At 42.7% G+C, this 144,179-nt stretch overlaps 4 protein-coding genes across 5 annotated transcripts; all 4 read right to left on the bottom strand.

The window, feature by feature from the left end:
- Positions 1 to 13,860: 13,860 nt before the first annotated feature.
- On the bottom strand, positions 13,861 to 20,733 carry LOC101116799 (allergen Bos d 2). Of its 2 annotated transcripts, none has more exons than XM_060408497.1 (7): positions 20,600 to 20,733; positions 19,906 to 20,045; positions 19,637 to 19,707; positions 18,205 to 18,312; positions 15,947 to 16,048; positions 15,741 to 15,777; positions 13,861 to 14,052 (listed from the first exon to the last, which is right to left on the bottom strand). In XM_060408497.1, exons 1-6 carry the CDS (start codon positions 20,678 to 20,680, stop codon positions 15,761 to 15,763), a joined length of 519 nt encoding a protein of 172 aa, XP_060264480.1. In that variant the 5' UTR covers positions 20,681 to 20,733; the 3' UTR covers positions 13,861 to 14,052; positions 15,741 to 15,760. The 2 variants fall into 2 exon arrangements, with proteins under 2 accessions (XP_060264480.1, XP_060264479.1); XM_060408496.1 differs by having other exon boundaries at positions 13,861 to 14,049.
- A 3,192-nt stretch (positions 20,734 to 23,925) lies between these two features.
- Positions 23,926 to 30,294, bottom strand: LOC114111404 (allergen Bos d 2-like). Its single transcript, XM_060408482.1, has 6 exons — positions 30,214 to 30,294; positions 29,585 to 29,724; positions 29,328 to 29,396; positions 27,711 to 27,820; positions 26,627 to 26,728; positions 23,926 to 24,068 (listed from the first exon to the last, which is right to left on the bottom strand). The coding sequence occupies exons 1-6, from the start codon at positions 30,292 to 30,294 to the stop codon at positions 23,926 to 23,928; spliced, it is 645 nt and encodes a 214-aa protein (XP_060264465.1).
- Positions 30,295 to 37,044: 6,750 nt separating this feature from the next.
- On the bottom strand, positions 37,045 to 111,208 carry LOC114111402 (allergen Bos d 2-like). The gene is made up of 6 exons (XM_060408481.1): positions 111,094 to 111,208; positions 58,639 to 58,778; positions 58,376 to 58,446; positions 56,955 to 57,062; positions 43,675 to 43,776; positions 37,045 to 37,127 (listed from the first exon to the last, which is right to left on the bottom strand). Exons 1-6 carry the CDS (start codon positions 111,172 to 111,174, stop codon positions 37,045 to 37,047), a joined length of 585 nt encoding a protein of 194 aa, XP_060264464.1. The 5' UTR covers positions 111,175 to 111,208.
- A 19,333-nt stretch (positions 111,209 to 130,541) lies between these two features.
- On the bottom strand, positions 130,542 to 137,846 carry LOC121818205 (allergen Bos d 2-like). Its single transcript, XM_060408495.1, has 7 exons — positions 137,693 to 137,846; positions 137,045 to 137,184; positions 136,770 to 136,840; positions 134,802 to 134,909; positions 133,394 to 133,495; positions 132,813 to 132,849; positions 130,542 to 130,751 (listed from the first exon to the last, which is right to left on the bottom strand). The coding sequence occupies exons 1-6, from the start codon at positions 137,771 to 137,773 to the stop codon at positions 132,833 to 132,835; spliced, it is 519 nt and encodes a 172-aa protein (XP_060264478.1). The 5' UTR covers positions 137,774 to 137,846; the 3' UTR covers positions 130,542 to 130,751; positions 132,813 to 132,832.
- Positions 137,847 to 144,179: the final 6,333 nt, after the last annotated feature.

Raw genomic sequence — 144,179 nt, 5'->3', positions numbered from 1 at the left:
CTGAATCATCATTGTTTTGTCACTAACTCATGTCCACCTCTTTTGTGACCCACCATGGACTGTAGCCCGTGAGGCTCTTCTCCCCATGGGATTCTCCAGGCAAGAATACTGGACTGGGTTGCTATTCCCTTCTTCAGGGGATCTTCCTGACCCAGGGATCAAACCTGGGTCTTCTGTATTGCAGACGGATTCTTTACAAGGAAGTCCCAAATCATCACAAGACACATTTTTTATCATAGTATTATTTTTTGTGCGTGTGTCTGTCTATAGTGCACGTGTTTCCATGAGTGAAACTGTAATAATTGAATCTGTTTACCTGTAGAAAACTTAGCTGTTATCACTATTTCCCTCTATATTTGCATAATGTCTGTCCATACCTAATGTCTAATCTATATCTACAGTGAGATGATAAATAATGAAAGTCTTTCTAGGTGGTTGAGAATGTTAAAAGTAGGGACAGACTTTTGTTTCTTTTTAACTGCCTCAGTTTTATGTCAAAAATATAAATATTATGTTGTAATACGTAAGAAAGGAAAGGGAAAAATCCCATTTAAAATGCAAAAAATCCATTTAATATTAACTATAAAAATATAAAAATTCCATTTAATATTTATGTTATAATGTTGATTGTCCATTATATAGTAAATAAGGTGTTATCCCTAGCCGTTTTATAAATAGGATCTCTTAACTTTAAACCAAGCATTTTGGAGCAAGAAATGATGATTTCATATTTGAGGAATATTGGTAGGTGTTTACAACTCAGAGTTCTGGTGTTATTTCCAGGAAATAAGAATGATACATTTGCATTCAAAAGCATGATTTTTTCTTTTTCTTTTTTTTTTTTTAGAACTGAAAAACATCTGGAACGGTGTTTATTTATATATCTATCTTGATGGATAAATCTGAACAGTGCATTTTAAACTCAACCATATACAGTTTTAGGGCTTTCTTAGTTGCTCAGATGGTAAGGAATCTGCCTGCAATGCGAGAGACCCAGGTGTGATCCCTGGGTGGGGAAGATCCCCTGGAGAAGGGAATGGCAACCCACTCCAGTGTTCTTGCCTGGAGAACCGCATGGACAGAGGAGCCTGGCGGGCTACAGTCCATGGGGTTGCAAAGACTCGGACGTGACTGAGCGACTAACACACACACACACACACACACACACACACACACACACACACATATACACACACACACATACAGAGTTTTGCTGTTTCGAGCAGTGTACACACATCCTTGCGTCATTTTCATTTCCTACCTATAGTACATACTTGCCAGCATATTTATAATTATTGCGTTATTAAATGTGATTTTAAGAATTTTTGACATGAGATTCAATGCTTGGCCAAGTGTCAAGGTTCATGGGGCCATCCTGCATCTATTTCAGACATAAGCACAACTTTTATGATCCAGTGTCTCTTCTTCTGTGGCTTTCTTTTGGCTTTCTTTTATCGTCCTTACAGAGAACTGTTTATAAAGCAGCACTATGATTCATTTGACTCTCTCTCTCTTCCTTTGCTTCTCTTTGCTAAAATTCTTAAAACTCAGTTTAATTAGTTCAGTTTTGGTAAAGATAATTAAAGCAAAGAGCCAAACATGCACGTTGCTAAAAGTACTAAAGTGAGAGATTTATTTGAAAAGCTCCATTAGGTGACAGCATATATTTGCACACATAGGAAGGTACACATTGTATATTTTCCATATCTGCAGCCATGTATCTTTATTCATTTTCATTTTGTTCCGTGTACTCACCACTCACACAAATGATGGAGAGAGCCATTCTGAAATGTTCTCAGTATTTTACTTAAATGGTCAGGGGAAAAAAAAAAAGACTATTTAAATAGGAGACTATTAACTCAATCATCGAAGCAGAAAATGTCCCGACAGTCATCCAAAAGTATCTTCCTTTATACCACTTTCATTTTCATTCCAGAAAGGTGGGTTATTAAGACCATGATGTTTTCCTGGAAATTCTGACATTTACAGATAGGTGCAAGTCAGCTGGAAAGCAAGCCCAAAGACTTATTAGGCATCTGTAGCTAGCAGCTGAGTCTCTCCATGTGGACTTCATTTTCGTCACCTATTGTCTAGATTTATTTTAGGATAAAAGTGAAGTGAAATGGAAATCTGTGTTGTGTTAGTCGCTCAGTCATGTCGGACTCTTTGCGGCCCCATGGGCTGGAGCTCAGCAGGCTCCAGGCAAGAATACTCCAGGCAGGAATTCTCTAGGCAACAGTACTGGAGGGGGTTGCCATTTCCTTCTCCAGGGCATCGTCCCAACCCACGGAAAGAACCCAGGTCTCTTAGGTCTCCTGCATTGGCAGGCAGCTTCTTCATGGTCTGAGCCATCACGGAAGCCCTTAGCAACTAAAAAGACAATTCTGATTTTTCACAGTTGAAATTGGTCTGAGAAATAGCACCCACCTGATGGGACGTCCCTGATGCGTCAGTGATTAAGACTACACCTTTCAATGAAGGGGTTGCCGATTTGATCCCTGGTTGGGAAACTGAGGTACCACGTGTCTTGGGGCCAAAACACTAAGATGTGAAAAAGAAGTAATATAGTAACAACTTCACTGCTGCTGCTAAGTCGCTTCAGTCATGTCTGGCTCTGTGCAACCCCACAGATGGCAGCCCACCAGGCTCCCCTGTCCCTGGGATTCTCCAGGCAAGAACACTGGAGTGGGTTGCCATTTCCTTCTCCAATGCATGAAAGTGAAAAGTGAAAGTGAAGTCTCTCAGTCGGGCCCGACTGTTAGCAACCCCATGGATTGCAGCCTACCAGGCTCCTCCGCCCATGGGATTTTCCAGGCAAGAGTACTGGAGAGGGTTGCCATTGCCTTCTCCGACAAATTCACTAAAGCCTTTAAAAATGGTTCACATTAAAAAAAAAAAAAAAACCTTGAAAAAATGCAACGAAAACAAGAGGCAGAAGGGACATATAAAAGCCAATTTTGTGTTTTGCATGTTCTCATGAAAAAGATTTTTAGTACATCTTTTCTCTTTATAATTTTTTTAAAAATAACATTTGACAAAATAATGCCACTTGCCGTGAAACTGATGGACCTGGAGACTGTGATCCTGAGTGAAATTAGTCACACAGAGAAGGCCAAATACCCTATGGCATCCCTTATATGTGAAATTTAAAACGAAATGATACAAATGAACTTATAAAACAGAAACAGCCTCACAGAGTTTGAGAATAAGCTTATGGTTGCTGGGGAGAAGGATGGGGGAAGGGATAGTCAGGGAGTCTGGGATGGACATGGACATGCTGCTGTATTTAACATGGAGAACCACCAAGGACCTGCTAGTCAGCACAGGGAACTCTGCTCAATCCTCTGTAATAACCTTATGGTTCCCAGAGGGAAGGATGGGGGAAGGGATAGTTAGGAATTCTGGGATGGACATGGACACACTGCTGCGTTTAACATGGAGAACCAGCAAGGACCTGCTGTCCAGCACAGGGAACTCTGCCCCGTGATATGTGGCAGCCTGGATGGGAGGGGAGTTTAGGGGACAAGGGATCCGTGTGTATGTGTGCCTGAGTCCCTTTGCTGTCCACCTGAAACTGTCACAGTGTGGGTCATCTGCTATTTCTTGTCATTCGGTTGTGAAGTCCTCTCCAGTGAGTCAGCTCTTTGCATCAGGTGGCCAAAGGATTGGAGCTTCAGCTTCAGCATCAGTCTTTCCAATGAAAACTCAGGGTTGATTTCCTTTAGGATGGACTGCTTTGATCTCCTTGCTGTCCAAGGGGCTCTCAAGAGTTTTCTGTAGCAGTACATTTTAAAGCATCAATTCTCATTGCCTGTACCTCAATACAAAATTTTTTAAAAAAGAAATAAATAGAAATAACATTTGAAATGCTTCTTTGCTAAGAGATTACTGAAAAATAGATTCCACCAAAAGAAAACAAACAAAAAAACACAAGAATGCTAATGGTTGAAACTGCTGTCCAGTTTTCACTTTTTGAAGGCTTCCCAGGTGGCAGTAGCTCTGAAGAACCCCCCTGCCATTGCAGGGAGCAGATTCAATGCAGGTTCCATCCCTGGGTCAGGAAGATCCCCTGGAGGAGGGCAGGGCAACCCACTCCACTATTCTTGCCTGGAGAATCCCATGGACAGAGGAGCCTGGTAGGGGCCACAGTCCATTGAGTCTCAAAGAGTCGGACATGACTGAAGTGACTTAGCATGCAACCACTTTACCTTTTTCTTTGTTGGTTGGTTGATCAATTTTTCTCTTTATTAGGCCCCTGGAAAGGAATTGCTCACCCTGGAGACAATAAATTAACAAAAAAAAAGAGCCTGTTCTTTTTTTTTTTTTTTTCATTCTTGCTTGTTGAAGGGGTCCATCTCAGTGTGGCTGCTCCCAGGATGATGGAATTGGGAACTTTTATTAGTTTAATTGTTGAAATGCCTTTCCCTATAGGCCACTTACAGAACTCTTAACAGAAGGCTGTAAATTGTGGGAGACAGCCAGATGAACTAGGACACAGTCTCATTTGCTGTTGAACTGGACGAGCAGTTAATGGTTGGCAGGGGACGTGGGTGGACGGGAGTGAAGCAAAGCTAGATAGAAACGTCTGCTAATAGACGGACACGTGTCACATGGGATATTTTGTAATTAGATGTCTTTGGTTTTTTGGAGCAGAGGGCTGTTGTCTCCGGGAGCTTGACCTGCAAAAAGCATGACCCAGCCTCAAGCCAGAAAATACGTATTCGGTGCCAATGTTTAAGGAGGTGCTGTGAATTTCCCGAGAGAGGCGAAGACTCCGAAGACTTCCACAGATTTGTGTCCACAGCATCAACTGTCCATGGTTCATAAACTTGTGAAAATAGAATTGCTTATCCATTTGTCAATCATTAGGCTGGGTGGCATCACCGACTCGATGGACGCGAGTCTGAGTGAACTCCGGGAGTTGGTGATGGACAGGAAGGCCTGGCGTGCTGCGATTCACGGGGTCGCAAAGAGTCGGACATGACTGAGAGACTGAACTGAACTGAGCCCTATTATACATTTCTACCGATTTTTCCCTAGGGGGCCTGTCTGAAACAAGAAGACATTAGTTTTGCTATGTTTTGGACCCAGGTCCGAGATCATCATCATCTTTTTTGTTGTTGTTGTTAATATTTATTCGTAGATTTATTTGGCTGTGTTGGGTCTTTGTGGTGGCATACGGGATCTTTTGCCTTGGCACACGGACTGCAGTTTGTATCCCCTGGAGAATGAATAGGCTACCCACTCCAATATTCTTGGGCTTCCCTTGTGGCCCTTGCGGTTTGAACTGTAGGGACTGAACCCACGTCCCCAGCATTGCATGGTGTTCCTAACCACTGGACCGCCACGGACGCCCCCAAGGCCATTCTTTCAGCAACCCTCTTCCCCTAGACTCTGAGAGACAAGCCCCTCTCCATCACCTAGAGACTTCTGTGGGGCCTTGTGAGACTGCGTGAACTAGAATCGTTGTTACATGGACACTCATTCTCTAGGCTGCCGTGATTTCAGGACTCACAGTTTGCGAGCAAAGAGGCAAGCCTTGAAAACATTAATTGTAGCTGAGCAAAAGCTTGAGACTCGCTGACCCCTCAGCCTAAGAAGATGGTAGTGTTGATATGGTAGTATGTGAACGTCACTCAGTTGTGTCCGACTCTTTTGTGAACCCTCAGACTATACAGACCATGGAATTCTCCAGGCCAGAATCTTGGAGTGGGCAGAGGTTCCCTTCTCCAAGGGATCTTCCCAACCGAGGGATGGAACCCAGGTCTCCCGCATTGCAGGTGGATTCTTTACCAGCTGAGCCACTAGGGAAGCCCAAGAATACTGGAGTCGGTAGCCTATCCCTTCTCCAGGGGATCTTCCCACCCCAGGAATTGAACCCAGGTCTCCTGCACTGCAGGTGGATTCTTTACCAACTGAGCTATCAGGGAAACCCCCATAAGCTAATAATAACCTAAGAAGATATTACATTTTCAAACATAAAGTTTTAAGTGACGGAAATAAGTCCTCATTTTGTTTTTTCAATTATATGAAAAACCCTAGTAAATTCATTCTAGTGTAATATATATGTGCGGTAAAAAAAAAAAAAAAATGTCTTTCAGCGACTTATAGTCTCATTCTCTGTGAAGAATTTCAGAAACAGGAAATGTGGGCCTGCCTTCCCTTGTGTGAATCTGTAAATACATTTTGGAATTCAAACTATTTTGAATTTCAGCTAATTAATGTACCTTCCAGAGTTTAAAAAGTTTTGCAAATCTTTGTGCAAATTTATCTTTCGCTGCACAATATTAAAGACAGAAACGGGCCCTCTTTTCCAGAGCATGGTCTGCTAAGAATCTAGTGTGTGGGGAACCGTGGTGAGGTGTTTACTGCCTGGTAATGTTTTCTCAAGAATTAAATGGTAGCAGCTATCTCCCTGACTCAACGATTCATACACCTCCCGTCTTCTGACCACACCTCCACTCTCTGCTGGCCTTATGAGCGAGTTATGGAAACTCTGAAGCCTTCTGTGTTTGAGAAAAGTCACCCCTTCACTCATCAAGTTATTGGAGAAACGTCTGTAAAGGGTAGCACGTGTGGTGTCTGTGTGCAATCTCTCAGTGACCTTTTCCCATTAACTACAGAGCTGCCCCCGTGATTTTCAGTCCAGGACCAAGAAAAACAGCATGTGCAGACACACACACGCACACACACAAAGACACACACACACACACACACACACAGAGAAATAACATGTACATACAGACACACAGACATATACACAGGGAAACGCAGAGACACACACACAGACAGACACACACACATAGATGCATACACAGACATACAAACCCACACACTCATAGACACACACACACACAAACACAGCCGCACACAAACAGAGCCACGCTGGTATCCTCAATCTGTGGGCACATAGTAGCTCTGGTTCCATATTTGTCTTGCAAAACTTGGCACGTAGATAAGCCTGGGGCTTGGTTGCCCAGGACCCTTCCAGGCGCTCCGCAAGTTTCAAGATTCCTCCGCCATCTCTGTCTATGGTGTTGCAAGCCTCAGACTCACAGCAGGCAGCATCCAGGCAGGTTAGAAGCAAGGTCAGAGGCCCGCTCTGCTTTGCCTCTGAAGCCCCAACAAGACTATTTATTTAATTCCCCTAAGGACGGTCCAGCCAGACTAAATAATAATAGTTTGGTCATTAAGCAAAGTCAAGGACCTTTGGTTCCTCCTCAAGGGGTGCAGGCAATACTCTGAGCCGTATTCTGTGGGCTGTCTTATAGCTACCGAAACTCTCACCAGGTGGAGAGGTTTCGATGACCAGACTGTAGCCAGGTCATGGGCTGACACAGTTCCAAGACCTGGCCTCGAGAAATGGGAATGGAGCAACTCTGGAACTCAAGGTTAACTGCACCTGAGATAGTTAAGATGACGCTTAGCAGACAACCGGTGATCAGTTTCAAGCTGACTGTGAGAGGTGCCTGCTGTTTGTACTTGCGTGGAGCAGCCCCCCTCTGGCTGTAAAAGCTCTTGCCTCCTGACTGTCAGCTGGAGGGAGGGGGCGGGCAGGGTGTCAGCCTTTGGACAGGAGTTCGGTCTCCACCTCTCCCTTGCTGCCGGCTTTCAAAATGAACTTTCCTTTCCAGCAACCTGGTCTTATCACTGGCTTCGGAGCAGGGAGCAGCCAGACCCCACTTTGGGTTGCATTACGAAGCTGCCCACGTTGGTGGGTTGTTCCACTTCATTTCTGATTAGAATTCATGTGTGAATATCCCATCTTTTTTTGTTTGTTTGTTTGATCCCTTGTCTGTGCTGTGGGCATAATGAGAGTACTTCCAGTTTGGGGTTCTCGAGGAGGAAGCAGCAGGCAGTTAGTTGACTTTCGTGGGGACCGGGCTCAATCATCTTACATAAATATCTAGGGGGGAAACTGCGGAGAGATTGCCATAGATGTCGGCGAAGCGGGAGGGAACTTGTCAGAGTGGCTGAACTGGTTTTCATCCTCCCCTGCAGGGCATGACAGCTAAATAGGCTCCCTTTTAAGAACCCTGAAGGGTCTGTAAGGAAAGACACAGGGAAGGGGAACAGCTGCTGTCTTTTCGCATGTCTTTTCTGGCATCAGAGAAGTTGGTGCTGGAAAATAAAATATATACGGTAGTAAAGAAACCCCTGCTGACGCAGCAGACCTGGTTTTCATCCCTGGGTTGGGAAGATCCCCTGGAGGAGGAGCTGGCAACCCACTCCAGTGTTTTTGCCTGGAGAATCCCACGGACAGAGGAGGCTGTGCTTGTCACTCAGTTGTATCTGACTCTCCGAGAACCCTGGAGTGCAGCCCACCAGGTACCACCATCCACATGGATTCTCCAGGCAAGAATACTGGAGTGGGTAGCCATTCCTTTTTCCAGGGGATCTTCCCAACCCCAGGGATGGAACCCAGGTCTCCCGAATTGCAAGCAGGTTACTTACCATCCCTAAGTCCCACTCGTGTGACCTCCATGGAGTGAAGCCCGCCAGGCTCCTCTGTCCATGGGATTCTCCCGGCAAGAATACTGGAGGGGGTTGCCATTTCCTTCTCCCAGAGTAGCCTAGTGGATTACAGTCCATGGAGTCATAAAGAATCGAACAGACTGAGCTACTGAACAATAAGCAGCCCAGGTGTCTCTACTGTAGCAATCACGCTGCAATCGTGGGTTAATCCGTGATTAACCGCTACCCTGAATTTTTGGTTTGTTTCTATTGTAGTAAAAGTCACATAATAATAAAACATATTATTCTAACCATATTTAACTGTGGTAAAGGGCTTCCCTGGTGGCTCAGATGGTAAAGCATCTGCCTGCAGCAATCCAGGAGACTCGGGTTCGATTCCTGGGTCGGGAAGATCCCCTGGAGAGGGGAATGAGGTAAAAGTCATATAATAATAAAACATATTATTTTAACCATATTTAACTGTACAGTTCAGAGGCAGTAAGCACATTCTCATTGTTGTGTCCTGCAAGTATTTATTTATCATCTCTGGCCTAGGTATTATGTTGTTTTTCTGTAAGGTTATACCCAACTCTTGCCACCTCATGAATTGCATGGATCCAACTCTTGCTGCCTGTGTGTGTAAGGTTGTATCCTTCTGTGTAAGGTTGAATCCTTGCACAAGGATACAAAGTTGCATCCTTACTTTTGTGTAAGGTTGTATCCAACTCTTGCGAAACCCCATGTAGCCTGCCAGGTTCCTCTATCCATGGCATTTTCCAGGCAAGAATACTGGAGTGAGTGGCCATTTCCTTCTGCAGGGAATCTTCCGACCCACGGATCGAACCTGAGTCTCCTGCATTACAGGCAGAGTGCTGTCTGAGCTGCACTCTAGACCGTGCTTTTACATTTTAATTATTTATTTTTATTTTTGACTCGACTGGATCTTTCTTGCGGCACACAGGCTTCCTTGATTTGCAGGGAGCCGGGGCTACTTTTCCTTGGGGTGGAAGGTTTCACCGTGTCTTCTCTTGCTGCACAGCACTGGGCTACACGCTCACCGGCTTCAGGAGTATTTCTCTCTCTCTCTCTCTCTCTCTCTCTCTCTCTCTCTCTCTATATATATATATATATATATATATATATATATATATATATATATATATATATATATATTTATTTTTCTTTGAAAGCTTTACTCTTTAACCAAAGACCTACACAGAGTTACCAGTCTTCCAGCAAGCAGGCAGCCTGCAAGGCTGCGTGGTTGGCTGCAGTCTTTCTCTCGAGGAACCTGGAGTCTCAGCTACGCTTGGTTGAGCTGAGCGACTGGCTGGCACCACGCGCCCCTCCTCAGGCCTGCGCGCCTGTGCCTGCGTGTGCGGGGTACCCTCGTGATCGCGGAGGGCCGGGGGCACAGTCCTGTCTGCACAGAAGGACCGAGAGCAGGCCTTGTCCGCATCTCCTGTGTGCCCCTGGCCTCACTGTGCTGTCTCTATGGGCCTGCCCGCCAGTGTGTGTGTGGGGGGCATGTACCCTTGTGATCACAGGGGTCTGGGGGCGCTGTCCCGTTTGCATAGAAGGACCTCGGGCAGGCTTTGTCTGCATCGCTCTTGTCTCTCTGGCCTGGCTGCATAGTCACCACTGGGCCTGCAGCTTCGTCTCCTACCATCCACCCTCCTCCCCGGCCTTCCCTGGAGGCAGACTGGCGGCCGGGTCCTCCCATCACCTCACCTGGTGCCAGCTGGACACCCTCTCCTTCCACCATGCTGGGCGTCTGCATTTGCTGAGAGTCGTGCTAGAAGAACTTGGTTCAGTGACCTGTTCAGGAAGCCAGCAGGAGCCAGTTCTTTTAAATTAAAAAAAAATTTTTTTTTTAATTTATTTTTGACTTTGCTGGCTCTTCGGTTGCTTTTGTGTGGGCTTTCTGTAGTCATGTCAAGCGGAAGCTTCTCTTCCTTGCAGGGAACAGGGGATTCTCATTGTGGTGGCTTGTCTTGTCGTCCAACATGGACTCAACACTTGTGGGTCCCAGACTTAGTTTTTCTCCACGCGACATGTGGGATCTTCGTGGAGCAGCCCCGTGTCTCCTGCATGGGCAGGCAGATTCTTTTTTTATTTTTACTTATTTTTTTTTTAACAGCATACCATTTATTATTGATGGCTTTAATGAAGTTAGTGAAGCTGAAGAGAAAATCAGGCAAAATTTATGTATTTGATAGCTTAGTGCAAGTTACGTTTACGTTTAGATCCATCTTTTTGAATACATCACCAGTCAGTTCAGTTGCTCAGCCGTGTCTGACTCTGCGACCCCATGGACTGCAGCACACCAGGCTTCCCTGTACATCAACAACTCCCAGACTTTACTCAAAATCGTGTCCACTGAGTTGATGTCACTAATGTTTATACATATTTGCATATGTTTATACACATTTGATTCAGAAGGTGATGGCACCCCACTCCAGTACTCTTGCCTGGAAAATCCCATGGATGGAGGAGCCTGGTAGGCTGCAGTCTATGGGGTCACAAAGAGTCGGTCTCGACTGAGCAACTTCACGTTCACTTTTCACTTTCATTCATTGGAGAAGGAAATGGCAACCCACTCCAGTGTTCTTGCCTGGAGAATCCGAGGGACGGGGGAGCCTGGTGGGCTGTGGTCTATGGGGTCTCACAGAGTCGGACACGACTGAAGCAACGCAGAGGCAGCAGCATACACATTTGATGGATATATTGCTCATTATTCCTAATACACTTTCTAGGTTCTAATGTTTATTTGCAAAAAATCTTGGTATTTATAGACAACTTCTATTCATTTACATGATAGAGTTTTACAAATGTCCTTTAAATTTAGTACTTTTTTTGTCATGGGAGTATTCTGATATGTAGTTGCCAAATAATAATAATGGCGTTGGCACTACATTTTTAAAAGAAAACAGCAATTGACTTCATCAAGTGCCTAGTTTAGATCGTTGTGGTTGGCAGGTGGATTCTTAACCACAAAGCCACCAGGGAGACCCAGGGATGGCTTTAAGAATGAGCTGTGCGCATTCAGGGATGGTGGCTTGTTCTGTGGGGTTCAGGTGTCCCGCTCCAGGCATCTGTTTGGGGACCCAGCCACGTGCATCACAGAGAAGCAAGCAGCTGATGACTCATAGGAGCATGACACGCAGATACCCTGGACTCTTCCAGGCCTGCTTGGAACAACCCTTCAGAACCCCCATTTCAGGGCCCTGGCTCTGAATGCAGAAAAGCTGGGTCCTTCTCTGTGTCCTGCTCACTATAAACCATGAACGTGGCTTTTCCTTCTGTCTCCGCATCCCTGACAGCACATTCCATTCTCACCAAGAGTGGAGGTCGGGGGGCCGACCTGGCAAAGGGACCCAAGGCATCCAATTGTACTGACTTGCGGTGGGGTTAGGCTGACTGCAGTGTTTACTAGGAGATCACATGTTGAGGGAGGAAGACTGAGCTAGTGGAGGTGATGGAACCCCAGCTGAGCTGTTTCAAATCTTAAAAGATGATGCTGTGAAAGTGCTGCACCCAATATGCCAGCAAATTTGAAAAACTCAGCAGTGGTCACAGGACTGGAAAAGGACAGTTTTCATTCCAATCCCTAAGAAAGACAATGCCAGAGAATGCTCAAACTACCTCACAACTGCGCTCATCTCACACACTAGCAAAGTGATGCTCAAAATTCTCCAAGCCAGGCTTCAACAGTACATGAACTGTGAACTTCCAGATGTTCAAGCTGGTTTTAGAACAGGCAGAGGAACCAGAGATCAAATTGCCAACATCCACTGGATCATAGTAAAAGCAAGAGAGTTCCAGAAAAACATCTATTTCTGCTTTATTGACTATGCCAAAGGCTTTGACTGTGTGGATCACAATAAACTGTGGAAAATTCTGAAAGAGATGGGAATACCAGACCACCTGACCAGCCTCCTGTGAAATCTGTAGGCAGGTCAAGAAGCAACAGTTAGAACTGAACATGGAACAACAGACTGGTTCCAAATCAGGAAAAGAGTACGTCAAGGCTGTGTATTGTCACCCTGCTTATTTAACTTCTATGCAGAGTACATCATGAGAAATGCTGGGCTGGAAGAAGCACCAGCTGGAATCAAGATTGCTGGGAGAATATCAATAACCTCAGATATGCAGATGGCACCACCCTTATGGCAGAAAGTGAAGAGGAGCTAAAGAGCTTCTTGATGAAAGTCAAACAGGAGAGTGAAAAAGTTTGCTTAAAGCTCAACATTCAGAAAACTAAGATCATGGCATCCGGTCTCATCACTTCATGGCAAATAGATGGGGAAATAGTAGAAACAGTGACAGACATTATTTTTGAGGGCTCTAAAATCACTGCAGATGGTGCCTGCAGCCATGAAATTAAAAGATGCTTACTCCTTGGAAGAAAAGTTATGACCAACCTAGACAGCATATTGAAAAGCAGAGATATTACTTTGCCAACAAAGGTCTGTCTAGTCAAAGCTATGGTTTTTCCAGTGGTCATGTATGGATGTGAGAGTTGAACTATAAAGAAAGCTAAGCGCCGAAGAATTGATGCTTAACTGTGGTGTTGGAGAAGACTCTCGAGAGTCCCTTGAACTGCAAGGAGATCCAACCAGTCCATCCTAAAGGAGATCAGTCTTGAGTGTTCATCTGAAGGACTGATGCTAAAGCTGTAGCTCCAGTACTTTGGCCACCTTATACAAAGAGCCGACTTATTAGGAAAGACCCTGATGCTGGGAAAGATTGAAGGCAGGAGGAGAAGGGGGGCGAGAGAGGATGAGATGGTTGGATGGCATCACTGCCTCAATGGACATGAGTTTGAGTAAACTCTGGGAGTTGGTGATGGACAGGGAGGCCTGGCGTGCTGCAGTCCACGGGATTGCAAAGAGTCAGACACGACTGAGTGACTGAACTGAACTGAACTGTGCAGACTAGTGACTCAGTTGTACACATACAGATATTCTTTTTCTGATATTCTTTCCCCATGTGGTTTATTTCAGGAGACTGGATATAGTCCCGTCCTCTACAGTAGGACCTTATTGTTTGTCCATCCTGCGTATACAAGTTTGCATCCGCTAATGTCAAACTCCCATGCCATCCCTTCCCTGCCTCTTGGCACCCGCAAGTCTGGTCTCTATATCCGCCAGACTCTATTTCTGTTTTGTCAAACAGGTTCACTCGTGGACACTGTATATTATTATTGCATGTTGTTCCCATTGCAATCCAGGGGAGGCACTGTAAAACTACCGTCTGTGGTTTATTCTCTCTTCTCACCAAGACAGTTTCAGGATTCGCACCATGCTCCCTAAACCTGCTTCATTGTGCCCTCGATTTCTACCCGGTTGGATTTACATGCTTTGTGCGTTAGACGTATGGCACACGCCCTCACTGACACCTATGTGCATTAATCAGTTTATTGATCACTTTAGGAATCCAGTAACATCAACAAGAGCACAGGGGACTCGTAGTAGGCAAGTCGCGGGTCGTGACTTCCTGGGAGAGACGAAATGACAATTTCAAGGAAAAGGTCTATTATCCTGATACAGATGATTAGTGCTATGATGCTGCTCGTATTCTTGACTTTGTTTTCTGCTTGAAACACGAAAAAAAAAAAAAGTAGCACTTGTTGAGCTGATTAGGATGAACATGATGTTGGTGATAGCATAAAGGGGAAGAGAGAAGCAGTGGATGGTGGACCCAGGGGAGAATTTTTTCCCTGCACCTTTCACAGAAGTCCTTCTGTGAGTGGGGCCGTGAGGGATTATCCTACAAGACCCTTTTCACAGAAGTCCCTGTGTGTGTCCCTGTGGGCTTGCATAGCGTTACCACCTGGTGAAACTAGCGATAAGCAGTCCTGCATCAGCTCATCTGCTGAGAGTCGCTAGGTTACATATTCAGAGGCCTGAGATGTAGGAGACGATATCCTGTGTCACCTGTGCAGCTTACGTCGCCTGCAGTCTCCTTTATCATCACGGATGTGTTGCGGCTGCAAGGTCCTTCGTTCCCAGTGGGATTCACCGGGGTGTCATCACATCTCACAGCTCGGGGCTTCACACCGCCTCCTCCTCTGTCCTCAGAGCATCTCACCGTGGAGTCTACACCAGTGTTGTGTTTGGACATTTAAATGCAACCACTTATGGAAGCCCGAGCCTTTGCTGTCCAGCAAGGTGAACTGTTTTCTTCTCCTATTCTTTCTGTAAATCAGTTTTTATTGAAACATCCTAGATTTGCAGCGTTGCGTTACTTTCAGCTGTACAGCAAGTGATTTGTCTGTACATTTGTGGTGGTTTGGTTGCTAAGTCATGTCCCACTGTGTGCATCCTATGGCCTAAAGCTTGCCAGACTCCTCTGTCCATTGGATTTTCCTGGCAAGAATACTGGAGTGGGTTACCATTTTCTACTGCAAGGGATCTTTCTAACTCATGGACAGAAGCCACGTCTCCTGTGTCTCCTCACTGGCAGGCAGATTCTTGACCACTGAGTCACCTCCAAAGCCTCAGTTATACATATATGTAGGTAAATGTATTTTGAAGAAGGCAGTGGCACCCCACTCCAGTACTCTTGCCTGGAAAATCCCATGGACGGAGGAACCTGGTGGGCTGCAGTCCATGGGGTTGCTAAGAATCGGACAGGACTGAGCGACTTCACTTTCACTTTTCACTCTCATGCATTGGAGAAGGAAATGGCAACCCAGTCCCGTGTTCTTGCCTGGAGCATCCCAGGGACGGGGGATCCTGGTGGGCTGTCGTCTATGGGGTCACAAAGAGTCGGACTCGACTGAAGCGACTTAGCAGCAGCAGGTAAATGTATACCTTTTAGATTCTTCTTTTGAAAGTTATTACAAGACATTGTGTATAGTTCTCTGTGTTATCCACTATGCCTTTGTCATTTATTTTAAAAGTTTTACTGTGTATCTGTTCATCTCAAACTCCTAATTTACCCCTTGCCTGCTTCCCCTTTGGTGACCATTAATTTTGTCTGTGTTTGAGAGTCTGTCTCTGTTTTATGAATGGTTCATTGGCATCATATTTTTACGATTCCATGTGGAAGTGATGGCATATGATATTTGCCTTTCTCTGTCTGACTTAGTTCACTTAGTAAGATCATCTCTGGGCCCATCCGTGTGGCTGCAAATGGCATCGTTTCATTCTTTTTCACGGCTGAGTAATATTCCATTGTGTATGTATCCCATTCTTAAAACAGTGAAAACTTGCACCTCCCCCAAAGAGCGAACCGACGGAGAAAAACCTCAGTGTTGGAAGTGTTACGTCTCTACTCACCCAGCTGATGTTCTCTGTTCTTATGGAGGACAGTCGTCTGTGAAAGAGAATGAATAAGGGGAATAATAACCATTGATATGCCTCTGTTTCCAAGGATTATTTCATAACAGCTTTGTACAAAGACATCTGTGTCAATGGGAATTTTGAATTGAATGTCCTAGTGATGTATTTTCATTTTGGAAACCTGTCATCCTCTGGGGCTTTACCTGTTTCGATGACATGTTCTATATTTTCATTTGGAATCCCTCTCTCAGTGTTCAGCTGCTGATACTTCTGAAATTCTTCTTGAGTGAAACTGGTTCCTTTGGCTGGATTTCATAGCAGACAGGGCAGAAGAGGTGTGTGTTAGAATCCGTTATGGATTGTAGAAAGTCACTTGGCTCCTACCTGTAGTGATCAGTAAGTCTCACCAACACCGCTGGCCTCCACCATCACCTAAACCCAGGTATTTTTCTACAGACGTGCCTGTGTGTGCACACAGGTCTTCACGGGAGTCCATGGGGGTAGAGTCCACATAGTTACCATGTTACCACGTTCCAGTTCTTACCACTACTGAGTGAGCTACAGGTCATTCAGCTGTGAGCTTAAGCATGCCCCAGGGAGATGCAGCTTTTCATGGTACAGTGGAGAAGGTCGTGGTAAGTCTGAGACTCAACTCTCAGACTCTAATGCTTCCTGTCCACTTTGTCTACATCCTAGAATTCCATCCCTGGGGTTTTCACGAACCCTCATGAAATGGAGAAGGAAACGGCAACTCACTCCAGTCTTCTTGCCTGGAGAATCCCAGGGACAGAGGAGCCTGGTGGGCTGCCGTCCATGGGGTTGCACAGAGTCGGACACAACTGAGGCAACTTAGCAGCAGCAGCAGCAGCAGCATGGAATGAATGGGCGGGGGATGATTTGGAATTTTCAAAAGCACACTGACCCCACTGAGATGGTGGATCACCTTATGTTCAATGCCCCATACCTGATATTTTCTGCCTGCTTTTTGTCTGTGAACGATTTTAGTCAAAGTGTAAGTTTATCAGAGGATTGCAAATGTCATATAGCAAAGGAAAACTGTCAGAGGAGATGAAATAATAATAATGTAGTCATGAAGCATAGACAAGGATCTGTAGTTCCTCCCCAAGAGCAATAGATACTGTTCTGGGTCATATCCTATGCGCTGTCTTATAGACGCTGAAACCCCACCCTGGTGGACAAGTTAACTACAGGATGACTAGATTGTAGCTGTGACATCAGCTGCCACAATTCAGAGAATTGGTTTCAAGGAGTTGGGAACTGTCGATTCACTGTGCCTAAAACAGTCACGATGATGCTGTTGGGACCACTGATGATCGATTTCAAAATGACTGTTGGAGCTGACCTCTGTTTTTGCAAGGAGCCCTCTCCCTCTGTCTATAAGAGCACTTGTCCCTCTGTTTGCCAGTTGTGGGCTGGGGCAGTCAGCCTTTGGACAGAAGTCCACTCTCCCTGTAGGTGTCTGCATCTGAATGAGAGCAGACTTTTCTTTCTAAGAAGCTGGGCTCTTGGTTGCCTTTTGAAAGGCAGGCAGCAAGATCCCACATTTGGTGACAACGTCACACATGCTACTGAGGAAAACTCACACTTTGTCATCCTCAAAGAACAGACACAACCCCCACCCATCCCCGATGAGGATATAATATCAGAGGGGATAAAGCGGTGTGGGAGTGAACCCAGGGGATTGGGCGGATGGCAGAATGACTACCATTCCAGACCACGCTGCCTCTGCAGTCTTCAGTGTGGTCCGGTGGTATCTGCAGAGCATTGGGTTCAGGTTCAGGCAGTACTTTCATGACTGTGACTAAGTAGAAAGCATTTGTCATGGAGATGAATGCAGTCATGGCCGGGGACCTGTGAGTTTCTAAACTCAGGTTTACACCTTGGTTCACTTTGGCGTCAGGACCCAGCAACTCTGTATGATACTTGGCAAGAAACTCATGGAGCATCCTGAAATGTTTCCTTGGATCTCTGGCATAACTGTATCTCATTTTTAAAAGAGCCATCTGATAGAATCCCCCAGTGGATACTTTTCCCACAGTTTTCTAGCAGACAGACTTTCTGTATCCCCGACTCACATCACATGAAGTCTGAATTCGCCGTGTGAACACACATCTGTTCAAATGCGCTTCATATAAGGTGCTGTGCTCAGTCGCTCAGTCATGCCTGACTCTTTGTGACCCCATGGAGTATAGACCACCAGGCTCCTCTGTCCGTGGGATTCTTCAGGCAAGACTACTGGAGTGCATTGCTATTCCCTCCTCCAGGGGATCTTCCCAACCCAGGGATCAAACCCAGCTCTCCCACACTACAGGTGATTTCTTTCACATCTGAGCCACAGGTCAAGCCCTAATGTAAGTTATGTGTGTACCTCTCTCCTTTCTGTAAAAATACTGATCATGTGAACACATCTAGTTTGTATTGGGGAAGCTGTAGTACATACCGCAACCTTCAGTTAATTTTGTGATCTTCTGTCCATCATCATTTTCAAAATAAAGTACCAGGATGTTGTCTGATACATGAATGATTTGCAAATAATTTGCACCTTCGACTGTGGCAGAGGAAAAACAAACAAACAAACATCAAACCTCAATATGATTAGCTTATTTTCTTTTCATTCGAGCCTGACTTATTCTTCACATGCTATCGTGAGTCTTGCCTTGGATGGTGAACTGTATCTCACTGAGATTTCTAGTGATGCGTTGTTAGAAGTAGTTAAGACAGCTAGTGAACTAGGAAAGCTTTCTCCACCCCACCCCCTCTTCTCCTGAAGATGAAGACTTCCAGTCTTCTAGACTGAGCAGTCTTTGAATGAAAAAAAAGTTGTCTATTGTGACTCTAGGAGGTGTTGAACCTCAGCCATCTCATAGGACCTCACAAGAACTGACTGTTAAATTTTCAAGAATTTTGTAACCCAGTTTGCAAGTACAATCATGGTTAGAAAGGAATTCAAAAATTTAAATGAATGATATTAAAATAAATGTCAGTCCATCATCCAGAGTTATTTCCTAGGACAAGAGGAGATAAAAGAGGTACAGATTAGTCTATTGCAAAATGTTGGGCATATATAATGTGAAATGCTTGCAGATTAGATCCTGCGGCTCTGTGTCCACAGTTGAAATTAAAATAAATGCATAAGACCACGATTAGAGTGCTCTGTTGTACATTTTTTCCCCATAAAAATGAAACATACAGACATTTGATCACTGAATAGACTATTACAGTACTGATATTAATATTTGAGATTTATGTCCTCTTATTTTAATTATAGGTAGAAATCTATGTTAATCCCCCTTTTAAATTATGTATTAATATTCATATTTGAGAATTATTTCTCCTTATTTTAAGCTATAGAGATAGAAGTCTATGCTAAAGTCCCTTTCAAATTATGTAAAAAATGAGGTTGAAATTTTGGCTGTTATTTTAACTGTTTCCATTTTTGGACTTTAAGTTAATCATGTTCTACTTACTAAACCTGTTAATGAAAAACTTTTAATATTTAAAGAATTTCTTTAGTCCAAACAAATTTAATCATGTAGGTCAAGTAAAAGAAAAAATTGTAAAACAGTCATTATTATCCTAAGTAGGTGATCACACTTCTCCATGCCCAAGGAACATGAGGAGTCCATGTTCTGGGGCTTTTTCTCAGAGACCATCAGTGGCCACATTCCAACCTCGGACTTCATCCTGGTGTTGTGGGACGGAATTGATTGCTGAAAAGTTAAATGGCTTTTCCAAGGTTGCACTGGTAACAAGTACAGGAAATAGTCCACCCATCGAGACATCTAGTTGTTTTGGGTGAAACACAGACCATCCATCTGAACATGCTCCATGCTTTGGGGAAGACCACCTGTCCGAGGAGCTGGAATACTCACATTCTATGAAGTAAACACCTCCTTCTTGTCTCTTTAGCACTCCTGAGAAAAACTGGCATCTCCCGTCAGATCTGAAAAACACAGCAGACAAGACAATTCCTTCCCACCCGTTCACTCCCCAGGGCTTGAGGAGGACACCCTTCTGGGAATAGAGTTCGCACACCCAGCTTCACAGCCATGCCTCACATCTCTCGCTGCACATTGGAGCCTGGACCCCATGTCAGAAGTCAACAGACTGCTGGCTTTCAGCTGAGGAGGACTGTGCTTACTTGACGTAAAATGAAATGGAGAGGTGTTCGCAGTCATCAGTACATTCGATCTTGCGATTGTAACACCTCAGCGGGCCCCCTTCCACAATCTTCTCCTTGTTATCCGCGGCCGAATAAATCGTGCGCCACTCGCCTGTAACCTAAGAAGGAAGTTCCTCATAAACAGCAGTCAATCTCTTTTCTGCTTACTTACCAATACACAGCACCGCTATGCTTCTGCGTTTACCACAGAAGAGAAGCAAATTGAATCTTATTAAAGCAAAGAGGAGTCCCTCCCTCTACCTTGCAGAACAACATGACAGGAAATCATCTTTCCTATTGGAGCGCAAAGCGTAGAATTCAGAAAGTTTTGCAGACAATTTAGAGTGTTTTGAAATAGCTAAAAGCACGCCTGTAAAGACCGTGACAGTTCATATCTTTCTGAACGTTAGCTTGTTAGGCTTTTTGTTTGTTTCTTTTGCCTACAGATGAATAAGATAAATGAAAAATAACCAAGAACAGATAAACAGAGGGCAATATTACGTTCATGTAGATATGTCGACCACAGAAGGTACACAATCTGGTCATACATGTACACAGAATCATCTCTGTCAGATGCACACACAGCCTCTCACACACACATGCACACACACACACACACACACACTCGATCAAGCAAGCAAGACCTCCTAGCAGATCAGCTCATGCTGGGTACCTTTGAGGGGTCTATCTCAGCTGGAGTTTCCTGGGCGGCACAAACCAGGACAAGGACGAGACTCAGCAACAGAACCTTCATCTTGTGACTCTCGACGTCCTTCTTCTACAGAATCTGAGGGCTCCCCGGTTACTGGAGAGTATGTGCACTGGTCCCGCTTTTTATAGGATACATCCCTTGGCAGAATACATATTGGTCAAACAGTGGCTAATGGCACCATCACGGTGACCTAAGCATAATCTTCTGACATCCTGGTTGGCAGCGGAGCAGTTTGGCATTCTGTCCTTCTTATACAACTCCTGTGTTATTTCTTTCACATTGAAGAGGTCTGTTTAAGCTTATTTTCTAAAACGAATGTTGGCACCTTTGGTTTAAGAAGATAAATAGGAGGTATCTCTACCAGGAATCAGTTACCAGGGAATTCGTCAGAGGGGTCAATATATATATTTTTAATATTAAAATTGCACTACAGATGATGTACAATATTTTTTTGCTACAAGTGTAGCACATAGGTATTTATAATTTCATTTCTACCTTTAGACTTATAAAATATTGCCTTTTTTATTCCCTATGTTTTCCAATCTTTATTTTTCAAATAATCTTTGTATGTTATTAAGAGTTGGGCACGACTGAGCAACTGAACTGAACTGAACTGACCTCTTATTCCACTCCTTGTCTGCGTGTTACTGACTTCTTTCCCTCAGCATATTCATTTGAATAAACATCTATGTATTTTTCTAGACTCCTTCCCCACTGCCCCTGCATAGTGCCATCAGGATATGTCCCACTTTTATCCATTCCGGTGTTGATGGATACACATTTATAGACACGATTTCGTAAGGAAGTGAGCCATCTTAACTCCTGGGTAGAGACTTAGGGGTTGAGCTGCTGGATCTCTGTGGCTCTGATTTTCGATCCCTACCAACAGGAGATGAGAATTTCCGTTGCTCCATCCTTGCCAGGACTCAGTATGGTCAGCTGTTTTCATGTCAGAGACTGTAATGAGTGTGTTAGTGCACACAGTTTCAGGAGTATTTTCCATTTCCTCGGTGAGTAAAGTGGGGTGGTTGCCATCTGTTTATTCCCTTTGTCAGGCATCTCTGCAAGTCGGTTTGTTCATTACTGTGTGAATTATTTGTTTTTCATGAAGTCTGTAGGTTTTTACCTTTTCTGGATATGAGTCTCTTTTCAGATGGAGATGTGCGAATATTTTCCCCCTGTCACTGGCTTCACTTGTGTTTCCTTAAGGTTGTCCCTCAAAGATGTAAATATTTTGATTGAGGCTTGGTTATTAACATTCTGTTCCCAGTGTGGGATCCTGTTTGGTGTATATTTTAATCAGTAACCGCCTAATCTTTGATCACTGTGTCCACCTGTGTTTTAACTCTAGAGTCTTTCTTGCTTTGGGTCTTACATACACGTCTATGAATCTCTCTGTGTTAGTTGTAAAACGTGGAGCAATGAAAGAGTTGAAGTTATTAATTTTTTTTTTTTGGTTACATGAATTCTCAATTTTTCCCACAGTTTTCCTTATAAGATTATTGTTCTCTTCGGAATTTCCTTTGTAACTGTATCCAAAATCTATTTGTCTCTATATTCCTGTCCTTTCCCCACGAGCATATTTGGTTGTGTTCTGCTTTGTGTTTCTCCATTCTTGGTTCTCTTTTTGGGGCAGTGTTAAAAAGACAGTTAGAACATGAGGATCACACGAGTGGCCTTCAACAAGTTTGTGTCAAAAGCAAAGCATTCACGGTTCCCATCTTGTGAAAATAGAATTGTCATCCATTTACGGATCATTAGAGCAGTACACGTTTCTGCTGATTTTCACAAAGCGTGTCTGAAAGAGCAAGACATTAGTTTTGCTGCATTTTGGAGCCAAAAGAAATAATCCTTGAATAAATGGTGGCTTCAGAGTTCTCAGCATAAGCAAATACTCAGTTTCACACATAAGGGTTTAATTGACTTAAGTTCTACTTCAGGTGTTTTTTTTTTTTTTCTTTTGTTATATTTTTTCCTGTTTATTTATAACTAGCTAAAGAGCTCCTGTGATTTAAAAGAAATATGTAATGAACTGAATGGTGACTATGACAAATGGGATTGCACATATACCTGTCAGTGGCTTTTAAGTGTTTTTATCACACACACACACACATACACACACGGGGTAAAATGAGTAACAGATGTGTTAGTCAACTTATGTCTTATGTAAATCACCAATGATGGTTTTTCTTTGACTCTAGCTTCCTATTCCTGATCTTCCTGCAAACTTCTAAGAGTTGGTATATCCACACTGATTAAAGTTTATACACTTGTGAGAGAGGATCCCTCTTCCCCAGGATGTGATATATTGTCAACTGGATAGAGATCCTTGAAAATAATTTTTCAGGTAAAATTTTTTTTAACAGTTCCTATTTCCTGCCTGGTTCCTAATGCTTTCATTATTCACACGTCAACTGTTTCCCTGAGAATTTTTTAAAAGTATTTTAGTGGGGTATCTCAGTGGCCATACTTCTTATAGCTTCTGGTAAGGGTTTGTTTTTGTTTTAAATTTTACAATGCACACTGGCTCTTGCTTGCTGTGTTCTGCCTTTCGCTCGTGATGGAGGGAGGGCTTGTCGTTGTGATGGTTCTCTTGTTCAGGCTCTGGAGCACGAGCGGAGTTTGTGTAGTGTGTGGCCTTTGCTATCATACACACGTGGGATCTTCCAGGATATGGATTCAGTGTGTGTCCCCTGTGTTGGCAGGTGGAATCTGAACCACTGGACCCCTGGGGAAGTCCGTCTGCTCCGTTTGTCCTTTCTTCGTTTTAATTCTTGTTTAAGGTCGCTTCCTTGGGTCAGACCTAAGTGAGCATAGCTTCATTCTTCCTGGGGCTATTAGTAGCTGTCCTCCACACCGCGCCAGGAGCAATATTGGACACCTTCCAACCTGGAGGGGGGCGGCTCATCTTTCAGTGTTGTGTCTGTTTGCCACTTTCTACAGCTCATGGGGTTCCCACAGCGAGAATACTGCAGTGGTTGGCCACTGCCCCCCTCCAGTGGGCCGCCTTCTGTCAGAACTGTTCACAATGACCCGTTCTGTCTTGGGTGGCCCTACACGAAATGGCCCGTAGCTTCGCTGAGTCATGCCAGCCCCTTCAGCACAAAAGGCAGTGATCCATGTAGGGAGTATAGCTTATTCGTCAACCGCCATTGTTCTGTTTTCCATCAACAACCCGAGTCAACGGACACCAGTATCTTGACCTTGGACATCAGTGTGTGCTTGTAACATGCATTCAGAGTGCACGCAGCTTAGAGTGAGCCCTGGCAGGGTCCAGGCCCAGTGCCCTATTCTGTCTTGCCTCTCACTGCACAGCCGTTCAGGTGCACCCAGCCTTCCACCTCCTCATGAATCCACCAGAGGTCTCCAGAGTGGTCTAGGATGGCCTCATCTTTTTCACCTCCCTGACACATTTTTCCTGGTGCCTTGTCTGGTCAAGCGGCATGACCTACGGGACACCCATGATGCTTCTTTGGCCCATTGGTTGGCACCAGTCAATGACTATTACTTTGAGAAATATCTGATGAGCAAGCACCTTCTATGCAGAGCTTTAGGTAACTCTGCACCTGCATTGCGTCAGCATCAAAGTCTCTGCTTCTGGGGTTTGAGAAGGAGAGTAGCCCCCCTCTAGTCGGACATCACAGACCCTGTGCTTTGTAAACACCATCACTGCCCTTTCTTTAGTAAACACTGTTCACTTTTGGGGTGTGTGTGTGTGCCCGCGCGCGCTCAGTTCATAAATCATGCCTGACTCTAACGGCTCCTTGGACTGTAGCCTGCCAGACTCCTCTGTTCATGGATTCTCCAGGCAAGAATACTGGAGTGGGGTTCCATTACCTTCTCCAGGGTATCTTCTTGACCCAGGGATCAAACCTACATCTCTTCCATCCCCTGAAACAGTAGGTGTATTTTTTTTACCACTGTGCCCCCTGGAAGCCATGTAAGACTTCATTCTGAAACATCCCTACCACCTCCTGCAACCCCACAGCAGATGAACACTGCTTGACACCATCGTTGAGTTGTTTCCAGGTTCCACTTAGGACAGCTCAGAATAAGGTACCTGAAAACCAATCCCATTTCTCATGTGACAACTGATCAGAACCTCATTTCAGCATATAAAACTACCTTCTGTGGCTTTTTCTCTCATCTCACAGAAACACTTGCAGAATTCACACCATGCATCCTAAACAGAGTTATTTCCACCTTCTTTGTACACTCGATTTTCCACACAGTTGAATTTACATGTGTAGAGTCTTTGCAAATATAGAAACTTTGTTCACTACAGATATGTGCTTTAATCAATTTATTGATCAGTTCAGGAATCCAGTAACATTAGCAAGAGCAGAGGACATTCATAGTTGGACAGCCGTGGGTTCAGGGTCATGATTTGCTGGGAGAGAATAAATGATGATTTGGAGGAAAAGGTCTACCGTCTTCATATGGATGATTGGAAGACCTTAGTGCTTTGATGCTGCTCTATTCTTGCTTCATTTTTCTCGTTTAACATGAAAAAAAGTAAAACTTTGTTGACCTGATTAGCACGAATATGATATTGTCTGAAACATGATAGAAGCAGTTGCTGATGGAAGCAGTGGGGAAATTTTCCTACAAGACTCATTTCACAGAAGTTGGTCTGTGTGTGTACCCCTGGGGGTTCCATGAAATTACCATGTGGTGAAACTAGCTGTGAGCAGTCTGGTATGAGGTCTGATATTGAGAGACACTAAGTTACATGTTCACAGCTCTTTGAGATGCAGGAGATTATATGCTGTGTGCCCTGTGCCGCTTACATCTTCTGTGATATCATTTATCATCACGCATGTGTTGTGGCTGCGAGCCCATTCATTCACAGTGGGATTCCCCAGCGATCATCATCACTCCCAGCTCAGGCCTTCACACCACCTCCGTTGTCCTCAAAGCATCTCACAGTGGATTCTACACCAACGTCAGTGTTTAGATATTCTCATCCAAAGACTAAGGAAGCCCAACCCTTTGACACTTGGCAAGGTGAAGGGTTTGATCATCCCAATCTTTTTTTTAAGTTAATTTTTATTGAAATGTAGTTGATGTTCAATGTTGCGTTAGATTCAGGTACAGAGCAAAGTGACGCATTGATACGTTTGCTGCTGCTTTCTCGGTATGTTGTTGCTACCGTGACGGTATGCACTATAGCTTCCCAGATTCCTGCGTCCGTTGGAATTTCCAGGCAAGGATACTGGTGTGGGGGTGCCATTTCCTATTCGAAGGACCTTCCTGACGCAGGGATAGATTCACGTTTCCTGTGTCTCCTGCATTGGCAGGCAGATTCTGGAACTCGGAGTCACCTGGGAAGCCCTCACTTACGTATATGTGTAGGTAAATGTATACCTTTTTTCATTCTTCTTCTTAAAAGTTATTAGAAGACACTCAGTATAGGTCCCTGTTCTCTCCAGTTGGTCTTTGTCATTTATTTAATGTATTTTAGTGTCTATCTGCTCATATTATCTGTGTTTGAGTCTGCCTCCGTTCTTTATTGGTTCATTTGAATGCTATTTTAGATTCCACGTGGAAGTGATGGCATATGATATCTGCCTTTCTCTTTCTGAGCTACTTTACTTAGTAACATCATCTCTAACCCCATCCAGGTTGCTGCAAATGGTATTTTTCATTCTTTTTGTGGGCTGAGTAATAGTCCATTGTGTATGTACCCCATTCTTAAAGAGGCAAAACCCCCCCTCCCCCAAAGTGTTAAGCTACTGAGGAAAAAAAAAAAATATGTTGTAAGCGTCATAATTCTACTTACCCAACCGCTCTTCACTGTTCTTATGGAGGACAATTGTCTGTGAAAGAGAATGAATAAGAGGGAAAATGATTATTGACATGCCTCTATTTCAAAGGATTATTTCAAAACAGCTCTTATTCAAGATATCTCTGCCAATAGGTAATTTGAATGGAATGTTCTGGTAATGTGTTTTCATTTTGGAAACCTGTCATCCTCTGGGGCTTTACCTGTTTCGATGACATTTTCTATATTTTCATTTGGAACCTCCCTTTCGCTGTTCAGCTGCTGATACTTCTGAAGTTCTTCTTGAGTGAAACTGGTTCCTTTGGCTGGATTTCATAGCAGACAGGGCAGAAGAGGTGTGTGTTAGAATCCGTTATGGGTTGTAGAGAGTCAGCTGGCCCCTACCTGTAGTGATAGGTAAGTCTCAGCAACACCACTGCCCTCCACCATCACCTAAACCCTGCTTTCCAGGTAGTTATTTACAGAGGTGCCCAAGTGCACACAGGTCTTCAGATGTGTCCGTGGGGGTAGAGTCCACACGGTTAACACGTTATCCCCTTCCAGTTCAGAAAACTAGTGATTGAACTGCTAATCATTCAGCTGAGACCTTAGGCAGCCCCCTGTGAGATGCAGTCTTTCATGGGACATCACAGAAGGTCATGGGGGGTCTGAGACTCGGAATTCCTCCCAACTCCATCTCTTCCTATCCACGTTGTTGACATTCTAGAAGTCCATCCCTGCTGTTTTCATGAACCCTTGTGAAATGAATGGGCACGGGAATGGGGAAGTTTTGAAACCACACTGGTCCTAGTGAGATGGAACAGAAGCTTGTGTTCCTTGCCCCACCCACCCTGTTTTTTGGCCTGCCTTTTGTCTGTGAAATATTTAAGTCAAAGGATAAGTTTAATCAGAGAAATGAGAATGCGGGAAAGCAAAGGGAAATGGTCGAAAGAGACCAAGGAAGAATAGTGTAGTTATGGAGCAAAGACAAGTACCTGTAGTTCCCCTCCAAGGACAACAGATACTGTTCTGGGTCATATCCTGCAAGCTGTTTGTTACCCCATGGACTCTAGCCCGCCAGGCTCCTCTGCCCATGGGGATTTTCCAGGCGAGAATACTGGAGTGGGTTGCTATGCCCTCCTCCATGGAATCTTCCCTACCCAGGGATCAAACCCAGCTCTCCCACATTGGATGTGGGTTCTTTCCCAGCTGAGCCACCTGAAGCCCTATCGTAAGGTGTCTGTACCTCTCTCCTTAGTGTAAAAGTACTGATCATAGGAGCTCATCTACATAAGCTCCAGGGCTTACCAAGACCTTCAGTCATTTTTGTGATCCTCTCCCCATCATAATTTTCAGCATAAGTTACCAGCATGTTTTCTGACACATGAATCACTTCCAAAGTATTGGTACCGTCGACTGTGACAGAAAAAAAAAATTCAAACCTCCGTATGATGAACTTCTTTCCTTTTCAGTTGAACATGTGTTATTCTTCTCACGCTCTCTATCGTCTGTTTTCCCTCTGATGGTAAACTTTGTCTCAAAGACATTTCTAGCGGTGTATTCTTAGAATCTTTAAGAGAGCTAGTGAAGTAGGAAAGCTCTCTCCACAGCCCCCTCTCCTGAAGACCATCAAGAATTTCAGTCTTCTAAACTGAGCACTCTGTGGACGATAGCAAAGTTGCTTGTTTGCAACTATAGTTGAACCTCAGCCATCTCATAGCCGCTCACAAGAGCTGACTGTTACACTTTTAGGAATTTTGTGACCCAATTTGCAAGTACCATCATGGTTAGAAAGCAATTCTAAAAAATTAGATGAATCTTAGTAAAATGAGAGTTACTGCATATCCAGAGTTATTTCCTAGCATAAGAGCTAACAAAAGAGGTATACGTTAGTCTACTGTCTAATGCTGGACATACATACTCTTGAACGATTGCAGATTAGATCCTGTGGCTGCATATCCACAGCTCAAATTAAAATAGTTGCATCAGACCAAGATCAGAGTGCTCTGTTGTATACGTTGTCAATGAAAATGAATCCTGTGGACACTGGATCACTTAATGTAATGTTACAGTGTTGGTATTAATACTTGAGGATCATTTCCTGTTATTTTCAAATACAGAGATAGAAACCTGTTAGTGCTCCTTTCAGCTTATGTATTGATATTATATTTGAGAAATATTTCTTGTTATTTCAAACTGTGGAGATAGAAGTCTATGCTAAACTCACTTTCAATATATGTAAACATTCTTTGAAATTTTTGCTCTTGTTTTGAAGTGAAGTGAAAATCACTCAGTTGTGTCTGACGTGTGAACCTCGGCCTGTCACCCATCAGACTCCCCTGTCCATGGGATTCTCCAGGCAAGAATACTAGAGTAGGTAGTCATTTTCTTCTCCAGGGTACTTCCAAACCCAGGAATAAAACCTGGGTCTCCTGCATTGCAGAGCTCTTATTTTAGCTGCTATCATTTGGGGGCTTTAAATTAATCATGTTCTACTTACTACACTTACTAATAAAGAAGGTTAATATTTAAGAAATTTCTTCACTTTAAGCAAATTTGATCATGTAGATGAAATAAGAGGTAAAAACAACTTTGAAAGAGTCTTTATAATCTTAAAATAGTAATATATACATAATCTTATGCCCTTCACCACGCCCAGGGAACATGTATAGCCACCGTTCTGGGACTTTTTCTCAGAGACCATCAATGGCCACATTCCACCCTTGGACCTCATGCTGGTGTTGTGGAACAGAATTGATTCCTGAAAAATTAAATGGCTTTTCCAAGATTGCATTGGTAATGAGTAGAGGAAGCAGTCCACCCATCCAGACATCTAGTTTTCTTTGATGGAACCAAGGCTATCCAACTGAGCATGTTGCATGGTTTTGGGAAGACAGCCCATCAGAAAAGCTGGAATACTTATATTCTATGACGTACACATAGCCTTCTTTTCTCTTTGCCACTTCTGTGAGCAACAGACATGTGCCATCGTCCCTGAAAAACCAACAGACAAGACATTCCTTCTCACCATCCATTTCCCAGCGCTTGAGGACACCCTTGAATAGAGTTCGCACCCTCAGCTTCACAGCCATGACTCACACCTTTCACTGCACATTGGAGCCCAGACCCTATCTCCAAAGTCAGCAGTCTCCTTGCTTTCCATTAAGGAGGATTGTGCTTACTTGAGATAAAATGTAATGGAGAGAGATTCACAGTCATCGATGCATTCAATCCGACGGTAGTAATTCCTCAGTGGGCCCCCTTCCACAATCTTGTCCTTGTTATCTGCAGCTGTGTAAATGGTACGCCACTCTCCTGGAATCTAAGAAGGAAGGTCTCCATAAGCATCAGTCAATATCTCTTTTGGTTCAACCTTATTAAGCAGAGTTCTACCCCTTACCTTGTTGAATAACATGACATGAATTCATGATTCCTGTTCGAGCAGAAAGCATAGAATTCAGGTTTTTTTTTTTTTGGAATAAAACATGTCATGATTGGTCATGACTCTGAATGATAGCATGATAAATTGTTTCCTTTTTTTTTTGTTAGCCTATAGACGAATAAGAGGAAGAAAAAATAAAAGACTAGATAGACAAACGGTTGTATTTTTCTCAGGTAGTTACATGGACCCCAGTATATATATAATCTGATCCTGCATATAAATGAGCTAATCTCTTACATGTACACAAAAACAAGCACACACACACACACATGCACCCAGACATACACACACACACACACACACACACACACACACACACACACACTCAAACAAGCAAGACCTTCTAGGAGATCACCTCATTCTGCGTACCTTTGAGGGGTCTATCTCAGCTGGAGTTTCCTGGGCAGCACCAACCAGACCACAGAGGAGAGTCAGGAACACGACCTTCATCTTGGGATTCTCGTGGCCCTTCTTCTAGAGAAGCTGAGGGCGTCCCAGCTGTTGGAGAGGTTGTGAATTGGTTGCACTTTTTATAGGATACGTCTCTTGGCAGAATACATAATGATCAAACAGTGGTCAGTCACACCATGTGCTTACATAGATGCCATCTTCCCATATCCTGGATGGCAGCTGAGCTTTTTTCGTGGTTTTCTGTGGATCTTATAAAGCTATTTACTTTTAGACAAGCTGCAGTGGACCTGGACATTAAGTCTTTGCTGTAAATAAGAAATCACAGGACACTTGAGGTATTTCCAGGACAGTGATATTTATATTCTTGTCCATCCTCCAAGCGTCCAAGACACATATCCTCAACCTCTGTGTTATTTCGTTCCCATTGAAGAAGTCTGTTTAAGATTATTTTCTACAAGTACAGATGGCACTGTCCAGTTTAAGAAGATAAATATGAGTTGTCTCTACCAGGACTCAGTTCTCAGGGCCTTCCTCAGAGGGGTCTGCATGTTTTTTATATTGAAATTGAAATATAGTTGATGTACAATATTTTTTGGTACAGGTGTACCACATAGGTATTCATAATTTTATTGCTCCTTTTAAAGGCTTTTTTTTTGTAGGCTTTTTTTTTTATTGCCTATGTAGTACAGTATATATTTATAGGTGATTTATTTTAACATAGTAGTTTGTACCTCTTATTCCACTCCTCCTGTCTGAAACTACCACTTTCCTTCACCCCACTGGTCATGACTAATTTCTTCTCTGTATCTTTTTTTGTTGTTGTTATATTCTGGAGTTTGTTTTATTTTTTATTTTGCACATATAAGTGGGATGCAACACTTTGGCTCTCCATTCTTTTATTTTTTCTTCATTTTATTTTTCTGTAGGTTTATAAAAAACTTAGCATGTTATCATTCATAGAGTCCTGAACTGTCACAGCCATTTGCCATGATATCATACAATATTTGTCTTTCTCCATCTGACTGCTTTCACTTAGCATAATACCCTAAGGTCCATCCACATTGCTCTAAAATTCACATATTTATGGTTGGCAAGTATTCCACTGATTTGTGTATGGATATACACAAATAGATACCGGAGAAGGCAATGGCACCCCACTCCAGCACTCTTGCCTGGAAAATCTCACGGATGGAGGAGCCTGGTAGGCTGCAGTCCATGGGGTCGCTAGGAGTCTGACATGACTGAGCGACTTCCCTTTCACTTTTCACTTTCATGCATTGGAGAAGGAAATGGCAACCCACTCCAATGTTCTTGCCTGGAGAATCCCAGGGATGAGGGAGCCTGGTGGGCTGCCGTCTATGGGGTCGCACAGAGTCAGACATGATTGAAATGACTTAGTAGCACACACAGGTACGTCTGTGTGTGTATACGTATATAGATGTTCAAGCTGAGTTTAGAAAAGGCAGAGGAACAAGAAATCAAATTGCCAACATCCATTGGATCATCCAAAAAGCAAGAGAGATCCAGAAAAGCATATGTGTGTGTGTGTTAGTTGCTCAGTCGTGTCTGACTCTTTGCGACCCCACAGACTGTAACCAGCCAGGCTTCTCTGTCCATGGATTTCTCCAGACAAGAATACTGGAGTGGATTGCCATTCCCTTTTCCAGAGGAACTTCCCAACTCAGGGACTGATCTCTCGTCTCCTGCATCGCAGGAAGGTTCTTTACTCTTTGAGCTACAGGTAAGTCCATCTACTTCTGCATTACTGACTATGCCAGACTTTGACTATGTGGATCATAACAAAATGTGGAAAATTCTTCAAGAGATGGGAATACCAGGCCAACTTACGTGCCTCCGGAGAAATCTGTACGCAGGTCAAGAAGCAACAGTTAGAACAGGACATAGAAGAATGGACTGGTTTCAAGTTGGGAAAGGAGTACATCAAGGCTGTATGTTGTCACCCTGCTGATTTAACTGATATGCAGAGTACATCATGAGGAATGCTGGGCTGGAAGAAGCACAAGCTGGAATCAAGACTGCCAGGAGAAATATCAGTAACCTCAGATATGCAGATGACACCACTGTTATGGCAGAAAGTGAAGAACTAAAGAGCCTGTTGATGAAGGCTAAAGAGAAGAGTGAAGAAGCTGTCTTAAAACTCAACCTTCCAAAAACTTAGATCACAGCATCTGGTCCCATCACATCATGGCAAATAGAGGGGAAACAATGGAAACAGTGACAGACTTTATTTTCTTGGGCTCCAAAATCACTGCAGATGGTGACTGCAGCCATGAAATTAAAAGTCACTTGCTCTCTGGAAGAAAAAGCTATGACCAACCTAGACAGCATATTGAAAAGCAGAGACATTACTTTGCCAACAAAGGTCCATCTACTAAGAGCTATGGTTTTTCCAGTGGTCATGTATGGATATGAGAGTTGGACCATAGAGATGGCTGAGTGCTGAAGAATTGATGCTTTTGAACTGTGGCATTGGAGAAGACTCTTGAGAGTCCCTTGGCCTGCAAGGGGATCCAGCCAGTCAAACCCAAGGGAAATTAGTCCTGAATATACATTGGAAGAACTGATGTTGAGGGTGAACCTCTAATAATTTGGCCACCAGATGCAAAGAACTGATTCATTGGAAAAGACCCTGATGCTGGGAAAGATTGAAGGTGGGCGAGAAGGGGATGACAGAGGATGGCATCACCAACTCAATGGACATGAGTTTGAGCAAACTTGGGAAGATGATGAATGACCAGGAAACCTAGCTAGTTGCAGTCCATGGTGCTGCAAAGAGCCGGATATGACTGAACGACTGAACTGAACTAATGTGTATATATATACATTTTATATATATATATATATATATATATATATATATATATATATGCATAAACTTCCTATGCTTCTTTGGGCTTCCCAGGCAGTGCTAGTGCTAAAGAACCCACCCGCCAATGCAAGAGATGAGTGCAGATTCCGTCCTTAAGTTGGGAAGATCCCCTGGAGAAGGAAATAGCAGCCAACTTCAGTGTTCTTGCCTGGAGAATCTCATAGACACAGGAGCCTAGCGGGCTACAGTCCCTGGGGTCACAAGGGTTGGACATGACTTAGTGACTAAACCATCATCACCATGCTTTCTTTATATATTTTATTTAAATTTAATGAAAAATTTTCAACAGGAGAAAATTTTCATCTTCTGCCCCACTCAAGAATGCCTCCCAAATTCATCTCTCCGATGTACTTTTGCCTTTAGGTTATAAGCTATAGTCAGTGCAGCGTATGAGATTTCTGCCCTGCATGCAGCCCCTGACACTGAGATCCAGGTTCTTTCAACCATCCTCCTGCCTGTTGATGCATCAGGCAAACTAGATTAACGAACCTATGGGCAGCCACTCTCTAAATGACAGTCTCTTGGACAGTCTGCTTCCAGGATGCCACCAGCACGATGATGATCATCAGTTCAGTTCAGTCGCTCAGTCATGTCTGACTCTGTGACCCCATGGACTGCAGCACGCCAGGCCTCCCTGTCCATCAGCAACTCCCAGAGTTACTGAAACTCATGTCCATTGAGTCAGTAATTCCTTCCCACCATCTCATCCTCTGTTGTCCCCTTCTTCTCCTGCCCTCAATCTTTCCTGGCATCAGGGTCTTTTGAAATGAGTCAGCTCATCGCATCAGGTGGCCAGAGTATTGGAGTGTCAGCTTCAGCATCAGTTCCTCAAATGAACATTTAGGACTGATTTCCTTTAGGATGGACTGGTTGGATCTCCTTGCAGTCCAAGGGACTCTCAAGAGTCTTCTCCAACACCACAGTTCAAAACCATCAGTTCTTCAGTGCTCAGGTTTGTTTTCAGTCCAACTTTCACATCCATACATGACCACTGGAAAAACCATAGCCTTGACTAGACGGACAGTTGTCGGCAAAGTAATGTCTCTGTTTTTTAATATGCTGTCTAGGTTGGTCATAACTTTCCTTCCAAGGAGTAAGCGTCTTTTTATTTCATGGCTACAGTCACCATCTGCAGTGATTCTGAGCCCCAAGTCAGCCCCTGTTTCCACTGTATCCCCATCTATTTGCCATGAAGTGACGGGACCAGATGCCATGATCTTAGTTTTATGAATGTTGAGCATCATCTTGTAGGATTTGAAATAGCTCAACTGGAATTCCATCACCTCCACTAGTTTTGTTCATAGTGATGTTTCCTAAGGCCCACTTGACTTCACATTCCCAGTTGTCTGGCTCTAGGTGAGTGATCACACCATTGTGATTGTCTGGGTCATGAAGATCTTTTCTGTACAGTTCTGTGTATTCTTGCCACGTCATCTTAAAATCTTCTGCTTGTGTTATGTCCATATCATTTCTGCCTTTATTGAGCCCATGTTTGCATGAAATGTTCCCTTGGTACCTCTAATTTTCTTGAAGAGCTCTCTAGTCTTTCCCATTCTACTGTTTTCCTGTATGTGTTTGCACTGATCACTGAGGAAGGCTTTCTTATCTCTTCCTGTTATTCTTTGGAACTCTGCATTCAAATGGGTATCTTTCCTTTCCTCCTTTGCTTTTCACTTCTCTTCTTTTCGCAGCTATTTGTAAGGCCTCCCCAGACAGCCGTTTGCTTTTTTGCACTTCTTTTCCATGGGGATGGTCTTGATCCCTGTCTCCTGTACAATGTCACAAACCTCCGTCCATAGTTCATCAGGCACTCTGTCTGTCACATCTAGTCCCTTAAATCTATTTCTCACTTCCACTGTATAATCATAAGGGATTTGATTTAGGTCATACCTGAATGGTCTACTGGTTTTCCATACTTTCTTCAATTTGAGTCTGAATTTGGCAATAAGGAGTTCATGATCTGAGCCACAGTCCGCTCCAGGTCTTGTTTTTGCTGACTGTATAGAGCTTCTCCATCTTTGGCTGCAAAGAATATAGTCAATCTGATTTTGGTGTTGACCATCTGGTGATGTCCATGTGTAGAGTATTCTCTTGTGTTGTTGGAAGAGGGTGTTTGCTATGACCAATGCATTCTCTTGGCAGAACTCTATTAGCTGTCGGGAGCCAGCATGAGGAATTCCACTCGTGACAAGGTCATGCGGCAGAACTCTGATGGCAAGGCTAATCAGACCTCAGGTTTTTCCCCTGGAATTTCCTGAGCATCCACCCCTCAAAAATAAGAATCTGCCTGCTTTTCCACTCTTCTAATATTCTCTGGAAAAAGTCAAATCAGGGCTTTAGTCTTCTGCATTTGAAAGGGATGTTTCAGTTAAAACCCCCTCTGATAGCTCTCTAGCTTGCCTAACAGGTTCCCTCGGACGTCTTACAGCTTGTGAATTGCTTACAGGCCCCCAACTGCGAGAAGCACAAAGTTTAAAAGCATCTTAAAGATACAGAGCCTTTTCTAAAGAGTTAAAAATTATATTGGTAGAGGGTTTTCACTGTTGACTCAATGACTGCTGCCAGGCCTCCGTATTCTTTACCTTTTTGGCACTTGGGAGGATGTTAATCAATGTAAACGAGATATGGAAAAAGATATATAGTAGTTTTGATGTTATCAACACTAGACTTTTGAGTTAATTACTTTTCTCTTTGTTATATATCACTGCACTCCTCTTGTGTCCTTGCTACGTAAGAATGTAACTTTATTTAGTGCTTTCTGAGAATGGCACCAGACTTTGGGAAGATCAACACAAATAAGTCTTCTGGTTGACAAACCCTTATCAGAAAAAAGGCTGTAAAATGTTAATTTGCACTTTTTGGCCAGAAGATGATGTAAATCACCTAAGACTTTTGTATACAATTAGGTATGCAGAGAGAAAAGCCTGGTTTTCATAACAGTCTGGACTGCTAACGCTGCATAACTTTGTGTTAACCATTGATCTCCATGTTTTATCAAAAGTATAAAAGGCCTTCTGAACAACAGAGGACAGAGCCAGTCGCTGGACTGGTTTCCCCCGTGTCTCCTCTTTACTCTAATTTCAGGCTGAATTCCCATCTGGAGTGGGGTGGCTCACTAAGTCTACTTACTTGCCCTGGTTTTTAAGACCCGCATGAAAGAGAGCTTAAGGAGGGGCACCCTTAGATATTCAAGTGGGCGCCGGTGGCCCAGCATAGATAGTGCAGGCTCCTTGTCTGGAACTTTATTGGCCTTCCCCGTAAGCCAAGTTATTCAGCCTTCTTTCTCCACTTAATTTTCCTACTATACTATTGTTTCTTAATCTAATCTTATATTAATAAACAAATAAGTCTTTCCTCGCCAGCGCCGTCCTTGCTTTGAATTCCCTGGATTCACCGGGGCTGGACCCGGCAATTAGCCTTTGCCCTGCTTCATTCTGTACTTCAAGGCCAACTCTACCTGTTACTCCAGGTGTCTCTTGACTTCCTGCTTTTGCATTCCAGTCCCCTATAATGAAAAGGACATCTTTTGGGAGTGTTAGTTCTTGAAGGTCTTTTAGGTCTTCATAGAACCATTCAACTTCGGCCTCTTCAGCATTACTGGTCAGTACATAGACTTGGATCGCCATGAATTTGAATGGATTGCCTTGGAAACGAACGGAAACCATTTTGTTGTTTTTGAACTGCATCCAAGTACTTCATTTACAACTCTCTTGTTGACGATGATGGCTACTCCATGTCTTCTAAGACGGCAAGACAGTAAGTCTGGCGAGTTCGCATTTAGAATCAAACCCTGTTCCTGCCAGAGACTCTCAGAGGGCCCAAACAAACCTTGTGCTCACCAGAGATCCCACAGAGACTGAGACAGAACTGTGTTTGGGCATCTCCTGCGGAGGTACATGTCAGCTGTGGTCCACCGCACCGACAGGGGTTCTGGGTGTGGCTATGACATAAATCGTCTTGGAGGAGGTCGCCATTAGCCCCACTATAGAGAAGCCAGAACTTACAAAGATTGGGAAATAGACTCAGAGGACACAACAGAACCTTGTTCACCAGGACTCAAGAGAAACGAACACTGACCCCATAGGAGACATGCCTGTGGGTGTCCGGGAGTCTCTGGCGACGGTGTGGGTCAGTGTTGGCCTGCTGCAGGGTTGTGGGTATGGACTGTGGCAGTGCATGCTTGGGATGTTTTGATGGAGGTCACCATTTTCTTCATTACCGCCACCATAGTTTGAGTGAAGTGAAGTGAAGCCACTCAGTCGTGTCTGATTCTTTGGGACCCCATGGACTATAGCCCACCAGGCTCACCGGTCCATGGAATTTTCCAAGCAAGCATACTGGTGTGGGTTGCCATTTCCTTCTCCAGGGGATCTTCCCGACCCAGGGATCGAACCTCGGTCTCCAGCATTGCAGGCGGATTCTTTACCATCTGAGCCACCAGGGAAGCCTCCATAGTTTGGCCCATCGGTTCGGCAGTGGTCAGGCACACGGTCAGGGTCTCGGTATGGGAATGGCATTAATCCTCTTGGAGGATGTCACCATTAACCCCACTATAGAGAAGACAAAACTTACATAGGACGGGGAAATATACTCAGAGGGCACAACAGAACCTTGTGTACCAAGACTCAAGAGAAATGAACACTGACCCCATAGGAGACATGCCTGTGGGTGTCTGGGAGTCTCTGGCGACGGCCTGGGTCAGTGTTGGCCTGCTGCAGGGTTGGGGGCGTGGACTGTGGCAGTACATGCCTGGGATGTTTTGAGGGAGGTCACCATTTTCTTCATTACCCCCACCATAGTTTGGCCCCAGGTAAATAGCAGGGAGAATCCCAGGGATGGGGGAGCCTGGTGGGCTGCTGTCTATGGGGTCTCACAGAGTTGGACACGACTGAAGGGACTTAGCAGCAGCAGCAAATAGCAGGGAGAGAACACAGCTCCACCCATCAACAGAAATTGGATTAAAGGTTTACAGAGCATGGCCCCGCCCATCAGAGCAAGAGCCAGTATCCCCCTCAGTCAGCCTATCCCATCAGGAAGCTTTCATAAGCCTCTTACCTCTCTCCATCAGAGGGCAGACAGACTGAAAACCAGCATCACAGAAAACTAACCAGTCTAGTTGCATGGACCACAGCCTTGTCTAAACTCAGTGTAACTATGAGCCCTGGTGTGTAGGGCCACCCAAGACGGACTGATCATTGTGAAGAGTTCTGACAAAATGTGGTCCCCTGGAGAAGGGAACGGCAAGCCACTTCAGTATTCCTGCCTTGAGAGCCCTATGAACAGTATGAAAAGGCAGAAAGATAGGACACTGAAAGAGGAACTCCCCAGGTTGGTAGGTGCCCAGTATGCTACTGGAGATCAGTGGAGAAATAACTCCAGCCAGAATGAAGAGATGGAGCCAAAGCAAAAACAACACCCAGTGGTGGATGTGACTGGTGGTGGAAGCAAGGTCAGATACTATAAAGAGCAATATTGCATAGGAACCTGGAATGTTAGGTCCATGAATCAAGGCAAACTGGAAGTGATCAAACAGGAGATGGCAAGAGTGAACGTCGACATCTGAGGAATCAACAAAGTAAAATGCACTGGAATGGCTGAATTTAACTCAGATGACCATTATGTCTACTACTGTGGGCCAGAATCCATTAGCAGAAGAAATGATGACCATGGTAATAATAAAAAAAGAAAATGCATGGATCCTGATTAGAGCTGTAAAATACAAAAATTAAACTAGACCTGTGTTACTGAACTGAGCTGTACAGCTGAACTGAAAGAAGAGTTTTTAAAACTCTTGGTTGAGATGTAACTGACATACAACAGAAACTCACATATTTCTGATTGTACAGTGGATAAACTTTGGATGAATAGAGCTGTGAAACCTTTTCCCCAGTTAGTATCTGAGTATATCTGTCAGCTTCAAAACTATCCTTGGGCTCCCTGATGATACCTACTTCTGCCCTTTTCAACCACCTCCCCCAGCCCAGACTTGGGAACCCACTCCTCAGTTTGCTGGCACAATAGGTTAATTGGTATTCTTTAGAATTTTTCAAACTTTGAATCTGTGTGTGTGTGTGTCTGGCTTATTTCCGTCAGCATGTTCGTTTGAGCAAAACCTAAATTTTTGTATTCCCATGGGCCCTGCATGGTGTCTTCAGGGTATGTCCCACTTTTATCCTTTGCAGTGTTGATGGATACATGTCCATAGGCAGGTTTTCTAAGGAACTAAGCTGCTCATCGGCTGGGTCGTCACTTAGGGGTGGAACTGCTGGGTCTCAGTGACTTCTGAGTCTTGATTCCTGCCTACAGGAAACGAGAGTCGCCTTTGCTCTGTCCTTGCCAGCATTCCATGCGCCCAGTCGTGTTCCATTTAGATAGTATAATAAGTGTGTGGCGGTATGCAGTTACACTTGTGATTTCCGTTTTCTGAATGAATACAGAGGGGCGGCTGCAATTTGTCTATTCTCTTTGTGAAGTGTCTCTGCAAGTCATTTGTTCACTCCTGAGTTTATTAAGGTTTTATTTTTTTATGTAGTTTGTAGGTTTTTAAGATATTCTGGATATGAGTCCCTTTTCAGATAGAGATGTGTCAATATCTCTCCCCCATCGCTGGCTTCTCTTCTGCTTCCTTAAGGTTGTCCCCCAAAGATGCAAATATTTTGACTGAGGCTTGGCTATTAACATAGTGTTCCCAGTGTGGGATCCTGCTTGGTGTATATCCTAATCAGTAACTGTGTAAACTTTGGCCACAGAGTATCCACGTGTGTTTTGCCTCTAGAGTCTTTCTTGCTTTCTGTCTTACACAGGTCTGTGAGTCTTTCTGTGTAACTTGTAAAACACGTAGCAATGCATGGGCTGAAGTGATTATTATTATTATTTTTTTGGTCATATGAATTTCCAATTTCCCTGACAGTTTTCCCTATACGATAATTATTTTACTGAATTTCCTTTGTTACTGTATCCAAAGTCTATTTGTCTGTATATTCCTGTCCCTTTCCCAGGAGCAGATTTGGTTGTGTTTTGGTTTATCTTTCCCCACTCTAGATTCCTTCCTTTGGGCAAGGTAAAGACAGTCAGAGGATGAAGGTCATATGACTAGCCTTCAGCAAATCTGTGCCAAAAGCAAAATGTTCACGGTTCACAAGCTTGTGAAAATAGGATTTTCATCCATTTATGCATCTTAGAGTATTGTATGTATGTTTTGATTTTCACAAAGGGTGTCTGAAATAGCAAGACATTAGTTTTGCTACATTTTGGAGCCAGAAGAAATAATCCTTGAGTAAATGCTGGCTGCAGAGTTTTCAACAGAAGTAGATATTTACTTTCAAACATAAGGCTTTAATTGACGTAAGTTCTACTTTCTTTCTTTTTTTTTTTTTTTGTATGTGTTTTTCTGTTTACTGTATTATCTGAAGAGCTCATGTGATTTAAAGAAAGATGTAATGAACAGCATGGTGACTATGATGAATAGGATTGCACATACACCTATCCATTGATTAGAGCAGAACTTTAAGTGCTTTTATCTCTAACACACACACACACACACACACACACACACACACACACACACATGGGCTTACTACGTGAGGAGACCAATGTATTATTTAACTTGTGTCCTATGTAAATCACCAGTGACATTTTTTATCTGACTCTACCTTCCTGCTCGTTAACTCCCTGGAAAGTCCTGAGTTCCTAGATTCAGTGGATTAAATGTAATGCACTTGTGATAGAGGATCCCTCTTCCCCAGGATTTGCTATAGCCTCAACTGGATAAAGTTCCTTGAAAGTAATTTTTCAGATGAATTTTTTTAATGGTTCATGTTTCTTACCTGATTCCTACTGTTGTTTTCATGATTCAATCTGCACCTTTTCCTGTTAGAATTTTTAAGACACTTTTAATGGTGTGTCTCAGTAGTGATACTTCTTATAACCTCTGCTCAGGTTTTTTTTTTTTTTTTTTAATTTAAAAACACAGACTGGGCCTCAGTGCTGTGCTCTGAGTGCTTTTCTCTACTTGAAGTTCGAGCGCTTCTCATGGGGACAGTTCTCTCTTTCAAGCTCTTTAGCACAAACACAAGTCCATGGGCTTGTCATTCAGCACGTGGGATCTTCCCCGATGAGGAATTCAGTCTGTGTCCCCTGCATTGGCAGGTGGATTCTGAACTAGTGGGCCTCTGGAGAAGTCCCTCTGCTCAGAGGTTTTGGTTTGTTTCTTAGAATTAGTTGGGTTTTTTTTTTTTTTTAACTTTTTGTTGTTGTTGTTGTTGTTTAATTTTTTACTTTTTAAAAAAATTTTTTATTTTTACTTTATTTTACTTTACAATACTATATTGGTTTTGCCATACATTGACATGAATCCACCACGGGTGTACATGCGATCCCAAACATGAACCCCCCTCCCACCTCCCTCCCCACAACATCCCTCTGGGTCATCCCCGTGCACCAGCCCCAAGCATGCTGTATCCTGCATTTTAGGCTGGCTTCCTTGGGTGAGACCTAAGTGAGCATAGCTTCACTCTTCCCAGGGCTATTAGCAGCTGCCCTCCACTCTTCCCCAGTAGCAATACTGGACACCTTCCAACCTGGAGGGCTCATCTTTCACTGTCATATCTGTATGCCATTTGACACAGCTCATGCGGCTCTCCCAGCAAGAAAACTGGAGTTGGTTTGCCATGCGTTCCTCCAGGGAATCACGTTCACGTTCTGCCAGAACTCTCCACTGTGACACGTTTGTCATTGGTGGCCCTACACGAAACGGCTCATAGCTTCACTGAGTCATGCCTTTCAGCACACAGGCAGTAGTTCAGGAAGGGGGCACAGCTTATTCGTCAACCAATACTGTTCCATTTTCTGTCGACAACTTGAGTCAATGGACACAAACACCTGGACCTTGGAGAGCCGTGTGTGGTTGTAACATGCATTCAAGGTGCGTGCAGCTTGCAACGAGTCCTGGCAGGCAACATCCCCAGTGCCCTGTTTTGTCTTCCCTGTCACTTCTCAGCCTTCCAGCTGCACCCAGCCTTCCACATCCTCAGGAGCCTACCAGGGGGCTCCAGAGTGGTGTAGGACTGCCTCATCTTTCCCATACCCCTTATAGACTTTTCTGATCTCTTGTCTGGTCCAGTGTCATGACCTGCGGGGGTGCCCTTGATTCTCCTTTTGCCCATCAGTTGGCAGCAATCCATGCCTATCACTTTGAAAAGTGTCTGATGAGGGGCTTTTATGCAGAACTGTAGGTAGCTCAGCACCTGCAGCAGCATCAAGGCCTCTGCCTCCGGGATTTGAGCTGGAGAGTGGCTGCCCCGAGTCAGACACTGCAGACCCCGTGCTTTGTAAATACCACCCGAGCTCTTTCTCGGTAAACACTGTTCATGTCTGTTGTTTGTGTGTGTGTGCTCAGCTGAGAAATCAGGTCGGACTCTTGCCACCCCGTGGACTCTAGCCTGCCAGGCTCCTCTGTCCGTGGGATTCTCCAGGCGAGAATTCTGGAGGGGGCTACTACTTCCTCTTCCAGTGCATCTCCTTGGCCCAGGGATTGAACCTGCAGCTCAGGTGTCTCCTCTCTTTGTAGGTGTATCTTTTTTCCCCACTGCACTTCCTGGAAGCCCATGTAAGACTGCATTCTGCAACATCCTTACCACCCCTGGCAACGCCACAGCAGATGAACGCTGCTTAACACCATAGTTCAGTTATTATTTCAGGTGCCACTTGGAACAGCTCAGATTCTGTTTGTAGTTGTCTGACTAACCAGTTCCATCTCTCACATGACATCTGGTCAGAAGCTTATATCACCATATAAAAGTGCCATCTGTGGTTTATTCTCCCTTCTCGAAAAGAGACTTGTGTGATTCACACCATGCGTCCTATGTAGATAAATGTATACTTTTTTAGATTCTTCTTCTTCAAGTTATTAGAAGACATTGGGTATAGTTCTCTCTGCTCTTCAGTAGGTCTTTGCTGTTTATTTTACATATTTTAGTGTGTATTTGCTAATTTACCCCTTGCCTGCTTCCCCTTTGGTAACCATTAGTTTTTTCTCCGTTGAGAGTCTGTTTCTGTTTTATTAATGGCTCATTTGCATCGTAGTTTAGATTCCACATGGAAGTGATAAAACCATGTTTCGCTTTCCTTTGTGACTTGCTTAGGAAGATCATCTCTAGCTCCATGCATGTTGCTGCAAATGGCCTATTTCATCCTTTTTTTCATGGGTGGGCAATACTCCACTCTGTATGTATCTCATTGTTAAAGCACTGAACGCCTCCCCCCGCCAAAGTGTTAACCTAGTGAAAAAAAGCTCAGTGTTATATGTGGTATATTTCTACTCACCCAACTGATTTTCTCTGTTCTCGTGGAGGACAATTGTCTGAGAAGGAGAATGAATATGGGGAATAATGACCGTTGACATGCCTTTATTTCCAAGAATTATTTCATAACAGCTCTTTACGAAGATGTCTGTGCCAAGGGGCATTTTGAATTGAATGTCCTAGGGATGTGTTTCCATTTCAGATACCTGTTGTCCTCTGGGGCTTTACCTGTTTCAATGACATTTTCTATATTTTCATTTGGAATCCCTCTTTCATTGTTTAGTTCCTGATACTTTTGAAGTTTTTCTTGAGTGAAGCTGTCTCCTTTTGCTAGATTTCATAGCAAACAGGGCGGAAGAGGTGTGCCTTAGAATCTTTCATAGGTTATAGAGAGTCACCTGGCTCGTACCTGTAGTGATGGGTAAGCCTCACCAACACTGCTGCCCTCCACCATCACCTAGACAGTGCCCTCCAGATAGTTTTCCACAGAGGTGCCCAAGTGTGCACACTGGTCTTCAGCTGGGTCCGTGGCGGTAGAGTCCACACGGTTAACATGTTCCACTCCTCACAGCTCCCGAGTGAGCTACAGATCATTCAGCTCTGAGCTTAAGCATGCCCCAGGGAGATGCAGTCTTTCGTGGAACGTCGAAGAAGGCCGTGGACAGTCTGTGACTCAGAACTCCCCCCAACTCTAAACTCTTCCTGTCCATTTTTTCCACATCCTAGAAGTCCATCCCTGAGGTTTTCATGATCCCTCCTGAAATGAATGCGGCGGGGGAATGATTTGGATTTTTCAGAAGCACACGGACCCCATTGAGACAGTGCAGGACCCTGTGATCCTTGCTCCACTCAGCATGATTTTGGCCTGCCTTCTGTCTGTGAAAGATTCTACTCAAAGAATAAGTTTAAGCAGAGCAGTGAGAACATGGGAAATAAGGAAGCCAGTCAAAGGGAGCAAACAATGGTGTGTTCGTGAAGCAAAGACAAGGACCTCTATTTCCTCCCCAAGGGGCAATAGATACCGTTTGGGGCCATCCTGTGAGCTGTCTTATAGACACTGAAAGCCACACCCAGTGGACAGGTTAACTTCAGGATGACCAGACTGTAACCGTGACATAAGCTGCCACGATTCAGAGAATTGACGTCAAGGACGTGGGATTATAGCGACCCTGGAGCTGTCGATTAACTGTGCTTGAAACAGTGATGATGATGCTGGTCAGACCACCAATCAAGTTCAAAGTGACTGTCTGAGTTGACTCTGTTGTTTCTGCAAGGAGCCTGTGCCTCTGTCTATAGAACTCTAACTTCCTGAATGTCAGTTGTGGGGTGGGGCATTCAGCCTTTGTACAGAAGTCCACCCTCTGCCCAGTTGTTGGCATCTGAATGAAAGAAGGCTTTTCTTTCTATGAAGCTGGCCTCTTATTTGGCTTTTGAAGGGTGGGCAGCAGGAACCCACTTTTGGTAATCACATCACAGATGCTACTGAGGAAAAAACTCACGCTTTGTCATCCTCAAAGACCAGACACAACACCCACCCATCTCCAGTGAGGGTATAATATGAGAAAGGATAGAGGGACATGTCAGTGAACCCAGGGATTGGCCAGATTTCAGAATGACTGACATTCCGGACCGCACTGCCTCTGCAGTCTTCAATGCGGTCCAGTGGTATTTGCCAAGCTTTGGGTTCAGGTTCAGGCAGTACTTTCATGACTGTGATAAAGAAGAAAGTGTTTGTGGTGGAGATGAATGCAGTCATGGCCGGGACCTGTGAGTCTGCTAAACTCCGAGTTAAACCTTGGTTCTTTTTGGTGTCAGGACCCGGCAACTCTGTTGTGTGATACTTGGCGAGAAAGTCATGGAGCATCCTGGAATATTTCATTTGCAGTCTGGGATAAGTGTATCTCATTTTTTTTTAATAGTTCTTGAGCTCTGCTTTTATTTTTAAATTTATTTATTTTTTTAATTGAATGAGCTCTGCTTTTATTATTTTTTAATTTTATTTTTTAATTCATTTTAAAAATTATTTTATTATTTTATTTTTTTTTACTTTACAATACTGTATTGGTTTGGGAACTTGTGTATCTCATTTTTAAAAGCGCCATCTGATAGAATCCCCAGTGGATACGTTTACTCATTTTTCTAGCAGACAACCTTTCTATATCCCGGACTCATGTCCCGTGAAGTCTGAATTCTCCATGTGAACACACGTCTGTTCCAGTGTGTTCCATATAAGGTTCTGTGCTTAGTCACTCAGTCATGCCCAACTCTTTGTGACCCCATGGACTGTAGCCTATCAGGCTCCTCTGTCCATGGGTATTTTCGAGGCAATAATAGTCGTGTGGGTTCCCGTGCCCTCCTCCAGGGAATCTTCCCAACCCAGGGATCAAACCCAGGTGTCCCTCACTGCAGGTGGGTTCTTTCCAATCTGAACCACCAGTCAGGCCCTGATATAAGTTATGTGTGTACCTCTCTCCTTTCTGTAAAAACACTGATCGTGTGAACACATCTAGTTTATATTGGGTAAGCTACAGTACCTACTGGCAACTTCAGTTACTTTTGTGATCTTCTGTCCATCACCATTTTCAAAATTAGTTACCAGCATGTTATCTGGTACATGAATCAGCTGCAAAACATTTATACCCGTGTCTATAACAGAAGGAAAAAAAATCAAACTTCAATATGATTAACTTCTTTTCATTTGAGAGTGTCTTATTCTTCACATGCAATCATCAGTCTTCCCTCAGATGGTTGACTCTATCTCACTGAGATTTCTAGCGATGTGCTGTTAGAACTGGTTAGTCAACTGGTTAGTAAACTAGGAAAGCTTTCTCCGCACCCCCTTCTCCTGAAGAGAATGAAGACTTCCCGTCTTCTAGACTGCGCAGTCGGTGGATGAGTCAAAGTTGCTTATTGCAGCTCTAGTAGGTTTGAATCTCAACCATCTCATGCGAGCTCACAAGAGCTGACTGTTAAATATTCAGGAATTTTGTGACCCAGTTTGCCAGTACAGTCATGGTTAGAAAGGAATTCAAAAATTTTAAATGAATGATATTTAAATCAAAGTTAGTACATCATCCAGAGTTATTTAGTAGTAGAAGGGCTAATTGAAGACGCACAAATGAGTCTATGGCAAAATGTCAGACGCATAAACTCTGAAATGATTGCAGATTTCTTCCTGTGGCTGTGTTTCCACAGCTGAAAAATAAAATAAATGCAGCAGACCAAGATTAGAGTGCTCTATTGTATATTTTTTCCCGTCATCATGAAACATGGACATTTGATCACTGGATAGAATATTACAGTATTGATATTAATATTTGAGATTTATTTCCTGTTATTTTATTACAGATAGAAATCTATGTTAATTACCCTTTCAAGTTATGTATTAATATTCCTATTTAAGAATTATTTCTCGTTATTTTAAGCTATAGAGATAGAAGTCTATGCTAAAAGTCCCTTTCAAATTATGTAAAATTTAGTTTGAAATTTTCACTCTTATTTTAGCTGTTGTCATTTTAGGGCTTTAAGTTAATTTTGTTCTACTTACCAAACTTGCTAATGAAAAACTTTTAATATTTAAAGAATTTCTTTACTTAAAGCAAAATTCATCATGTAGGTCAAGTGAAAGAAAAAATTGTGAAAAAGTCCTTATTATCCTATGTAGGTTATTTCAGTTCTCCATGCCCAAGAAACGTGAGGAGTCAATGTTCTGGGGCTTTTTCTCAGAGACCATCAGTGGCCACATTCGACCCTTGAACCTCATCCTGGTGTTGCGGGAAAGAATTGATTGTTAAAAAATTAAATGGCTTTTCCAAGGTTGCCCTGGTAATGAGTAGAGGAAATAGTTCACCGATCTAGACGTCTAGTTGTCTTGGATGAAACGGAGACTATCAATCTGAACACGTTCTTTGGTTTGGGGAAGACAACCCGAGAAGCTGCAATACTCACATCCTATTTCGTAAACATCTCCTCCTTCTCTCTTTAGCACTTCTGTGGATAAATGGCATCTCCCGTCAATCTTGAAAAGCCAACAGACAAGACATTCCTTCATCACCATTCACTCCCCAGGGCTTGAGGACACCCTTCTTGGAATAGAGTTTGCACACCCAACTTCACAGCCATGACTCACACCTCTCAGTGCACATGGAGACCAGACCCCATGTCAGAAGTCATGTTCTCTGTGGAGGCAGATTGTGCTTACTTGGCATACAATGTAAGGGAGACGTATTCACAGTCATTGATACATTCAGTCTGAGGATAGTAACCCCTCAGTGGGCCCCCTTCCACAACCTTCTCCTTGTTGTCTGTGGTGCATAAATGGTGCGCCACTCTCCTGTAACCTAAGAAAGAAGTTGCTCATAAATGCCAGTCCATCTCTTCTCTGGTTACTCACCAATATACAGCACTACTATGCTTCTGCATTTACCACAGAAAAGATGTAAATTAAATCTTATTAAGCAAAGAGGAGTTATACCCCCTACCTTGCTGAATAACACGACATGAAATTGTCTTTCCTGTTGGAGCAGAAAACATCAAATTCAGAGATTTTAGCAGAGAATTCAGAGTTATTTGAAATAAATGAAACAATGACAATAAAGATTGTCACAGTTCATAACTTTCTGAATGATAGCACTTTTTTTTAACATACAGACAAGATTAAAAAAGAAAAAAAAAGGGAAAGAGCAGATAGACAGAGGGTGATATTATGCTCATGTAGATACGTGGACCAAGATATGTATACAAGCTGTTCATGTATAGAAACATATAAAAGAATATCTGTGCCACGTGCACACACAACCTCGCAGACACACACACTCAAACACACACTCACACACTCAAACAAGCAAGACCTTCTAGCAGATCAGCTCATGCTGGGTACCTTTGAGGGGTCTATCTCAGCTGGAGTTTCCTGGGCGGCACAAACCAGGACAAGGACAAGACTCAGCAACAGAACCTGCAACTTCTGACTCTCATCGTCCTTCTACAGAATCTGAGGGTGCCCAGTTACTGGACAGAATGTGCATTGCTTCCACTTTTTATAGGACCCATCTCTTGGCAGAGTACATAGTGATCTAACAGTGTTTAATCACAAGACGTAGGTTACATAGATGTGGTCTTCTGACATCCTGGTTGGCAGCGGAGCATTTTGGCATTCTGTGCTTCTTATACAGCTCCTGTGTTATATCTTTCACATTGAAGAGGTCTGTTTAAGCTTGTTTTCTAAAACTGATGATGGCGCCTTCAGTTTAAGAAGATAAGTATGTGGTGTCTACCAGGAATCAGTTATCAGGGCATTCCTCAGAAAGGTCTATATTATTTGAATATTGAAATTGAAATATAGTTGATGCACAATATTTTTTGTTACAGGTGTACCTTATAGGAGGTATTCATAATTTTATTTCTCTTTGTGAAGTTATAAAAATATTGGTTTTTTTATTCCCTGTGTTGTACAATCTTTATTTTTCAGATAATCTTTGTCCATTATTTATCTTATACATAGCACTTTGTATCTCAACTTCCATTTCCTCGTGTGTGTTTCCAACTTCTTTCCCTCCGCATATTTGTCTGAATAAACATCTATATTTTTTTATAGACTGTTCCCATTACCCCTGCATAGTATCATCAGGATATGTCCCATTTTTATCCATGCCAGTGTGGACGGATGCATGTTCATAGACGAGTCTTTGTACGGAAGTGAGCCATCTTATCTTCTGGGGAGAGACTTGGGCGTGGAACTGTTGGATCTCAATGCCTTCTGATTTTCGATTCCTGCCAACAGGGAATGAGACTTTCCATTGCTCCATCCTTGCCAGGACTCAGTGGGGTCAGCCATTTTCATTTTATTATTATAATAATGTGTGATTGTATCCAGTTTCCATGGTACTTTCCATTTCCTGAAAGAATAAAGAGGTGGAATTGCCGTTTGTCTATTTTCTCTGTTAAGTGTCTCTGCAAGTCACTTGTTCATCACTGAGTGAATTATTTGTTTGTTTTCTATGAAGTTATTACGTTTTTCAACACATTCTGCACACGAGTCTCTTTTCAGATGGAGATATGCCAATAGATTTCCCCCATCGTTGCTGGCTTCTCTTGTGTTTCCTTAAGCTTGTCCCTCAAAGATGTAAATATTTTAATTGAGGCTTGATTATTCACGTTCTGTTCCCAGTGTGGGATCCTGGTTGGTATACATTCTAATCAGTAACAACCTAATCTTTAGTCAGAGATTATCCACCGCTTCACCTCTAGAGTCTTTCTTGCTTTTGCTCTTAAATGTAGGTCTATGAGTTTCTGCGTAAATTGTCAAGCATGGAGCAATGAAAGGATTGAGCTCTTGGTATCTTTTTTGCATGTGCGTTTCCAATTTCTCCAATAGTTTTCCCTATAAAATTATTATCTTCTTCTGAATCTCCTTTGCATCTGTATCCAAAATCTGTTTGTCTCTATATTCCCATCCCTTCCCCTAGAGCAGATTTCTTTGTGTTCTGGTTTGTGTTTACCCATTCTTGATTCATTTTGGGGGGGCAGTCTTAAAGACAGTTAGAACGGTAAAGCGTCTGTCTATAGTGCGGGAGACTCGGGTTCAATCCCTGGGTTGAGAACATCTGCTGGAGAAGGAAATGGCAATCCACTCGAGTACTATTGCCTGGAAAATCCCATGTTCAGAGGAGCCTGGGGGTCCAGGCTGGGAGTCCATAGGGTCGCAAAGAGTTGGACATGACTGAGCGACTTCACTTACTTACTAAAGACAGTTAGAACGTGAAGATCACATGCATGGCCTTCAACAAGTTTGTCTCAAAAGCAAAGCTTTCATGGTTCACAAGCTTGAGAAGATAGGATTTCTCATCAATTTATGGATATTCAAAAGTGAAAGTAATTCAGTCACATTCAGCTCTTTGTGACCCCATGGACTATAGAGTCCCTGGAATTCTCTAGGCCAGAATACTGGAGTGGGTAACCATTCTCTTCGCCATGGGATCTTCTTAACCCAAGAACTGAACCCAAGACTCCTGCACTGCAGGCAGATTCTTTGCCAGCTGAGGCACCAGGGAAGCCAGAGTAGTGTGTGTTTCATTTTACTGAGGGTGTCTGAAAGAGCAAGACATTAGTTTTGCTACGTTTTGGAGCCAAAACACATAACTGTTGAATAAATGCTGGCTGCAGATAAGGAAATGGAAACCTACTCCCGTGTTCTTGCCTGGAGAAATCCAGGGATGGAGGAGCCTGGTGGGGTACCGTCTATGGGGTCGCACAGAGTCAGACACAGTACTGAAGCGAGTTAGCAGCAGCAGTAGCAGCTTCATCCTTTCTGGGGCTATTAGGAGTCGCTCTCCACTCTTCCCCGGCAGCAATATTGGACACCTTCCAACCTGGCGGGCTCATCTGTCAGTGTCATGTCTGTTTGCCTTTTTATACAGCTCATGGGGTTCCCACAGCAATGATACTGGAGCGGTTGGCCACGCGCTCCTCCAGTGGGTCACGTTCTCTCGGAACTCTTCACTATGGTCTGTCCTGCCTTGGGTGGCCCTGCACGAAAAGTTTCATAGCTTCACTGAGTTATGCCAGCTCCTTCAGCACACAAGGCAGTGATCCAGGAGAGGGTATAGCTTAGTCGTCAACCACTACTGTTCCATTTTCTGTCAACAACTCCAGTTAATGGATACAAATATCTTGACCTTGGAGACCACAGTGTGGTTGTTACAAGCAATTAAATGCATCTAGCTTACAAAGAGCCCTGGCAAGGTGGGTGCCCGGTGCCTGATTTTGCCTTTCCTCTCACTCCTGCAGGATTTCAGGTGCACCCAGCCTTCCTTATCCTCAGAAGCCCATGACAGAAACATGGGCTGTCTAGGACTGCCCTAGTTGTCTAGTTATCTAGGACTGCCTCATCTTTCCTATCTCCTTTAAACATTTTTCCTGGTCTCTTTTCTGGTCCCACCAAAGAATACTCAAACTGTTTTTTTGTTTTTTGTTTTTTTCTTGCATGGGAGGTCCTCCAAAATCACTGCAGATGGTGACTGCAACCATGAAATAAAAAGACGCTTACTCCTTGAAAGAAAAGTTATGACCAACCTAGACAGCATATTAAAAAGCAGAGACATTACTTTGCCAGCAAAGGTCCATCTAGGCAGGGCTATTGTTTTTCCAGTGGTCATGTATGGATGTGAGAGTTGGACTATAAAGAAAGCTGAGTGCCGAAGAATTGGTGCTTTTGAACTGTGGTGTTGGAGAAGACACTTGAGAGTCCCTTGGATTGCAAGGAGATCCAAGCAGTCCATCCTAAGGACATGAGTCCTGGGTGTTCATTGGAAGGACTGATGCTGAAGCTGAAACTCCAGCCCTTTGGCCACCTGATGCAAAGAGCTGACTCTTTTGAAAAGACCCTGATGCTGGGAAAGATTGAAGGCATGAGGAGAAGGGGATGACAGAGGATGAGATTGTTGGATGGCATCACCGACTCAATGGACATGAGTTTTAGTAAACCCAGGGAGCTGGTGGTGGACAGGGAGGCCTAGAGTGCTGTAGTCCATGGGGTCGCAAAGAGATGGATAGGACTGAGTGCCTGAACTGAACAGAACTGTCTGGTCCAGTTGCATGATCTATTGGGTACCCATGATGCTATTTTCTTCCCATCAGTTGGCACCAATCAATGACTATTATTTTGAAAAATGTCTGATGAGGAACTTATATGCAGAGCTTTAGGTAATTCTGCATCTGCATCAGCATAAAGGCCTCTGCTTCTGAGGTTGAGCTGGATAGTAGCACCCCCTAGTTGGACACGAGAGACCCCGTGCATTGTAAACACCATCAGTGTTCTTTCTTTAGTAAACACTGTTCAGTTTTGTTGTATGTGTGTGTGTGCTCAGTTGATAAATTGCGTCTGACTCTTGTGACCCCATGGACAGTAGCCCACCAGGCTCCTCCGTCTGTGGGATTCACCTGGCAAGAATCCTGGAGCAGATTACCATTTCCTCCTCTGGGGCATCTTCTCGACCTAGGGATCAAAGTTTATCCTTGTGTCTCCTGCCTTAGTAGGTGTATTCTTTCCCACTGTGCCCCCTGGGAGACTGCAGGCTGCAAAATCCTTACCAGCCCCTGCAACCTCACAGCCGATGAACACTGCTTAACCCCATACTTGAGTTGTTCTCATGTGTTCCTCAGGACAGCTCAGATTCTTTTTGAAGTTGTCTGACTAAGCAATTCCATCTCTCCCGTGACATCTGATAGGAACCTTATGTCACCATATACAACTACCCTCTGTGGGTTTTTCTCTCTTCTCGGAAACACACTTGCAGAACTCACACCACATGTCCTAAACAGAGTTACCTCCTCCTTTGTTGTACAAAGGACGATTTTCTTCATAGTTGAATTTATGTGTTGTGCACATTGGCCAATGGAAGTTTGTTCACTACACATATATGCAGGAATGAATTTATTGATCAGATTAGGAATCCAGTAACATCCGGAAGAAGAGAGGACATTCCTAGTTGGAAACCCGTGGGTTCTGGGTCATGATTTCCTGGGAGAGAGGGAATGATGATTTCAAGGGAAAGGTCCATTATCTTCATACGTATGATTGGGACACATTCCTGCTTCGATGCTGCCGGTATTCTTCCTTCATTTTTTTCTTTGAGCCTGAAAGGAGAGTAAAAGGTTGTTGAGCTTTCTGGGGTTAATATGATATTGCCCAGAGGTGGAATTATAAAAGAAAAACCGTTTTTAATGGAAACAGTGTAGAAGTTTTCCTACGCGATTCATTCTGCAGAAGTTCATCTGTGTGTGTTTGCCCCTGTGTGGTTGCACAGAACTACCACCAGGTGAAATTAGTTGTGAGCAGTCTGGTATCAAGTCTTATGTTGAGAGGTACTACATTACGTATTCAGAGCTGTGAAATGTAGGAGATTGTAAACTAAGTGACTTCTGTAGGCTCATATTTCATCAGGGATGTGTAGTGGCTACCAAGTCGTTCCCAGTGGGATTCCCCAGCAATCATCGTAACTCACAGCTCAGGGCATCACACCACCCCCGTTGTCCTCAAAGCATCATTCTGTGGAGTCTAGACCATGTCAGTCTTTAGATATCTAATCCAAATACTTAAGGAAGTCTGAGCTTTTGGCCAGCGGCAATGTGAAATGTTCTGTCATCCCATTCTTCTTGAAAATTGATTTTTATTGATGTGTAGTTGATGCACAATGCTGTATTACAGGAACAGGAAAGTTGCTCAGTCATGTCCAACTCTTTGCGGCCCCATGGACTGTAGCCTACCAGGCTCCTCTGTCCATGGGCTTTTCCAGGCAATAGTACTGGAGTGGATTGCCATTTCCTTCTCCAGCGGATCTTCCTGACCCAGGGATCGAACCTGGGTCTCCCGCATTGTAGACAGATGCTTTATGTGGCATTAGTGTCATGTATAGAGGAAAGTAATTCATCTAAACATTTGTTGTTTCCGAGTCACTAAGGTGTGTCCCAAACTTTGCGTCCTATGGACTATATCTTGCCAGACTCCTCTGTTCATTGGATTTTCCAGGCAAGAATATTGGATGGGGTTTCCATTTCCTACTCCAAGGGGTCGTCCTGAGCCAGGGATAGAACCAGCCTCTCCTGTGTTTCCTGCATTGGCAGGCAGTTTCTTGACCTCTGAGTCACCTTGGAAACCCTCATTAATACATATGTGTGTGTGTGTGTGTGTGTTTGTGTGTGTGTGTAGGTAAATGTATACCTTTTTATCAATTCTTCTTCTTTTATGTTACTACAAGACATTGACTATAGTTCATTGTAGATCTTTTTAGTTTATTTTATATATTTTACTGGGTATCTGCTCATCTGAAACTCCTAATTTACCCTTTGGTAACCACTAATTTTCTCTATGTTTGAGAGTCTGATTCTGTTTTATGAATGGTTCGTGTGCATCATGCTTTAGACTCCACATAGAAGTGATAGCATATATTTGTGTTTCTCTTTCTGACTTAACTTCTCCCAGTAAGACCATCTCTAGGTCCTTCCACGTTGCTGCAAATGACAGTATTTCATTCTTTTTCATGACTGGGTAATATGACATTGCGTATGTATCCCATTCTTAAAGCAGTTAAAAATACCCTCCCGCCCCCCTTCCCCCAAAAAATGTTAACCTACAGAAAACAAACTCAGTGTTGCTACCTGTCACCTGTCTACTCACCCAACTGATGTTCTCTGTTCTTGTGGAGGACAGTTGTCTGTGAAAGAGAATGAATAAGGGGAAAGATGGCCACTGACATGCCTCTGTTTCCAAGGATTATTTCAAAGCAGCTTTTATAACAGATGTCTCTGCGAAAGGGAAATTTGATAGGAATGTCCTAGTGATGTGTTTTCATTTCCGATACCTGCTGTCCTCTGGGGCTTTACCTGTTTCGATGACATTTTCTATATTTTCATTTGGAATCCCCCTTTTACTGTTCAGCTCCTGATACTTCTGAAGTTCTTCTTGAGCGAAGCTGTCTCCTCTGCCTGGATTTCATAGCAAACAGGGCATAAGAGGTGTGCATGAGAATCCTTTATTGTTACAGAGAGTCACCTGGCTCCTACCTGTAGTGTCCAGTAAGACTCAGCAGCACCATTCTCTCCCCATCACCTAAACCCTGCTCTCCAGGTAGTGTTCCACAGACGTGCCTGAGTGTGCTCACAGGTCTTCCGGTTTCTCCATGGGGTGAAGTCCACATGGTTAACATGTTATCACGTTCCCATTCTCACAAGTACTGAGTGAGCTACAGATCATTCACCTGTGAGCTTAAGCTCACAGTGAGATGCAATACTTTGTGGTACACTGAAGAAGTTCATGGCGAGTCTGAGACTCAGAATTCTTTCCAACTCTAACTCTTCCTGCTCACTTTGTGTGCATTCTAGAATTCCATCCCTGGGGTTTTCATGAACCCTCATGCAATGAATGGAGAGGGGAATGATTCGGAATTATCAAAAGCACACTGACCCCCCAATGAGACGGTGCAGGACCTTACGTTCCTTGCCCCACCTCTGACATTTTCTGCCTGCCTTTTGTCTGTGAAAGATTTTAGTCAAAGAATACGTTTAATCAGAGAATTGAGGATGTAGATAGCAAAGGAAAACAGACAAAGGAGATGAAATAATGATAATGTAGTCATGAAGCAAAGACGAGGACTTGTGGTTCCTCTGCAAGGGCAGTAGATATTACTCTGGGTCATATCCTGCGAGCTGTCTTACAGACACTGAAACCCCCACCTAGTGGACAAGTTTACTACCTGATAACCAGACTGCAGCCACGACAGAAGCTGCCACGATTTAGAGAACTGACGTCCAGGAGATGGGAACATAGCGACCCTGGAACTGAAGATTAACTGTACCGAATACATCAAGATAATGCTGGTCACCCGCTCACGGCCAATTTCAAAACGACTGTCAGAGCTGACTGCTGTTTCTGCAAGAAGCCCCCTCCCTCTGTTTACAAGAGCTCCTGCCCCACTGGTTGCCAGTTGTGGGGTGGGGCAGTCAGCCTTTGGACAGAAGTCGACCCTCCCACTTTGTTTTCAGCATATGAATGAAAGCAGGCATTCCTTCCTACGAAGCTGGGCTCTTAGTTGGCTTTTGAAAGGCGGGCAGCAAGAACCCACATTTGGTAAAAACATCGCATGGCCCACTCAGGGATTCGTTCAGGCTTTGTCATCCTCAAATACGACACAGAACAGCCATCCACCTCCGATGCCCATATAGTAGCAGAAAGGATAACGGGATGTCAGAGAACCCAGGGGATTGCGCGATGGCAGAATGATTGACGTGCCTGTCCACACTTCCTCTGCGGAATTCAGTGTCATCGAGAGGTATTTGCAGAGCTTAGCGTTCAAGTTCGGGCAGTATTTTAAACATTGTGACAAAGAAGAAAGAGTTTGTTGTAGAGATGAATGCAGCCATGGCCGTGACCTGTGAGCCAGCTAAACTCAGACGTAAACCTTGGTTCTCTTTGGCATTAGGACCTGGCAACTCTGTTGTGTGATACTTGGTGAGAAACTCATGGAGCTTCCTGGAGTATTTCATTTGGAATCTGGGACAAGTGTATCTCATGTTTAAAAATGCCATCTGATAGAATTCCCAGTAGGTACATGTCCTCATTTTTCTCGTAGACAGACTTTCTATATCCCTGACTCATGTCACATGAAGTCTGAATTCTCTGTGTAAACACACGTCTGTTCTGGGCTTCTTCATATGGTGGGCTACGGTTAGTTGCTCAGTCCTATCTGACTCTGATCCCATGAACTCTTGCCTGCCAGTCTCCTCTGTCCATGGGGTTCTCCAGCCAAAAATACTGGAGTGGGTTCATATGCTCTCCCCCAGGGATTTCCTGACCCAGGGAGAGAATCCAAGTGCCCTACATTGCAGGTGAGTTCTTTCCTGTCTGAACAGCAGCGAAGCCATAATATAAAGTATCTGTGTACTTCTCACATTAGTATAAAAATGCTGATCATAGGAACACATCTACTTTGTACTGGATCAACTACAGTGTGTACCAACACCTTCAGTTATTTTTGTGATCTTCTCTCCATCATCATTTTCAAAATAAGTTACCACCATGTTGTCCGACACATAAGTCAACTGCAAAACATTGGTACCCGTGACTGTAACAGAAAAAGAAGAAATCAAGCCTCAATATGATCAACTTCTTTTCTTTTCATTTGACCGCGTCTTCTTCTTCACATGCTATCATCAGTCGTCCCTCGGACGGTGAACCTTGTCTCACTGACATTTCTAGCGGTGTGTTGCTGAAACCAGTTCAGACAGCTGGCGAACTAGGAAAACTTTCTCCACACCCCTTTCTTCTGAAGATGAAAGACTTCCAGCCTTCTAGACTCAGCAGTTGGTGGACGAGGCAACGTTTCTCATTGCAGCTGTAGTTAAGTGTTGAACCTCAGCCGTCTCATACCAGCTCACAAGCTCCAACTGTTAAATTTTCAAGAGTTTTGTGATCCAACATGGAGGTGCAGTCATGGTTAGAAAGGAATTCTAAGAATTTGAATGAATCATAGTACAATGAAAGTTAATGCCCAATCCAGAGTTATTTCCTAGGACAAGAGCTTAAAAAAAGAGGTACAAATGAGTCTATTGTGAAATGTTGGACATATACACTCTGCAGTGATTTCAGATTAGATCCTGTGGCTGTGTGTCCACAGTTGAAATTAGAAAAGATTCATCAGACAGAGATTAGAGTCCTCCGTTCTACATTTTTTCCATGAAAGTGAAATATATGGACACTTGATCACTTAATATATTACAATATTGATATTAATATTTGAGAATTATTTTCTGTTATTTTCAACTACAGAGATAGAATCTCTGTTAATACGGCTTTCAAATTATAGATTGATATGTGTATTTGAGAATTATTTCTCCTTATTTTAAGCTATAGAGATAGAAGTCTATGGTATAAAGTCCCTTTCAATTCTGTAAAATTAGTTTAAACTTTTGGGCTCTTATTTTAGCTGTTGTAATTTGGGGGGCTTTAAGTTAATCATGTTCTACTTACTAAACTTGCTAATGAAGAACCTTTAATATTTAAAGAATTTCTTTAGTTTTTGCAAATTTGATCGTGTAGGTCAAATGAAACAAAAAAAATTTTGAGAGAGTTGTTACAGTCCTAAGTAGGTTATCACACTTCTCCATGCCCAAGGAACATGAGGAGTCAGTGTTCTGGAGCTTTTTCTCAGAGACCATCAGTGGCCACATTCCAACCTTGCACCTCATCCTGGTGTTGTGGGACAGAATTGATTGCTGAAAAGTTAAATGGCTTTTCCAAGGTTGCATTGGTAATGAGTACAGGAAATAGTTCACCCATCCAGACATCTAGTTGTCTTGGATGAAACAGAGACTATCCATCTAAACATGTTCCATGGTTTTCTGGAAGACATCTCTTCTGAAAAGCTCAAACACTCACACTCTATGACATAAACATCTCCTTCTTGTCTCTTTAGCGCTTCTGTGAATAACTGGCATCTCCTGTCATCCCTGAAAACCAAACAGACAAGACATTCCTTCTGACTGTTCATTTCCCAGGGCTTGAGGACACCCTTCCGTGAATAGAGTTCACACACCCAACTTCACAGCCATGACTCACACCTCTCACTGCACATTGGAGACGGGACCCCATGTCAGAAATCAACAGACTGCTTGTTTTCAGCTGGGTCAGATTGTGCTTACTTGGCGTAAAATGTAAGGGAGGGGTATTTGCAGTCGTTGATACATTCAATCTGATGGTAGTAACACCTCAGCGGGCCCCCTTTCACAATCTTCTCCTTGTTATCTGCAGCTGCGTAAATGGTGTGCCACTCTCCTGTAACCTAACAAGGAAGGTGTCTGTTAACATCAGTCAATCTCTTTTCTGGTCCGCCACCAATACACAGCACTGTCTTGGTTCTGCATTTACCACAGATGAGAAGTACATTGAATCTTATTAAGCACAAGATTGGAAAAGGTCAGTTTTCATTCCAATCCCAAAGAGAGGCAGTGCCAAAGAATGCTCTAACTACTCCACAATTGAACTCATCTCACACGCTAGTAAAGTAATGCTTAAAATTCTCCAAGTCAGGATTCAGCAATACACGAACCATGGAATTTCAGATGTTCAAGCTAGTTTTAGAGAAGGCAGAGGAACCAGAGATCAAATTACCAACATCTGTTAGATCATCAAAAAAGCAAGAGAGTTCCAGAAAAACATCTATTTCTGCTTGATTGACTATACCAAAGCCTTTGACTTTGTGGATCCAAGAAACTGTGGAAAATTCTGAAAGAGATGGGAATAGCAGACCACCTAACCTGCCTCTTGAGAAACCTATATGCAGGTCAGGAAGCAACAGTTAGAACTGGACATGGAACAACAGACTGGTTCCAAATAGGAAAAGGAGTATGCCAAGGCTGTATATTGTCACCCTGCTTAATTAACTTATATGCAGAGTACATCATGAGAAACGCTGGGCTGGAAGAAGCACAAGCTGGAATCAAGATTGCCGGGAGCAATATTAATAACCTCAGATATGCAGATGACACCACCCTTATGGCAGAAAGTGAAGAAGCACTAAGGAGCCTCTTGATGAAGGTGAAAGAGGAGAGTGAAACCGTTGGCTTAAAGCTCAACATTCAGAAAACTAAGATAATGGCATCCGGTCCCATCACTTCATGGGAAATAGATGGAGAAACAGTGGAAACAGTGTCAGACTTTATTTTTTTGGCCACCTCATGTGAAGAGTTGACTCATTGGAAAAGACCCTGATGCTGGGAGGGATTGGGGGCAGGAGGAGAAGGGGACGACAGAGGATGAGGTGGCTGGATGGCATCACCGACTCGATGGACGTGAGTCTGAGTGAACTCCGGGAGTTGGTGATGGACAGGGAGGCCTGGCGTGCTGCAATTCATGGGGTCACAAAGAGTCGGACATGACTGAGCAACTGAACTGAACTGAACTGTGTTATTCCTTTCACACTGAAGAGGTCTCTTTAAGTTTATTTTCTAAAACTAAAGATGGTACTGTCCTGTTTAAGAAGATAAATATGTAGTATCTCTACAGGAATCAGTTTTCAGGGAATTCCTCCTAGGGGTCTCTGTTTTTTTATGTTGAAATTGTGGCATAGTTGATGTACAATTTTTTTGTTGTTGTTGTTACAGGTATACCGTATAGGTACTCATAATTGTATTTCTCCTTTTGAAGTTATAAAAATATTGGCTTTCCCCTCCTTTGTTGTACAATCTTTACTTTTCAATCTTTGTCCATTATTCATTTTATAAATAGTACTGTGTGCCTTATTCCACTCCTCCTGAGTGCGTGTTTCCGACTTCTTTCCCTCAGCATATTTATTTGAATAAACGTCTATATATTTTTATAGACTCCATTACCATTGCCCCTGCAAACTATTGTCAGGATATGTCCCATTTTTATCCATTCCAGTGTTGATGGATACGTGTTCATAGACAAGTCTTTGTAAGGAACTGACCGTGTTGTCTTGTGGGTAGAGACTTGGATGTGAAACTGCTCGATCTCAATGCCTTCTGATTTTCAACTTCTGCCAACAGGAGATGAGACTTTCCATTGCTCCATCCTTGCCAGGACTCAATATGGTCAGTTGTTTTCATTTCAGAGATTATAATAAGGGTGTGACTGTGTCCAGTTACAGTAGTAACTTTCATTTCCTGAATGAATAAAGTGGTGGGATTGCTGTGTGTCTATTTTCTCTGTTAAGTATCTCTGCAAATCATCTGTTCATTCCTGAGTGAATTATGTTTTTTTTTAAATTTTTAGGTTTTTAATATAGTCTGGATAGAGTCCCTTTTCAGATATAGATGTGCCAATATTTTTCCCCACTTGCTGGCTTCTCTTGTGCTTTCTTAAGGGTGTCTCTCAGAGATGTAAATATTTTGACTGAGGCTTAGTTACTAGCGTACTGTTCCCAGTGTGGGATCCTGGTTGGCATATATTCTAATCAGTAACCACCTAATGTTGGTCACAGAATATCTGCCTGTGTTTTGCCTCTAGAGTCTTTCTTGCTTTTGGTCTTACATACAGGTCTATGAGTCTCTCTGTGTCAGTTGTAAAACAAGGAGCAATGAGGGGGTCGAAGCTTGTTTTTCTTTTTTTTCTATTTGGCATATGAATTCACAATTTCTCCAAAAGTCTTCTCTGTATGATTATTATTTTCTACTGAATATCTTTTGTAGGTATTCAGCTCAGTTCAGTCACTCAGTCATGTCCGACTCTTTGTGACCCCATGAACCGCAGCATACCAGGTCTCCCTGTCCACCACCAACTCCTGGAGTCCACCCAAACTCCAGGTCCATTGAGTCGGTGATGCCATCCAGCCATCTCATCCTCTGTCATCCCCTTCTCAGCCTGCCATCAATCTTTCCCAGCATCAGGGTCTTTTTAAATGAGTCAGCTCTTCGCATGAGGTGGCCAAAGCATTGGAGTTTCAGCTTCAGCATCAGTCCTTCCAATGAACACCCAGAACTGATCTCCATTAGGATGGACTGGTTGGATCTCCTTGCAGTCCAAGGGACTCTCAAGAGTCTTCTCCAACACCACAATTTGTAAGCATATCCAAAATCTATTTGTATATTCCTGTCCCTTCCACAAGAGCAGATGTGTGTGTGTGTGTTGGTTTGTGTTTCCCCATTCTTGGTGCCTTTATTTTTGGCAAGGTTAAAGATAGTAGGAACATGAAGATCATATGACTAGCCTTCAACAAGTTTGTGTCCTAAACAAAGTGTTCATGGTTCAGAAGCTTGTGGAAATAGAATTTCTCATCCATTTATGGATCATTAGAATATTATATATTCTGTTGATTTTCACAAAGGATGTCTAAAATAGCAAGACATTAGTTTTGTTACATTTTGGAGCCAAAATAAATAATCACTGGGTAAATGCTGGCCACAGAGTCCTCAACATATGCCGATATCACATTAAAACTTAAGGCTTTAATTGACTGAAGTTCTACTGGTTTTTTTTTTTTCTCTCTTTTTGTATGCATTTTTCTGTTCAGTTGTAATTACCTGAAGACCTCCTATGGCTTAAAGAAAGATATAATGAACAGCATTTTGACTATGGAACTGAACTGAATAGTACTTCACACTTACATGTCAATCACTTAGAGCAGAAATTTAAGTGTTTTTAATCTCATATACACACAAACACACACACACGTACATGGGGTAGCTATGTGAGGAGACAGATGTGTTAGTTCTCTTGTTTCTTATGTCAATCAGCCATGTCATTTATTCTTTCACTCTTCCTTGCTACTCCTTAACCCCCTGCAAACTTCTAAGTGTTTGTACATCCACATTGGTTAAATGCAGTCCACTTGTCATATATCCCTATTCCCCAGGATTTGATATATCGTCAACTGGATAAAGATCCTTGAAAATAATTTTTTAACCACTCTGTATAATAGGCTCCAGTTTCATTTGCCTCATTAGAACTGATTCAAATGTATTCTTTTTAATGGCTGAGTAATACTCCATTGCGCATATGTACCACAGCTTTCTTATCCGTTCATCTGCTGATGGACATCTAGGTTGTTTCCATGTCCTGGCTATTCTAAACAGTGCTGCGATGAACATTGGGGTACACATGTCTCTTTCAACATTTCAATGTATGGCAAAACCGATACAGTATTGTAAAGCAAAATAAAGTGAAAATAAAAATTTAATGGTTCGTATGTCCTGCCTGGTTCGTAATGTTGCTTTCATTATTCAAACTGCAGCTTTTTCTCTTAGAAGTTTTAAGCTCTTGTAGTGGTGTGACTCGTGGTGACGGTTCTCTCTTCCGGGCTCTTTACCTCAAGCACAGCTGATGGAGTGCATGGGCTTGCTTGTTGTACAGCATGTGGAATCTTCCCAGATGAGGAATTCAATCTGTGTCCCCTGCATTGGCAGGCGGATTCTGAACCACTGGGCCCCTAGCGAAGTCCCTCTGCTCAGTTACTTTTTTCCTGTTTCTTAGTTTTGCTTCTTGTTTTAGGCTGCCTTGCTCGGGTGAGACCTAAGTGAGCATAGCTTCCTTCTTTCTGGGGCTATTAGCAGTTGTCCTCCACACCTTCCCAGTAGCGACACTGGACACCTTCCAACCTGGGGGACTCACGTTCAGTGTCATATCTCTTTGCCATTTGACGCAGCTCATGGGGATCTCACAGCAAGAATACTGGAGTGGTTTGACACTCTCCTCCTACAATATATCATGTTCTGTCAGAGCTCTTCACAGTGACACATTTGTCATTGGTGGCCCTACACGAAATGGCTCATAGCTTCACTGAGGCATGCAAGCCCCTTTAGCACACAAGGCAGTCATCCATGAAGGGAGTATAGCATAGACATCAATCAACATTTTTCTGGATTCTGTCAACAACTTGAGTCAAAGGACACCAATATCTTGACCTTGGAGAGCCGTGTGTGGTTGTAACGTGCATTCAAGGTGCGTGCAGCTTACAATGAGCCCTGGCAGGGAACGTGCCCAGTGCCCTGTTTTGTCTTCCCATTCACTCCACAGCCTTTCAGCTGCACGCAGCCTTCCATGTCCTCAGGAGCCTACCAGAGGTCTCCAGAGTGGTCTAGGACTGCCTAACCTTTCCCATCCCCCTTATACATTTTTCCTGGTCTCTTGTCTGTTCGAGGGGCATGACCTACATGATGCCAAATATTTTCCTTTTTTCAAATCAATTGGTACCATTCAATGAGTATTGCTTTGAAAAATGTCTGATGAGGAACTTTCACGCAGAACTTTAGGTAACTCTGCACCTGCAGCGAGGCCTCTGCTTCTGGGGTTTGAGCTGGAGAATAGCCCCCTTAGTCGGACACCACAGACCCCATGCTTTGTAAACACCATCAGTGCTCTTTCTTTAGTAAACACTGTTCACTTTTGTTGTATGTGTGTGTGTGTGTGCTCGGTTGATAAATAGTGTCTGATCTTGCGATCCCGACCCCATGAACTGTAGCCCACCAGGCTCCTCTGTCCATAGGATTCTCCAGGCAAGAACACTGCCATTTCCTCCTCCAGGGCCCTTCTTGACCTCGGGATTAACCTGTGTCTCCTGCAGCTCTTGCATTTGTAGGTATATTTTCTTTACCACTGCACCCCCAGGTAGCCCATGTGAGACTGCATGCAAAACCCTTTCCACCCCTGCAGCCCCACAGCGGATGAATGCTGCTTAACCCCAGAGCTGTGCTGTTTTCAGGGGCCACACTGAACAACTCAGATTCTGTTTGCAGTTGTCTTGACTAACCAATCCCGTCTCTCATGTGACATCAGGTTGGAATCTTATACTGCCATATACAACTACCATTGGTGGTATATTCACTCTTCTTTGAAGGACACTTGCATGATTCACACCATGCGTCCTGAGCAGAGTTATTTCCCCTTTCCTTGAACACTCGATTGAAATTACATGTTTTGTGCATTTCAAAATGTAGCACCTTTGTTCACTACACATTTGTGCTTTAATCGATTTATTGATCAGTTTAAGAATCCAGTAACATCAGCAAGAGCAGAGGACACTCATAGTTGGAAAGCTGTGGGTTCAGATTCTTGATTTCCTGGGAGAGAAGAAATGATGATGTCAAGGAAAAGGTCTATTATCTTCATCTGGATGATTGGGACACATTAGTGCTTCGGTGCTGCTCATATGCTTATTTCGTTTATTTCTTTAAACATGAAAAAAAAAAAGTAGCACTTGTTGAGCTGATTAGGAAGAACATGATGTTGGTGATAGCATGAAAGAGAAAAGAGAAGCAGTGGATGGTGGACCCAGTGGAGAATTTTCCCTGCACCTTTCACAGAAGTCCTTCTGTGAGTGGGGCCGTGAGGGATTATCCTACAAGACCCTTTTCACAGAAGTCCCTGTGTGTGTCCCTGTGGGCTTGCATAGCGTTACCACCTGATGAAATTAGCGGTGAGCAGTCCTGCATCAGCTCGTCTGCTGAGAGTCGCTAGGTTACATATTCAGAGGCCTGAGATGTAGGAGATGATATCCTGTGTCACCTGCGCGGCTTACGTCGTCTGCAGTCTCCTTTATCATCACGGATGTGTTGCGGCTGCAAGGTCCTTCGTTCCCAGTGGGATTCACCGGGGGGGTCATCACATCTCACAGCTCGGGGCTTCACACTGCCTCCTCCTCTGTCCTCAGAGCATCTCACCGTGGAGTCTAGACTGGTGTGAGTGTTTAGATATTTAATCCAAATACTAAGGAAGCCCGGAGTTGTTGCCACCTGGCAAGGTAGACTTCTTTGTTATCCTATTCTTTTTCTGTAAGTTAATTTTAATTGGAAAGTCCTTGGTTTGCAATACTGTGTTACTTTCTGCCGTACAGCAGCGTGATTTATTTATACCTTTGTTGTTGTTATTTAGTCACTAAATTGTGTCCCACTTTTTGTGTCCTATCGACTGCAGCTTGCCAGACTCCTCTGTCTTTTGGATTTCCGGGGCAAGAATACTGGTGTGGTTTACCATTCCCTGCTCCATGGGATCTTCCCCTTTTCAGGGATAGAACTCACCTCTCCTGTGTCTCCTGCATTGGAAGGAAGATTCTTGACCTCTGAGTTACCTGGAAAGCCCTCAGTAAATGAGAAAATGTAGGTAAATGTATGCCGTTGTACATTCTTGTTCTTGTGAGTCATTTCAAGACATTGAGCATAGTTCTCTCTGCTCTCCAGTAGGTCTTTGTCATTTACTTTTGTGTCTATCTGTTCATCTCAAACTCTCAGTTTATCCCTTGCTACTTCCCCTTGGTAACTATTAATTTTGCCTGTGTTTGAGAGTCTGTTTCTGTTTTATGTATGGTTATTTTAGATTCCATGTGGAAGTGATAGCATATATTTGCCTTTCTTTTTCTGACTTCCTTCACGTAGTAAGATCATTTCTAGATCCATCCATATTGTTGCAAATGGCATTATGTCATTTTTTCTTCATGGCCAGGTAATATTCCACTGTATACATATACCATTCTTAAAGCAGTACAACCCCCCCCACCCCCCCAAAAAAAGTGTGAACCTAGTGAATAAAAGCTCAGTGTTGTTGGTGTCACATGTCTACTCACCCAACTGATGTTCTCTTTTCTTATGGAGGACAATTGTCTATGAAAGAGAATGAATAAGGGGGAAAATTACCATTGACATGTCTCTATTTCAAAGGATTATTTCAGAACAGCTTTTATAAAACATGTCTCTGTCAATAGGAAATTTGACTTGAATGTCCTAGAGATGTATTTCCATTTTGGGTACCTGCTGTCCTCTGGGGCTTTACCTGTTTCAATGGCATATTCTATATTTCCATTTGGAGTCCCCCTTTCACTGTTCAGTTCCTGATACTTCTGAAGTTCTTCTTGAGTGAAGCTGTCTCCTTTCACTGGATTTCACAGCAAACAGGGCAGAAGGGGTGTGCGTTAGAATCTTTTATAGGTTATAGTCGGTGATGCCATCCAGCCATCTCATCCTCTGTCGTCCCCTTCTCCTCCTGCCCCCAATCCCTCCCAGCATCAGAGTCTTTTCCAATGAATCTACTCTTCTCATGAGGTGGCCAAAGTACTGGAGTTTCAGCTTTAGCATCAGTCCTTCCAAAGAACACCCAGGGCTGATCTCCTTTAGAATGGACTGGTTGGATCTCCTTGCAGTCCAAGGGACACTCAAGAGTCTTCTTCAACACCACAGTTCAAAAGCATCAATTCTTCAGCACTCAGCTTTCTTCACAGTCCAACTCTCTATACATGACCACTGGGAAAACCATAGCCTTAACTAGACATACCATTGTTGGCAAGGTAATATCTCTCCTTTTCAATATGCTGTCTAGGTTGGTCATAACTTTCCTTCCAAGGAGTAAGTGTTTTTTTAATTTCATGGCTGCCGTCAACATCTGCGGTGATTTTGGAGCCCCAAAAAATAAAGTCTGACACTGTTTCTACTGTTTCCCCATCTATTTCCCATGAAATGATGGGACCAGATGCCATGATCTTCGTTTTCTGAATGTTAAGCCAACTTTTTCACTCTCCTCTTTCACTTTCATCAAGAGTCTCTGGTTCCTCTTCACTTTCTGCCATAAGGGTGGTGTCATCTGCATATCTGAGGTTATTGATATTTCTCCTGGCAATCTTAATTTCAGCTTGTGCTTCTTCCAGCCCAGCGTTTCTTATTATGTACTCTGCATATAAGTAAAATAAGCAGGGTGACAATATACAGCCTTGACATACTCCTTTTCCTATTTGAAACCAGTCTATTGTTCCATGTCCAGTTGTAACTTTTGCTTCCTGACCTGCATACAGGTTTCTCAAGAGCCAGGTCTGGTGGTCTGGTATTCCCATTTCTATTAGAATTTTCTTTTTTTTTTTTTTTTTTTTAATGTTTAATATAATTTTATTTATTTATTTTTTTTTTTGGTGGGAATGTAAATTTTTTTTTTTTTTAAATTTTAAAATCTTTAATTCTTACATGCATTCCCAAACATGAACCCCCCTCCCACCTCCCTCCACAGTTTATTGTGATCCACACAGTCAAAGCCTTTGGCATAGTCAATCAAGCAGAAATAGATGTTTTTCTGGAACTCTCTTGCTTTTTCAATGATCCCGTGAATGTTGGCAATTTGATCTCTGGTTCCTCTGCCTTTTCTAAAACCAGCTTGAACATCTGGAAGTTCACGGTTCACGTATCACTGAAGCCTGGCTTGGAGGATTTTGGGCATTACTTTACTAGCATGTGAGATGAATGCAGTTGTGCGGTAGTTTGAGCATTCTTTGGCATTGTTTGGCATTGCCTTTCATTTGGAATAAGTGAGCATACCTTCATTCTTTCTGGGATTATTAGTAGGGGTCCTCCACTCTTCCCAGTAGCAATAATGGAGACCTTCTGACGTGGTGGGGGTGGAGCTCATCTTTCAACCTCATAACTTTTTGCCTTTTTATACAGTTCATGCAGTACTCACTGTAGGAATCCTGGAGTGGTTTGCCACTGCCTGCCCCAGTGATCACATTCGGACAGCACTCTCTGGGATGACACGTCTTTCTTGGGTGGCCCTACACGAAATTGCTCATGCCTTCACTAAGTTATGCATAGCCATTTGCCACACACGTCTGGAGAAGGGAATGGCAAATGGCAAACCACTTCAGTATTCTTGCCTCGGGAACCCCATGAACAGTATGAAAAGGCAAAAAGATGTGACAATGATCACTGATCTTCCGGGGCCAGTAGGTGCCTGATATGCTGCTGGAGACGAGTGGAGAAACATTTCCAGGAAGAATGAACAGGTGTAGCCAAAGCGAAGACAACGGTCAGTTGTGGATGTGTCTGGTGATGGAAGTAAAGGCTGATGTTGTGAAGAACAATATTGCATAGGAACCTGGAATGTTAGATCCGTGAGTCAAGGTAAATGAGAAGTGGTCAGACAGAATATGGCAAGACTGAACATCAACAATCTAGAGATAAGTGAACAAGAGGGACTGGATTGGGTGAATTTAATTCAGGTGACCCTTATATCTACTACTGTGGGCGAGAATCCTTTAGACGACATGGAGTAGCCCTCATAGTCAACAAAAGAGTCCAAAAGGCAGTACTTGGATGCAGTCTCAAAAACGACAGAATGATCTCTGTTCGTTTCCAAGGCAAACCATTCGATATCACAGTGATCCAAGTCTCCTCCCCAGATGCTAATGCTGAAGAAACTGAAGTCGAACACTTTTATAATGACCTAGAAGACCATCTAGAACTAACATCGAAAAAGATGTCCTTTTCCTTATAGGCGACTGGAATGCTAAAGTAGGCAGTCAAGAGATCCCAGGAGTAACAGGCAAGTTTGACTTTAGAGTACCTAATGAAGGAGGGCTAAGGCTAACAGAATTTAGCAGAGAGAATGCACTGGTCATAGCAAACACCCTCTTCCAGCAACACAAGAGACGACTGCACACAGGACATCGTTAGATGGTCAATACGAAATGATATTGGTTATATTCTTTGCCACACGAGGCAGTGATCCATGCAGGCGGCATAGACTAGTAGTCAACCACTAATGTTTCATGTTCTTTGAACAGTTCAAGTGATCAGGCACTAAGATCTTATCCTTGGAGAGCTTTGTATGGGTGTAACATGCATTCAAAGTGCATGTAGCTTACAGTAAGCTCTGGGTGACCAGGGCTCTAGTCTGTCCTTCCTGCCCCTCCACTAGTTTTTCAAGTGGACACAGCCTTCCACATCCCCAGAAACCTACCAAATGTCTCCAGAGTGGTCTAGGGCTACCTCATCTTTCCCATCTCCCTGAGACATTTTTTCACAGTTTCTTGGCTAGTCAGCCGCACGATCATTTTGGGTACCCACAATATTCCTTTCTTTTCCCCTTCAGTTGGCACCAATCAATGAATATTATTTTGAAAACATCCCTGATGAGGCGCATTTATGCAGAACCTCAGGTTACTCAGGACCTGCATCAGTAGGCCACTGCTTCTGGGGGTGGAGCTGGACTTAGCTGCCCCAAGTTGGACACGACAGACCCCGTTCTTTCTAACTACCATCAGTGCTCTTTCTTGAGTAAATACTGTTCACTTTTTGCTGTACACATATCCATGCTCAATCAGTAAATGGCATCTGACTCTTTGCGACCTCATGCACTGGAGCCCACTGGGCTCCTCTTTCCATGAGATTCTCAGGCAGGAATACTGGAGTGGGTTGCCATTTCCTCCTCCAGGGGATTTTCCTGACCTAGGGGTCAAAACTGCATTTTTTTACGTCTCCTACATTGCCAGGCAGGTTCCTTACCACTGTGCCACCTTGCAAGGCCGTGTAACACTGTATTCTGCTAAATCTTTACCACTAGCAGCTTCCCTGATGGTTCCACTGGTGAAGGATCCGCCTGCAATGCAGGAGACCTGGGCTCGATCCCCTGGAGAAGGGAATGGCTACCCATTCCAGTACTCTGGCCTGGAGAATTCCACAGACTGTATGGTTCATGAGGTTCACAAAAATTGGACACGACCGAGCGACTTTCACTTCACTTCACTTCACCCTGCAGCAGATGAACACTGCTTAGCTGCATAACTGACTTGGTTTCAGGTGCCAGTCAGGACAGAACATAATCTATTTTGAAGTTGTCTGACTGACTAGTCCCATCTCTCATGTGGCATCTGGTGGGAACCTTACATCACTTAATAATAAACTACCAAATGTGGCTTATTCTCTCTTTCACCACAACACTTGCAGGATTCACACCGTGTGTCCTAAACAGAGTTATTTCCTCCTTCATTGTATACTTGATTTTCTGCCTGATTGGATTTACAAGTTTTGTGCATTTTCAAATATGGCACATTTCCTTACTGACACATATGTACGTCAATCAGTTCATTGAATAATTTAAGAATTCAGTAACATCAGCAAGAGCAGAGGAGATTCATTGTTGGAAAGCCATGGGTTGAGGGTCATGATATCCTGGGAGATAAGAAATGATGATTTCAAGGAAAGCGTCTGTTATATTCATATGGATGATTGGGACACATTAGTGCTTCTATGGTGCTCATATTCTTTTTTTTTTCCTTTAAACAAGAGAAAAAGTAATACATTGTTGAGCTGATTAGGATTAACATGATATTGGCCAGAGCATGAAAGGGAAAATAGAAGAGGTTACTGATGGGAGCTGTGGATAAATTTCCCTACAAGAGACAGTTCACAGAAGTCCCTCTGTGTGAATGCCCCTGTGGGTTTGTATAGAATCACCATCTGGTGAAACTAGCAGTGAGCAGTTGTGCATCAGTTGTGTTATGCTGAGAGACACTAAGTTACGTGTGCACGTGTCCAGGATGTAGGAGATGATATAGCAGGTAACTTGTGCCACCTATATCATCTGTAATCTCATTTATCATCATGAAGGTGTTGTGGCTGCAAAGTCCTTCATGCACAGTGGGATTCCCCAGGGATCATCATATTTCCCAGCTCTTCTTCCCAGGTCTTCTCCTTTGACCTCAGAGCATCCCACCGTGGACTGCAGACCAATGTGAGTGATTGGACATTTAAATCCAAAGACTTAAGGAAGCCCGAGACTTTGTCACGTGGTAAGGTGCATATTTTGTTATCTCAGTCTTTTTTTAAAAATTAATTTATATTGAAATGTACATATTGCAGGCAATGTAATTTATTTGTGCGTTTCTTCTTGTTCGGTCACTAAGTCACATCCGTCTCTTGTGTCCCTGTGGAATGTAGACTGCTGGACTACTCTGTCCGTGGGATTTCCCATGGAAAAATATTGGAGTGGGTTGCCATTTCTTCCATCAGGCTATCTTTATGACCCAGAGATCAAACTCACATCTCCTGCATTGGAAAGCAGATTCTTTACCATTGAGCCACCAGAGAAGCCCTCAGTTATACATCTGTGTACGTAATATATACCTTTTTAGAATGTTGTTGTTTATGGGTTATTACAAGACAAGTAGATTTCTGTGTTATATAGTAGTTCCTATATCGTAGGTCCTGTTATTTATTTTATGTATAGTAGTGTATATCTATTAATCTCAAACTCCTAATTTACCCCTCCCCCCAAATTTTCTCTTTAGTAATGACAAATTTGTCTCCTGTGTCTGTGAGTCTGTTTCTGTTTTAGAAATAGTTCATTTGCATCTCATTTTACGTTTCCCCTGTAAGTGATGTCATATGATATTTGCTATCCTCTTTCTGACTTCCTTCACTTAGTATGATCATCTGAAGGTCCAACCGTGTTGCTGCACATGGAGTTACTTCTTCTTTTTCTTAGCTGAGTAATAGTTCATTGTGTATCTATCGCATTCTTCAAGCAGTACACAACAGAAGAAATGTCTTCACTTACAAAGAAAACTCAGTATTGTATGTATCACTATTCTACTCACCCAGCGGAGGTTCTCAGTTCTTGTTTAGGACAGTTGTCTGTGAAAGAGAATGGATAAGGGGAAAAAAAGACCATTGACATGCCTCTATCTCAGAGGATTGTTTTATAGCAGCCTTGGTAAAAGATGGCTGTGCGAATAGGAAATTTGAATCGAGTGTCCTTGTGATGCGTTTTCATTTATGATACCTGTTGTCCTCTGGGGTGTTACCCGTTTTGGCGGCATTTTTTCAGGAATCCCTCTTTCGTTGTTTGGTTCTTCATACTCCTGAATTTCTTCTGCAGTGAAACTGACTCCTTCGGCTGGATTTCATAGCAAACAGGGCAGAAGGTGTGTGCATTAGAATCTTTCATAGGTTGTAGAGTATCACCTGGCTCCTACCTGTAGTGTCCAGTAAGCCTCACCAACACCACTGCCCTCCACCATCACGTAAACGCTGCTCACCAGGTCATTCAGTACAGTGGTGCCTGAGGTGCACACAAGTCTTCAGATGGGGGTCCATAGGGGTACAGTGCACACAGTTAACATTTTCTCACATTCTACTTGTTACAACTACTGAGAGAACCACAGACCATTCACCTGTGAGCTTAAGCATCTCCGAGTCAGATGTAGACACTAATGGTATGTCAGAGAAGCTCCTGGTGGGCCCTGAGAAGGTCCTGGTGGGCCCTGAGAAGGTCCTGGTGGGCCCTGAGAAGGTCATGGTGGGCCATGAGACTCAGAAATCCTCCCAACTCTTAACTCTTTCTGTGCAACTTGTCTAATTAATTAGTAACTGAAAGTTTCTCAGTTGTTTCTGACTCTTTGTGACCACATGGCCTGTAGCCGGCCAGGCTCTTCTGTCCATGGAATTCTCCAGGCCAGAATACTGGAGTGGTTTGCCATTTCCTTCTCAAGGGAATCTTCCCAACTCTGGGATAGAACCTGGTCTCCTGCACTGCAGGAGGATTCTTTACTATCAGCCACCAGGGAAGGCCAAGAATATTAGAGTGGGTAGGCTATCCTTTCTCCAGTGGATCTTCCCAACTCAGGAATCAACCTGGGGTCTCCTGCATTGCAGACAGATTCTTTACCACTGTAATTCTTCCTGTGGTTTCATGAACCCCAGACACATGAGATGGTTAGATAACATCACCGAGGCAATGGACATATTTTGAGCAAACTCCGGGAGACAGTGAAGGACAGAGGAGCCTGGTGTGCTGGAGTCCACAGAGTCGCAATGAATCAGGCAGGACTTAGCAACTGGAAAACAATATTCAAATGACTGGGGGAAAATGACTGGGACTTTTCACCAGGCACCTTAATCCCATTACACATGCTACTGAGGGGAAAATACACACTTTTTCATTCTCAGAGAGCAGACACAATCCCCACTATCCACCAATGTGGATATAATATCAGAAAGGTTAAAGCTACCTGTCAGTGACTGCTGTGGGGTTGGCCAGATGCATAATGATTAACATACCTGAACACATGACTCTGAAAGTTCAGTAGGGACCAGTGCTTATTTTCAGAGCATTGGGTTCAGGTGTCAGGCATCCTTTAAGTGATTTTGACAAAAAATAGAGTATATGTGGTGTAGATGAACGCCGTCAAGGATGGGGCCTGTGAATCTGTTAAACTCAAATTTAAACCTTGGTTCACTTTGGTGTCAGAATTTGGCAACCCCAATATGTGATATTTGGCAAGAATCCTATGGACCATCTTGGAATATTTCATTGCATCTTCATGATAAGTGTATCTGATGTTTTAAAATGCCATCTTATAGAATCCCCCGTGGATACATTGGTTCAGTTTCCTATTAGACAACATTTCCGCCGCCCTGACTCATGTGATATAAAGTCTGAATTCTCTCGCTTGAACACATGTCTGCTGTAGTGTACTTAATATAATATAAGCTGTGTATGCACCTCTGTTCTTAATATAAAAATACTGATAATACGAACATGACTAGGTTGCATAGAATATGCTACATACGTACCGAGGCACGAGTCACTTTTGTGGTCTTCACTCTATCAAAGTTTTCAGCATAGAGTGCCAACGTGTTGTCTGATACACGAATCAATTCAGAAAAATTTTTACACATGTCTGTGACCAAAAAAACAAAAAAATTGAAACCTCAGTACAATTAACTTTTTTCCTTTTCAACTGGACATATCTTGTTCTTCACACACTGTCTTCAGTCATGCCTCCTATGGTAAACTCTGTCTCACTGACATTTCTAGAGGCTGTGTTGCTAGAATGAGCTAAGACAGCTAGTGAACTAGGAAAGCTTTTTCCACACACCCCTCTTCTTAAGACACCAAGGACTTCCGGTCTTCTCGACTGAACGGTCTGTGAATGATAGCAATGTCGTTTATTGCAGCAACTATCGTAGGTGGTGGGACTCAGCTGTCTCATACCAGCTCACAAGAGCTGACTGTTCAATCTTCAGGAAAGTGGTGGCTGAATTTGCAAGTACAGTGGTGATTAAAAATTAATTCTATAAATTCTAATAAATCATATTAAAAGTTATAGAAAAATCAAAGTCATTTACTAGTATAAGAGGTGATAAAGGGGGTAGAAGTGAAGATATTAGAAAATGTTGGACATATGTACTTGAAATGATTCTTAGTTTCTGTGGCTACATGCCTACAGTGGAAATTATAAACGGCGCTTCAGGTGAAGATTAGAAAACTCTGTTGTACATTTTTCCTGTGAAAATAAAATATTTAGACATTTAATCCCTTATTATGATAATATTAAGTGATTACACTGTTAAGTATTGGATTTGAGAATTATTTCCCATAATTTATACTATAGAGATAGAACTCTGAAACGGTGTTCCTTTTGCTTTCACATTATGCAAAAATTAGTTTGAAACTTTTTGGCATTTTACCTGTTTTCATACTTTTCTGTGAGATTTTAATTGATTAGTTTCTACCCCTTAAATACATACATGCAGAACTTTCAAGATTTAAAGAATTTCTGTAGTTAAAGCAAATTTGATCATGACGGTCAAACAAAGGGTCAAATAAATATGTGGGTCAGTTAGTGTTGCAGAGAATTTGCCTGTCAGTGCATTAAATGGGAGTAGGAAATGACAACCCTCTTCCGTCTTCTTGGTGGAAAATCCCATGGACAGAAGATCCTAGTGGGCTACAGTCCACGCAGTCACAAAGAGTCAGAGCAACTAACACGCTTGAGAGGATGCACGTATCAGACACTCTGGAATACTCACATCCTTCGACATAAACATACCTGTCTTTCTTTGCAACTATGTTGAGTAACATGCATGTCTCCTAACGCCTGAAAAACAAGACATCCCTTCCTCACCATTCCCTCCCGGTCTGTTCTGCAGCGCTTTAGGACACCTTTCCATCAATAACATCCACACACTCAACTTCACAGACATGACACACACCTTTCAGTGCACATTGAAGGCAGGACCCCATCTAGGTAGACAGCAGTCTCCTTGTTGTCATTTTAGGCAGATTGTACTTACTTGACATAAAAAGTAATGGAGAGTTGTTCTCAGATGTTAATACACTGAAGCCGAAGTATGTATCCCCTCAGTGAGTCTCCTTCCTCAATCATCTCATTACCCACGGCCGTGTAAACGGTGCAGCGTTCTCCTGGTATATAACAAGGATGGTTTCCATAACCATCAGGCAGTCTCTTTAGTTGTTTCGTACCAATACACAGCGCACTCTTTGCTTCTGCATTTACTTCAAAAAAGAAATACATTCAATCTTATCAGGTGAAGATGAGTTCTACCCCTCACCTTGCTGAACAACATGAAATGAAGTAATGATTCATATTCAGTCACAAGCATAGCATTCAAGGTTTCTTGAAAGAGCTGAATGAATGCCACTGAAAACCTTGGCCTTCATAGCTGTCTAAATGAAAACATGTTAGGGTTTTTTTTTTTTTTCTAACATACAGAAAAACAGAATAAAAGACAAATGCAAAGTGCAGAAAGACAGCTTTCTATTATGCTCACGTACAGACATTGCCCATGGTACATATAAAATCTGTTTGTACATGTAAACAAGACTCTTTCACACACTCACACACAGACACACACACACACACACACACTCACAGTACCAAGACCTTCTCCTGCTTCATCTCGTTCTGGGTACCTCTCAGGGGTCTAGCTCAGCTGGAGTTTCCTGAGTGACACAGACCGCAACAAGGACAAGAGTCAGCGACAGAACCTTCATCTTATGATTCTCCTGGTCCTTCTTCTGGAGAAGCTGAGGACATTGGAGAGGATATGAGTTGGTGCCACTTTTTATAGGACAGGCCAACTGGCAGTATACATAATGATCAAACAGTGGTTAACCACATGACCTTGCTTATTTGCAGCTGGTTCTCTAATATCCTGCTTGGCAGATGCGCCTACGTAGCAATCTGCAGTTATTATAATGAGATTAATTGGAGGACCATCTACAATGGATCTGGACGTTTGTCCTTCAGACTAAGTGAGAAATCCCAGGACGTATGAGGTATTTCAAGGACAGTGATATTTTTATTCTTTTATAGTCTCAGTTTCCAAATGGGATCCACAGTGCAAGACACATAGCCCCAAGTCCTGTGCTCTTTAACATCGAAGAGGTCTCTTAAGCTTCTTTTCTAAAACAAACGATGGGCCTGTCCAGTTTAAGAAGATAAATATGGGGCATCTCTACCAGGAATCTGTTATCAGGGCATTCTTCAGAGGAGGAAATAAATATAGTTGATGGTCACATTTTTTTTGGGGGGGGGTTACAGGTGTTCCGTGTAATGATTCACAATTTTGTATACTTCATTTATAGTGTAAAAATACTGTCTTATTCTCTATGTTGTTCAATACATCTTTTAACATAATTTTTTTCAGCTTAGCTTACACCTCGTACTCTGCTCATCATATATTACCTCCACCCCTTTCCTCCTCCCACTGGTTACCGCTACTTTGTTCTCTGTGAGTCTCCTCCTTTTTTGTTATATTCAATAGTTTGATTTATCTTTTAGATTGCATGATAAGTGATATTATACAGTCTTTGCCTTTTTCCGTCTGACTAATTTCATTTAGCCTAATGCCCTGGGTGCCATCCGCATTGCTGCAAATGGCAAAAGGTTCAATGTTTTATGGTTGGGTGGTCTTCCACTGTGTTTGCGTATGGATACAAACACACTTGTGTGCATCTGTGTGTACACACAGAGACATCTGTACATGCATTCTATGACGTCTTTGGGCTTCCCAGAAGGTACTAGTGGTAAAGGACCCACCTGCCAACGCAAAAGATGTAAGTGATGGGTCACAGTTCAATCCCTGACTCAGGAAGATCCCCTGAGGGAAGAAATGGCAACCCACTTCAGTGTTCTTACCTAGAGAATCCCACCAGCAGAGGAGCTGGGTGGGCTACCGTCCATGGGGTCACAAGGGTTGGACATGCTTAGGGACTAAACCATCATCACCACGGCGGCTTTATATTTATATTTTAATATTTAAATTTAACGAAATATTTTCATCATGAGGCAAATTCTTATCTTCTACCCCACTCAAAGATCCCTCCCAAATTTGTCTCTACCATTTCATTTTACCTTGAGGGTACAATCATGTCACTAGAGCGTATGAGATTTCTGCTTTACATGTATCCCCTAACATGAAAATCCAGGTTCTCTTAACCATCGTTCTGACTGTTCATACATCAGGCAAACTAAAGACACCATGGACAGCCACTGTCTAAGTAGAACTCACTTGGACAGTTTGCTGCCACCAGCCCTGTGATGACCGTGGTGAAAATGAAACAAGGGAATGAATGAATACTGACTAGAAGTATATAAAAAAGAAGAAATTGAACTTGACCTCTGTAAATGAGATGACCTCTATAGCTGAACTGAGAGATGAGTTTTTAAAACTCTTTGTTGAGATGTAAACGATACACAGCAAAATTTCACGTATTTCAGGTGGTACCATTGCTAAGCTGTGACTAAATAGAGCTGTGCAAACTTTTCCCCAGTCAGTATGTGAGCATATCTGTTATGTTCCAAACTATCCTTTGGCTTCTTGGTCATCCTTTCTCCTCTAGCCCCTTCTCCACTGCCTCCCCAAAACCAGGTTGGGGAACCCCTTCCTCAGTTTTCTGCAACAATAGATTAGTTGGTCTTCTTTTAGTTCAGTTCAGTCGCTCAGTCGTGTCTGACTCCTTGCGACCTCATGGACTGCAGCACGCCAGGCCTCCCTGTCCATCACCAACTCCCGGAGTCCACTGAAATCCATGTCCATCGAGTTGGTGATGACATCCAGCCATCTCATCCTCTGTTGTCCCCTTCTCCTCCTGCCTCCAATCCCTCCCAGCATGATGGTCTTTTCCAATGAGTCAACTCTTCACATCAGGTGGCCAAAGTACTGGAGTTTCAGCTTCCGCATCAGTCCTTCCAATGAACACCCAGGACTGATGTCCTTTATGATGGACTGGTTGGATCTTCTTGCAGTCCAAGGGCCTCTCAAGAGTCTTCTCCAACAGCACAGTTCAAAAGCATCAATTTTTTTAGATGTTTTCAAAAATTAAATCTGTGTGTGTTTCTGGCTTCTTTCACTTGGCATATCCATTTGAATAAACTTTTTTTTTTTCAGACCCCATTCCCATTGCCTCTGCACAGTATCATCAGGATATGTCCCATTTTTATCCATCCAGATATTGATGGCTACATGTTCATAGAGAGGTCTTTGTGAAGAACGGAGCTGTCTTATCTCCTGGGCAGAGACTTAGTGGTGGAACTGCTGGATCTCACTGCCTTCTGATTTTCGATTCCTGCCAACAAGAGATGAGAATTTCTGTTGCTCCAGATCCTTGCCAGGACTCAATGTGGCCAGTTGTTTTCATTTCAGAGATTGTCATAAGTGTTTGATGCTATCCAGATTTAGTAGTAATTTCCATTTCCTGAATAAATAAAGACTTGGGATTGCCATTCGTCTATTTTCTTTGGTATGTGTCTCTCCAGGTCCTTTGTTCAATACTGAGTCCATTATTTGTTAACTTTGTATGAAGTTTGCAGGTTTTTAATATATTTGAATATGAGTCCCTTTTCAGATGGAAGATGTGCCAATAATTTCCCCCCCAGTCGCTGACTTCTCTTGTGCTTCCTTATGGTTGTCCCTCAAAGATGTAAATATTTCCATGTTGATTGAGGCCTGCTCACTATAATGCCGAATTCCCAGTGAAGTATCCTGCTTGGCGTATATTCTCATCAGTAACCACTTAATCTTTGGTCTTGGAATTTCCACCTGTAGTTTACCTGTCGAGTGTTCCTTGCTTTAGGTCTTACATGTAGGTTTACCAGTCTCTCTGTGTTAGCTGTAAAACATGGAGCAGTGAATGGGTTAAAGCTCTTTTGTATTTTTTTGGCATATGGATTTCCAATTTCTCCGAGAAATTTACTCATATTATTTTCTACCGAATTTCATTTACAACTTTATCCACAACCTATTTGTCCCTTCCCCAGGAGCAGGATTTGGTAGGGTTTTGGTTTGTTTTTTCGCCATTATTGATTCCTGCTTTGGGCAATGTTAGACACATTCAGAACACGATGGTTGCATGACTAGCCTTCAACAAGTTTGTGTCAAAAGCAAAGTGTTCACTGTTTACACCTTGTGAAAATAAAATTTCTAAGCCATTTATAGATCATTAGAGTATCATATATTTCTACTGATGTTCACAAGAGGTATCTGAAATAGCACAACATTAGTTTTGCTATGTTTTGGAGCCAAAAACAAATGATCATATCAGGTCTTATGTTGAGAGGTAGTAAGTTACGTATTCACAGGTCCGAGATGTAGGAGACCATATATGTAAAATGCGCCACTTACATCCTCTGTAGTCTCATTCATCATCATGAAGGTGTGGCTGCAAGGTCATTCATTCAGAGTGGGATTCCCTGGGAATCGTCATATTTCAAGCTGAGGGCTTTACACAGCCTCCTCCTTTGCCTTCAAAGTGTCTCACCATGGAGTCTAGCCCAGTGTGTGTATTTTTAGATTTAAATCCAGGGACTAAGGAAGCCTGAGCCCTTGGCACGTGGCAAGGTGAAGTGTTTTGTTATCCCATTCTTTCCTAAAATTAATTTTTGTTCCAATATAGTTGCTGTGCAGTGTTCTGTTAGTTTCAGTAAAAAGCAAAGTGATTCATTTATACGTTTGTGGTTGTTTAGTTGCTAAGTCGTGTCCCATTCTCTTGTGAGCACACACACACACACACACACACACACATATATATATATATATGTATATATGTATATATATATATATATATATATATATATATATATATATAGCTTCCCAGATGCCTCTGTCCATTGGATTTTTCAGGCAAGAATACTGGTGTGGGGTACCATTTCCTACTCCAAGGGATCTTCCCAACCCAGGGATAGAACCTGCATCCCCTGTGTCTCCTGCATTGGCAGGCAGATTCTTGACCATTGGGTCACCTGGGATGCTCTCAGTTATAAATATATGGAGGTAAATGTACACCTTTTAAAATTCTTCTTCTTATAAGTTATTACAAGACATTGAGTATAGTTCTCTGTGCTATCCGATAGGTCTTCATTGTTTATTTTATATATTTTGGTGTGTATCTGTTCATCTCAAACTCCTAATGTATCCTTTGCCTGCTTTCCCTCAGCTCAGTTCAGTTCAGTCACTCAGTCGTGTCCGACTCTAGACTTCTTTTCTAGAGAAAAGAAACTCAGCCTTGTATTTGCCACATTTCTAGTCACCCAACTGATGTTCTCTCTTCTTATGGAGGACAACTGTCTGTGAAAGAGAATGAATAAGGCAAAAAGTGACCATTGATATGCCTCTATTTCCAAGGCTTATTTCATAACAGCTTTTCTAACATCTGTCTGTGTGATTGGGAACTTTGAATTGGATGTCCTAGTGATATACGTTCATTTCAGATACCTGTTTTCCTCTGGGGCTTTCCTTGTTTTGATGAGATTTTCTGTATTTTCATTTGGAACCCCATTTTCCTTGTTCAGTTCCTGATACTTCTGAATTTCTTCTTGAGTGAAACTGTTTCTTTGGCTGGATTTCATAGCAAACAGAGCAGAAGAGGTGTGCACTAGAAGCCTTTTTAGGTTATAGAGTGTCGCCTGGATCGTACATATAGTGTCCGGTAAGTCTCACCATAATTACTGCCCTCCACCATCACCTAAATAGTGCTCACCATGTAATTTTCTACAGAGGTGCCCAAGTGTGTAAACAGGTCTTCAGATGTGTCTGTGGGAATAGAGTCCAGATAATTAACATGTCATCACATTCTAGTTCTCGCAACCTCTGAGACAACTACAAATCATTCACCCGTGAGCTTAAACATGCCCCAGTGACATGCAATCTTTCATGGCACATCGGAGAAGGTTGTGGCGAGTCTGAGACTCAGAATTTGCCCCAACTCTATCTCTTCCTGTCCACTTTGTCTATATCCTAGAAGTCCATCCCCGGGGTTTTCATGAACACTCGTGGACTGAATGGGGTGTGGGGAATGATTTGGAATTTTCACCAAGCACACTAATCCCACTGATAAGGAACAGGACCCTGTGTTCCTTGCTGCACCCACCATGTTTTCAGCCTGCCTTTTCTCTGTGACAGATTTTAGTCAAAGAATAAGCTTAATCAGATAATGGAGAATGTGCAAAAGCAAAGGAAAACAGCTAAAGGAGACCAGATAATAATAATGCAATCATGAAGCAAAGCCAAGGACCCGTAGTTCGTCCCTAAGGGCAATAGATTATAGTCTGGGTCATGTCCCCTGAGCTATCTTAGAGACACTGAAACCCCTACCCAGGGGACAAGTTTACTACAGGATGACCAGACTATTGTCATGACATAAGCTGCCATGATTCAGAGAAGTGACGTCAAGGAGATAGGGACATAGCAACCCTGGAACTGACGATTCAGTCAGTTCAGTCGCTCAGTCGCGTCTGACTCTTTGCGATCCCATGGACGGCAGCATGCCAGGCCTCCCTGTCCGTCACCATCTCCCAGAGTTTGCTCAAACTCATATCAATCAAGTTGGTGATGCCATTCAACCATCTCTTTCTCTGTCAATGCCTTCTCCTGCTGCCCTCAATTTTTCCCAACATCAGGGTCTTTTCCAATGAGTCAACTCTTCACATCAGGTGGCCAAAATATTGGAGTTTCAGATTCAACATCAGTTCTTCCAATGAACACCCAGGACTAATCCTTTTGGATGGACTGGTTGGATCTTGTTGCATTTCAAAGGACTCTCAAGAGTCTTCTCCAAAACCACAGTTCAAAAGTATCAATTCCTCGGCACTCAGCTTTCTTTTTAGTCCAACTCTCACATCCATACATGACTACTGGAAAAACAATAGCCTTGACTACATGGACCTTTGTTGGCAAACTAATGTCTATGCTTTTTTATGTTGTCTAGGTTGGTCATAACTTTTCTTCCAAGGAGTAAGCAGTGTTTAATTTCATGGCTGCAGGCATCATGTACAGTGATTTTGGAGATCAATTAATAAATAAAATCTGTCACTCTTTCCATTGTTTCCCAATCTTTTTGCAATGAAGTAATGGGACAAGATGCCATGATCTTAGTATTCTGAATGCTGAGTTTTAAGGCAACTTTTTCACTCTCTTTCACTTTCATCAAGAGGCTCTTTAGTTCTTGTCACTTTCTGACATAAGGGTGTATATGCCAATAAAATGGACAACTTGGAAGAAATGGACAAATTCTTAGAAAAGTATAACTTTCCAAAACTGAACCGGGAAGAAATAGAAAATCTTAACAGACCCATCACAAGCACAGAAATCAAAACTGTAATCAGAAGTCTTCCAGCAAACAAAAGCCCAGGACCAGAAAAGTGAAAGTGAAGTCACTCAGTCGTGTCGGACTCTTTGCAGCCCCATGGACTGTAGCCTACCAGGCTCCTCCCTCCATGGGATTCTACAGGCGAAAGTACTGGAGTGGGTTGCCATTTCCTTCTGCAGGGGATCTTCCCAACCCAGGACCAGGTGGCTTCACAACTGAATTCTACCACAAATTTAGAGAAGAGCTAACACATATCCTACTCAAACACTTCCAGAAAATTGCAGAGGAAGGTAAACTTCCAAACTCACTCTATGAGGCCACCATCACCCTAATACCAAAGCCAGACAAATATGCCACACAAAAAAAGAAAACTATAGGCCAATATTACTGTTGAACATAGATGCAAAAATCCTTAACACAATCCTAGCAAACAGAATCCAACAACATATTAAAAAGATCACACATCATGACCAAGTGGCCTTTATCCCAGGGATGCAAGGATTCTTCAATATTTGCAAATCAATCAATGTAATTCACCACATTAATAAACTGAAAAATAAAAGCCATATGTTTATCTCAATAGATGCAGAGAAGGCCTTTGACAAAATTCAACATCCATTTATGATAAAAACCCTCCAGCAAGCAGGCATAGAAGGAACACACTTCAACATAATAAAAGCCATAATTGATAAACCTGCAGCAAACATTATCCTCAATGGTGAAAAATTGAAAGCATTTTCCCTAAAGTCAGGAACAAGACAAAGGTCCCCACTCTCACCATTAGTACTCAACATAGTTTAGGAAGTTTTAACTATGACAATCAGAGAAGAAAAAGAAATAAAAGGAATCCAGATTGGAAAAGAAGAAATAAAACTCTCACTGTTTGCAGATGACATGATCCTCTACATAGGAAACCCTAAAGACTCTACCAGAAAATTACTAGAGCTAATCAATGAATATAGTAAAGTTGCAGGATATAAAATAAACACACAGAAATCCCTTGCATTCTTACACACTAACAATGAGAAAACAGAACGAGAAATTAACCTTGCATTCTTACACACTAACAATGAGAAAACAGAACGAGAAATTAAGGAAACAATTCCATTCACCATTGCAATGAAAAGATAAAATACTTAGGAATAAATTTACCTGAAAAAACAAAAGGTCTATATATAGAAAGTTATAAAACACTGATGAAAGAAATCAAAGAGGACACAAATAGATGGAGAAATATACCATGTCCATGGATTGGGAGAATCAAGATTGTGAAAATGAGTATGCTACTCAAAGCGATCTACAGATTCAATGCAATCCTTATCAAGCTACCAACGGTATTTTTCACAGAGCTCTAACAAATAATTTCACAATTTGTATGGAAATCCAAAAACCTCGAGTAGCCAAAGCAATCTTGAGAAAGAGGAATGGAACTGGAGGAATCAACCTGCCTGACTTCAGGTTAAACTAGAAAGCAACAGTCATCAAGACGGTATGGTACTGGCACAAAGACAGAAACATAGGTCAGTGGAACAAAACAGAAAGCCCAGAGATAAACCCACTCACCTATGGACACCTTATCTTTGATGAAAGAGGCAAGAATATACAATGGAGCAAAGACAATCTCTTTTACAAGTGGTGCTGGGAAAACTGGTCAACCACTTGTGAAAGAATGAAACCAGGACACTTTCTAACAGCATATACAAAAATAAACTCAAAGTGGATGAAAGAACTAAATGTAAGACCAGAAACTTATAAAACTCCTAGAGGAAAACATAGGCAAAACAGTCTCTGACATAAATCATAGAAGGATCCTCTATGACTCACCTCCCAGAGTAATAGAAATAAAAACAAACATAAACAAATGGGACCTAATTAAACTTAAAAGCTTTTGTACAATGAAGGAAACTATGAGCAAGGTGAAAAGAATGCCTTCAGAATGGGAGAAAATAGTAGCAAACGAAACAATTGACAAACAATTAATCTCAAAAATATATGAGCAACTCCTGCAGCTCAACTCCAGAAAAATAGACGGCCCAATCAAAAAATGGGCCAAAGATCTAAACAGACACTTCTCCAGAGAAAACATACAGATGTTTGTTTGTTTCAACACACACTTGAAAAGATGCTCAACATCACTCATTATCAGAGAAATGCAAATCAAAACCACAATGAGGTACCATCTCACGTCAGTCAGAACGGCTGCTATCAAAATGTCTACGAACAACAAATGCGCAGAGGGTGTGAAGAAAAAAGAATCTTCTTACACTGTTGGGAATGCAAACTAGCACAGCCACTGTGGAGAACAGTATGGAGATTCCTTTAAAAATTGAAATAGAACTGCCTTATGACCCAGCAATCCCACTGCTGGGCATACACACTGAGGAAACCAGAATTGAAAGAGACACGTGTACCCCAGTGTTCATTGCAGCACTGTTTACAATAGCCAGGATATGGAAGCAACAGATGTCTATTGGCAGACGAATGGATAAGGAAGCTGTGGTACATATACACAACAGAATATTACTCAGCTATTAAAGAGAATGCATTTGAATGAGTTCTAATGAGGTGGATGAAACTGGAGCCCATTATACAGAGTGAAGTCAGTCAGAAAGAAAGACAGCAATACAGTATAGTAAAGCATATATATGGAATTTAGAAAGGTGGTAACAATGATCCTATATGCAAGACAGCAAAAAAGACACAGATATAAAGAACAGACTTTTTAAAAATCATTATTTCTAAATTAGGTTTTGCCACACATTGACATGAATCAGCCATGGGTGTACATGTGTTCCCCATCCTGAGTATATTAACAGATATATATATATATGGAATTTAGAACAATAGTAATGATGAATCACTGCAGATGGTGACTGCAGCCATGAAATTAAAAAACGCTTACTCCTTGGAAGAAAAGTTATAACCAACCCAGATAGCCTATTGAAAAGCAGAGACATTAGTTTGCCAACAAACATCTGTCTAGTCAAGGCTATGGTTTTTCCAGTGGTCATGCATGGATGTTAGAGTTGGAATGTGAAGAAAGCTGAGCGCCGAAGAATTGATGCTTTTGAACTGTGGTGTTGGAGAAGACTCTTGAGAGTCCCTTGGACTGCAAGGAAATCCAACCAGTCCATTCTAAAGGAGATCAGTCCTGGGTGTTCTTTGGAAAGAATGATGCTGAAGCTGAAACTCCAGTACTTTGGCCACTCTTGCGAAGAGTTGACTCATTGGAAAAGACTCTGATGTTGGGAATCATTGGGGGCAGGAAGAGAAGGGGATGACAGAGGATGAGATGGCTGGATGGCACCACTGACTCAATGGACATGAGTCTGAGTGAACTCTGGGAGTTGGTGATGGACAGGGAGGCCTGGCGTGCTGCAATTCATGGGGTCACAAATAATCGGACATGACTGGGTGACTGAACTGAACTGAACTGAACTGAATGATGGCCCTATATGCAAGACAGAAAATGAGACACAGATGTACAAAATAGTCTTTTGGGCTCTGTGGGAGAAAGCGAGGGTAGGATGATTTGAAAGAATAGCTTTGAAACATGTATATTTCCATATGTGAAACAGATCGCCAGTCCAGGTTCCATGCATGAGACAGGGTGCTCAGGGCTGGTGGACTGGGATGACTCAGAGGGGTGGGATGGGGAGGGAGGTGGGAGGGATGGTCAGGATGGCGAACAACATGTACACCCATGGCTGATTCATGTCAATGTATGGCAAAAACCACCACAATATTGTAAAGCAATTAGCCTCCAGTTAAAATAAATTAAGAAAAAGGTGAAGAAGCTCTATACACTTAGCAAAAACAAGACTAGGAGCTTGACTGTGGCTTAGATCATGAACTCCTTATTGCAAAATTGAGACTTACATTAAAGAAGGTAGCTGATGATTAAGTGTACCTTAATCAGTCATCAAGTGTACCTTTAAGTGTACCTAAAACATAGTTACACAGTTCAGACCACCAGTGACCAATTTCAAAATGGGTGTTGAAGGTACCTGTGCTGTTTCTTCATGGAGCCCCCTCCATCTGTCTATAGAGATCTTACCCACTGGGTATCAGTAGTTGAGATAGACAGCCTTTGAACAGAAGTCCAACCTACCCCTGGTTGTTGGCACCTGAACGAAAGCAGACTTTACTTTCAAAAAGTTGGATTCTTGGTTGGCTTTTGAAGGGTGGGCAGCAGGATCCCACTGTTGGTAGCAACATCACACATGCTACTGAGGGAAAAATTTATGCATTGTCATCCTCAATGACCAGACACAACCCCCTCCCCACCCCAATGAGGATATAATATCAGGAAGGATAAAGGGACATGTCAGTGAACCCAGGGGCTGGCTGGATGGCAGAATGACTGACATGCCTGTCACACTGCCTCTGCGGGATTCAATATGATTCAGTGGTATTTGCAGAGCATTGGGTTCAGGTCTCAGGAAGTGTTTTAATGATTGTGACAAAGAAGAAAGCATTTGTGTTGGAGATGAATGCAGTCATGGCTGGGACCTGTGAGTCTGCTAAACTCAGATTTATCAGATTTGGTTCACTTTTGTGTCAGGACCCAGCAACTCCATTGCGTGATATTTGACAGGAAACCGATGGACCGTTTTGGAATATTTCATTGGATCTCTGGGATAAATGTATCTCATTTTTCTAAAAAAGCCATCTGATAGAATCCCTAGTGGATTCATTTCCTCATTTTTCTAGCAGACTCTACCATTCTGCGGCACTGACTCATGTCACATGGAGTCTGAATTCTCTGTGTGAACACATGTCTGCTCCAGCGTTCTTCACGTGAGGTGCTGAGGTTAACATGTCCAACATTTTGCTACCACATGGACTGTAGTCCACCAGGCTACTCTGTCCATGGGGATTTTCCAGGCAAGAATACTGGACTGGGATGTTATGCCCTCCCCCAGGGTATCTTTCCATCCCAGTGATCAAACCCACGTCTCCCACATTGCAGGCAGATTCTTTCCTATCTGAGCCACCAGCGAAACCCTAATATAAAGTATACGTGTACATCTCTCCATAGCATAAAAATACTGATCCTATGAACAGATCTACCTCATATCAGGTAATCTACAATATATGCCAACACCTCGATGTAATTAACTTCTTTCCTTTTCAATTGAATGTGTCTTATTCTTCACATGCTGTCTTCTGTCTTCCTTCTGATGGTGAACTCTGTCTCAATGACATTCCCAGTGGTGCGTTTTTAGAACTAGTTATGACAGCTTGAAGTAGGAAAACTTTCTCCACACACCCCTCTCCTGAAGATAATTAAGACTTCCAATGTTCTAGACTGAGCAGTCTGTGAAGGACAGCAAAGTTGCTTATTGCATCCATAGTAGGTGTTGGAGCTCAACCATCTCATACCAGCTCACAAGAACTGACTGTTAAATTTTTCAGAATTTTGTGACCCGGTTCACACATACAGTCATGGTGAGAAAGGAATTCTAAAAATGTAAATGAATCATATTACAAGTTTGTGCATCAACCAGAATTATTTCCTAGGACAAGAGGTCATAAAAGAGGTACCGATTAGTCTATTGTAAAGTGTTGACATATATACTCCTTAATGATTACATGTTAAATCCTGTGGCTGCATGTCCACAGTTGAAATTAAAATAAATGCATCAGACCAAGATTAGAGTGCTCTGTTATACCTTTTTTTTCCCATGAAAATAAAGCAGATGGACATTTGATCACTGAATTGAATATTACAGTATTGATATTAAGATTTGAGAATATTTTTGCTGTTATTTTCACCTACTGAGATATAAGTCCGTGTTAATTCCCCTTTTGAATTATGTATTGATATTCATATTTGAGAATTGTTCATCATTATTTTAAATTATAGAGATAGAAGTCTATGCTAAAGTTGCTTTCAAATTATGTAAAATTTAGTTTGAAAGTTTGACTCTTATTTTAACTGTCCTCATCTTTGGGCTTTAAACTAATCATGTTCTACTTACTAAACTTGCTAGCGAAGAACTATTGTTTATTTATTTTAGGTACTAAACTGAATTTGTTTATTTCTTTTTCTTCTCCAACATCACAGTTCATTTTTTTAAATATAAATTTATTCATTTTAATTGGAGGCTAATTACAATATTGTATTGAACTTTTAATATTTAAAGAATTTCTTGAATTAAAGCACGTTTGATCATGTAGGTCAAATAAAAAGATAGGAAAAAAATTCACGGAGTCATTGTAATCTTAATTAGCTTTACACAGTTCTCCATGCCCAGGGAACACAAGGCGTCAACGTTCTGGGGATTCTTCTCAGATACCGTCAAAGGCCACGTTCCAACCTTGGATCTCATCCTGGTGTTTTGGGACAGAACTGATTGCTGAAAAATTAAATGGCTTTTCCAAGATTGCATTGGTAATGAGTAGAGGAAATAGTCCACCAATCCAGACATCTAGTTGTTTTGTATGGAACCAAGACTATCCATCTGAACACGTCCCAAGGTTGTGGGAATACATTGGAAAAGCTCAACACTACATTTTGTGACATAACGCATCTCCTTCTTGTCTCTTTGCCACTTCTGTGAATAACAGGCATGTCCTGTCAACCCTGAAAAGGCAACAGACAAAACATTCCTTCCTCACCAGCCATTCCCCAGGGCTTGAAGACACCCTTTCGAGAATAGAGTTCACATACTCAACGTCACAGCCATGACCCACACGTTTCACTCACATTGGAGACCAGACCCCATTCAGAAGTTCACAGTCTCCTTGTTTGCAGTTGGGTCCGATTGTGCTTACTTGACATAAAATGTAAAGGAGATGCGTTTGCAGCAGTTGATACATTTTGATCTGATGATAGTAACCTCTCAGTGGGCCCCCTTCCACAATCTTGTTATCTCTGGCCATGTAAATGGTATGCCAGTCTCCAGTAATCAAAGAAGGAAAGTCTCTATAAACGTCAGTTAATTTCGTCTCTGGTTACTTACCAATACACAGCAATATATCTGCTTCTGTATTGTCCATTGTAAAGGAGATCAGCCCTGGTATTTCTTTGGAGGGAATGATGCTAAAGCTGAACCTCCAATGCTTTGGCCACCTCATGCAAGGAGTTGACTCATTGGAAAAGACTGATGCTGGGAGGGATTGGGGGCAGGAGGAGAAGGGGACGACAGAGGATGAGCTGGCTAGATGGCATCACTGACTCAATGGACATGAGTTTGAGTGAACTTTTGGTGATGGACAGGGGGGCCTGGCGTGCTGCAGTTCATGAGGTTGCAAAGAGTTGGACACGACTGAGCGACTGAACTGAACTGAACTTATCACAGAGGAGAAGCAAATTGAGTCTTATTAAGCAAAGAAGTGTTCTACCCCCTACTTTGCCAAATAACATGAAATGAAATTGTGATTCACATTTGCGTAGACAGCATAGCATTCAGAGTTTTTTGAAACAGTGAAAACAACATCAGTAATGACCGTGATATTTCATAACTCTCTGAATGATAGCATGTTAAGATTTTTTCTTTTATGAAAAGAAAATGAAAGAGTGGATACGTAGAGGGCTTTATAGCTAGAGATATTATGCTCATACAGATACGTGGACCAAGGTATCCATACAGTATGTCCTTCGTACAAACAAGAATATCTCTGTCACATGCACACACCAACAACCTCACACACAAACACAGACACAGACACAGACACACACACACACACACAGACACACACACACACACACACACACACACTCAAACAAGCAAGACCTCCTAGCAGATCAGCTCATTCTGGGTACATGTGAGGGGTCTATCTCAGCTGGAGTTTCCTGGGCAGCGCAAACCAGGACAAGGATAAGAGTCAGTAACAGAACCTTTATCTTGTGACTCACATGGTCCTTCTTCCAGAGGTGAGAGTGTGCTGCTTGTTGGATAGGCTGTGAATTGGTTCCACTTTTTATAGGATATGTCTCTTGGCTCAGTACATAATGATCAAGCAGTGATTAATCACAAGGCCTTGGTTGCATAGCCGTAATCTTCTGACAGCTTGGTTGGCAGCTGAGCTCTTTTAGCATTCTGTGCTTCTTATAGTGATATTAATTTTAAGAGAAGCTACAGTGGGTCTAGATGTTGTGCCTTCAGAGTAAATAAGAAATCACAGAACTCAAGAGCTATTTCAAAGACAGTAATTTTTATATTCTTTTCTGTCCTCAGATTTCAAAATGGGACAAACAGCCCACATCAAATATCCTCAACTCCTATCTTATTTCTTTCACGTTGAAGAGGCCGGTTTAAGCTTATTTCGGTGGCTCAGACGGTAAAGCGTCTGTCTACAATGCGGGAGACCCGGGTTCGATCCGTGGGTTGGGAAGATCCCCTGGAGAAGGAAATGGCAATCCACTCCAGTACTCTTGCCTGGAAAATCCCATGGACAAAGGAGCCTGGTAGGCTACAGTCCATGGGGTCGCAAAGAGTCAGACACGACTGAGTGACTTCACTTTCACTTTCTAAAACCAAAGATGGCACTGTCTGGTTTAAGAAGATAAATCTGTGGTGTCTCTACCAGGAGTCATTAATCAGGGCATTCTTCAGAGGGGTATTACTGATGTACAGTTTTGTTGTTGATGTTATTATGGGGTATGATGTAGATACTCATCGTTTTATTTCTCTTTCTAATGTTAAAAAAATATTGGCTTTTTTATTCCCTATGTTATACAGTATATTTTTGTACATTATTTATTTTCTACATAGTAGCTTGTACTTCTTACTGCACACCTCCTGTCTTAACCCAGCACTTTCCACCACCCCACTCATCACCACTGGTTTGTTCTCTCTGTGCCTGCTCCTTTTTTGTTATATTCAAAAGCTCGTTTCATTTTTTTTTCAATTCCACATATGAGTGATATCATACAGTACCTGTCTTTCTGCATCTGACTAATCTCACTTAGCATAATGCCCTCCAAGTCCATCCATGCTGTTGCAAATTTCTCATTTTTATGGTTGCCAAATGGTCCACTGATTTGTGTATGATACACACAGATGTGTGTGTGTGTGTATACACCCACCCACACATACATATATATACATATGCACAGGTATTCCACCTATATATGTATTTACAGGTGCACAAATATTCCATGTATTTGTGTATGGATACACATAGATACGTGTGTGTGTATATACATATATATGTGCACAAGTATTCCACTGTATTTGTGTATGATGCACACACATATGTGTGTCTGTGTGTGTGTATATATATATATATTCCTGTCTGTCCATGAATCAGGCAAACTAGATGAAAGAAACCAAGGGCATTCGCTCTCTAAATGACACTCACTTGGGCAGTTTGCTCCCATGATGTCACCAGCACTATGATGTTCATGTTCATAATAAGAAAGTTACTTTCACAGCATCATTTTTTAGGGTTTTCCAAATTTGCTGGCGTATTGAGTGCAGCACTTTCACAGCATCATCTTTTAGGGTTTGAAATGGTTCAACTGGAATTCCATCACCTCCACTAGCTTTGTTCATAGTGATGCTTCCTAAGGCCCACTTGACTTCACATTCCAGGATGTCTGGCTCTAGGTGAGTGATCACACCATTGTGAGTATCTGAGTCGTGAAGATCTTTTTTGTACCATTCTTCTGTATATTCTCGCCACCTCTTCTTAATATCTTCTATTTCTGTTAGGTCCATACCATTTATTTCACTTATTGTGCCCATCTTGGCATGAAATATTCCCTTGGTATCTCTAATTTTCTTAAAGAAATCTCTAGTCTTTCCCATTCTAATGCTTTCCTCTGTCTTTACATTGATCTCTGAGGAAGCCTTTCTTATCTCTCCTTTCTATTCTTTGGAACTCTGCATTCAAATGGGTATATCTTTCCTTTTCTCCTCTGCTTTTGACTCCTCTTCTTTTCATAGCTATTTGTAAGGCCTCTTCAGACAGCAGTTTTGCTTTTTTGCATTTCTTTTTCTTGGGGTGATCTTGCTCCCTGTCTCTTGTACAATGTCATGAACCTCTGTCCATAGTTCATCAGGTAGGCCCTTAAATCTGTTTCTCACTTTCACTGTATAATCATAAGGGATTCGATTTAGGTCATACCTGAATGGTCTAGTGATTTTTCCTACTTTCTTTAATTTGCGTCTGAATTTGGCAACAAGGAGTTCATGATCTGAGCCACAGTCAGCTCCCAGTCTTGTTTTTGCTGACTGTATAGAGCTTCTCCATCTTTGGCTGCAAAGAATATAATCAATCTGATTTTGGTGTTGGCCATCTGGTGATGTCCATGTGTAGAGTCTTCTCTTGTGTTGTTGGAAGAGGGTGTTTGCTCTGACCAGCACATTCTCTTGGCAGAACTCTGTTACCCTGCTTCATTCTGTACCATAGGACAATTTGCCTTTTACTCCAGGTTGTTCTTGTCTTCCTGCTTCTGCATTCCAGTTCCCTATAATGAAAAGGACATCTTTTGGGGGTGTTAGTTCTAGAAGGTCTTGTAGGTCTTCCTAAAACTGTTCCACTTCAGCTTCTTCAGCATTGGTGCTCGCAGCATAGCCTTGGATTACCGTGATACTGAATGGTTTGCCTTGGAAATGAACAGAGATCATTCTGTCGTTTTTGAGACTGCATCCAAGTACCGCATTTTGGACTCTTTCATTGACTATGACGGCTACTCCATTTCTTCTAAGGGATTCTTGCCCACAGTAGTAGATATAATGGTCATCTGATTTAAATTCACCCATTCCAGTACATTTTAGTTCACTGATTCCTAAAATGTCAATGCTCACTCTTGCCATCTCCTGTTTGATCATTGCCGGTTTGCCTTGATTCATGGACCTGACATTCCAAGTTCCTATGCAATATTGCTCTTTACAGCATCGGACCTTGCTTCCATCACCAGTCACATCCACCACTGGGTGTTGTTTTTGCTTTGGCTCCGTCTCTTCATTCTTTCTGGACTTATTTCTCCACTGATCTCCAGTAGCATATTGGGCACCTACCGACCTGGGGAGTTCCTCTTTCAGTGTCCTATCTTCTTGCCTTTTCATACTGTTCATGGGGTTCTCAAGGCAAGAATACTGAAGTGGTTTGCCATTGCCTTCTCCAGTGGACCCCATTTTGTCAGAACTCTCCCCCATGACCCGTCCATCCTGGGTGGCCCCACATGGCATGGCTCACAGTTTCATTCAGTTAGACAAGGCTGTGGTCCATGTGATCAGATTGGTTTGTTTTCTGTGACTGGGGTTTTCAGTCTATCCTCTGATGGAGAAAGAGAAGAAGCTTATGGAAGCTTCCTAATGGGAGAGAATGACTGAGCAGGGAAACTGAGTCTTGCTCTGATGGGAGGACCATGCTCAGTAAATCTTTAATCCAATTTTCTGTTGATGGGTTGAGCTGTGTTCCCTCCCTGCTATTTACTTTGGGGCCAAACTATGGTGGAGATAATGAAGATAACGGTGACCTCCCTGAAAATATCCCAGGCATGTACTGCCACAGTCCATGCCCCCAACCCTGCAGCAGGCCACCACCAACCCACACCTTCACCAGAGATTCCTGGACACCCACAGGCGAGTCTACTGGGGGTCACTTCCTTTCTCCTGGGTCCTAGGGCACAAGGTTCTGAAGTGCCCTCCAAGGGTCTATTCCCCAGTCCTGTGTGAGTTCTGGCAGCTCTATAGTGGGGTTAATGGTGACCTCCTCCAAGAGGACTTATGCCATACCCACACCCAGAGCCCCTGTCCCTGCAGCAGACCACTGTCAACCCATACCTCCACAGGAGATGCTCAAACACAGTTCTGTCTCAGACTCTGTGGCGTCCCTGGTCCTGGTGCACACAAGGTTTGTTTGAGCCCCCTGAGTGTCTCTGGCAGGAACAGAGTTTGATTTTAAATGCTAATTTGCCCTTCCTACCATCTTGCTGGGGCTTCTCCTTTGCCTTTGGGCATGGAATATCTCCTCACAGTGCTCCAGTGTCTACCATTTTACTGAGTTCTTTTCTCCGTGCGTCTGTGTGGCACTGGAGCAGCAAGCTGCCGAGAGGAGATACCCTACATCCAAGGTCAGGAGTGGAGCCTGCCCTTCGCTGGAGCAGCCATGAAGAGATATCCCACGTCCAAGGTCAGGAGCGGTGGCTGCACTTCGCTGGACTGGCCACAACAAATTGTGGAAAATTCTTCAAGAGATGGGAATACCAGACCACCTGACCTGCCTCCTGAGAAACCTGTATGCAGGTCAGGAAGCAACAGTTAGAACTGGACATGGAACAACAGACTGGTTGGTTCCAAACCGGGAAAGGAGTCCGTCAAGGCTGTATATTGTCACCCTGCTCATTTAACTTATATGTAGAGTACTTCATGAGAAACACTGGGCTGGAAGAAGCACAAGCTGGAATCAAAACTGCCAAGAGAAACATCAGTAACCTCAGATATGCAGATGACACCACCCTTATGGCAGAAAGTGAAGAAGAACTAAAAAGCCTCTTGATGAAAGTGAAAGAGGAGAGTGAAAAAGTTGGCTTAAACCTCAACGTTCAGAAAACTAAGATCATGGCATCTGGTCCCACTGCTTCATGGGAAATAGATAGGGAAACATTGGAAATAGTGAGAAACTTTATTTTTTGGGGCTCCAAAATCACTGCAGATGGTGACTGCAGCCATGAAATTAAAAGACGCTTGCTCCTTTGAAGAAAAGTTATGACCAGCTTAGACAGCATATTAAAAAAGCAGAGAGATTTCTTTGCCAACAGAGGTCCAGCTACTCAAAGCTATGGTTTTTCCAGTAGTCATGTATGGATGTGAGAGTTGGATTATAAAGAAAGCTGAGTGTTGAAAAATTGATGCTTTTGAACTATGGTGATGGAGAAGACTCTTGAGTGTCCTTTGGACTGCTGGAGATCCAACCTGTCCACCCTACAGGAAATCAGTCCTAAACGTTCATTGGAAGGACTGAGGCTGAAGCTGAAACTCCAGTCCTCTGCCCACCTGATGTGAAGAAGTGACTCACTAGAAAAGACCCTGATGCTGGGAAAGATTGAAGGCAGGAGGAGAAGGGGATGACAGAGGATGAGATGGTTGGATAGCATCACTGTCTCAATGGACTTGAGTTTGAGTGAACTCCAGGAGTTGCTTTCATTATTCTAACTGCAGGTCTTTCTCTGAGAATTTTCTAAGCTGTTTTAGTGGTGTGTCTCCGTGGTCACACTTCTTATAACCTTTGCTAAGTTTTTTTTTTTTTTTTTTTTTAACGCACAGCATAGGTTTGTTGCCGTGCTCTGCATTTCTCTATTTGTGGTTCGAGGGCTTCTTCTGGTGATGGTTCTCTTGCTGGGGCTCTGGAGCACAAGCATATCTGATGCAGCACATAGACTTGGTTTCCTCCAGCGTGTGGGATCTTCCAGGATCAGGAATTTAATCCACATCGCCTGCACTGGCAGATGGATTGCAAATCATTGGACCCCTAGGAAAGTGCCTCTGGTCAGCTTTTTTTTTTTTTTTTTCCCTGCAGTTAAGTCAGCACAGCTTCATTCTTTCTGGGGTCATTAGTAGGTGTCCTCCACTCTTTCCCTGTAGCAATATTGGACACCTTCTGACATGGTAAGGGGACGGCTCATTTTTCAGTGTCATATCTTTGTGCTTTTTTTATACAGTTCATGCCGAACTCATGGCAAGCATCCTGAAGTGGCTGGCCACTCCCTCCTCCAGTGGCTCACATTCTGTCACAACTCTCCGCTATGGCACGTCTTTCTTGGGTGGCCCTATATGAAACTGCTCATAGCCTTACTGAGCTATGCATATGCCTTTGCCACACATCTCTGGAGAAGGGAATGGCAAACCCCGCTGGTATTCTTGCCATGAACAGTATGAAAAGGCAAAAAGATGTGACGGTGAACGATGAACTTCCCAGGTCGGTAGGTGCCCAGTATGCTACTGGGGAAGAGTGGAGGAATAACTCCAGAAAGAATGGAGACACAGAGCCAAAGAGAAGGCAGCACCCAGGTGCGGATGCGCCTGGAATGGAAGTGAAATTCAATGCTGTAAAGAATAAAATTGCATAAGAATCTGGAATGTTAAATCCAAGCATCAAGGTAAAATGCAAGTGGCCAAACAGTAAATGAAAAGAGTGGACATTGACATTTTAGGAATCAGTGAACTAAAATGGACCAGAATAGGTGAATTTAATTCAGATTAATTAATTAATTAAATTTTATCAATTAATTAATATTAATTAATTAAATACTGTGGGCAAGAATACTGCTCACAGTATTTATTGGGGGCAAGAATATTGTGGGCAAGAATACCTTAGACAATATGGAGTAGCCCTCATAGTCAACAAAAGAGTCTGAAACGCAGTACTGGGGCGCAGTCTCAAACATGACAGGATGATCTCTGTTCGTTTCAAAGGCAAACCATTCAGTCTCACAGTAATCTAAATCTCTGCCTCAACCTCTAATGCGGAAGAACTTGAACAGTTCTACGATGCCCTAAAAGACTGTCTAGAACTAACACTGAGAAAGATGTCCTTTTCCTTATAGGGGACTGGAATGCTAAAGTAGGCAGTCAAGAGGTCCTAGGAGTAATAGGCAAGTTTGACCTTAGAGTACAAAATGAAGGAGGGCTAAGGCTAACACAATTTAACAAAGAGAATGCACTGGTCATAGCAAACACCCTCTTCCAACAACACAAGAGGCGACTCTACACAGGACATCACTAGGTGGTCAATACGAAATGATATTGATTATATTCTTTGCCACACGAGGCAGTGATCCATGCAGGCGGCACAGGCTAGTAGTCAAGCACTAATGTTCCATGTTCTTTGAACAGTTCAAGTGGCCAGGCACTAATATCTTATCCTTGGAGAGCTTCGTATGGGAGTAAGGTGCATTCAAAGTGCCTGTAGCTTACAGTAAGCCCTGGGTGACCAGAGCTCTATTCCGTCTTTCCTGCCCTTCCATTAGCTTTTCAGGTGGACACAACCCGGGAATTGCCCTGAGGTCTCCTGCATTGCAGGCAGATTCTTTAGCAGCTGTAATTCTTTCCTGTGGTTTTCATGAACCTTGGGCAAATGAGATGGTTAGATAACATTACTGAGTCACTGGACATGCTTTGAGCAAACTCCAGGAGACAGTGGAGGACAGAGGAGCCTGGTGTGCTGGAGTCCATGGAGTCGCAGTGAGCCAGGCAGGACTTAGTGACTGAACAACGATATTCAAGAGATGGCGGAGAAAACGATTTGGACTTTTCACCTGGCGCATTAATCTCATCATGCATGCTACCAACGGAAAAATACATGCTTTTTCATTCTCAGAGAGCAGACATAGCCACCACCTTCTGCCAGTGTGGATAGTAATAGCAGCAAGGTAAAGCTACCTGTCAGAGAGCCCGTGGGGTGGGCTGGATGCACACTGATTGACATACCTTGCTATATGCCTCTGAAGGATCAGTGGGAACAAGGGGTTATTTTCAGAGCATTGGGTTCAGGTGTCAGGCATCCTTTAAGTGATTTTGACAAAAAATAGAGTGGATGCAGTGTAGATGGCTTCCCTGGTGGCTCAGACGGTAACGTGTCTGCCTACAATGTGGGAGACCCAGGCTCGATCCCTGAGTCAGGAAGATCCCCTGGAGAAGGAAATGGCAACCCACTCCAGTACTCTCGCCTGGAAAATCCCATGGACGGAGGAGCCTGGGGTTGCAAAGAGTTGGACATGACTGAGCGACTTCAATTTCATGTGGTGTAGATAAATGCAGTCAAGGACAGGACCTGTGAGTCTGTTAAACTGAAATTTAAACCTTGGTTCATTTTGGTGTCAGAACCCAGCAACGCCAATATGTGATATTTGGCAAGAATCCTATGGGCCATCTTGGAATATTTCATTGCCTCTCCATGATAAGTGTATCTAATGTTTTAAAAGCCATCTGATTAAACCCCCAGTGGATAGATTTGTTCATTTTTCTAGTAGACAACCTTTCCGCAGTCCTGATTATGTCACGTGAATTCTGAATTCTCTGTGTGAACACACACCTGCCGTGGTGTCTTTAATACAAGATGTATACGCACTTCTGTCTTTAGTATGAAAATATGGATAATATGAATATGACTAGTTTGCATAGCACAGAAGGCGATGGCACCCCACTCCAGTACTCTTGCCTGGAAAATCCCTTCAGCAGAGGAGCCTGGTAGGCTGTGGTCCATGGGGTCGCGAAGAGTCAGACATGACTGAGCGAATTCCCTTTCACTTTTCACTTTCATGCATTGGAGAAGGAAATGGCAACCCACTCCAGTGTTCTTGCCTGGAGAATCCCGGGGACGGGGGTGCCTGGTGGGCTGCTGTCTATGGGGTCACACAGAGTTGGACACGACTGAAGTGACTTGGTAGTAGCAGCAGCAGTTTGCATAGAATAAGCTACAGTACATACCGAGGGCATAAGTCATTTTTGTGGTCAAAAACTCCATCAAAGTTTTCAGCATAGAGTACCAACGTGTTCTCTGACACAGGAATCAGCTCGGAAAAAATTTTTTTACCCATGTCTGTGACAAAAAAAAAAAAAAAAAAATTGAAACCTAAGTATTATTGACTTCTTTCCTCTTCAGTTGGACTTTTCCTATTCTTCACATGCTATCTTCAGTCTTCCTTCCCATGGTGAACTCTGTTACACTGACATTTCTAGAGGCTGTGGTTGCTAGAATGAGTTAAGACAGCTAGTGAACTAGGAAAGCTTTTTCTGCACACCCTTCTTCTGACTTCCAGTCTTCCAGACTGAACAGTGTGTGAATGAGAGAAACATTGCTTATTGCAGCTATAGGAGGAGGTGGAGCTCAACCATCTCATACCAGCTCACAAGAGCTGACTGTTAAAATTTTTAGGAATGGTGTGACCAGATTTGCAAGCATGGTCATAAGTAAAAAAAAGAAAGTAATTCTATAAATAAGCCATATTAAAATAAAATTTTATAGAAAAACCAAAGTCATTTACTAGTACAAGAGGTAATAAAGAGGTAGAAATGAGGATATTACCAAATGTTGCACATATGTACTCAAACCGGTTCTTAGTTCCTGTCGCTGCATGTCCCCAGTGCAAATTATAAAAGATGCTTCAGGCGAATATTAGAATGCTCTGTTGTACATTTTTTCCCCATGAAAATCAAATATGTAGACATTTGATCACTTAATATTAAGTGATTTCACTATTAAGTATTGAATTTGAGAATTATTTCCAGTATTTTAAACTATAGATAGAAGTCTGAAACAGTGTTCCTTTGCTTTCAAGTTACGCAAAAATTTAGCAGAATTTTTTGGTCATTTTACCTCTTTTCATAATTTTCTGTTAGATTTTAAAGATTCTACGTCTTAAATACATATGTAAGTAACTTTTTGTTATAGCATTTCTTTAGTTAAAGCAAATTTTCTCAATCATGTGGGTCAGATAAATAATTGGGTGGGTCAATGTTGCAGAGAATCTGCCTGCCAGTGCGGTACATGTGGGTTCGATTCCTTGTTGTTGAAGATGCCCTGGAGGAGGAAATGGCAACGCACTCCAGTCTTCTTGCCTGGGATGATATCCCATGGACAGAGAATCCTGGTGGGCTGCAGTCCACGGGGCCGCAAAGAGTCAGACAAGACAGAGCAACCAACACACTTGAGAAGATGCACGCGTCAGAAACTCTAGAATATGCACATCCCACGACATAAACATCCCCGTCTCTCTTTGCAACTACATGGAGTGGCATGCATGTCTCGCAACACCTGAAAAAGGAAGACCTTCCTTCCTCACCATTCCTTCCCCGTCTGATCTCCAGGACTTTAGGACACCTTTGTGTCAATAGTGTTTACACACTCAACTTCGCAGCCATGACTCACATCTTTCACTGCACATCGATAGCAGGACCCCATCTAGGTAGACAGCAGTCTTGCCATTTTCAGTTTAGGCAGATTGTGCTTCAGTTCAGTTCAGTTCAGTTCAGTCGCTCAGTTGTATCTGACTCTGCGACCCCATGAATTGCAGCACGCCAGGCCTCCCTGTTCATCACCAACTCCCTGAGTTCACTCAGACTCACGTCCATCGAGCCAGTGATGCTATCCAGCCATCTCATCCTCTGTCGTCCCCTTCTCCTCCTGCTCCCAAATCCCTCCCAGCATCAGAGTCTTTTCCAATGAGTCAACTCTTCTCATGAGGTGTCCAAAGTACTGGAGTTTCAGCTTTAGCATCATTCCTTCCAAAGAACACCCAGGGCTGATCTCCTTCAGAATGGACTGGTTGGATCTCCTTGCAGTCCAAGGGATTCTCAAGAGTCTTCTCCAACACCACAGTTCAAAAGCATCAATTCTTCGGTGCTCAGCCTTCTTCACAGTCCAACTCTCACATCCATACATGACCTCTGGAAAAACCATAGCCTTGACTAGACGGACCTTAGTCGGCAAAGTAATATCTCTGCTTTTGAATATACTATCTAGGTTGGTCATAACTTTTCTTCCAAGGAGTAAGTGTCTTTTTATTTCATGGCTGCAGTCACCATCTGCAGTGATTTTGGAGCCCCCCAAAATAAAGTCTGACACTGTTTCCACTGTTTCCCCATCTATTTCCCATGAAGTGATGGGACCGGATGCCATGATCTGAATGTTGAGCTTTAAGCCAGCAGTCTTGCCATTTTCAGTTTAGGCAGATTGTGCTTGCTTGACATAAAAAGTAGTGAAGAGATGTTTGAGTTGGTCCCACTTTTTATGGGATGGGTCTCTTGGCAGAATACATATGGATCAAACAGTGGTTAATCACACAACCTTGGTTATTTGCAACTCTTTCTCTTTTATCCTGGTTGGCAGGCGAGCTTTTCTGGCAGTCTGTTCTTATTATTATGAGGTTAATTCGAAGAGAATCTACAGTGGATCTCGACATTTGTCCTTCAGACTAAGTGAGGAATCACAGGGCATACGAGGTATTTCAAGGACAGTGATATTTGTATTCTTTTTATATCCTCAGTTTCCAAATGGGACAGACAGTCCAAGACACATAGCCCCGAGTCCTGTGTTGTTTAACATTGAAGAGGTCTGTTAAGCTTCTTTTCTAAAACAAAGGATGGTCCTGTCTGGTTTAAGAAGATACATATGTGGCTTCTCTATCAGGAATCAGTTGTAAGGGCATTCCTCAGTGGAGGAAATAAGTATAGTTGATGTGTATTGGTTTTTGTTGTTGTTGTTGTTGTTACAGGTGTTCCATATAATAATTCACAATTTTGTATACTCCATTAATAGTATAAAAATATTGTCTTATTCTCCACTTTGTTCAATATATCTTTTTACATTATTTATTTTATTCAAATTAGTTTATACCTCTTACTCTGCTCCTCATATGTTATCCTCACCACTTCCCCCCACCCATTGGTCTCCACTGATTTGTGCTCTGTATCTACACTGCTGCTGCTAAGGCGCTTCAGTAGTGTCTGACTCTGAGCGATCCCATAGATGCCAGCCCACCAGGCTCCTCCGTCCCTGGGATTCTCCAGGCAGGAACACTGGAGTGAGTTGCCATTTCCTTCTCAGACGCATGAAAGTGAGCAGTGAAAGTGAAGTCGTTCAGTCATGTCCGACTCTCTGTGACCCCACGGACTGCAGCCCACCAGGCTCCTCCGCCCATGGGATTTTCCAGGCAAGAGTACTGGAGTGGGTCTCCATTGTCTTTTCCCTGTGTGTATGAGTCTCCCATATTTTGTTATATACAATAGTTTGTTTTGTCTTTTAAATTCCACATTGAGTGATATAATTGGAGAAGGAAATGGCAACCCACTCCAGCATTCTTGCCTGGAGAATCCCGTTGAGAGAGGAGCCTGGTGGTCTACAGTCCATGGGGTCGCAAAGAGTAGGACACGACTGAGCAACCAACACACTATATAATAATGTGTTTGTCCTTGTCCATCTGACTTATTTTACTTAGCGTCATATCCTGGAAGTCCATCCATGTTGCTGCAAATGGCAAAATTTCACCGTTTCATGGTTGCGTAGTATTCCATGGCTACAGTCCATGTGGTCTCAAGAGTTGGGACATGTTTAGTGACTAAAGCATCATTACCACCACCGTGGCTTCTTTATATTTATATATATTTTAGATTTACTGAAATGTTTTGAACAAGAGCACATTCTCATCTTCTCCCCTACTCAAAGATCCCTCCCAAATTCCTCTCCACAATTTCATTTGGCCTTGAGGCTATAACTAGCATATGAGATTTCTGCCTTATATACAGCTCCTGAAACTACATGTAAGTTCAAAACGATATCCTTTAGCTTCTCGGTGACTCTGCCTCCTGTCCCTTTCGCAGCTGCCTCCACAACCTAGACTTGGGAACCTACCGCTCAGTTTTCTAGCATGACAGATTATTGGTATTCTTTAAAATTTTTCAAAAATTGAACCTCTGTGTGTTTCTCACAGGTTTCACTTAGCATATTTGTTTAAATAAATATCTTCATATTTTGTAGACTCTGTTCCCATTTCCCCTGCATATTATCTTCAGGATATATCCCATTTCCATCCATTCAGATGTTTGTAGATACATGTTCACACACAAATCTTTGTATGAATCTGAGCTGTCTTATCTCCTAGGTACCTGCTTGGGGGTGGAACTGCTGGATCTCACTGCCTTCTGATTTTTGAGTCCTGCCAACAGGAGATGAGAATTTCCATTACCCCATCCTTGCCAGGACTCTGTATGGGCAGTCATCTTCATTTCGGACATTATAATAAGTGTGTGATGCTATCCAGTTACACTTGTAATTTCCATTTCCTGAATGAATGAAGAGGTGGGATTGCCATTTGTCTGTTTCCTTTGGTGTCTCTCCAAGTCCTTGGTTCATTACTGAGTGAATTATTTATTTTTTTTTAATGAAGTTTGTAGGCTTTTAATACATTCTGCATACCACTTCCTTTTCAGATTAAAATAACATTGCTCAATCATGTCCACCTCTGACTGCATGGTGTGTAGCCTTCCAGGCTCCTCTGCCCATGGAATTTTCCAGGCAGGAATACTTTAGTGCGTTGCCATTTCCTTCTCCAGAAGATCGTACTGACCCAGGGAGTGAACCCAGGTCACCTCCATTCCTTTCTTCCCCAGTAGCATGTTGGACATGTTGCAATACTGCAGGGGGTGTTGTCTCAGCTTGCAGTGGCATATCTGTTAGCTGTTTCACACAGCTCGTGGGGTTCTCATGGCGAGAATACTGGAGTGCTTTGCCACTCGGTCCTCCAGCGGATCTCGTTCTGTCAGACTCTCCACTATTCGTGTGTATGGCTGGCGCTACACGAAATGGCTCATAGCTTCACTGAATTATGCAAGCCCCTTCACCACACAAGTCAGTGATCCATGAAGGGGAAAATAGCTTAGTCCTCCAGCACTCTTGCTCCATTCTCTTACAACACAATTCAAGTGACCAGGCTCAAATGTCTTGCCTTTGGAGACCTTCATATGCATGGAACAGACAAAGTGTGTGTAGCTCCCAGTGAGCCCTGGGTGACCAGTGTTCTGTTCTCTCTTTCCTGTCACTCCTGTTGAATTTCAGGTGCACACAGCCTTCCACATCCCCAGGAGTCTATCAAGACCTCCAGAGTGTTCTAGGATTGCTTCATCTCTCCCATCTCCCTTAACCACTTTCCTGATCTCTCGACTGCTCCAGCGGCATGACCGTTCTGGGCACCCACAATGCTCCTTTTTTCCCATCAGGTAGGTCCACTCCAGTACTGTTGCCTGGAGAATCCCATGGATGGAGGAGGCTGGTAGGCTGCAGCCCATGGGGTCGCTAGGAGTCAGACACAACTGAGTGACGTCACTTTCACTTTCACTTTCACCCTTTGGAGAAGGAAATGGCAACCTACTGCAGTGTTCTTGCCTGGAGAATCCCAGGGACAGGGAACCTGGTGGGCTGCCATCTATGGGGTCATGCAGAGTTGGACACGACTGAAGCAACTTAGCAGCAGCAGCAGCAGCAGCAGCGGGCACCAAGCAATGACTATTATCTTAAAACACCCCTTGCGAGGGACTTTTCTGCAGAGTGGAGATAACCCAGCACCTGTATCAGCAGGAAGATCACTGCTTCCGCGGTTGGGGCTGGGCAATAGCCCTGAGTTGGATACCAGAGACCCAGTGCTTTGTCTCGATCGTGACTGCTCTTTCTTGAGTAAGTACTGTTCAGTTTGGTTGTATGTGTCTGTGTGTTCAGTTGATAAATCGTGTCTGACTCTTTGCCACCTCATGGAATGTATAGCCCACCAGATTCCTCTGTTCATGGGATTCTTCAGGCAAGATGACTTGACTGGGTTTCCAGTTCCTCTTCCAGGGTGTCTTCTCAACCCAGGGATCGAACCTGAATCTCTTGCATCTCCTGCCTTTCTAGGTGTATTTTTTTTTTTTTAACCAGTGCACCTCTGGAAGCCCATGGAAGACTGCATTCTGCTAAATCGTTACACCCCCTGCAACCCCACAGCAGATGAATACTGCTTTACCTCATAGTTGAGTGAATTTCAGCTGCTACTTAGGACAGCTTCCATTCTACTCGAAGTTATCTGACTGACCAACCCCATCTCTCTCATGACTTCTGGTGGGCACGTTATACAACCCTACAAAACCACCACCTGTGGTTTATTCTCTTCTCAACAGCACCCTTGCAGGATTCACACCATGCGTCCTAAACAGAGTTCCCCTGCTTTATTGTTGCTAGATTTTCCGAACAGTTGAATTTACGTTTCGTGTGGTTGCAGTTATGCACGTTTGATCACTACACATCTGTGCATTAATCAATTTATTGATCAGTTTAGGAATCCAGTAACATCAGCAAGGGCAGAGGAGACTCATACTGAAATCCATGTTTCCAGGATCATGACTTCCTGGGAGAGAAGAAATGAGGATTTCAAGGAAAATATCTTTTATCTTCATATGGCTGATTGTGACATATTAGTGCTGTGATGCAACACATATTCTTTCCTTATTCACTTCTATAAACAGAAAAAAATGTAGAACGTAGTTGAGCTGATTAGGATTAACATGATATTGGTCAGAGAATGAAACAGAGAATAAAAGCACTTGTGGTTGAAAGCACTGGAGAAATTTCCCTACAAGACGCATTTTGCAGAAGTCTCTCTGTGTGCATGCCCATAGGGGGTTGCCTAGAACTACCTATCACCTGATGAAACTATTTGTGAGCAGTCGTGGGTCAGCTGGTATGTTGAGAGTTGCTGAGTTGCATATCTACAGCTCCCTGGTGTAGGAGAATACTGTGTAACCTGTTCCTCCTACGTGTCCTATAAATCTTATTTTTCATCATGAAGGTGTTGTGGCTGTAAGGTCATTCACTCGCATTGGTATTCACCAGGGATCATCGTATTTCACAGCTCAGGGCTTCACACAATCTCCTCTTTGGTCCCCGAAGCATCTCACTGTGCAGTCTAGACCAGCGCGATTGTTTAGATATTTAATTCCTAACACTTAACGGGATCCCCAGCCCTTACCATGTGGAAAGGTAAAGAGCTTTGTGTTTCCTTTTCCTTTTTAAAACTAATTGTTATTGGAATGCAGTTGATATGCAATGTTGACTTAGTTTCAAGTGTATAGCGACATGATGGTTTATGCATTTTGTTGCTGTTGTTGTTTAGGCACCAATCCTGTCCCACACCTTTGTGTTCCTGTGGACTTTAGCCTGCCAGACTCCTCTGTCCATGGGATTTCCCAGGCAAGCCTACTGGAGTGGGTTGCCATTTCCAACTCCCGGAAATCTTCCCGACCCAGGGATCAAACCCAGATTTCCTGCATTGGCAGGTGGATTCTTTATCACTGAACCATTAGGAAGCCCTCAGTTAGACATGCATGTATATACAAGCCAGGAGTGTATATCTCTTAAACCCAAACTCCTAGTATATCCCTCTCCCCATTTTCTCTTTAGGAACCATGAGGCGTTTTTGGACTCTGAGCCTGTTTTTTTGTTTCGTAAATAATACATTTGTGCCATTTTTTTGTTTGGTTCCACATGGAAGTGATATCAAGCTTGCCTTTCTCTTTCTTACTTCCCTTAGCATGACAATCTCTAGATGTGCCCTTGTTACTGCAAATGGTATTATTTCATTCTTTTACATAGTTGAGTAATATAGTCCCTTGTGTATATATCCCATGGTTAAAGTGGGATGCCCCAGAAAAAAAGTCTTTACCTTAGAAAGAAAACTCAGTGTTGTGTATGTCATTAATCTACTCACCCAGAAGAGGCTGTCAGATCTTATTGAGGACAGTCGTCTGCAAAAGAGAATGAATAGGAGGAAAAATAATCAGTGGCATGCCTCTGTTTCAAAGGATTCTTTCATAACAGCCTTTGTAAAAGATGACTGTGCGAATAGGAAATTTGAATCGAGTGTCCTCATGATATGGTTTAGGAAATTTGAATCGAGTATCCTCGTGATATGGTTTCATTTCGGATTCCCTGTTGTCCTCTTGGCTTTACCTGTTTGAGTGAGGTCTTTTACATGTTCTGGTGGAATCCCCCTTTCTTTGTTCAGTTCCTCATACTGCTGAGTTTCTTCTTCAGTGGTGCCATCTCCTTTGGCTGGGTTTAATAACAAAGAGGGCAGAAGAGGTGTGTGTTAGAATCCTTGGCAGCTTATAGAGTGTCACCCAATCCGAGGGTCCAATCGGTCTCATCATCACCATTGCCCTCTTCCATCACCTAAACCCTGCTCATGAGGACAGTTTCTACAGAGGTGCCTGAGTGTTCACATCAGGTCTTCAGATGTGTCCAGGGGATAGAGTCCACATAGTGAACATTTTATCATATTCCAGTTCTTACAACTACTGAGTGAACTACAGACCATTCGCCAGTGAGCCTATGCATCTCTAAGTCAGATGCACGCTGGAATGGTCCATTGGAAAAGGTCATGGTGGGTCCTGAGACTCAGATATCCTCCCAAGTCTAACTCCTCCTGTCTACATTGTCTGCATCCTAGAATTCCATCTCTGGGTTTTCCTGGACCTTAACCTATTAAGATGTGTAGAGACCATCACTGATTCAATCGACAAATTTTGAGCAAACTCTGGGAGACAGTGGAGGTCAGAGGAGCTTTGTGTGCTGCGGTCCATGGAGCCGCAATGAGTCAGACACGACGTATGACTGAACAACAATGTTGAAATGAATGGGGGATACATTTTTTGGAGTTTTCACCAAGCACACTAATCTCATCGCACATGTGAGACAGAGAAAAACTCAGGCTCTGTCACCCTCAGAAAAGAGACACAAGTCTCACCCACCCACAATTTGGATATAATATCAGAAGGGATAAAGGGTCATGTAAAATGCACCTTTTGGTTGGCCGATTGTCAGAAAGATTGACATGACTGAGCACGCTGCTTCTGAAGCATTCTATATGATCCAGGGTTGATTTGCAGAGGTTTGAGTTTAGATTTTAGGTATTATTTTAATGATTGTGGCAAAAAAAAAAAAAAAAAAAAGAGAGAGAGAGAGAGAGAAAGCATTTGTATTCAAGAGGAATCAGTCATGGCCAGGACCTGCGAGTGTCTGAACTCCAAGTTCCAACCTTGGTTTACTTTGGTGTCCAAACCCGGCAACTCCAATATGTGATATTTATCAAGAAATGATTTGGGAGAATGACATTCTAACATGTATACTATCATGTGAATTGAATCGCCAGTCTATGTCTGACGCAGGATGCAGCATGCTTGGGGCTGGTGCATGGGGATGACCCAGAAAGATGTTATGGGCAGGGAGGTGGGAGGGGGGTTCATGTTTGGGAATGCATGTAAGAATTAAAGATTTTAAAATTTAAAAAATAAAAAACTAAAAAAAAAATAAAATAAAATATCCTACACAAAAAAAAAAAAAAGAAAGAAACGCATGGGGCATCCTGGAATATTTCATTGCACCTCCTGGGTAAGTGTATCTATTGTTTTTTAAAATGTCATCCAGTAGAATCCCCAGTGGATGCATCTTTTCAGTTTTCTACCAGACCACCTTTCTTCAGCCCTGGATCATGGCACATGAAGTCTGAATTCTCCCGTGTGAATTCATGTCTGCTCTAGTGTGCGTAATAAAATATAAGGTGTCCATGCACCCCTGTCGTTAAACGAAATGATGGTAATATGAGCACTGTTAATTTGCTCAGAGTAAGCTTCAGTAACGTACCAAGGAGTTGAGTTACTTTTGTAACTTTCACACCATCAAAGTTTTCACCGTAGACTGCTAATGAGTTCTCTGACACAAGAATCAGTTTGAAAGAGTTTGAACCCATATCTGTGACAGGGAAAAAAAAATCAAATCTCAGTGTGATTAACGTCTTTACATTTGGACATGTCACATTCTTCACGTTTATCATCAGTCCTCACTCTGCTCGTGAGATGCCACCATCTCCCTGGCATTTCCTGTGGTCTGTGGTTAGAACCTGCCGGAACAGTTAGTGAGCTTGGAAGGCTTTCTCCACACACCCCTCATCTTAAGACAGTAATGACTTCCAGTCTTCTAGACCAAACAGTCTGTGAACAATAGCAAAGTTTTGCTTATCGCAACTATAGTAGGAGTTGGACCTCAGTCATCTCATATGAGTTCGCCAGAGCTGACTGTGAGAGTTTCAGGATTTTTTTGACCAAATTCACAAGTACAGTCATGATTACAAAGATATCCTGTGAATTTAAGGAAATCATGTGAAAATAAAACTTAACAGATAAAACAAAGTGACCTTCTGGTATAGAGGTAATCAGGGAGGTATAAATGAAAGTATTGCCAAATGTTAGAGATATATACTCTGAAATGTTTCCTAATTAGGTCCTGTGTCCAATATCCACAGATGAAAAACAAAAAAATGCCTCTGACCAAGATTAGAATGTTCCATTGTACATTTTCCCCATGAAAATCAAATAGGTATTTTTCATTATTTAACATTACAATATTGGTATTTGAGGTTTCTTTCTAGTATTGAAATTATAGAGATAGAGGTCTGTGCCAGTGCCCGTTTTGGTTTCAAATTAGGTAAAACTTAGTGTGAAAGTTTTTGCTGTAATTTTAACTATTCTCATACTTATCTGTGAGATTTAAGTGAATCAGGTTCTACTTCTTCAACATGCTAAAAGAGAACTCTTCATGTTTAAAGAATTTCTTTAGCTAAAGAAAATTTGATCTTGACAGTTAAATAAGGGGTTTCTCAGGTGGCTCAGCAATAAAGAATGTGCTTGCCATTGCTGGAGATGCAGGAGACTTGAGCTCAATCCCTGGGTCAGGAAGATGCCCTGGAGGAGGAAATGACAACCCATTCTAGTGTTCTGCCTGCAGCATCCCATGGACAGAGGAGCCTGGTGGGCTAGAGTCCATGGGGTCAGAAATAGTCGGACACAGCTGAGCAACTGTCATAGTTGGAAAGACACACACATTGGCAGAGCTCGAATACTCACATCCTACTTGATAAACATCCCCTTCTCTCTCTGCAACTATATTGAGGAATGTGCATTGCTTGGGAAACCTGAGAAGCAAACAGACAAGAGGTTCCTTTGTCATCATCTGTTCCCCAGAGCTTGAGGGCACCCTCCCATCGATAGAGTTCACAAACTTATCTTCACAACCATGACTCACACCATTCACCGCACATTGTCGACCGGACCCCATGTCAGAAGTCAGCAGTCTCATTCTTTTCAGTTTAGGCAGATTTTGCTTACTTGGCATAAAATTTAATGGATAGTGAGGAACAGCTATCAATACATTCAAGCCGACGGACGTATGTCCTCAGGGGGCCTTCTTCCTCAATCTTCTCCTTGTTATCTGCAGCTGTAAGAATGCTGCGTCAGTCTCCTGTAATCTAAGATAGAAGGTCTCCATAAATATCACTCAGTCTTTTCACTGGATTCTCACCAATACCCAACCCAATCATTGCCTCTGCATTTACCTCAGAAGAGAAAAAAAATTCAATCTTATTAAGCAAAGTAGGATTCTACCCCCTGCCTTGCAGAATAACATGAAATGAAATAATCATTCATATTCAAGCAGAAAGCATAGAGTTTGAGTTTCTTAAAATAGCTAAAAGAGCAACATTAAAGACCATGTCAGCTCATTGATCTCTAAAATATAGCATGGTAGGCTTTTTTCTTTTATTTTTTCACGTAGAGACAAGTAATTGGGGGGGGGGGAGGAATACAAAGAGCAGAAAGATACAGGGTTTTATTATTCTCATGTAGATAGGTGGACCATGGCACGTCTATACAATCTGGTCATACATATAAACAAGGCTCTCTCTCTCTCTCTCTCTCTCTCTCTCTCTCTCTCTCTCTCTTTCTCTCTCTCTCTCTCTCTCTCTCTCTCTCTCTCTCTCTCTCTCTCTCTCACACACACACACACACACACACACACACACACACACACATTCACAGACCAACAAAGACGTTCTCCCAGATCAGCTAAATTTGGGGCTATCTCTCTCTCTCTCTCTTTCTCTCTCTCTCACACACAAACACACACACACACTCAGAGACCAACAAAGACGTTCTCCCAGATCAGCTAAATTTGGGTACCTGTGAGGGGTCTAGCTCAGCTGGAGCTTCCTGGGCAGCACAAACCAGACCAAGGAGAAGAGTCAGGAACCCAGCCTTCATCTTGTGACTCTTGTGGTCCTTCTTCTACAGAAGCTGAGGGCGCCCCAGGTGTTGGAGAGGTTGTGAATTCATCCCTCTTCTTATAGGATGGATCTCTTGGCAGAATACATAATAAACAAACTATGGTTAATCACAAGATCTTAGTTACATAGACATCATCTTCTGATATCCTTGTTGGCAGGTGAGCTTATTTTATAACCTGTGGTTTTTATAAACAGATAAATTTTAAGGGAAGCATTGATGTGGACAATTCCCTTTACATTAAATGAGAAATTAAAGAACATACGAGGTATTTCAAAGACGCTGATACTTATATTCTTTAATATCTGGGACAAACAGTCCAAGACTCATAGCCCCAACTCTTGTGTTATTTATTTAGCACTGAAAGGCCAGTTTAAACTTATACCCTAAAACTAAAGACAGTATAATCTGGTTTAAAAGATTAATATGTGGCTTCTTTACCAGGAATTCGTTGTCAGGGCATCCCTCAAAGAAGTCTGTATTTTTTTGTTTTGAAATTGATATATAGTTGATGTACCAAATTATATAAGTTAGAGATGTACCATATGGTGATTGTAATTTTTATGTACTCCATTTATAGCTATAAAATATAGGCTTTATTCCCTATGCTGTACCATATATCTTTGTACACTGTTTATTTTATATATAGTAGTTTGTACCTCTTATTCCCCTCCTGTTACATTACCCCTGCACCCATTCCCACACTTCTAACCTCTAGTTAAATATTTGGATAGAGGCCTGGTTACTGTTCCCACTGAAGGATCCTTCTTGGTGTGTATTCTAATCAGTAACCACCTAATCTTTGCTCACAGAGTATCCACTTGTGTTTTACTGCCAGAGTCTGTCTTGCTTTTGGTCTTACATATAGGTATGTGAGTTTCTCTGTGTTAGTTGTAAAACATGGAGTAATGAATGGGATGGAGTTCTTTTTTTTTTTTTGGGGGGGGGTGCATATGGATTTCTAATTTCTCTAGCAACTTATCTCTATAAGTTCAGTTCAGTTCAGTAGTTCAGTCTTGTCTGACTCTTTGTGACCCCATGGACTGCAGCACGCCAGGCCTCCCTGTCCATCACCTACTCCCGTAGTTTACTCAAACTCATGTTCACTGATTTGGTGATGCCATCCAAACATCTCATCCTCTGTTGTCCCTCTCTCCTCCTGCCTTCAATCTTTCCCAGCATCAGGGTCTTTTCCAATAAGTCAGTTCTTCCCATCAGGTGGCCAAAGGATTGGAGTTTCAGCTTCAGCATCAGTCTTTCCAATGAATATTCAGGACTGATGTCCTTTAGGATGGATTGGTTGGATCTCCTTGCAGTCCAAGGGACTCTCAAGAGTCTTCTCCAACACCACAGTTCAAAAACATCAGTTCTTCGGTGCTCTGTATTCTTTACAGTCCAACTCTCACATCCATTCATGACTACTGGAAAAGCCCTAGCCTTGATTGGATGGGACTTGTTGGCAAAGTAATGTCTCTGCTTTTGAATATGCTGTCTAGGTTGGTCATAGCTTCTCTTCCAAGCAGTGAGCATCTTTTAATTTCATTGCTGAGTCATCATCTGCACTGATTTTGGAGCACTCCAAAAATAAAGTCTCTCACTGTTTCCATTGCTTCCCTGTCTATTTCTCATGAAGTGAAGGGACAGATTTGCCATGATCTTAGTTTTCTGAATGTTAACTTTTAAGCCAACATTTTCACTCTCCTCTTTCACTTTCATCAAGAGCCTCTTTAGTTCCTCTTCACTTTCTGCCATAAGGGTGGTGTCATCTGCATATCTGAGGTTATTGATATTTCTTCTGGCAATCTTGATTCCAGCTTTTGCTTCATCCACCCCAGCATTTCTCATGATGTACTCTGCATATAATTTAGATAAGCAGGGTGACAATATACAACCTTGACACATCCTTTCCCAATTGGGAGCCAGTGTGTTGTTCCATGTCCAGTGCTAACTGTTGCTTCCTGACCTACATACAGATTTCTCAAGAGGCAGGTCAGGTGGTCTGGTATTCCCATGTCTTGAAGAATTTTCCTCAGTTTGTTGTGACCCATACAATCAAAGGCTTTGGCATAGTCAATAAAGCAGAAGTAGATGTTTTTCTGGAACTCTCTTGCTTTTGTGATGATCCAGTGGATGTTGGCAATTTGATCTTTGGTTCCTCTGCCATTTTTAAATCCAGGCTTGAGCATCTGGGAGTTCACAGTTCACATACTCTTGAAGCCTAGCTTGGAGAATTTTGAGCATTACTTTGCTAGCGTGTGAGATGAGTGCAATTGTACAGTAGTTTGAACATTCTTTGGCATTGCCTTTCTTTAGGATTGGAATGAAAACTGACCTTTTACATGCCTGTGTCCACTGCTGACTTTTCCAAATTTGCTGGCATATTGAGTGCATCACTTTTACAGCATCCTCTTTTAGGATTTTAAATAGCTCAACCGGAATACCATCACGTTCACTAGCTTTGTTTATAATAATGCTTCCTTGGGCCTAGTTGAATTTGCATTCCAGAAAGTCTGGCTCTAGATGAGTGATCACACCATCATGATTATCTGGGTCTTGAACATCTTTTTGTGTGTAGTTCTGTGTATTCTTGCCAGCTCTTCTTAACATCTTCTGCTTCTGTTAGGTCCATACCATTTCTGTCCTTTATTGTGCCCATATTTGCATGAAATGTTCCCTTGGTATCTTTAATTTTCTTGAAAACATCTCTAGTCTTTCCCCTTCTATTGTTTTCCTCTATTTCTTTGCATTGATCACTGAGGAAGGCTTTCTTTTCTCTTCTTGCTATTCTTTGAGTCTCTGCATTCAAGTGGGTATATCTTTCCTTTTCTCCTTTGCCTAACGAAACTAATCAAAGTGATCACATGGACCATAGCCTTGTCTAACTCAATGAAACTATGAGCCATGCCATGTAGGACCACCCAAGATGGACGGGCATGATGGAGAGTTCTGACAGTGTGTGATCCACTGGAGAAGGGAATGGCAAACCCCTTCAGTGTTCTTGCCTTAAGAAGCCCATGAATGGTATGAAAAGGCAAAAATATAAGACAATGAAAGATGAGCTCCCCATGTTGGCGGGTGCCCAATATTCTACTGGAGAAGTGCGTAGATATAACTCCAGAAAGAACGAAGAGATGGAGTCAAAGCAAAAAAGCGCCCAGTTGTGGATATGACTGGTGATGGAAGTAAAGTCCAAACCTGTAAAGAACAATATTGCATATGAAACTGAAATGTTAGGTCCAGGAATCAAGGCAAATTGGAAGTGATCAAACAGAAGATGGCAAGAGTGAATATCATCATTAAGAATCAGTGAACTGAAATGGACCAGAATTGGTAATTTCATTTCAGATGACCATTATATCTACTACCATAGGCAAGAGTCACTTAGAAGTGGAGTAGCACTCGGAGTCAACAAAAGAATCTGAAATGCAGTACTTGGATGCAATCTCAAAACAACAGAATGATCTCTGTTCTTTTCCAAGGCAAACTATTCAATGTCACAGTCATCCAAGTCTAATGCTGAAGTCATCCAAGTAATGCTGACGAAGCTGAAGTTAAACATTTTTATGAAGACCTACAAGACCTTCTAGAACTAACACCCTAAAAAGATGTCCTTTTCATTATAGGGGACTGGAATGCAAAAGTTGGAAGTCAAGAAATAACCTGGAGTAACAGGCGAATTTGGCCTTGGAGATCAAAATCAAGCAGGGCAAAAGCTAACAGAGTTTTGCCAAGAGAACACACAGGTCATAGCAAACACCTTCTTCCGACAACGCAAGAGAAGAGTCTACGCATGGGCATCACCAGATGGTCAATTCGAAAATCAGATTGATTATATTCTTTGCAGCCAAAGATGGAGAAGTTCTGTAAAATCAGCAAAAACAAGACCGGGAGCTCAGATCATGAATTCCTTATTGCAAAATTCAGACTTAAATGGAAGAAACAGGGAAAACCACTAGACCCTCCAGGTATGACTTAAAACAAGTTCCTTACGTTTGTATAGTGAAGTGAGACTCAGAATTACTCCCAAGCCTAACTCTTCTGTCCATGTTGTCTATATCATAGAATTCTGTCTCTGGGATTTTCCTTGACCTTAATCAATTAAGATGGATAGATAGCATCAGTGCCTCAACGTACATGAGTTTGAGCAATCTCTGGAAGATAGTGGAGGCTAGAGGAACCTTGCATGCTGTAGTCTATGGAGCCGTAATAGTCAGACACAACGTAGCAACTGAAAGCAATGTTGAAATGAATGGGGGAAAAATATTTGGAGTTTTCACCAAGCACGCTTATCTCATTGTACATGCTACTCAGAGAATAACTCAGGTTCTGTCATCATCAGAGACCAGATACGAGCCCCATCCATCCCAAATATGCATATAATATCAGAAGGGATAAAAAGTCATGCTATTGAACTTTGTGGTTGGCCAGATGGCAGAGTGACATGTTTGACCACAGTGCACGTGAAGGATTCTATGTGATCCAGTTGTTATTTGCGGTTTGGGTTCAGGTGTCTGGAGAAGGCAATGACACCATACTCCAGTACTCTTGCCTGGAGAATCCCACGGACGGAGGAGCCTGGTGGGCTGCAGTCCATGGGGTCGCTACGAGTTGGACACAACTGAGCGACTTCCCTTTCACTTTTCACTTTCATGCATTGGAGAAGGAGATGGCAACCCACTCCAATGTTCTTGCCTGGAGAATCCCAGGGACGGGGGAGCCTGGTGGGCTGCCGTCTATGGGGTCACACAGAGTCAGACATGACTGAAGCAACTTAGCAGCAGCAGGGTTCAGATGTCAGGTATTATTTTAGTGATTGTGACCAAAAAAAAAAAAGTTAAGCATTTATATTCAAAATGAATGCAGTCATGGCCGGGACCTGTGAGTCTAGGAACTCAAAGTTTAAACCTTAGTTCACTTTAGTGTCCATACCCGGCAACTCCAATATGTGATATTTAGCAAGAAATCCATGAAACATCCTGGAATATTTCATTCCACCCCCTGGGTAAGTGTATCTAATTTTTAAAAAAAGTCATCTGGTAGAATCCCCAGTGGACGCATTTCGTAAGTTTTCTAGTAGACAAGCTTTCTGCATTCCTGGTTCATGTCACATCATGTCTGAATTCTCGCATATAAACTCATGTCTTCTGTACTGTGCCTAATAAACGATAATGTGTCCTTAGTATAAGGACTTGTGTCCTTAGTATAAAAATATTGATAATATGAACATAGTTAATTTGCATAGAATAAGCTACAATAATCATAAGGGATTTGATTTAGGTCATACCTGAATGGTCTAGCGGTTTTCCCTATTTTCTTCAATTTGAATCTGAATTTGGTAATAAGGAGTGCATGATCTGAGCCAGTCAGCTCCTGGTCTTGTTTTTGTTGACTGTATAGAGCTTCTCCATCTTTGGCTGCAAAGAATATAATCAATCTGATTTCGGTGTTGACCATCTGGTGATGTCCATGTGTAGAGTCTTCTCTCGTGTTTTTGGAAGAGGGTGTTTGCTATGACCAGTGCATTTTCTTGGCAAAACTCACTAGACCATTCAGGTATGACCTAAATTAAATCCCTTATGATTATACAGTGGAAGTGAGAAATAGATTTAAGGGCCTAGGTGTGATAGACTGCCTGATGAATTATGGAATGAAGTTTGTGACATTGTACAGGAGACAGGGATCAAGACCATCCCCATGGAAAAGAAATGCAAAAAAGCAAAATGGCTGTCTGGGGAGGGCTTACAAATAGCTGTGAGAAGAAGAGAGGCAAAAAGCAAAGGAGAAAAGGAAAGATACAAGCATCTGAATGCAGAGTTCCAAAGAAAAGCAAGAAGAGATAAGAAAGCCTTCTCCAGTGATCAATGCAAAGAAATAGAGGAAAACAACAGAATGGGAAAGACTAGAGATATCCTCAAGAAAATTAGAGATACCAAGGGAACATTTCATGCAAAGATGGGCTCAATAAAGGGCAGAAATGGTATGGACCTAACAGAAGCAGAAGATATTAAGAAGAGGTGGCAAGAATACATGGAAGAACTGTACAAAAAAGATCTTCATGACCCAGATAATCATGATGATGTGATCACTAATCTAGAGCCAGACACCTTGGAATGTGAAAACAAGTGGGCCTTAGAAAGCATCACTACGAACAAAGCTAGTGGAGGTGATGGAATTCCAGTTGAGCTGCTTCAAATCCTGAAAGATGATGCTGTGAAAGTGCTGCACTCAATATGCCAGCAAATTTGGAAAACTCAGCAGTGGCCACAGGACTGGAAAAGGTCAGTTTTCATTCCAATTCCAAAGAAAGGCAATGCCAAAGAATACTAAAACTACCGCACAATTGCACTCATCTCACATGCTAGTAAAGTAATGCTCAAAATTCTCCAAGCCAGGCTTCAGCAATACATGAACCGTGAATTCCCTGATGTTCAAGCTGGTTTTAGAAAAGGCAGAGGAACCAGAGATCAAATTGCCAACATCCGCTGGATCATGGGAAAAGCAAGAGAGTTCCAGAAAAACATCTATTTCTGCTTTATTGACTATGCCAAAGTCTTTGACTGTGTGGATCACAATAAACTGGAAAATTCTGAAAGAAATGGGAATACCAGACCACCTGGCCTGCCTCTTGAGAAATCTGTATGCAGGTCAGGAAGCAACAGTTAGCACTGGACATGGAACAACACACTGGTTCCAAATAGGAAAAGGAGTACGTCAAGGCTGTATATTGTCACCCTGCTTATTTAACTTCTATGTAGAGCACATCATGAGAAACTCTGGACTGGAAGAAACACAAGCTAGAATCAAGATTGCCAGGAGAAGTATCAATAACCTCAGATATGCAGATGACACCACCCTTATCACAGAAAGTGAAGAGGAGCTAAAAAGCTTCTTGATGAAAGTGAAAGAGGAGAGTGAAAAAGTTGGCTTAAAGCTGAACATTCAGAAAATGAAGATCATGGCATCTGGTCCCATCATTTCATGAGAAATAGATGAGGAAACAGTGGAAACAGTGTCAGACTTTATTTTTCTGAGCTCCAAAATCACTGCAGATGGTAACTGCAGCCATGAAACTAAAAGATGCTTACTCCTTGGAAGAAAAGTTATGATGAACCTAGATAGTATATTCAAAAGCAGAGACATTACTTTGCCGACTACGGTCCATCTAGTCAAGGCTATGGTTTTTCCTGTGGTCATGTATGGATGTGAGAATTGGACTGTGAAGAAGGCTGGGTGCCAAAGAATTGATGCTTTTGAACTGTGGTGTTGGAGAGTCCCTTGGACTGCAAGGAGATCCAACCAGTCCATTCTAAAGGAGATCAACCCTGGGATTTCTTTGGAAGGACTGATGCTGAAGCTGAAACTCCAGTCCTTTGGCCACCTCATGCGAAGAGTTGACTCATTGGAAAAGACTCTGATGCTGGGAGGGATTGGGGGCAGGAGGAGAAGGGGACGACAGAGGATGAGATGGCTGGGTGGCATCACTGACTTGATGGACGCGAGTCTGAGTGAACGCTGGGAGTTGGTGATGAACAGGGAGGCCTGGTGTGCTGTGATTCATGGGGTCATAAAGAGTCGGACACACCTGAGCAACTGAACTGAACTGAACTGAACTGAACCAACAGTCAATGGAACTATGTTTGCTCCAAATTTTTGCCAGGACTTGGTGTAACCAGTTGCTTTCCTTTCAGATATCATAATAAGTGTATAATGGGATCTAGTTACAGTTGTAACTTCCATCTCTTAAAGAAATAAAGATGTGGGACATCTTATAATGTCTGTACTTCCCATTTGTCTATCTTCTCTGGTTAAGCGTCTCTGCAAGTTATTTGGTCATTACCCAGTAGGTAATGTATTTCCTTATTTTAAAGGTTGGAGATTGTTAATGTATTTTGGATACAAGTCCTTTTTTTCAGATAGAAGATGTGCAAATATTTTTCCCCCTTCTGGCCACAGGCTTCTCTTATCTTTCCTTAAGCGCATTCCTGAAGTTTGTAAACATTTCTGTGTTGATCAAGATCAGGTTACTATCGTACTGTTCCCAGTGAGTGAATCTGCCTAGGTGTATTTTCTAATCAGTAACCTTAGTTTTAGGTCACAGAGCTTCCACCGTGCTTTATCTCTAGAGTACTTCTTGCTCTAGGTCTTACATATAGGTCTATAAATCTCTCTGTGCTAGTTCTAAAACACAGAGTGATGAATGAAGTTCTTTTTTATATTTTTTCTGGCAAATGGCTATCCAGTTTTCACAACAAATTTGTTCCACAAATTTATTATTTTCCACTGAATTTCCTTTGTACTTTTATGCAAAATCCATCTGTGTGTATATTTCTGTCTCTTTTTCCTGGCACAGGTTTCATTTTTGTTTTCATTTGTTGTCCCCCATTCTTTATTTGTGTTTGAGACAGCAGTAAATTAGACAATTGAAAAATGAGGGTCATATGACTAGCCTTCAACAAGTTCGTGTCATAAGTGTTAAGAATTCACGGTTCACAAACCTGTGAACATAAGATTGCTCATCCATGTATAGATCCTTACAGTATTATGTTTTTCTACTGATTTTCCCAGGGAGCTATCTAAAGAGCAAGGCATTATGTTTGCTACGTTTTGAACCTAAAACAAATAATCATGGAGAAAATGCTTGAGACTTGCAGAGTCCTCAACATAAGCAGATACCCAGTTTCAAACACAAAGCTTTATTGACTTAAGTGAATCCTTTGTTGTTTTTATTTAGCTGCTCAGTACTGTGTGACTATTGCAACCCCATGGACTGTAACCCACAACCCACAGGGCTCCTCTGTCCATTGGATTTTCTGATAAGGCATACTGGAATGGGTTGCTATTCCCGTCTCCAGGGGATCCTCCTGATCCAGAAATTGAACCCGGGTCTCCTGCATTGCAGGCAGATTCTTCCCCGACTGAGCTATCAGGTGTTTTTGTTTAGTTATAATTCCCTGAAAAGATCCTGTGATTTAAAGAAAGAGGTAATGAACAGTATGGTGACTATAATTAATAATATATCATGTATACTTGTCATTCACTTAGAACATAGCTTTTAAATGTTTTTATTTCACTCCCAACACACGCACAGGGTAACTATGTGATGAGACAGATGTGTTCCTTCACTTTTTTATTATTAAAATCACAAGCGGCTTTTACTTTTCGATTGCACCCTCCTAGTCCTTAACTCCCGGAAAACTTTAAGAGTACACTGATCCACACTGATTCAACTCAGTCCTGTTGCTATTGTGTTGTTCAGGCCCTCGGTGGTGTCCAACTTTTTGCAACCTCATGCAATTCAGCACCCCAGGCTTTCTTGTCTTTCACCATCTCCCAGAGGTTGCTCATACTCATGTCCGTTGAGTTGGTGATGCCATCCAACCATCTCATCCTCTGTTGTCCCCTTCTCCTCCTGCCTTCAATCTTTCCAAGCATCAGGGTCACTTCCAATGAGTTGGCTCTTCGCATACCGTGGCCAAAGTTTTGGAGCTTCAGTGTTGGCATCAGTCCTTCCAATGAATATTCAGGATCGATTTTGTTTAGGATGGACTGGTTGGATCTCCTTGCAGTTGCAGGGACTCTGAAGAGTCTTCTCCAACACCACAGTTCAGAAGCATCAATTCTTCAGTGCTCAGCTTTCTTTTTGGTCCAACTCTCACAACCATATTGGAAAAAACCATAGCTTTGATTACACAGATGTTTGTTGGCAAAGTAATGTGTCTCCTTTTTAACACGCTACCTACATTTGTCATAGCTCTTCTTTGAAGGAGCAAGTGTCTTTTAATTTCATGGCTGTAGTTACCATGCCATGTATCAGATGGATATATTGTCAACTGGGAGAATGACCTTGAAAATAGCTTTTGAAGATAAAATATTTTTTAGCGGCTCATGTTTCCTGTTTGCTGACTGACACTTTCATTATTTATACTGCAGCTATTTCACTTTAAATTTTTGAAACTTTTAGTGGTCTGTCTCCCTGGTCACACTATTTATTGGTCACATTTTTTATTATTATATTTAAGAGCATTTGTATAAACCTTCCTTTCATTCAATAAGAAGCCTGTTTGTATTGCAAAGGCTTTGAGTAACGTCTCTTCCATTAGTCTTATGCACAAAATGGAAGAGGGTTTTATAATTAACACCTGAACTTGTGTCTGTCCACACAATACCGTCTACTTCAGTCAGCAAAGCTGCACTGTCATTTAGTAAGTTTTGATTTTGGCTGCATTTCTCCTGTGACCTGCCACCTATCCACACTCAGTTTTTTGCTTCATTTTCATGTGGTGCAGATACCTGAGAGCTCGGAGTTATAGAGAGTGCCAGGTACACATGTTCCCATAGACTCTTCTAGCAAAATAACTTGGGGAACAGGAACCCACATAGACACCTAAATGAAATTATTATTATTATTATTATTGACAGTAGTTTGGAGTTGATGTGTAGCAGGCCATGAAACAGTTCCTATTGCCAAATTTTCGAAATGTATTTATGAACTGCTCCTGTTAGACCAGAGCAAATGAAAGAATGATGCTAGAACCAAGCATACATTCAGAGAATGGAGCTGAGGGCTGGAGTCCCTGAAAATAAATGAGGTGCTCACAGCAGTGGTGGTGAATGGTGACAGAGAAGACAAATTCTATTCTGTCCCACATAAAGACTAAAAATTACCGTTTTCCTTGTCAGCATAATGTCAGTTCAGGTCAGTTCAGTCACTCAGTTGTGTCCAACTCTTTGCCACCCCATGAACCACAGCACGCCAGGCCTCCCTGTCCAACACCAACTCCTGGAGTTTACCCAAATTCATGTCCATTGAGTTGGTGATGCCCTCTAACCATCTCATCCTCTGTCGAGCATAATGTAGGTGCTTTGAAATATTTCAACTAACTGAGAAATGCTTTATTTCGGATAAACTGTCCTTGGGCTTCCATCATAGCTCAGTTGGTAAAGAATCTGCCTGCAATGCAGGAGGCCCTGGTTTGATTCCTGGGTTGGGAAGATCCCCTGAAGAAGGGAAAGGCTACCCACTCCAGTATTCTGGCCTGGAGAATTCCATGGACACAGTCCATGGTGTCACAAATCGTCGGACAGATCTGAGCAACTTTGAGTTACTCACTTACTATGAACTTTGCTCAAGGGATCTATAGTCTATTTATGAAACAATTGAGAAAATTGTATTATAAAATGTTATGAGATAGATAAATGTAGAACGCAAAGATGAATATATTACCAAAAGCCGGAAAGTAAAAAGGAAGAAACTGTTTGGATTAATTAAAAAACTATTTGGATTAAGCTGAAGAAACTATTTGGATTAAACTATTTGAAGGATAAAAATAAATAAATGAATAAAGAAATACGGAAGGATGAACAGTGTGGCCTTAAGCAGAAATGTGGGTATTTGGCCTGAAAGTTAGGTTAGCATCAGGGGTTTTTTTTTTTTTTTTTTTTCTGTGTCAACTCAGTTGCTCCAGGCCACCCATGATCTTGGTTCTCCGACCGTGGACGGAACTCAACATTCTGTGCTTTAGAAGCTGGAGTCTTAACTGCTAAACCACGGAGACAGTTCCTGAGTCAGTATTATTGAATTTCAAGACAACAATCATGTAAGATTTGTTTGTTTTTTTTTTACTCCTTGGAGATTGCTAAAAATGTTGAAGCAGGAAGTGACATGGGGAAGCATGTTTACCTGGATTCTGAACAAAGGGCGCCTTGGGCATGGTGTGAGCTGTGTTGCTAAGCTTCCGGGTGGTGGTAGACTTGTGTCTCGAGAATACCGACTTCTGATGAGACACAGCAGGGAAGTGGCGTTTCATCTGAGACATAAAGTAGCAGGAGGAATGCACTGTGGTGGTTCTGGACTCCAGTTTTGTGCCCCTGTCCCTGGTTCCCTGCAGGGTGAGAGTGCCCGCTGACCTCAGGTTACCACGTGTCTTGCTGACACGGCTGGCGGGATCCTGAGGTGTGTGTGTGTGTGTGTGGCAGGGAGACACACCGTGCTGGGAGCTGAGCCCTGCAGTTCTTTTCGTTGTATTGAGATTTAGTGATGCCCTCCTGGCTTCCTCTTACCGCTTTATAAAAACAAAATGGAAGTATCATTGATTTCCACTGTTGTGTTAGTTTCTGCCATGCAGCAGTGATTCAGTTACACATATAGACAACGTCTAGTGTTTTTCAGACTCTGTTCTGTTACAGATAGGTATGACATTGAATATAGTTCCCTGTGCTGTGCAGAAGCACCTTGTTGTTCCTCTCACTGCTTCTGGCTCATCTTTAGAATGTTCTAAAACCCTGCTTGTCCCAGGACCTCGTTATCTGTTGGCCTGATGCTCCTGCAGTGACAAGGAAAGTGTCTCTCAGCATCCCTCTGTCTCCTTTAGGAGATTCAGAGGAAGTAGCTCAATATCTATGTACAGCGTAAGGTGTGACAGGTCACGGCAGTGTTCATGTGCCCTAGGCAGTATTCCATGTGCGTAAAGTTATGTACAGCTGCCTTTAATGTATTGATACATTCAGGTATGTGACACATGAGTGGATGTCCATGGGATTTTCCAGGCAATAGTACTGGAGTGGGTTGCCATTTCCTTCTCCAGCAGATCTTCCCGACCCAGGGATCAAACCCAGGTCTCCCGTGCTGTAGACAGATGCTTTACCATCTGAGCCACCAGGAAAGTACTTGGAAACTATATAAACATGTATGTGTTCACACCCGGCAGCTCTGGGCCTTTGTTGACCATGCAGGCCTTCTGTACTTGCAGTGAGTGGGGTCTTCTCTCCAGTTGTGGTGCACTGGCTGTTCATTGTGTAGCTTAGCTTGTTGTGGAGGCTGGGCTCCAAATTGCGGAATTCAGTAGTTGCTGCACTTGGGCTCAGTATTTAGGGCATACAGGCTGAGGTGTCCCAAGGTATGCAGAGTTTTCTCGGGCTTGGGATGAAACCCACGTCCCCTGCATTGACAGGTGGAATCTTTTACCACTGGGCCCTCACAGAAGTCCTAGTATTTATTCATAAATTGGATAAGTCAAGTAAATAACTTGTATACTTGTGTACATCTTGTAATGTCAATCTCACAACTATACATGATTCAGTTCAATTCAGTTCAGTGACTCAGTTGTGTCTGACTCTTTGCGACCCCGTGAATCACAGCTCGCCAGGCCTTCCTGTCCATCACCAACTCCTGGAGTTCACCCAAACTCATGTCCATCCAGTCAGTGATGCCATACAGCCATCTCATCCTCTGTTGTCCCCTTCTCCTCCTGCCCCCAATCCCTCCCAGCATCACGGTTTTTTCCAACTCTTTGAATGAGGTGGCCAAAGTATTGGAGTTTCAGCTTTAGCATCAGTCTTTCCAATGAACACCCAAGACTGATCTCCTTTAGGATGGACAGGTTAGATCTCCTTGCAGTCCGAGGGACTCTCAAGACTCTTCTCCAACACCACAGTTCAAAAGCATCAATTCTTTGTCAATCAGCTTTCTTCACAGTCCAACTCTCACATCCATACACGACCACTGAAAAAGCCATAGCCTTGACTAGACGGACCTTTGTTGGCAAAGTAACGTTTCTGCTTTTCAATATGCTATCTAGGTGGGTCATAACCTCCAAGGCATAAGCTTCTTTTAATTTCATGGTTGCATGATTAATTAAACATTAAATATATATATAAGTACAACTACACACTGTTATTACAGTAGGTATTGATAACACTCAACCATGTATCCATTTATAATGATATAATATTGATGTTTATATTGCAAGTTTTATGGAAAATTATTTCTGTATTTATAAATAAAACATAAAGTTACATTTCTATTTGTGGTATATTACAATTCAGTTCAGTCACTCAGTCATGTCTGACTCTTTGCGACCCCATGAATTGCAGCACACCAGGCCTACGTGTCCATCACCAATTCCCGGAGTTCATTCAGACTCATGTCCATCGCTAGTCAGTGATGCCATCCAGCCATCTCATCCTCTGTCGTCCCCTTCTCCTCCTGCCCCCAAGCCCTCTCAGCATCAGAGTCTTTTCCAATGAGTCAACTCTTCGCATGAGGTGGCCAAAGGACTGGAGTTTCAGCTTCAGCATCATTCCTTCCAAAGAAATCCCAGGGCTGATCTCCTTCAGAATGGACTGGTTGGATCTCCTTGCAGTCCAAGGGACTCTCAAGAGTCTTCCCCAACACCACAGTTCAAAAGCATCAATTCTCTGGTGCTCAGCCTTCTTCACAGTCCAACTCTCACATCCATACATGACCACAGGAAAAACCATAGCCTTGACTAGACAGACCTTAGTTGGCAATGTAATGTCTCTGCTTTTGAATATGCTATCTAGGTTGGTCATAACTTTTCTTCCAAGGAGTAAGCATCTTTTAATTTCATGGCTGCAGTCACCATCTGCAGTGATTTTGGAGCCCCCCAAAATAAAGTCTGACACTGTTTCCAGTGTTAGGAAATGGTATATTTATTAAATTCATCTGGTGTAATACAAACATACATATGAGCCTGTGTCTTTCTTATATTCTTATTCCCTGTGAAGAAGAATTACAGAGTCAGGAAATGTGGGCCCACCATCCCATGAGCGAATCCTTAAATATGTTTTGGAATTTAAAAAATTTTTAATTTCAACTAATTAATTTACCTTACTTAGTTTAAAAAAATTGATCTTACTTTGCACAATAATGGAAGAAATGGCTCCCCTTTCCACAGTCTCCAAAGGATCCAGTGAGTTGGGAACTGTCATGAGGTGCTTACTGCCTGGTAATGTTTTCTCAAGAATTAAATGGCAGCAGCTGTTTTCCTGACTCAGCGAGTCATACACCTCCCATCTCCTGACCACACCCCCACTTTCTGCTGGCCTTATGAGAGAGTTATGGAAACTCTGAATCCTTCTGTGTTCGAGAAGAGTCACCCCTTCACTCATCAGGTATTTGAGAAACGTCTGTAAAGTGTAGCACGTATGGTGTCTGTGTGCAATCTTGGAGCTTTCTATTCTCATCAGCTACAGAGTTGTCCCCATGGATTTCAGTCCAGAACAAAGAAAAATGGCATGCACACACACACACACACACACAGAAACATAGACACACGAACACATACACACACACAAAGACACACACACACACACGGACACACAGAAACACAGACACACAAACACATAAACACACACACACAAAGAGACACACAGACACAAACATGGGCACACAGAAACACACACGTACACACACAGACACACACACATGGACGCACAGAAATAGAGACACACAAACACATAAACACACACAGACACACACAGACACAAACACAGACAGACAGACACACACACAGATACACACAAAGAGACAGACACACAGATACACAGAAACACAGACACACAAACACATAGACACACTCAGACACAAACTAACACCCATACACTCAAACACATGCACATACACAGACACATACAGACACACACAAATACACACACAGACGCACACACACACACTATTTTCACCATTGTAATTCTACGCATTATAGGCCTGTAAAATAAAATGAGTTTATTAGAGAGTTTGTTCCTCCAAGACATATACAGGCAGTTTCAAACCATGAAAAGTATTTGATGCTTTCATATAATTAATTAGCATATAACACATATAATTTATTATAGATATAATTTATGATAGGTATAACTCATTATAGATATGGTTTACTGTATATGGGGAGAAGGAAATAGCAACCCACTGCAGTATTCCTGCCTGGAGAACTCCATGGACAGAGGAGCCTCGTGGGTCCATGGGGTGGCAAAGAGTCAGACACGATTGAGTGACTAACACATGTTATATATGGAGTATCTATATAAGTTATATAATTAATATAGAATCAGCTGAGAGACGTCAGGTAGATGTCTGCAGTGAAGTGAAGCCCACAGCACAGAACAAAAATACCAACAGGCACTTAGAGACCGGAGAAATAGCAGACTTCAGCCCAGCCATGCAGTGAACTGCATTAAGTCTGAATGAACTAGACATCTGAATGAAGCGGAAGGCAGATTGTCTTTTGTGTTTGTGAAGGAAGACAGGGCTACACGTATTCTTTTCTTTTTTTTTTTTACTTTGCCTTTATTATTCTAGACTTCTCTACAAATATCTTAGGATTGGCCTGGTCATGACTATCCAAGCTCTGAATATGACCTGAACTACCTGCGTTCTCTTCTCAGTGCATGGTAACCCTTCCTGCACAGAATCCACTTCCGATGGATCTTAGTGAAACTGAGCAGGACCCCATGGCCCTTTCCCCCATGTCCTCCACCTGTCTTTTGTCTGGGGAAACACTTGAGCCAGAGAATCAGTTTAATCAGAGAAGGGAGAAACACAGAAGCAAAGAAAAAACAACCACCCATACTAAACACTAATAGTTTAGTGAGTAAACAATTTCAAGGCCTTTAGTTTTTCCTCAAAGGTTGTAGACAGTATTCTGAGCCACGTCCTGGGAGCTATCTTACAGACACTAAAACCACCACCAAGTGGACAAGGTAACTACAGGATAACCAGACTGTAGTCATGACCTGCTGCTGCTGCTGCTAAGTTGCTTCAGTCGTGTCCGACTCTGTGTGACCCCATAGACGGCAGCCCACCAGGCTCCACCGTCCCTGAGATTCTCCAGGCAAGAACACTGGAGTGGGTTGCCATTTCCTTCTCCAATGCATGAAAGTGAAAAATGAAAGTGAAGTCATTCAGTCGTGTTCGACTCTTGGCGACCCCATGGACTGCAGCCCACCAGGCTCCTCCGTCTATGGGATTTTCCAGGCAAGAGTACTGGAGTGGGGTGCCATTGGCTTCTCCGAGTCATGACCTAAGTTGTCATAATTCTGAGAACTTGCCTCATGGGACAAGGGAGAGAAAATGACCCTGAAACTGATGATTGTTTTTGAGTCGCTCAGGCGTGTTCTGAGTCTTTTCCAGGCCATAGGCTGCAGCCCACCAAGCTCCTCTGTCCATGGGATTCTCCAGGCCAGAATACTGGAGTGGGCTATCATTTCCTTCTCCAGGGGATCTTCCTGACCCAGGGATCAAACCCACATCTCCTGAATTGCCAAGTGGGTTCTTTACCACTGAGTCACCTTGGAAGCCCCGTTTTATATCAGCGCAGTGGTACAGAGTAACAGATGTAAATTCTCATTTTTTTAATCTCTCTGGGGGCAGTTGTTTCCATTATTGTTTCGAATGTAGGGCTGAGCACACTGTTGTGTTTTTTTTTTTTAATTTACTGAGTCACTGGTAATAAATGTATAGAGTCTTAGTTCGATGCAGTGTGCAGCCACTGAAGCTGCTGCTCAGTATATGTTTAATTTTAAAACACACCCTGGGTATTTGTTGTATTCTCTGCGTTTCTCTGCTGTGATTTGAGGCCTTCTCATTGTGGTGGTTACTGAGTCTCACAGGCTATAGAGAAGGTGGATTCCCAACCTCTGGGCCCCTAGAGAAGTACCTCTGCTCAGTTTTTTGGTTTTATTTTTTGGTCTGGTTTAACTCTTGCTGTCATGTTAAGTCTTCCTTGCAAAACTAGACAGCATATTATAAAGCAGAGACAGTACCTTGCCAATAAAGGTCCATATAGTCAAAGCTATTGTGTTCCAGTAGTCATGTAAGGATATGAGAGTTGGACTATAAAGCTGAAAGTGAAAGTGAGGTCACTCAGTCGTCCGACTCTTTGCGAGCCCATCAACTATAGCCCACAGGCTTCTCCGTCCATGGGATTTTCCAAGCAAGAGTACTGGAGTGGGGTGCCATTGCCTTCTCCAGGGGATCTTCCTGACCCAGGGATCGAACCCAGGTCTCAGGGACTGAACCCAGGTCTTCCACCTTGTGGGCAGACGCCTTACCCTCTGAGCCATTTTTCAGTCAATGCTAAAGAAAGCTGAGTGCCAGAGAATTGATGCTTTTGAACTGTAGTGTTGGAGAAAACTCTTGAGAGTCCCTTGGACTGCAAGGAGAGCAACCTGGTCAATCCTAAGGGAAATAAACCCTGAATATTCCTTGGAAGGATTGATGCTAAAGCTGAAACTCCAATACTTTGGCCACTTAATGGAAAGAACTGACTTATTGGAAAAGACCCTGATGCTGGCAAAGATTGGATAAGATGGTTGGATGGCATCACTGACTCAACAGACATGAGTTTGAGCAATCTCCAGGAGTTGGTGATGGACAGGGAGGCCTGGCGTGCTGCAGTCTATGGGGCTGCAAAGAGCTGGATACGACTGAGCGACTGAACTGAACTGAAATGGGCTGAATCTCTTGTCTGGTCCAGTGGCGTGACCGTTGTGTGTTCCCACGTGGCTCCTTTGTTCCCTATCATTAGGCACCAATGAATGACTATTATTTTAAAACACCCCTGACGAGTTACTGAACAGCTACAGATAACTCATCACCGCCATCAGCAGCAAAGCCACTGTTTCCAGGAGTAGAGCTGAATGCTAGCAACCCCAAATAGGACACCACATGCCTAGTATCTTGTATCTAACCTCGGTACTCTTTCTTGAGTAGTTACTGTTCACTTTTGTTGTGTGTGTGTGTGTGTGTGTATGTGTGTGTGTATGTGTGTATGTGTCCAATCAATAAGTTGCATCTGGCTCTTTGAGACCCCATGGACCCCATAGCCTGACAGGTTCCCCTGTCCATGGGAGTCTCCAGGCAAGAATGCTGGAGTGGGTTTCCATTCCCTTCGCCAGGGGATCTGCCCAACCCAGGGAAGGGTCCCATGTGTCTTGTGTGACCTGAATCAGTCAGCATATTCTAAACCAGTGAACCACCTGGGAAACTCATGTAACCCTGCATTCTGCCAAATCCTTACCACTACCGGCAACCCCACAGCAGGTGAGCACTGCTTAAAAACAGAATTGAGTTGTTTTCCCATGCCAGTTCAGAAAGCACAGGTTCTATTTGAAGTTCACTAACTAACCATCCTCATCACTCACATGACCTCAGGTGGAAACCTCGTATGACTGTATAAAACTGTTGAAAGGGAAAGTCACTCAGTCATGGTGGACCTTTGTGACCCCATGGACTATACAGTCCATAGAATTCTCCAGGCCAGAATATTGGAGAATACATGGCCTTCTCTGGTGTTCTTCCCAGCCCAGGGATCTAACCCAGGTTTCCTGCATTGCAGGTGGATTCTGTACAAGTTGAGCCATAAGGGAAGCTCAGAGAAAATCAGTATCTGTGGTTTATTCTCTCTTCTCAGCAAAACACTTGCAGTGTTCACACCATGTGTCCTAAACAGAGTTACCTCCTTCCACATGCTGTACTCAATTTTCTAGATAGTTGGATTTACACATTTTTTTTGTATTTGTAAATATGGCATCTTTATGGACACATATGTGTATTAATCATTTTATTGAACAGTTTAGAAATTCAGTAACATCAGCAAGGGCAGAGGAGATTTTCAGCAGGAAAGCCATGGGTCCAGCATCATGATTTCCTGGGAGAGAAGAATGGATGATTTCAAGGAAAAGGTCTGTGATCTTCATATGGATGAATGGGACACATTAGTGATGTGATGCTTCTCATAGCCTTACGTCATTTTCTTCTTTAACCATGAAAAAATTGAAGACGTTGTTGAGATGATTACGATTAACATGATGTTGGAGAATGAGAGATAGAACAGTTACTGCTGGAAGTAGTGAGAAATTCCCTTACAAGACCCATTGCACAGAAGTCCCTCTGTGTGACTGCCCATGGGGTTTGCATAGAATTGCTACTTTGTGTCCATCTGGTAAAGCTATGGGGTTTTTTTTGTTTTATTTTGTTTGTTTGTTTTTCAGTAGTCATGTATGGATGTGAGGATTAGACTGTAAAGAAAGTTGAGCACCAAAGAACTGATGATTTTGCACTGTGGTGTTGAAGAAGACTCTTGAGAGTTCCTTGGACTGCAAGGACATCCAACCAGGCCATCCTAAAGGAAATAGGTCCTGAATTGGAAGGACTGATGCTGAAGCTGAAACTCCAATACTTTGGCCACCTGATGCGAAGAACTGACTCATTTGAAAAGACCCTGATTGTGGGAAAGATTGAAGGTGGGAGGAGAAGGGGATGACAGAGGATGAGATGGTTGAATGGTATCACCGACCTGATGGCCATGAGTTCAAGCAGGCTCAGGGAATTGGTTTTGGACAAGGACGCCTGGTGTGCTGCAGTCCATGGGGTACCAAAGAGTCAGACATGACTGAGCGACAGAACTGAGCTAAAATTAGCTGTGAGCAACCCAGTATCAGGTCTTAGGATGAGAGTTATTAAGTTACATATGCACATGTCTGAGATGTAGGGGAGTATGTCCTGGGTCACCTATGCTGCTTAACATCTATAAATCTTCCTCACAGTCATCAAGATGTGGCTGCAAGATCATTCATTCACACTGTGGTTCCCCAGAGTTCACCATGTTTCACAGCTCAGGGCTTCACACAATCTTCTTTGTCTGCAAAACATGTCACTGTGGGGTCTAGACCAATGTGTGCATTTAGATGCTTAAGTCCAAACCCATGTATGAGCCCTAGCCTTTGCCACTTAGCAAGGTGGACAGTTTTGTGATCGTTTTTTTTTTTAAATAAAGTTTTATTGAAATTTAGTTGATGTGCCAAGTCGTGTTAGTTTCCGGCGCACGGCAAAGTGCTTTATGCATACATTTGCTGTTTTTATTTAGTTGCCAAGTCATATCCCACTTTTTTGTCCCTATGGTACGTTGCCAGACTCCTCTGTCTTTGGCATCTTCTAGGCTATCGGAGAAGGCGATGGCACCCCACTCCAGTACTCTTGCCTGGAAAATCCCATGGACAGAGGAGCCTGGTAGGCTGCAGTCCATGGGGTCGCTGAGTCGGACTCGACTGAGCGACTTCACTTTCACTTTTCACTTTCATGCATTGGAGAAGGAAATGGCAACCCACTCCAGTGTTCTTGCCTGGAGAATCCCAGGGACGGAGGAGCCTGGTGGGCTGCCGTCTCTGGGGTCACACAGAGTAGGACACGACTGAAGCAACTTAGCAAAAGTAGCAGCAGCAGGCAAGAATATTGGAGTGGTTGCTCATTAACTATTCCATGACCCGTGTCTCCTGCATCAGCAGGCAGATTTCTTTATACTGAGCTACCAGGGAAGCCCTCAGTTATACACATATGTATGTAAATATATACCTTTTTACATTATTCTCTTTATAGGTTATTACAAGTCATTGAGTACAGATATCTGTGCTCCACAGCAGATTCTAGTTGTTTATTTTGTGTTTAGTAGTATGTGCCTCTTAAACCCAAACTCCCAAATCATCGCTTCCCCCAGTTATCACTTTGGTAACCATATTTTGTTTTCTGGGCCTTGAGTTTGTTTCTATGTTGCAAATAGTTTATTTGTGTTGTATTTTACATTCCCCATGTAAGGGATATCATATGATATGTGCTTTTCTATTTGTGACTGTTTGATTATCTCTGGGCCCATCCATGTCCCTGCAGATGGCATTATTTCAGTCTTTGTCAGGGTTGAGTTATAGCCAATTGTGTATATATCCCATTCTTAAAGCAGTATGCCCCCGAGCAGGGGTGGCGGGGGGGAAGCCTTAACATGCTAAAGAAGAATCAGTGTTGTTAGGTATCATGTGCTACTCACCCAACAGGTGTTCTCAGTTCTTATTTAGGACAGTTGTCTGTGAAAGAGAATGAATAAGGGAAAAATTGACTATTGGTAAGGCTATGGTTTTTCCAGTAGTCATGTATGGATGTGAGAGTTGGACTGTGAGGAAGGCTGAGCGCTGAAGAATTGATGCTTTTGAACTGTGGTGTTGGAGAAGACTCTTGAGAGTCCCTTGGACTGCAAGGAGATCCAACCAGTCCATCCTAAAGGAGCTCAGTCCTGGGTATTTATTGGAAGGACTGATGCTGAAGCTGAAACTCCAGTCCTTTGGCCACCTCATGCGAAGAGTTGACTCATTGGAAAAGACTCTGATGCTGGGAGGGATTGGGGGCAGGAGGAGAAGGGGACGACAGAGGATGAGATGGCTGGATGGCATCACTAACTCGATGGACGTGGGTCTGAGTGAACTCTGGGAGTTGGTGATGGACAGGGAGGCCTGGCGTGCTGCAATTCATGGGGTCGCAAAGAGTCAGACACAACTGAGCGACTGAACTGAGCTGAACTGATCTTCATGATGTGTTTTCATTTCTGATACCTGCTGTCCTCAGGGCCTTTACCTGTGTTGGAGCCATCTTCTGTATTCTCATTTGGAATACCCCTTTCATTGTTTATTTCCTCATACTTCTGAATATCTTCTTGACTCAAACTGTCTCCTTTGCCTAGATTTCATAGCAAACAGGGCAGATAGGTGTGTGTTAGAATCCTTCATTGGTTATAGAGTGTTCACTGGCTGGTATCTGTAGTGTCCAGTAAGTCTCACCATGACCACTCCCCTCCCCCATCACCTGAACCCTGCTCAGGCAGGGAATTTTCTACAGAGGTGCCCGTGTGTGCACACAGGTCTTCAGATGGGTCTGTGGCGGGGGTAGAGTCCACATAGTTTCCATTTTCTCACATTCCAGTTCTCACAACTACTGAGAGAACTACAGACCGTTCACCTGTGAGCTTAAGCAGCCCCGAGTCAGCGCTGACTCTAGTGGAACATCCGAGAAGGTGATGGTGGCATTGAAACTCAGAATTTCTCCTAACTCCAACCCTTCCTGTCCACTTTGTCTGCATCCTAGAATTCCTTCCCTGGGGTTTTCATGGTCTCCAGTCAAAGGAGTGGCTAGAGAGCAGCACTGACTCAATGAGCATACGTTTGCACAAACTCTGGGAAAGAGTGGAAGACAGAGGAGCCTGGCGTGCTGCAGTCCATGAAGTCGCAAAGAGCCAGGCAGACGTTAGTGCCTGAACAACAGTATTCAAATGAAGGGGGAGAAGTGATTTGAACATTCACCAAGCACTAATCTCATCACACATGAGGGGAAAACCTCAGAATTTGTCATCCTCAGAGACCAGACACTCCCCCTACCCAGCCACAACATGGATTTAATATCAGAAAGGATAAAGGGGCCAGGCAGTGACCCTGTGGGGTTGGCCGCATGGCACATGATTCCCATGCCTGACCACATTGCCTCTGAAGGATTCAATATGATCGAGTGGTTATTTGGAGAGCATTGAGTTCAGGTCTCAGGATTTATTTTAACGATCGTGACAAAGAATAAAGCATTTGTGGTGGAGACAAATGCACTCATGATCTGAAACTGTGAATCTGCTAAACTCAAATTTAAACCTTGGTTCAATTTGGTTTCAGAATCTGGCCACTCCAATATGTGATATTTGACAAGAATCCCATGGACCATCCTGGAATATTTCATTGCACCTACAGGATAAGTGTATCTAATTATTTTAAAAGCCACATGATAGAATCACCACTGGGTACATTTGCTCAGTTTCCTATATAACAACCTTTGGGCACAACCCTAACTCATGTCACTGAGGTCTGAGTTCTCCTGTGTGAGTACATGTCTGCCCCAGTGTGCTTAATAAAATATACTGTCTGTAATGCTTCTGTCCTCAATACAAAAATCCTGATAATATGAACATGACCAGTTTGTATAGAATGAGTTTTACAGTACATACCGAGGGCATAAGTCACTTTTGTGGTCTTCTCGCCATCAAAGTTTTCAGCATAGAATACCAACATGCTTTCTGATGCAGGGATCAGTTGCACAGAATTTTTACCCATGTCTGTGACAGAAAAAACATAAATTCAAACCTCAATACAATTAACTCCTTTCCTTTTCATTTGGGCATCTCTTATTCTTCACATGCCTTTCATGGTGACCTTTGTCTCATTGACATTTACGGTGGGTGTGTTGTAAGTAACAGTTAAAACAGCTAGTGAAATAGGAAAGCTTTCTCCACAGGACTCTCTTCTGAACATAGTACAGTCGTCCGGTCTTCTGGACTGAACAGTCTATGAATGATAGTGAAGTTGCTTATTTCAACTGTATTAGGTGGTGGAGCTGAACCATCTCATACCAGCTCATAAGATGACCATTAACTTTTCAGGAATTTTGTGACCGAATTTACAAGGACAGTCCTGATTACAAAGGTGTTCTCGAAATTTAAGCAAATCATGTTAAAGTAAAAGTTAATAGATAAAGTAAAGTTTTTTTCCTAGGGGTGGTAAAAGAGCTAGAAATGAGGCGATTGCCAAATGCTGGAGATACTTTCTCTGAAATGATTCTCATTTAGTTCCTGTGACTGCATGTCGACATTGGAAATTTAAAAACATGCAGGAGACCAAAGTAGAATGTTCCATTGCACATTTCGCCTTGAAAATCAAATATGTATACATTTAGTCACTCACTGTTACAGCATTGGTATATGAGAATTCTTTCCAGTATAGCAAACCACACAGATAGAAATCTGTGGTAAGTCCCCTTTTTTTTTCTATATCATAAAAATTATTTTGAAATTTTTCTGTTACTTTATTCTCATACTTTTTCCGTGGCATTTAATTTAAGCAGGTTCTACTTCTTAATCAGGCTAGTAAAAAAAAACTTTTAATATTTAAAAAATTTCTTTAGTTAAAACAATTTTTATCTTGTAAGCTTAAATAAGTGGTTTCCAAGGGGGCTCAGCTGTAAGCAATCTGCCTGCTAGTGCTAGAGATGCCTGAGATGTCCCTTTGATCCCCAGGTCAGGAATATCCCTGGAGGAGGAAATTGCAACCCCCTCTGGTATTCTTGCCTGGAATATCCCATGGACAAAGGAACCTGTAGCCTATAGTCCATGGGGTCGTTAAAAGTCAGTCAAGACTGAGCGTCTGAGCACAGACACATGCATGTCAAATAAAAGGAAAAAATTTTTTAATGGATTGTTGCAATCTTAGGTAGCTGTATACACTTCCCGATGTCTGAAGAACAAGGGGAATCCGAGTTCTGGGGTTTTTTCTCAGATGTGATCAATGACACCTTCCAAATTGGGCCTTATCCTAGTCTTCTGGTGCCTGGAAAATTTAATGTCTTTCCCAAGGTGGCCTTTGTAATGAATAGAGAAAATAGTATCCCAGTCCAGACGTCTAGTTGTCTTAGATGGAGCCAAAACCATCGATCTCACCAAGGCCCATCGTTTTGGGCTTCCTTGGTGGCTCAGACAGTAAAGAATCTGCCTGCAATGCAAGAGACCTGGCTTCCCTTCTTGGGTTGGCAGGATTCTCTGGAGAAGGAAACGACTACCCACTTCTCAATTGCAAGGATATCAAAGTAGTCAGTCTTCTAGGAAACCAACCCTGAATATTCATTGGAAGGACTGATTCTTAAGTTGAAGCTCCAACTCTTTGGCCACCTGAAGGGACGAGGTGACTCTTTGGAAAAGGCCCTGATGAGGGAGAGTTTGAGGGCTTCAGGAGAAGGGGGTGACAGAGGACGAGATGGTCGGATGGCATCACTCAATGGACATGAGTCTGAGCAAACTCTGGGACGTGGTGAAGGACAGGGAAGCTTGGCACCCTTCAGGCCAAGGGGTCACAAAGAGCAGGACACGACTGAGTGACTCACATACTTGCAGAGAGGCACACATTGACAAAGCTCGCCCACTCACAATCTACATCGTACACATTTTCTTCTGCTCTCTGTGCCACTACTGTGATTAAGGTGCAACTATTGTAATTCCTGAAAAAAAAAAAAAAAAAAACAGACAAGAGATTCCTTCATCACTATCCGTTCCCCAGCGCCGGAGGTCACCCTTCCATGAGCAGAATTCACACACTCATCTTCACTTGCATCACCCCCACCGTTCACTGCCCATTGGAGACCAAAATCCCGTGATAGAACTCAACAACCTAGTTGTGTTCAGTTGGGGCAGATTGTGCTTACGTGAGAATAAAAGTAATGGACATTTTTTCACAGTTGTCAATGCATTCAAATTGGCGGAAGTATGTCCGCAGGGGGCCTCCTTCCTCAATCTTCTCCTTGTGATCCGCGGCCATGTAAATGGTGTACCAGTTTGCTGTAATCTAACAAGGAAGGTCTCCACAAACATCAGTCAATCTGGGTACATGTTTTTCACCAATACCCAGCACAGTCTTTGCTTCTGTGTTTCCCTCAGAAGAGAAGTAAAGTCAGTCTTATTAAGCAGACTAGTGTTCTACCTCCCCTTGCCGAATAATGCAATAATAATAAGGCAATAATGATTGTGAAATGCAATAATGATTCATATTCAAGCAGAAATAATAGAATTTAGAGTTCCTTGAAATAGCTAAAACACCACCATTAAAAACCATGACAGTTTGTGACTCCCTAAATGATAGCATATTTGCTTTTTTTTTTTTTCTTACGTACAGACAAATAAGATGAAAACCAGATACAATGAGCAGGAAGAGAGAGGGTTGAGTTACGATCATGTAGATATGTGTATGTGTGTCGTACAGACACAAGCCGGTAATCCATGTAACCGAGACTGTCTCTCTCTTGTCACACTCACAGAACCAAGACCTTCTCTCAGATCAGCAGAATTTTGGGTACCTTTGACGATTCTGGCTGAGCTGGAGCTTCCTGGGCAGCACAAACCAGACCAAGGAGAAGAGTCAGGAACACAGCCTTCATCTTGTGACTCTAGTGATTCTTCCTCTACAGAATCTGAGGGTTTCTCAGTTGTTGGAGAGGTTGTGAATTGTTTCCGCTTTTTATAGCATACATCTCTTGGCAGATTACGTAATGATCAAACAGCGGTTAATGAGAAAACCTTGGTGGCAGAGATATTATCTTCTGATATCCTGGTTGGCAGCTGAGCTTTTTCCACAATCCATGGTTTTTATAAATGTATTAGTTTTAAGAGAAGCCGTAAGTAAATTTGGACATTTGGCTTTCAGACTAGATGAGGAATCACAGCACATAGGAAGTATTTCAAGCACAGTGAGATTTATATTACTTTGTATGTTGGAGATTATGAGTGCAATGACATAAAAGAAGACGCACTCACAAGAGACAGACACTCTGGCCAGAGGAAATATAATAACTGCGCAAGCAAGCAGCCTTGCAGTTTACTTTTATATAGCCCCCCTGGGCAGAGTTCCAGACAGTATGACCAAGCCTTTTCAGTATAGCACATGTGCATAAATGTTATCGTACAGCAAAAAGGAGTGAAATTCCGGCCTACTGCAGAGTCTGTCCAGAGCCCTTATCACAAGAAGGGAATGTCCCCTTGTATGCAAGGGAGCATTAATCTCAAGGCTGTGTCCGTCTCCTTGGCAGAACATCTTGTTTGCAAGCAGCACATCTCCACTTTCCCTATTGTGGCTACATTAACCCTTCATTGTATCCTCAGATTCCAAAATGGGACACACAGTCCTAGACACATAACCCCAAATTCTGTGTTATTCCTTTAGCATTGAAGCAGTCAGCTTAAGCTTATTTTTCAAAAATAAAGATGGTACTGTCTGGTGTGGCTTAGTCACTCAATTGTGCCCGACTCTGGTCCCCATGGACTGTGGCCCCCCAGACTCCTCTTGTCCATGGGATTTCCCATGCAAAGCGATTGGATTGAGTTACCATTTATCTCTCCAAGGGATCCTCCCGACCAGAGATTGTACCCGGGTCCCCTGCATGCAGGCAGTCTCGTGTATTGCAGGTGAATTCTCTACTGACTGAGGCGTGAGGGAAGCCCCTGTCTGGGGTAAGGGCACTCATATGCGGCGTCTGTCCCAGGAACCGGTTATGAGGGCATTTCTCAGAGGAGTCTTTATGTTTTATTTGAAATTGAAGTATCAGTTGATGTACAGTTAATTCAGTCACTCAACTGAGTCCGATTCTTTGCAGTCTCATGGACTGCAGCATGCCAGCCTTTGCTGTGCATCACCAACTCCCAAAGCTTACTCAAAGTCATGTCCATCGAGTTGGTGATGCCATCCAACCATCTCATTCTCTTGTCATCCGCTTTTCCTCCTGCCTTCAATCTTTCCCAGCATGAGGGTCTTTTCCATTTTTAAGGATACAAACATGATATGATATAAACATATCATGTAGTGATTCATAATTTTTTATGTACATAATTTTTTATCATTATAAGAATATTGACTTTATTCTCTGTGTTGTACAATATAGTTTTGTACACTGTTGATTTTATACTGAATAGCTAATACCTCTTATTCCCCTCCTGTTATGTTACCCCAACCTCTTTGCTCTCCACCCTAGTAACCATTAGTTGATTGTGTGTATCTGTTGGTTTGCTGCTTTTTTATATTGACCTGCTGGATTTATTTTTTAGATTTAACATATAAGTAATATCAGGAGAAGGCAATTGTACCCCGCTCCAGTACTCTTGCCTGGAAAATCCCATGGATGGTTGAGCCTGGTGGGCTGCAGTCCATGGGTCGCAAAGAGTTGGACACGACTGAGCGACTTCACTTTCACTTTTCACTTTCATGCATTGGGGGAGGAAATGGCAACCCACTCCAGTGTTCTTTCCTGGAGAATCCCAGGGACAGAGGAGCCTGGTGGGCTGCCATCTATGGGGTCACACAGAGTTGGACACAGCTGAAGTGACTTAGCAGCAGCAGCAGCAGCAGCAGCATAAGCAATACCATACAGTATTTGTCTTTATCTGTTTAAATTCTTTCACTTAGCCTATACCCTCAGTGTCCATCCAAGTTGCTACAGATGGAAGAACTTCAACTTCGTTATGGTTGTGTAGTATTCTATTGTGTGTGTGTGTGTGTGCGTGTGTGTGTGCGTGTGTGTGAGTGTGTGTATACATTATGGCTTCTTTTAGTTCAGATTGTTATATGTAAATTTAATGAATTAGTTTCAACAAGAGAAAATTCTGATTCCCTACCCTACTCAAGGATTTCTCCCAAGTTCATCACCACAATTTTGTTTTGCCTTGTGGATATAACCTAGTCTCACTACAGTGGGTAAGATTTCTGCTTTATTTTTAGCTCCTGATACTAAGATGTGTGTTCTTTCAGCCTTCCTCCTGATCTGTTCATGCGTCAGGGAACCCAGATTAAACAAATCATGGGCAACTACTCTGTAAATAATACTGGGACAGTTTGTTCTCAGGATGACACCAGCTCTGTGATGATCTTGTTAATAATAAAGAAAAAAAAGGGGGGAGGATAATGATTAGAGATATAAAATTATAGAAATTGAACTGAACCTCTGTAACTGAACCAAGCAAACTCCAGGAGTTGCTGATGGACAGAGAAGCCTAGTGTGCTGTAGTTCACAAGATTGTAAAGAGTCAGATGTGGCTGAGCGACTGAACTGAACTGAACTCTATAGCTGAAGTGAAAGGTGAGATTTTAAAACTCATCTAGTTGAGATTCAACAAAAGTTCACATATTTGAGGTGCACCGCTGATAAGCTCTGGATGAAGTGAGCTGTGAAAACCTTTCCTCAATCAGCAGGGTGAGTTTATCTGTCAAGTTCAGAACTCTGCTTGGGCTCCTAACTCATCCTTTCTTCTGACCCTTCTCAGTCACCTCCCACCTGGTCCTGGCAACCCCCTCTTCAATTTTCTGGCACAATAAGTCAATTGACATCCTTTAGAATTTTCCAAAAATGGAATCTGTGGGTGTGTTTCTGGCTTCTTTCCCTTAGCATGTTTATTTTAATAATTGTCTATATTCTTTGTAGACTCCATTCCTATGGACCCCTGCATTGCATTATCTTGGGACATCCCTGATAGCTTAGTTGGTAAAGAATCCACGTGCAATGCAGAGACCACAGTTTGCTTCCCGGGTTGGGAAGATTCCCTGGAGACAGGATATGCTACCTGCTCCAGTATTCCTGTTCTTCCCTTGTGGCTCAGGTGGTAAAGAATCTGCCTGCAATTCGGGAGGTCCTGGGTTCAATCCCTGGGTTGGGAAGATCAACCTTTTGGCTTCCCTGATAACTCAGTTGGTAAATTATTATCTTGCTTGGGCACAGTGATGTGTGTGGGCTCACTTGCTAAGTGTGTCCAACTGTTTTGAAGCCCCGTGGACTGTAGACTTTGTCCATGGACAGATTCCTCTGTGGGGATTTCCCAGGGAACAATACTAGAGTGGGTACTATTTTCTCCTCCAGTTTATCTTCCCAATCCAAGAATGGAACCAGTGTCTCCTGCACTGGCTGTTGCTGCTGCTGCTGCTAAGTCACTTCAATCGTGTCCGACTCTGTGCGACCCCACAGATGGTAGCCCACCAAGCTCCTCTGTCTCTGGGATTCTCCAGGCAAGAACACTGGAGTGGGTTGCTGTTTCCTCCTCCAATGCATGAAAATGAAAAGTGAAAGTGAAGTCGCTTAGTCGTGTCGGACTCTTAGCGACCCCATGGACTGCAGCCCACAAGGCTCCTACTTCCATGGGATTTTCCAGGCAAGAGTACTGGAGTGGGGTGCCATTGCCTTCTCCACCTGGCAGGGGGGTTCTTTACTCCTGAGCCACCAAGGAAGTATGGATATATCCCATTTTATCCATTCACATGTTTATGGATAAAAGTTCACAGACAAGTCTTTATAAGAAACTGAGCCATAGTATCTCCTAGGTGTACACTTGGGGTGGAAATACTAGATCTCAGTATATTCTGATTTTAGAGTACTGCCAACAGTCATTGAGACTTTCCTTTGCTTCAGATCCTTGCCAGGACTGTGTGATCAGTTGTTTTCATCTCAGACGTTAAAGTGTGTGAGTGTATCCAGTTACTGTTGTAACTCTCATTTCCCAAGGGAATAAAGCCATGGGACAACTTTTCAGGTCTCTACTTCCCATTTGTCTATTTTCTTTGCTAACTGTCTCTTTGAATTATCTGGTCATTATGGAGTGAATTATTTGTTTCCTTATTATGAAGGTTGGAGGTTGTTTATGTAGTCTGGGAACAAGTCCTTTTCGAGATAGAAAAGCAAGTATTTTTCCTTAGCCCCAGGCTCCTTTTGTACTTTCCTAAGAGTGTTCCTCAATTTGGTAAACATTTTTGTGTTGATCTAGGCCTGGTTAGTAACACAGTACCCCTGTGAATGAATCTGCCTTGGTATATTTTCCAATCAGTAACCTCTTGGTCTTTGATCACAGAGCTTCCTCCCATGTTTTACCTCTTGAGTCTTCTTTGCTTTGGAAGTGAAAGTCACTCAATCGTATCCGACTCTTTGTGACCCCATGGACTATACAGTCTTTGGAATTCTCCAGCCCAGAATACTGGAGTGGATAGCCTTTCCCTTCTCCAGGGGATCTTCCCAACCCAGGGATTAAATCCAGGTCTCTGGCATTGAAGCCGGATTCTTTACCAGCTGAGCCACAAGGGAAGACCTCTCTTGTTTTAGGTCTTACATATAGGTCTATGACTCTGTTATTTCTAAAACATGAAGCAGTGAATGCATTGAATTATTTGTTTTGGGCATATGTATGTCCCACTTTTCCAGCAACTTTACTCCATAAATTTCTTATCTTCCACTGAATTTCTTTTGTATTTTAATGCAAAATTCGATTGGATGTGTATTCCTGTCTCTTTTCCTGGTGCAGGTTTCATTTTGTTTGGTCCCCCGCCTCCATTCTTTATGTGTGTTTGAGACAGTATTTAATTAAAGACAATTAGAAAATGAAGCTCATATTTCTAACCTTCAACACGTTTGTGTCAAAAGCATAAAGTGTTCATGGTTCACAAACTTGTGAGTATAGGATTGCTCATCCGTTTATACTAGATTACAGTATTATGCTTTTCTTCTGATTTTCCCCCAGAGCTATCTAAACCAGCAAGACAATATGTTTGAACCAAATTTTGGTTTGAGCTAAATTTTGAACCAAAAACAAATAATATTGAATAAATGCTTGAGATTTGCAAAGCCCTCAACATAATCAGATACTCAGTCTCAGACATAAAGCTTTATTGACTTAAATAAGTTATTGTTGTTGTTGTTTAGCCACTAGGTGCTGTCTGACTATTGCGACCCCACAGACTGTAACCCACCAGGCTCCTCTGTTCCTGGAACTTCCCAGACAAGAATACTGGAGTAGGGTTTCCATTCCCTTCTCCATGGGATCTTCCTGACCCAGGATTTGAACCTGGGCCTCCTGCATTGCAGGCAAATTCTTTCCCAACTGAGCTACAAGGTGTTTTTGTTTAGTTATAATTACTTGAAGAACTCCTGTGATTTATTGTTGTTTAATTATAATTACCTGAAGAACTGTGATTTATTGAAAGGTGTAATGAACAGCATGGTGTCTATAATGAGTATTGTGCCTATGCTTGTCGCTCACTTAGAGCATAGCTTTTAAGTGTTCTTATCTCACCCATGTAACCCACAGACAAGGTAAGTGTGTGAGGAGGTAAATATATGTATTTACTCGTTTCTTATTAAAATCACAATGGTATTTACCCCTTGAGTATACCTTCCTGCTTCTTGTTCAGTTGCTAATTCGTGTCCAACACTTTGCGACCCCATGGACTGCAGGCTTCCCTGTCCATCACCAACTCCCGGAGCTTGCTCAAACTCAGGTCTATTGAGTCGGTGATTCCATCCTACCACAGCCTCCTCTGTCATCCCCTTCTCTTGCTTTCAACCTTTCCCAGAATCAGGGTCCTTTCTACTGAGTCCTGCTCCTTAACTCCCTGCAAAGTTTAAGAGTTCATTGATCCACATTGATTAAACTCAATTGAAGACTGAGATTAAATTTGCCATAGATTCCTCTTTTCTAGGATTTTATATATTGTTAGCTGGAGAAGATCCTTGAAAATAATTTCTGAAGATACAAATTTTGCAATGGCTATTTCCTGCCTGTGACTAAGTCATTATTTAAACTGCAAAAATTTCACTTAAAATTCTTCACACTTATTTTACTGGCCTGTTTTCCTGGTCATTTTTAAAAATTGTATCTCATGACTGTTTTTAATAGCAACTGTATGAACGTTGCTTTCATTCAGTACAAAGTCTGTTTATATTGCAAAAACTTGGAGTAATGTCTCTTCTCGTTAGCCTTGTATGCAAAATCAAAGAAGGTAGTATCATTAAGACATGAATTTGCGTCTGTCCACCCAGT

This window comes from Ovis aries, chromosome Y (genome assembly GCF_016772045.2).
Source record: "Ovis aries strain OAR_USU_Benz2616 breed Rambouillet chromosome Y, ARS-UI_Ramb_v3.0, whole genome shotgun sequence".
In the NCBI taxonomy this organism is placed as follows: Eukaryota; Metazoa; Chordata; class Mammalia; order Artiodactyla; family Bovidae; genus Ovis; species Ovis aries.
The sequence above is the reverse complement of the archived record's forward strand: the minus strand, read 5'-3'. Positions and strand labels throughout refer to the sequence as shown.

Excerpts from the sequence above, each read along its gene's own strand:
- LOC101116799 (XM_060408497.1), bottom strand. The coding sequence starts at position 20,680 with ATGAAGGTTCTGTTGCTGAGTCTCGTCCTTGTCCTGGTTTGTGCCGCC. Across the intron at positions 20,046-20,599 it reads CTGAGATAGACCCCTCAAAG|GTTACAGGCGAGTGGCGCAC; the intron begins GTACCCAGCATG and ends CTTCCTTCTTAG. Across the intron at positions 18,313-19,636 it reads AGGTGTTTACTTCATAGAAT|TCGAAGGTGCAAATTATTTG; the intron begins GTGAGTATTCCA and ends CCTCTGCCACAG.
- LOC114111404 (XM_060408482.1), bottom strand. The coding sequence starts at position 30,294 with ATGAAGGTCGTGTTCCTGACTCTCCTCTGTGGTCTGGTTGGTGCTGCC. Across the intron at positions 29,725-30,213 it reads CTGAGATAGACCCCTCAAAG|ATTCCAGGAGAGTGGCGTAC; the intron begins GTACGCAGAATG and ends CTTCCTTCTTAG. Across the intron at positions 24,069-26,626 it reads AGAAAATGTCATCGAAACAG|ACAAGGCACCAGGAAAAATG; the intron begins GTAAAGCCCCAG and ends CCGCTTGACCAG.
- LOC114111402 (XM_060408481.1), bottom strand. The coding sequence starts at position 111,174 with ATGAAGGCTGGGTTCCTGACTCTTCTCCTTGGTCTGGTTTGTGCTGCC. Across the intron at positions 58,779-111,093 it reads CTGAGCTAGACCCCTCACAG|GTTACAGGAGAGTGGCACAC; the intron begins GTACCCAAATTT and ends CTTCCTTGTTAG. Across the intron at positions 58,447-58,638 it reads TCCCTTACATTTTACGCCAA|GGATGACAGGAGATGCCAGT; the intron begins GTAAGCACAATC and ends TTTGGTTTTCAG.
- LOC121818205 (XM_060408495.1), bottom strand. The coding sequence starts at position 137,773 with ATGAAGGCTGTGTTCCTGACTCTTCTCCTTGGTCTGGTTTGTGCTGCC. Across the intron at positions 137,185-137,692 it reads CTCAGCCAGAATCGTCAAAG|ATTACAGCAAACTGGTACAC; the intron begins GTACCCAAAATT and ends CTTCCTTGTTAG. Across the intron at positions 133,496-134,801 it reads AAAAGTGACTTATGCCCTCG|GCAAAGGAGACAGTTTGAGT; the intron begins GTATGTACTGTA and ends TATGAAATCTAG.